The following is a 112866-nucleotide window of genomic DNA, read 5'->3' on the forward strand; positions in this document are numbered from 1 at the left end:
TTGCATGAGATTTCCACAATGCGTTGATAAAATAGTGAGCATTTACAGATCATATACGAAATGAACTAAAAGTGAAAAAAAAATCATTGGCTCCACATCATTACCATATTAAACTCGCTGTAGTTAATTCTTAAAATTTTTGAGTAGGAATGGAAAATCTTATTTTGCTATCATTGAACTTATATGTACCGCCATTGGGCTGGGGGAAAATTTCGTAATTTAATTTTAAAAATTAACTAAAACAAAATTACACTGGAAAAAATATTGGCCTAATGGTACAAATTATGCAACCTAAATTTTAGGACACGCAATTTACAAAATTTTTTAATATAAAGAAAAAAATAAAATTAGATCAAATTCTTTAAAATACAGAAATTTTAATTAACCCATTAACGCCCAAAATGAAACTGCCGGACAAAAACTGATTTTTTAGATTTTTATGAATTGAGTAATTCAGTAATAAAAATATTTAAATAAAACAAGTAAGGAAAGTCTAAAGTCGAGCGTGGCCGACTATATTATACCCTGCACCACTATGTAGACCAAAAATTTGTGTTACCATTTCAAATCCTTCAAATTTGTTGGGAGTTATTATGAAGGCTTTTATTAGAAATATTTATATAATTTATGTATATACAATATGGAGACAATTTTTTGTACTTCTACACTGTTAGACAAAAATGTTTTTCATATGTTCCGATATAACCAAAATGTGTTTCGGGCACAATTTTTAAACACAATATATTTAAGTGCAAACATGTAATGTTCCTAAACTAACACTAAATGTTTGGGACACATATGTTAATATGTTAGAATATATTATGTTTGAGGCATGAATGTTTCGTAAAAATAATATGTGTGAATGTAAACATATATAAATTTACAAATTTCGAGTAAACATATATATGTTTTTATATATTATTCAGAGAGCGACAGAGAGAGAGAGTATAGAGAAAGAAATAGAGATGGAAATCGGGAGGGTTGACGAAAGATATCAACATAACACAGCGAGAGAATCAAAAGAGAGCAATTTCTGTGCAACTGCTTGTATGTTGTTTCGGAAAACTGTTTTATAATAAGGCCAAAAATTTGATATGCTTAAGTCTAAATATTATTTAATTTGAATACTCATGTAAAGAGAATAGACATTCGGAAGCAGGCATTAAGTTCGAGTTTTGCTGCTAAAACAATCGAAAAAGTTTATTTTCTTGAAAATGAATTATTAATGAAAAGTAAAAGGCAAAACATTTCATTTTAGAACGATAATGCCAACTTAATACCGCCCTTAAGGGCAAAAATGAAATTAAGTACAAAAAACGATAAGTTTTAAATGCATTTCAAATGGTGTTAAATGCTAGTAAAAAGCTGTTCACGCCTAACTAAATTTATGTGTATATTATAAAATTATTTATGAATGTTTATACTCGATTCCACGTTCTTCTTTTGTTAGAGTTTTTAAATTCCTTCCAAAATTTCAAGCTTTTATACCAAAAACAGTTTTTGTTACAAAATTGTTATTTTTGCAATAAAAAAATAATATTTTATCCAAAAGCTCAGTCCATTTCGTTTATATCAAGCACTGTTCTTTTCTGACTGTAAATCTTTAATAACACACATTTCGAAGTTTCATTGTAAAAATTTAATTTAATAATATAAAAATATAAATACAAAAATTAAAAAAATTGGTGTTCGATCGGAGTAGGGATTGCACCCAGGACCCTTTGCATGCAAGGCGGACATGCTAACCACTGCTCCACGTGGCCAACAAATATATGTTTCTGTTGAATAATGTTTTGTTTGCATCGGCTCGTGGGCGCTGCAAACTATGCTAATAAATGTAACTTATAACGATAATTGTCTATTGGTAACTATAACAGCTACGTAGCCCAGTGGTAGTGTGTTGGCTTATAAATTGCATGGTTCCCGGTTCGATTCTCAGTCCAGGCCAAAGGTAAAATTTAAAAAAATTATAAAATTATAAATTAAAAATTGAATAATTTCTTCAACATTATTTGTATTACAGAAAAAGGTGCCAAGAACTAAAAAATTTCGTGGAAGTGAAAATTATGTGAGGGAATGAGCACAATCTTCTTTGTATATTCTTCCAAGCATATAATATTTTTGGGCTCAAAATGCTTCCAAACATATAATATGTTCACATAAAACAAACATATTAATGTTTCGGCAGTATCCAATAATATATGTGCTTCCTGCAAAATATGTTTGGAACATATGTTAGAGAAGCGATTTTTTCTGAGGGTGTATAAAATCTGTAGAATTAAAATTTCAATTGGCTAACACCTTGGGATGAAACACAATGTTAGTTACAAAATATGGGAAATATAAAGCTAGAGCAATTTTAATGCAATTGTACGAAATAATATTTACGATTTATCGAGCGACAAATACGTATTCGAGATAAAGGAAAATTTAAGTAATATTTAAAATTTTTGCTACAGTGGCGCTTTTACAAGGATATTGGTTAAATCTCGGCATTGTATGTGGTCAATTGTGGGTTGTGATATATTATCATATTAGATCAAAAAGAATATTAAATATATAAGCAAATCAGGGTAGAATTTGGCTTTAGAGGGCATATAAGTGCAAATCGGACCAAAGGTATATATGGCAGCTATATCTAAATCTGAACCGATTTCAACCAAATTTGGCACAGTTGACCATATTATAAAACGTACACTTTGTAAAAATTTTGAATCAAATCAGTGCAAAATTCTGGTTTTTGAAGCCATATAAGTGCAAATCGGACGAAAGATATATATGGGAGCTAGATCTAAATCTGAACCGATTTTAATACATATATATCTCTCGATATATATGTAGTAGAAGTCTAGGAAAATTAGAGTAATTTTTCAACTTTTCGACTAAGCAGTGGCGATTTTACAAGGAAAATGTTGGTATTTTGACCATTTTTGTCGAAATCAGAAAAACATATATATGGGAGCTATATCTAAATCTGAACCGATTTCAATCAAATTTGGCACGAATAGCTACAATGCTAATTCTACTCGCTGTGCAAAATTTCAACTAAATCGGAGTTAAAAATTGGCCTCTGTGGTCATATGAGTGTAAATCGGGCGAAAGCTATATATGGGAGATATATCTAAATCTGAACCGATTTCATCCAAATTTGGCACGCATAGCTACAATGCTAATTCTACTCGCTGTGCAAAATTTCAACTAAATCGGAGCAAAAACTTGGCCTCTGTGGTCAAATGAGTGTACATCGGGCGAAAGCTATATATGGGAGCTATATCTAAATCTGAACCGATTTCAATAAAATTTGGCGCACTTGACTACACTACTAATTGTACTCCTAGTGCAAAATTTCAACCAAACTGGGGTAAAACTCTGGCTTCTGGGACCGTCTTAGTCCATATCGGGCGAAAGATATATATGGGAGCTATATCTAAATCTGAACCGATTTGGATAATATTTTGCAAGTTTTTCGAGACTCATAAAATATTTGGATGTACGGAATTTGAAGAAGATTGGTTGATAAACACGCCAATTATAACCAGATCGGGGATAAATATATATGACAGCTATATCTAAATCTGAACCGATTTTTTCCAAAATCAATAGCGATCGTCTTTGTTCCCCAAAACGACCCTGTGCCAAATTTGAGGACGATCGGACTTAAACTGCGACCTGTACTTTGCGCACAAAAATACATGAACAGACAGACAGACGGACGGACAGACAGACAGACAGACGGACATTGCTAAATCGACTCAGAATTTAATTCTAAGACGATCGGTATACTAAACGATGGGTCTCAGACTTTTCCTTCTTGGCGTTACATACAAATGCACAAACTTATTATACCCTGTACCACAGTAATGGTGCACTGTTAGAAAAATATGTTTTTCATATGCTCCGATATAAACAAAATGTGTTTCGGGCACGATTTTAAACCACAATATATTTAAGTGCGAACATGTAATGTTCCTAAACTAACACTAAATGTTTGGGACATCTATGTTAATATGTTAGAATATATTATGTTTGGGGCATGAATGTTTCATAAAAATCATATGTGTGAATACAAACATATATAAATTTACAAATTTCGACTAAACATACATATGTTGTGATATTTTATTCAAAGCGACAGAGAGAGTATAGAGAGAAATAGAGATGGAAACCGGGAGAGTTGACGAAAGATATCAATATAACACAGCAAAAGAGTCAAAAGAGAACAATTTCTGTGAAACCGCTTGTATGTTGTTTCGGAAAACTGTTTTATGATAAGGCCAAAAAGTTGATATGTTTAAGTCTAAATATCATTTAATTTGAATAAAGAGAATATACATTCTGAACCAAGAGAATAGACATTTGAAAAACAAACAGCTTATGTTTTCGCCTTGAGAGCAGCATTTTATGTATGTGTGGACATGTGTTTTGTTTATCATTTTGGCATTATGGGCACAAATTTTTTCTTGCTTCGTTAAAAGAAATCAGGGGTCTTCATAAAAATAACGAAAGGGCACTATACTCTTTTTAGAGTTGGGACAGTAAAATGAAATAAGGAGGAAATGGTGAAAAATTACACAGTAAAATGTAAAAAAACAAACTTTAGTTCCTCTTTATTAAAAAGTAGTCCACGAGGAGTTGACGGACACCATCAAATATAAAAGCGGGCATTAAGTTCGAGTTTTACAGCTAAAACAATTTAAAAAGTTTTTTTCTTCAAAATGAATTATTAAAGAAAAATAAAAGGAATTTTAGAGCGATGGTGTTAAATGCTAGTAAAAAACTGTTCACTCCTAAATAAATTTATGTTTATATTATAAAATTATGTATGTATGTTTATACTCGACTCCACGTTCTTCTTTTGTTAGTTTTTGAATTGCTTCCAAATTTTAAAGTTTTGTACAAAAACAGTTTTTTATTACAAGATTGTTATTTTTGCAATAAAAAATAATATTTTATCCAAAAATCAGTCAATTTCGTTTATATCAAGCACTGTTACTGACTATAAATCTTTAATAACACACATTTCGAAGTTTCATTTAAAAAAAAATTAATATAGTATATATAAATGTGTAAATTAAAAAAAAAAAAAACAAAAAAAATGTTCGGTCGGAGCGGGGATTGAACCCACGACCCTTTGCATGCAAGGCAGACATGCTAACCACTGCTCCACGTGGCAAACAAATGTATGTTTCTGTTAAATAATGTTATGTTTGCATGGGCTCGTGGGCGCTGCAAACTATGCTATATAAATGTAACTTAAAACGATAATTATCTACTGGTGACTATAACAGCTACGTAGCCCAGTGGATAGTGTGTTGGCTTACAAACTGTATGGTCCTCGGTTCGATTCTCCGTGCAGGCGAAAGGTAAAATTTAAAAAATTTATAAAAGTGAATAATTTCTTCAACATTATTTGTATTACAGAGAAAGGTTCCAATAACTAAAAAATTTCGTGGAAGTGAAAATTACGAGTATGTTAGGAAATGAGCACAATCGTGTTTGGGAAAAATTCTTCCAAGCATATAATATTTTTGGCTCAAAATGCTTCCAAACATATAATATGTTCACATAAAACAAACATATTAATGTTTCGGCAGTATGCAATAATATATGTGCTTCCTGCAAAATATGTTTGGAACATATGTTAAAGAAGTGATTTTTTTTGAGGGTGTGAAGGGTATAAAAAGTCATCATAAAATCTTCACCGAATTGTTGTAGAAATTACATTGTTTTTATGAAAACGGTGTTCAATTTCATATTTTCTGTTTTTAGCTGAAAAACACTGTCATCAATTCAATGAAGAAACTTACATAAATTTTTGGTCATAAGTTTGATGAAAATTTTTCATTAATTCGTTTTGTTTGTTATTGTTGGCTTCTCTTCAATCGTTATTGTTGTTTTTTTTTTATCTCAGCTTAAAGCCATGCATTGACTAAACTACAAGTGTAGCTTAACCAACAGAGGAAAAGTATGCTTGTCAAATTTATTTGGGCAAAGCCCTATAGACTGCAAGATGGTTGGATGTACAGCTGTCTCGGAATTACCACATTCCTCATCAGCATCCTCTACTTGCAGCAAAACTATCAACCAATTATCAGAATAAATTCGGGTAATTCACTCAACCCAACGTGAACTACACTTGAACCTCCCGAAAAAGGGTTTGATAGTCGGCTACTGCCTAAACAAATTTGCCAGCATATCTCTTTTCCTTTGCCAAACTCAAATCATCGATTTGTATGTATTTGGCTGGGTTTGTTTTTGAGCGTGCTTCCTCTATCTTCATTCGTTTTGTTTGTTATTGTTGGCTTCTCTTCAATCGTTATTGTTGTTTGTTTTTTTTTTTATCTCAGCTTAAAGCCATGCATTGACTAAACTACAAGTGTAGCTTAACCAACAGAGGAAAAGTATGCTTGTCAAATTTATTTGGGCAAAGCCCTATAGACTGCAAGATGGTTGGATGTACAGCTGTCTCGGAATTACAACATTCCTCACCAGCATCCTCTACTTGCAGCAAAACTATCAACCAATTATCAGAATAAATTCGGGTAATTCACTCAACCCAACGTGAACTACACTTGAACCTCCCGAAAAATGAAATCAGTAATCAAATTGAAGAACATTTTCATTATCTGTTTTTAATTTTTGTTTGAAAAACTCTAACAACAACACTATTTCACATATTTTAATTATTATAAACTTTTTGAAGTGATGATTTAATTAACATTTGAAAAATTGGAAAAAACTACAAAAATCTTCAAATGATATATACTTGGTGCGCCGTAGTTTTTTTGTGTTCTTATTGTTAAAACACACACACAAGCAATGCCTTTGAGAAATTCCGTTATGTCTGCTGCGCGTAAAATTTGTGAAAGAATCAAAAAAAAATCATTTGTGAAGTGACTTTTATTGGGATCGCACGATGATAAAATTGATTTTAATACTTTTATCAATTGGAGATATTTTAAGTGTTTAGTAATATAGAAAAATATTTGTGGCGTTTATATATTTTCCAAAATAGTGATACATTGAGGTGTACGATATGTAATGACCTACTAATTCCATGTGAGCTTAACGATTTGGAAAAAATATAGTAAACAAGAAGAATATACCACAAGAGGTAAGCATCGAGAGGCATTTTGAAGAGACTTCTAATCCTGGAAAATTAAGGGAAGTATCCGTAATAGAAAAGCTTTTCCGAATGAGAAACTGAATTCCTATTCGACCGACAGAATTGGGAAGCTATATGTTAAATACAACAATATGAAACGGAATCAAATTTACCAAAAATATAGAAGATTGTGCAAGGGACCTAATTCTGCGGTAATATCGATAAGATATTTGAAAATCACTATTTTAATTTATACATAAGTAATAAATTTAAATAAAATAAATAAATACGATAACGTGCACCAAGAACAATTTTTGGAAATGTCGCAGTCATGCGAATTACTGAATATATCAAATATTTGAGGTATACGATAACCATAATGATATATTTAAGACTTGGCCACAGTATGAAGAATATAGTTTAATATTTTTGTTATTTCGTTTAGATTAACATGGACTTCGGAGTACTGCATAAATACTACACAGTAATATTCGAATGGGAAGCCAAATTGATTTAGTATATTGACATAATTTAAGTGAGAACTATATTAAAGATGCTGACATTAGATAGGTTTGCGATAAACTTAAGGTGTGAAACGCAGGTTAGTTCCGAAAAAAATGTACTTAGTACAATTATGCATATCATTAAAAAAATAAAATTTAAATCTACCTTTATAGCCTCAAACATGTCTTTATTTATTATGCGTTTGACTTTATGTATACACGGCTACTTATATCAACACCAAAATACGTTCGAAAAGATATAGATGGAAAATACGTATGGAGAAGAGACTCCCAAGAATCGTCAAGACTTCCAAGAACTACTACTGACTTATGTTCCAATAAGGCTAATAAAAAGATATCTCATTTATAAGTATATTTATATTATATTTAAACACTGGAAACGCCTTACGTACGTATACTTTTTCCATTCACTATTTTAAGCTAATATTGAAATATATGAAATGTATTATAAAATAATATTTCCTAAGTGCCTTAAAATATTTGTAATTATATTGGATATTGTAAAATTTAGAACCGCATTTCTAAAGGCGGAAACCAAAGTTCAGTTCGATGTTAGATATTCATTGGTTAAATGTAAAATATACAATAGTTTGATGCAATTTAGTAGTTGAAGCAATGTAATTTTAATGAATAAATTACGTACTTTTGATTAGTACCTTTCATTGGAATGATGCAGAATATTCATTATATGGAGACTACGGACATCAAATTGAATATCTTTTTTCATCGAAAGGAAGAAAAAAAAATACATCAATTAAATGACACTTTTTTATCAAGATGATGAAGTTATTAAATTAAATTGATGAATATATTTGATGAAAAATTGATGTAAAATTCTTCATTACGATGATGAAACGCATTGTAAGCTGAAAATCGAAGAAACATTTAATCAAATTGATACTCAAGATCATCATATTGATGAAGTTTTTCCCTTCAGTGTGGATAAGATGCAGTATAAAGGTGCCATACATTTATTTACAATTACAAAAACAAGTATATACGGCCGTAAGTTCGGCCAGGCCGAAGCTTATGTACCCTCCATCATGGATTGCGTAGAAACTTCTTCTAAACACTGACATCCAGAATCGAATTACTTAAGTTGCGGTAACGCTTGCCGATGGCAAGGTATCTTAAAACCTCCTAACACCATCTTCTAAATTGTATGTAAGTCCATACATGGTATATATTAAATCAAAAAAGATCGATCCAATAATAATTCCAATCCAATAATAATTCAGTTTGACAAAGTAGACATAAAATTTTGACAAAATTTTCTACAGAAATAAAATTTTAACAAAATTTTCTATACAAATAAAATTTTCTATACAAATAAAAATTTTGACAAAATTTTCTATAGAAATAAACTTTTGACAAAATTTTCTATAGAAATAATATCTTGGTAGATTATTTTTGGCTCGAGTGGCAACCATGATTATGAACCGAATAAAATTTGAACAAAATTTTCTATAGAAATAAAATTTTGACAAAATTTTTTATAGAAATAAAATTTTGACAATGATGAAAATTTTATTATGAAGCGAATAAAATTTTAACAAAATTTTCTCTAGAAATAAAATTTTGACAAAATTTTCTATAGAAATAAAATTTTGGTAGATTATTTCTGGCTCTAGTGGCAACCATGATTATGAACCGATATGGACCAATTTTTGTGTGATTGGACCAATTTTGGTATAGTTGTTAGCGACCATGCCTAATTTGAACCGGATCGGATGAATTTTGCTCCTCCAAGAGACTCCGGAGGTCAACTCTGGAGAATGTTTTATATGGGGGCTATATATAATTATGGACCGATATGGACCAATTCTGGCACGGTTGTTAAAGATCATATCCTAACACCATGTTCCAAATTACAACCGGATTGGATGAAATTTGCTTCTCTTGGAGACTTCGCAAGCCAAATCTGGGGATCGGTTTATATGGGGGCTATATATAATTATGAACCGATGTGGATCAATTTTTGCATGGTTGTTAGAGACTATATACCAATATCATGTAACAAATTTTAGGCGGATCGGATGAAATTTGCTTCTCTTTGAGGCTCCGCAACCCAAATCTGGGGATCGGTTTATATGGGCGCTATATATAATTATGGGCCGATGTGGACCAATTTTTGCACGGTTGTTAGAGACCATATACCAATACGATGTACCAAATTTCAGTCGGATCGGATCCAATTTGCTTCTCTTTGAGGCTTCGCAAGCCAAATCTGAAGATCGGTTTATATGGGGTCTATATATAATTATGGACCGATGTGGACCAATATTTGCATGGTTGTTAGAGACCATATACCAACATCATGTACCAAATTTCAGCCGGATCGGATGAAATTTGCTTTTCTTTTAGGCTCCGCAAGCCAAATTTGGGGATCGGTTTATATAGGGGCTATATATAATTATGGACCGATATGGACCAATTTTTGCATGGTTGTTAGAGACCATATACGAACACCACGTACCAAATTTCAGCCGGATCGGATGAAATATGCTTCTGTTAGAGGCTCCACAAGCCAAATCTGAGGGTCCCTTTATATGGGGGCTATACGTAAAAGTGGACCGATATGGCCCATTTGCAATACCATCCGACCTACATCGATAACAACTACTTGCGCCAAGTTTCAAGTCGATAGCTTATTTCATTCGGAAGTTAGCGTGATTTCAACAGACGGACGGACGGACATGCTTAGATCGACTCCGAATTTCACCACGACCCAGAATATATATACTTTATGGGGTCTTAGAGCAATATTTCGATGTGTTACAAACGGAATGACAAAGTTAATATACCCCCATCCTATGATGGAGGGTATAATAACGGGTAGATCATAGTTGTTTGATTTTAAACAGGTGCCTCATATGGTGAGGACATCTGTTTGTTATACCCTGCGCCACACTGTGAAACAGTGTTTGCAACACCCAGAAGGAGACGAGATAGACACATGGTGTCTTTGGCAAATATGCTCAGGGTGGGCTCCTGAGTCGATATAGCCATGTCCGTCTATCCGTGAACACATTTTTGTAATCAAAGTCTAGGTCGCAGTTTTAGTCCAATCGACTTCAAATTTGGCACAAGTATGTGTTTTGGCTCAGAATAGAACCCTATTGATTTTGGAAGAAATCGGTTCAGATTTAGATATAGCTCCCATATATATATTTCGCCCGATATGGACTTATATGGCCCAGAAGCCAGAGTTTTACCCCAATGTGCTTAAAATTTTGCACAAGAAGAACAATTAGTACTATAGTCAAGTGTGCCAAATTTTATTGAAATCGGTTCAGATTTAGATATAGCTCCCATATATATCTTTCGCTCGATATGGACTAATACGGTCCCAGAAGCCAGAGTTTTACACCAATTTGGTTGAAATGTTGCACTAGGAGTACAATTAGGAGTGTCGTCAAGTGTGCCAAATTTTATTGAAATCGGTTCAGATTTAGATATAGCTCCCATATATATCGTTCGCCCGATTTACACTCATATGACCACAGTGGCCAATCTTTTACTCCGATTTAATTGAAATTTTGCACAGGGAGTAGAATTAGCATTGTAGCATATGAGTGCCAAGTTTGGTTGAAATCGGTTCAGATTTAGATATAGCTCCCATATATATGTTTTCTGATTTCAACAAAAATGGTCAAAATACCAACATTTTCCTTCTAAAATCGCCACTGCTTAGTCGAAAAGTTGTAAACATGACTCTAATTTTCCTAAACTTCTAATACATATATATCGAGCGATAAATCATAAATAAACTTTTGCGAAGTTTCCGTAAAATTGCTTCAGATTTAAATGTCTCCCATATTTGTTTACTAACATTGTGTTCCACCCTAGTGCATTAGCCGACTTATAGATTTTGTAGAAGTCTATCAAATTCTGTCCATATCGAGTGATATTTAAATATGTATGTATTTGGGACAAACCTTTATATATAGCCCCCAACACATTTGACGGATGTGATATGGTATCGAAAATTTAGATCTACAAAGTGGTGCAGGGTTTAATATAGTCGGCCCCGCCCGACTTTAGACTTTCCTTACTTGTTTTCATTACATTTAGGACATGGATCTGTGAAATTTGCACTCCTCCCATAAGTGTTTGAAGAAAGGCAATATTTCCTTAAAGTAAAGAAAATAACATTTTGTCCTTGAAACATTTTTCCTTCTCTATATCCATACGGACGTTTTTCTCTCTCTCTCTCTATCTCAAACTAATGGATATATGGAGCTCAATTCCCGTAGATTTGGGGAAAACCCTAATCCACTTAATACCAGAGAGCATTCAGGCTGTAAAAAACACTAAAGGCTGCCATACAAAATATTAAAAAATGTTAATATTTAGTATTTAAACCAATAATTTGTATTTATTTTCACGTTTTTTTTTGGCTAAGCGAAATTAACTTTTTTGGTTTTTGTTCCCTATTTCCCTAAAAAGAAATACATCTGAATTAATCTTATTCTTATTTCGCAGCTCGGACCTTAAACTTTAATTTAAGGCATAATACGTATATATTTACTTCATATTTTTCATATCGTGTCAAAATGTATTTCAAATTGATTGGTTCACAACGTTTTTTTTTTGCTGACTGTGCAGTAATTCATTAATTTATATACAGTGAGAGTTTGTTGCGGCCAATAATTTCAGGTATGATAGAATCTGCTCCGCCCGAATTTCTACCTTACTCACTAGTTTGATATATGTTAAGTTTGTCATTCCGTTTGTAACACGTCGAAATATCAATGTCCGACTATATAAAGTATATATATTCTTGATCAGGGAGAAATACTAAGGCGATATAACGATGTCCGTCTGTCTGTTGTAATCACGCTACAGCCTTCAATAATAAAGCTATCTTGTTTAATTTTACACAATCTCGTTTTTTTTGTCTCCAAGCAGTTCGAAGATGGGCTATATCGGTATAGCCCTCATATAAACTGACCCCCGATTTGGGGTCTTGGGCTTCTAGAGACGGTATTTTCTATCCAATTTACCTGAAATTGGAAATCTAAAGGTATTTTAGGACCATAAATAAGTGTGCAGAAAATGGTGACTATCGGTCCATGTTTTGGTATAGCCCCCATATAGACCGATCTTCCAATTTTATTTCTTGGGCTTCTAGAAACCGTATTTTCAATCCGATTATCCTGAAATTTTAAATCTATAGTTATTTTAGGACCACAAATATGTGTGTTGAAAATGAGCTGTATCGGTCCATGATTTGCTATAGCCCCCATATAGCCCGATCTCCTGATTTTACTTTTTGAGCTTCTTCAATTTGCTTATTCAATTTGCTTGAAATTTGAAATCTAGAGATTTTTGAGGACCATAAATAGGTGTATATTTTTGGCATATAGACTGATTTCCTGATTTAACTCCTTGGGCTTATATGAACCGTAGTTTTTATCCGATTTGCCTGAAATTGTAACGAATTTAGTTTTTAACGCTCTATTTGGTATGGCCTCCATATAGACCGATAGAAGGCGCACTGATCATTAAAGTTGCTCGAAACTAAGAGTAAAATTTCCAAATCTATAGATTTTACATTTCAAATAAATAACCGCTATATACTCGTATTATGAAGTAACACGCTATGACGAAGAGTTTTCAAAGGTAACTGGTATATTTGATTCATGGTGGTGGGTATTTAAGATTCGGCCTGGCCGAACTTACTGCTGTGTATACTGTTCTGAATATATTTTAATAAATTTAACATTCTGCTATAAATTTTGTTTTTGGTTGGCAACACTGAACATAATCCCTCATCAGAAAAGTGGTAGCAATAAACAATAGGCAAAAGTTCAAGTTGCAAAAGAGTAAAGATTTATTGAAGGCGCTTCTTATACTACACTGAAAAAAAAGCATGCCCGGTTCCAAAGATTTTGTCTTTACTTTAACAATTTTAGTATCGATTCCGAGCCAAAGAAGCGGAGAATACAAGTAAGCATACTTTTAAGACACAATTCTCTTTTAAATTTGGGTTTTGTGTACTTGCTTCTAGGAAGCAAATTTTAATTTTTCGTTTTTTCAGCTTTTTTTCTTCATATGCCATGAAAGTCCTTTAAAAACGGGTTAAAGACAACTTTATTTTCCAAATTCAGACTCGACTTCCGGTAGAATTTATGCTATGTTTCAAGTAAAAAACGTCTTTAAAATAAAGTGTTAAAAACATGTCTTATTTTTTAACGATTTTTTGCTTTGTAGTCAAGATGCAAAAAGACAACAAATTTAAAGACAATTTCATTAATTTTAAAGAATTTTTCTGAATTATTAAAATCAAGTTGACCTTACAACAAAAACCCATTTTTAAGTCAAATCACTTACTCATAAGGACAATACGACTTTATTGAAAAGTTTATCGACTCTTGGACAAGCATTCGTATTTTAAAGACAGGAACTCTTTGACATCACGACAATATTTTTTCAGTGTACGTTCGCACTAGACACGAAATCCTCGTAAAGGAGGAGGAGATTTCGTGTCTGGTGGGAACGTAGTATTACCTGACGATGTGCAAGTGATTTTAGATTTACCTAACCAATATGATTTAATACATTGAGTTCGTTCGTGAAAACGATAATTATTTTAATTCATTTGACCAAAAGCTTATGTTGTGGAATGTAGAAAGATTTAGAGATGAGGCTTTGGCAACATTTATAGTTAATTTATAATTCATTCTAAGTAATTAAATGATTAATTTCTAAACAGGAGAGTTCAGTAAATAAATGAAATTTAAATATTTCAAAGATTTAACCGTTGCTGAAGTTGTTAAACTCGTTTCATCAATTCCCATATACTCATTAGCGTAGCTAGACAATTTTCCTATAGGGGGGGGGGGGGCTATAGCTCCCTCGCTATAAATTTATAGATTGAACTTATATTATATATATTAATATTTTATTTCATAAAAATTAATAAAAAATAGACTTGAAAATAACTCGACAATTAATTTATAATAAAACAACTAAAAGTAGTTCTACACTTTTCTCAGCAAGAAAATTGGGAGTTGTTCTAAAGGCGCAACTTTAAAAGCACTTCCAAAAATGTCAAAGAAGTTAATTATTTTAACTATACAGGATGTTTTTTTACTTCATTTTTCATATTTTAATGTGTAAATATTTTTTTTTCAAATAGTTTAAAAAAGAGTAAGAATAAATAAAATGATACGCATTATTCAAATTTTGCCACAAAAATGATAAATCCATTATAGAAAAATCAAGAATTTTTGAAAATATTGGTGGGAAAACGTTTCAAACAAGCGTTAGGATGTATTAAAAAATCATACAAAGAATATAAAAATCAAAATTTTTTAATTCACATCGAAAACACTGAATTCGGATCATACCTTAGAAGGTGATGCAAATTCATTGCAACGGCTGTTGAAACGGTAGACATTCGTCCTATGGCAAGTTCATATTACATTCATCGTTTCTCCGCCAATTTTGCACCACTTCTGGACCCAAAAAGAACATTTTCACTTCTTTTTTGACGATGCTTTTTTGCAGCATTATTAAGATATTAATTTATGAAAGAATAGTTTTAATATCAATTACTATTTTTTTATACCCACCACCATAGAATGGTGAAGAGGCACAATATGTTTATATTCTTGATCAGGGAGAAATTCTAAGACTATATAACGATGTCCGTCTGTCGGTCTGGATGTCTGTTGTAATCACGCTACAGCCTTCAATAAAAAAACTATCTTCCTTAATTTTTGCACAAACGCGTTTTTTGTCTCCAAGCAGGCCTAGTTCGAAGATGGGCTATATCGGTCCATGTTTTCGTATAGCCCCCCCCCATATAAACCGCCCCCATTTCCTGAAATTGGAAATCTAGAGGTATTTTAGGACCGTAAATAAGTGTGCCGAAAATGAGGTGTATCGATCCATGTTTTGGTATAGCCCCCATATAAACCGATCTGAAGATATGGGGTCTTGGGCTTCTAGAAACCTTATTTTCTATTCGATTTACTTGAAATTCGAAATCTAAAGGTGTGTTAGGACCACAAACAGGTGTGCCGAATATGGTGTGTATTGATCTATGGTTTTCTGTAGCCCCCATATAGCCCGATCTCCCGATTTTACTTCTTGAGATTTTTCTCGGGGGGGGGGGGGGGGGGGGTCCAAGCCCCCTCCCCAGAGGTCTTCCTACGCTTATGCATATACTCGATTCTCTGCTTCGTCATTTCCTAGCTATACCTAACAACATATTATTTATTACGATTTTTTTAATTTATGCCATTGTTAAGCTGACGAAATCTTATGGAATCGTATGGTATACTACAGCTTCAAAAAAACTCGCATTACTCGTACATATGTCCCTATATACATATTTTTGCAGGAAGCACATATATTTTTGCATACTGCCGAAACATTATGAATTTTATATGTGAATATATAAAATGTTTGTGTTTTGCAACGTATTCTCCGAAATAGGGATGTCATTCCGGATATGCCGAAATCAGAGGCATTTTCGGAACGAAATTAATCCTGAGTCACAGAATGTTTTATTTTAAATCCCGGCATTTTTGGAATCGCAAAAATAATCCCAAGCACAATTCAATGTTAAAAAGGAAAATAAATAATTACATCAAAATTTCAAAATAAAGGATCAGGACCGCTTTTGAATAATGAGTTCGTGTGAAATGGAATTCGTGCCATATAAAAAATGCAACGATGAATGTTCTATATGGTATTACTTCTGGCTGGAAGGGCTCAAGAGGGGCTCAGACAAAGTGCACGATATGTAAATAAATGTAGAAAATCAGAACCACCTGAGTCGATCTATCTCTTGGGGTTTGTCCGTCTGTCCCTGCACTGAAAAAAAAACATGCCCGGTTCCAAAGATTTTGTCTTTACTTTAACAATTTTAGTATTGATTCCGAGCCAAAGAAGTGGAGAATACAAGTAAGGTTACTTTTAAGACACAATTCTCTTTTAAATTTGGGTTTTGTGTACTTGCTTCTAGGAAGCAAATTTTAATTTTCCGTTTTTTCAGTTTTTTTTTCACATGCCATCAAAGTCCATTAAAACGGGTTAACGACAATTTATTTTCCAAATTCAAACTCGACTTCCGTTAGAATTTATGCTATGTAAGTAAAAAACATCTTTAAAATAAAGTGTTAAAAACATGTCCTACTTTTAGTCAAGATGTAACTCTCACATAAATATATTTCCCGATTTTCACAAATTTTGATTTATTGATTTATCATTACAAATTTGATTTATTATTATTTTTTGGTGCTGTAGATTGTAATTACTCAAAATATTTAAAAAGCTCCAGAAAATCCTTTGGGATCCCCAAAAAATCCTGGGGTGCAATGCTTCGAATTCGAATGACATATATACTCCCAAACAAGATTGTTCATACTAGAATTACAAATTGTTTGGTGCAGGTGGAATATAAACGATACTAAAAAATATTTTTTTTTTCCTGGAGGTGCAAATTTGAAACGTGGTGCTAGTTCATGGTCTCTAACAACCATGCCAAAATTGGTCCATATCGATCCATAATTATATATAGCCCGCATATAAACTGATACGCAAATTTGGCTAGCGGAGCCTCTTGGAGGAGGAAATTTCATATGATCCGGTTGAAATTTGGTATGTGCACAGGAAACAATATCACCAAAATATTTCCAATTAAAAAGTTGATTGAAGTAGAAATTTTTTTCAATTAATAAATTAATTGATACAAGTAACTTGTTAATCCACAAGGAAAAATTAAGTTAGTCAATGATTGAAAGTTTTAAATAAAAAATTAATTGATATAATTAACTTTTTTATCAAACTAAGTCAATTAAAAAAGTGATGGAAAATTTTTTAATATTTAACTAAAAATTTACTTCAAACAATAAATTGTTTAATCAAACTAGAAATACTAAGTCAGTAAAGAAAGTAATTAAAAATAGTTACTTTTTTAATGAAAAAAGTTATTGAGTTTTGCAATCAAAATCAATGAAATTTTTAATTGAACTAATTAAAATATTAATCGAAATTTGCAAATGAAATCAATTAATTTTTTAATCAAGTATTTTTTTAATGTCCAATTAAAACTGTGATTGATACTATCATTTTCGTGATTGAAGACATTTCAATTAAAAAACAAGTATATACGGCCGTAAGTTCGGCCAGGCCGAAGCATATGTACCCTCCATCATGGATTACGTAGAAATTTCTTCTAAACACTGCCATCCACAATCGAATTACTTAAGTTGCGGTAACGCTTGCCGATGGCAAGGTATCTTAAAACCTCCTAACACCATCTTCTAAGTTGTATGTAAGTCCATACGTGGTATATATTAAATCAAAAAAGATCGATCCAATACGTATATAATTCAGTTTGACAAAGTAGACATAAATTTCGACAAAATTTTCTACAGAAATAAAATTTTAACAAAATTTTCTATAGAAATAAAATTTTCACAAAATTTTCTATAGAAATAAAAATTTTGACAAAATTTTCTATAGAAAGAAAATTTTGACAAAAATTTCTACAGAAATAAAATTTTAACAAAATTTTCTATAGAAATAAACTTTTGACAAAATTTTCTATAGAAATAAAATCTTGGTAGATTATTTTTGGCTCGAGTGGCAACCATGATTATGAACCGAATAAAATTTGAACCAAATTTTCTATAGAAATAAAATTTTGACAAAATTTTCTATAGAAATAAAATTTTGGTAGATTATTTTTGGCTCTAGTGGCAACCATGATTATGAACCGATATGGACCAATTTTTGTGTGATTGGACCAATTTTGGTATGGTTCTTAGCGACCATATACTAACGCCACCTTCCTAATTTGTACCGGATCGGATGAATTTTGCTCCTCCAAGAGGCTCCGGAGGTCAAATCTGGAGAACGTTTTATATGGGGGCTATATATAATTATGGACCGATATGGACCAATTCTGGCACGGTTGTTATAGATAATATACTAACACCATGTTCCAAATTACAACCGGATTGGATGAAATTTGCTTCTCTTGGAGACTTCGCAAGCCAAATCTGGGGATCGGTTTATATGGGGGCTATATATAATTATGAACCGATGTGGACCAATTTTTCCATGGTTGTTAGAGACCATATACCAATATCATGTACCAAATTCTTCTCTTTGAGGCTCCGCAACCCAAATCTGGGGATCGGTTTATATGGGCGCTATATATAATTATGGACCGATGTGGTCCAATTTTTGCACGGTTGTTAGAGACCATATACCAATACCATGTACCAAATTTCAGCCGGATCGGATGCAATTTACTTCTCTTTGAGGCTCCGCAAGCCAAATCTGGGGATCGGTTTATATGGGGGGCTATATATAATTATGGACCGATGAGGACCTATTTTTGCATGATTGTTAGAGACCATATATGAAAATCATGTACCAAATTTCAGCCGGATCGGATGAAATTTTCTTCCCTTTGAGGCTCCGCAAGCCAAATCTGGGGATCGGTTTATATGGGGGCTATATATAATTAAGGACCGATATGGACCAATTTTTGCATGGTTGTTAGAGACCATATACGAACATCATGTACCAAATTTCAGCCGGATCGGATGAAATTTTCTTCCCTTTGAGGCTCCGCAAGCCAAATCTGGGGATCGGTTTATATGGGGGCTATATAAAGGGTGATTCTTTTGAGGTTAGGATTTTCATGCATTAGTATTTGACAGATCACGTGGGATTTCAGACATGGTGTCAAAGAGAAAGATGCTCAGTATGCTTTGACATTTCATCATGAATAGACTTACTAACGAGCAACGCTTGCAAATCATTGAATTTTATTACCAAAATCAGTGGCAGAAAATCCGCTTTTTTATCGACAAATTTTGTTCAGCGATGAGGCTCATTTCTGGTTGAATGGCTACGTAAATAAGCAAAATTGCCGCATTTGGAGTGAAGAGCAACCAGAAGCCGTTCAAGAACTGCCCATGCATCCCGAAAAATGCACTGTTTGGTGTGGTTTGTACGCTGGTGGAATCATTGGACCGTATTTTTTCAAAGATGCTGTTGGACGCAACGTTACGGTGAATGGCGATCGCTATCGTTCGATGCTAACAAACTTTTTGTTGCCAAAAATGGAAGAACTGAACTTGGTTGACATGTGGTTTCAACAAGATGGCGCTACATGCCACACAGCTCGCGATTCTATGGCCATTTTGAGGGAAAACTTCGGAGAACAATTCATCTCAAGAAATGGACCGGTAAGTTGGCCACCAAGATCATGCGATTTGACGCCTTTAGACTATTTTTTGTGGGGCTACGTCAAGTCTAAAGTCTACAGAAATAAGCCAGCAACTACTCCAGCTTTGGAAGACAACATTTCCGAAGAAATTCGGGCTATTCCGGCCGAAATGCTCGAAAAAGTTGCCCAAAATTGGACTTTCCGAATGGACCACCTAAGACGCAGCCGCGGTCAACATTTAAATGAAATTATCTTCAAAAAGTAAATGTCATGGACCAATCTAACGTTTCAAGTAAAGAACCGATGAGATTTTGCAAATTTTATGCGTTTTTTTTTAAAAAAAAGTTATCAAGCTCTTAACAAATCACCCTTTATAATTATGGACCGATGTGGACCAATTTTTGAATGGTCGTTAGAGACTACATACCAACACCATGTACCACATTTCAGCCGGATCGGATGAAATTTGCTTCTCTTTTAGGCTCCGCAAGCCAAATCTGGGGATCGGTTTATATGGGGGCTATATATAATTATGGACCGATGTGGACCAATTTTTGCATGGTTGTTAGAGACCATATACCAACACCATGTACCAAATTTCAGCCGGATCGGATGAAATATGCTTCTGTTAGAGGCTCCACAAGCCAAATCTGATGGTCCCTTTATATGGGGGCTTTACGTAAAAGTGGACCGATATGGCCCATTTTCAATACCGTCTGACCAACATCGATAGCAACTACTTGTGCCAAGTTTCAAGTCGATAGCTTGTTTCGTTCGGAAGTTAGCGTGATTTCAACAGACGGACGGACGGACGGACGGACGGACGGACATGCTTCGATCGACTCAGAATTTCACCACGACCCAGAATATATATACTATATGGGGTCTTAGAGCAATATTTCGATGTGTTACAAACGGAATGACAAAGTTAATATACCCCCATCCTATGATGGATGGTAAAGGGTGATTTGTTAAGAGCTTGATAACTTTTTAAAAAAAAAAAACGCATAAAATTTGCAAAATCTCATCGGTTCTTTATTTGAAACGTTAGATTGGTCCATGACATTTACTTTTTGAAGATAATTTCATTTAAATGTTGACCGCGGCTGCGTCTTAGGTGGTCCATTCGGAAAGTCCAATTTTGGGCAACTTTTTCGAGCATTTCGGCCGGAATAGCCCGAATTTCTTCGGAAATGTTGTCTTCCAAAGCTGGAATAGTTGCTGGCTTATTTCTGTAGACTTTAGACTTGACGTAGCCCCACAAAAAATAGTCTAAAGGCGTCAAATCGCATGATCTTGGTGGCCAACTTACCGGTCCATTTCTTGAGATGAATTGTTCTCCGAAGTTTTCCCTCAAAATGGCCATAGAATCGCGAGCTGTGTGGCATGTAGCGCCATCTTGTTGAAACCACATGTCAACCAAGTTCAGTTCTTCCATTTTTGGCAACAAAAAGTTTGTTAGCATCGAACGATAGCGATCGCCATTCACCGTAACGTTGCGTCCAACAGCATCTTTGAAAAAATACGGTCCAATGATTCCACCAGCGTACAAACCACACCAAACAGTGCATTTTTCGGGATGCATGGGCAGTTCTTGAACGGCTTCTGGTTGCTCTTCACTCCAAATGCGGCAATTTTGCTTATTTACGTAGCCATTCAACCAGAAATGAGCCTCATCGCTGAACAAAATTTGTCGATAAAAAAGCGGATTTTCTGCCAACTTTTCTAGGGCCCATTCACTGAAAATTCGACGTTGTGGCTCGTTAGTAAGTCTATTCATGATGAAATGTCAAAGCATACTGAGCATCTTTCTCTTTGACACCATGTCTGAAATCCCACGTGATCTGTCAAATACTAATGCATGAAAATCCTAACCTCAAAAGAATCACCCTTTATAACAAGTGAGTAAAGTAGAAAGTGGGCGGGGGGAAGATTACATTTAGCCAACTTTGAGTACGATCGGTTGATAAATAAGGGATTTACGGCCAAATTTGACCAAATCGGGCGATACATATATATGGGAGCTATATCTAAATCTGATCCGATTTCGATGAAATTGCACACATACAGTTAGAGATATAGAATATTATATTTAGCCAACTTTGAGTACTATCGGTTGGTAAATAAGGGTTTTAGGGCCAAATTTGCAAAATCGGGCGATACATATATATAGGAGCTATATCTAAATCTGAACCGATTTCGATTATTTTTGGCACATATTGTCAGTACCATAAATGATTAGAGTAGGCCAAGTTTGAGTAAGATTGCTTAATAAATAAGGTTTTTATGGCCAAATTTGGGAAAATCGGACGATACATATCTATGGGAGCTATATCTAAATATGAACCGATTTCGATGAAATTTTGCAGACTTAAGGGGTGATGAAAAAGTTTACTATGTGCAAAATTTGATGACGATCGGTTCGAAAAAAAGCGCAACGTGACTCCATTTGTCGAAATCGGGCGATACATACATATGTGAGCTATATCTAAATTTGATCCGACACCAAGCGCTAGATCGACTCAGGAGGTGATTCTGAGTCGATCGGTATATATTTTATGGGGTCTAAAATCTATATTTCTGGTAGGCACATTTTTTGGCTGATCAAACTTATTATAGCCTGACAACTATGTGGTTTAGGGTATAATTAATTGGATCAGTTAATTTCGTGATTGAATCAGAAAAAAAAATTTTGTGTGTGATGTTTGTCTATGTTCTATAATAACTAAGTAAAAATTAGTCCATATCGGTCCATAATTATATATAGCCCCCATATGAACCGATTACCAGATTTGATTTCCGGAGCTTCCAGCATGTAGATGGCAAAAATTTGTAAGATACCTTGCCAATCGATTCTGGATGTATGTCTTTAGTAGAAGTTTGTATGCAATCCATGGCGATGGGTACATAAGATTCGGCAGTATATACGAATTTTTTAAACGTACCGATCTGCCCACCAATAATACCCACCTTGTTTGATTTAGAGAGCAAAAAGAAAAACATATTGACAACACTGTATTGAGCAAAGCTTGTATATAAAGCTTGACTTGACAAAAGCCCACAGCGAAGAGAAATGGCAAGTGAGTGAAAATACGGAGAATAAACTTTGAAATTGCAGCAAGAAAAACTTGAACTGAAATGAGAAATATCAAAATAAACAAACTCTCACTAATACACTCAAATAAATTGATGAAAGACTAACGTAAAGAAAGCAAAAATCATTTTAAATAAAATCAAGAGTGTTTCATTCGGCACGAGTAGCTCACGGGTCAACAAGGGCTTTTTGTTGTTCGAACTGTCAGTTGCGCTATGAGTAACGGGCTATAGTGGTCAATTATAGTGATAAAAGAAACAAAAAAGAAAAATATATCAACGATATTGGTAGTTAAAATTGAATTGAAAAACAATTATTTAAAAATTGAAATGAAACAAAAATTAATGTGTTTTCTTCTTGCGTACAAGAAAAACAACGCCAGTGTTATTTTATTATCGCATAATATTTTTGTTTGTTTTTAATTTGATTTTTTTTTTCGATTGCGTTTGGCTTAAATCGCGGTTAACTGGCTCCACATAAAATGCAAACCTGATTATTGGTTGTTATTGTTGTTGCTGCCCCGGTATATTGATTATTTTTTTTGTATAGTCGGTCACTCAACGGCGGCATTTGCAGCAATTTAATGTCTCTGTTGTAATCGTTGATTAGTGATGTTGTTTTTGTTGTTATAATCCAACATTATAGTTGTTGTTATTGGTGCTTGTCATTGCAGCGGTGTTTTCGTCGATTTGTTGTTTTATTTTTATTGTTATTTTTGGCAGTTTACAGATGGAACGACGATTAACAAAAAGAAGAAGAATACGTAGAAACATCCATGGCTAAATAAACAACAAAACGTCATTATAGCGTAATTGTCAAACTGGAAAGCGGGTTTTCTGTCCCATCGACCACTGACAACAAAAGCCAGCTGCTGTGGCTGCACAAATCGAACGAGAGGGAAATTTTTTAAAAAGAAAAATTATTACAAAATTTGTTTGTTAACCTCATTAAAGTGTATGTACGTGCTAGTGTGTGTGTTTGAGCGAGTCTGTCTACCAAGACCAAAAGTGAAGAGCTTGTTTTGTTTTTTGGGTGAACGCAATAGTAACGGTAAAATTAAAATGTGATTTAAAAATAACAAAATAAACGAATTCAACTAGAATTACCCAAGGAATTCCGACAAGAGAAACGCATAATTCAGCATTTAACGACCTTGCATTTGCAAACACTCCAGACACCTCTGCCCATATATTAGGCCAGAGATCGAACATAATTTGCATAATTGCCAATACAAACATTGGGATTATAGTTGATAACGCCATAGTCTTCCGCCCCACCTGCATCATAAAGAGCTAATTCGGTATCAAAATATTACCGACTCGTAATTACAACATTTGAGAAAAAAAACAAACAAACAAAAAGCACGCCTTTTTGCTCTCCACCGTGTTCACCACTGAGACGTCTGTTTCGACCATGGCGCAAATTTCTACAGATATACCAGTTCTTCTTCTCTTGGTGGCTTTCTTCAATCCGGTAAGTATTCAGAAAATCAAATAATCAAGTTAGCGTTGTATGTCAGAGTTGTTGGGCTTAACTCTCGAAATTCGAAAAGTTTATGTACCCACTCTAAGACTCCTGTACTTATACTCTCAAACTGTGTTTTTTAAGCCAGAAGCCACACGGACGAAAAATACTGGTTTTCATATTTTTGGGTTTAAACATTGTATGTTTGGAACTCAAATTTTTTAACATAATATTTTTAAATGCAAACATATATTGCTCATTAACTAGCATAACATGTTAGGGACATATATGTTACTATGTTAGAACATATAATGTTTGGGACATAAAATTGTTGTAAATATAATATTTTTGGATGCAAACATATATTAATTCAGAAATAGCCTATAAACATATATGTGTTTAGAAAGAAAGACCTAGAGAGTATGCTGCAAGTAAAATAATGGAAGTTATGTTACCAATAGGCGCCTTAAAAATATATATACACACAAAAACTTTCATACATTTTTTTTCTACCAGTATATGCCTATGGTGAAACATAATATGTTTGAACAATACAAACAATATTTTGTTTGGACCAATCCTGAAAATATATATGCTTGAATCAGAATGTGTTTGGGGTATATGTTACAGAACCGATTTTTTTGAGGGTGCAGAGGGAGTTATATACAATTCGTGGCGTAAATTCTCATCTTATTTGGAGATAATTTTATCTATGATCTTTGGGGACATGAACCTTCTAAGATATATTTGTACACATTATATACCCATTGCCCGGAACCACGTCCTGGGTCGATACAGCCTTCTTGGTTATAACAAGAGGCTGCAATTCTTATCATATATTCATGACATTTGATACGAAACAAAAGTTATTCAATTTGAATAACAGCAGCAAATTTGAATTTATCTCCATCCATGCAAATATTATTTATTAACTTGAAAGCAAAAAATTACGTAAAATTTCCACGGTTTTTTGTTATTTCAAAATTAAAAATTTTTGACCTGTCTCATCTGTAATATCTTCACTAATATATTTTCTAATACACCTTTCATTTGTGATTTTTTAGGAAAAAATTTTAAACATTTTCTGGTTCTGAAGAATATCCAAATTTCTTACATATTCACGGACGAAATCGACGGTTTTTCATATGTTTGGGTGTAAAAATTATATGTTTGGAACTCAAATTTTTTAACATAATATGTTGGGGACATATATGTTAATATGTTAGAACATATTATGTTTGGGATATAAAATGTTTGTAAATATAATATGCTTAGATGAAAACATATATTAATTTGGAAATAGCCTATAAACATTATGTCTTTAGAAAGAGAGACCTAGAGAGTACGCTGCAAGTAAAATAATGGAAGTAACCAATTGGCGCCTTAAAAATATATCCACACAAAGAAAATTTCATTAAAATTTTTTACTACCAGTATATGCCCTAAGGTGAAACATAATATGTTTGAACAATACAAACAATATTTTGTTTGGACCAATCCTGAAAATATATATGCTTGAAGCAAAATGTGTTAGGGGTATATGTTACGGAAGCGATTTTTTTGAGGGTGTATATATGTGATTGATTATAGTTTACACTGAAAATGTACATTTGATGAGAGGTGGCTTTTCTTATGTATTTTGATCTGCTGAATTCAAAAAAAAATTAAAAAAAATTATTTATGGGACAGTTTTTGAGATATCCCGTTATTTTTAGTTTTTTCGCTCTTTTTTACTAAACAAATTATATCTCGAGTTAGAAATATCCACGGGAGCCATCGTGGTGCAATGGTTAGCATGCCCGCCTTGCATACACAAGGTCGTGGGTTCGATTCCTGCTTCGACCGAACACCAAAAAGTTTTTCTGCGGTGGATTATCCCACCTCAGTAATACTGGTGACATTTCTGAGGGTTTCAAAGCTTCTCTAAGTGGTTTCACTGCAATGTGGAACGCCGTTCGGACTCGGCTATAAAAAGGAGGTCCCTTGTCATTGATCTTAACATGGAATCGGGCAGCACTCAGTGATAAGAGAGAAGTTCACCAATGTGGTATCACAAAGGACTGAATAGTCTAAGCGAGTGAAAGGTATTGAGATGAATAGGACGAATAATCTTGTATAATTGGATCTGTGATAGGTTAAGTGATTAACAAAATATCGATGCAAAAAGCAAATTTTCAAAAAAATCATGTTTTACGGGTACCCTTTTCCGCCGGAAAAGTACAAACCATTGATATGTCCGCTTTCTCTTCATATATATATGATACTCTAACGTAAGTATTAAAACCAACTAGAAGAAAAATGAACGAAAAGTGACATAGTTATAAGCAATTTAGTGAACAAATCCGATGTCAAACCATGCAAATATGAGCAACTCAAAATGTATTTTTGTGTGGCCGAGTGGCATTTTTGGTAGGTGAGTGGCTCATATTTGTATGATTTGACATCGGATTTCTTCACTCAATTGCTTATAACTTTGTCATTTTTCAATCGATTTTCTTGTTCTTGTTGGTCTTATTACTTACGTATCATCTATACGACCATGAAGAGAAAAAAAAATTATTGTTTTGTACTTTTCCGGCGGAAAAGGGCCACAGTAAACATGCTTTTTTTTTAATTTGCCCTTTTTACATTCATATATTTTGAACCACTTAACTTATCACAGATCCAATTATACACGATTATTCGTCATCTCAATGCCTTTCAATTTTTAACTCGGACATTTTTAACTAGGGATATAATTTGTTTAGTGAAAAAAGATCGAAAAACCTAAAAATAACGGGATATCTCAAAAACTGTTCCATAAAATTTTTTAAAAAAAATCCAATTCAGCATATCAAAATACATAAGAAAAGTTACATCTCATCAAATGTATGTTACATGAAAAAAATGTATTTTGTAAACTAGTGTTATTTATCTTGCTGATGCTCAATTATTAAAGTTTTATTCAAAGTATGTTGTTTGTAGTTCTTTTCTCAGTGTAGGCCATTTCCGAATTTTCCCCAAATTTAGTCCTAAAAACTCAATAACAAAATTTTGAGTCGCTTTTGAAACTAATTGTAAAATTTTCAATTTTGAAAATGCAACTAGGTTGTATTGAAACTGCGGTTTTCGGTTTATCCTAAAAAAGCGGGTTGCGACAATACCTAACCTAAAATCCGAGTTCGATTTATTGTTATTCCCCCAAAACATCTCCTATTTTTGAACGCATTTTTGCAAAACGAAAACAAATTTGATTACAATTACATTAATTTTGCAGAATTTTTCAGAATTATTATAGCCAATTGACTTAATTATAAGGACAAACCGACTTCAATGAAAAGTTTATCGACTTCGAACAAGGAAAAATGTATATCAAAGTATGCGTCGTCTGTGCTAAGTAAACAAACGCATTCGTATTTTCTGGTCAAGAAATTTTAGGCTTTAAGACAATATTTTTTCAGTGCATGTGTGAGACCCCATTGAGAAACTTTAAAATATGCACCAGCATTACATTGTTTTTCTTAAATGTTCTTAATATCGGGCGTTGTCAGTAGTTTCCTGGCTAAAAAATTCCCAATTTAAATTAAAATTACCCACAAAAATCCCCCAATAAATTTTTTTTACAAGTTTTTTTGGAAAAAAGTAAAGGAATAGGCTCTCCTGTAGAAAATCCGTAATTATTTAAAAATTGAAAACAAATGTGAAATTTTTGTTTACGAGTTACATCAAGAAGCATATTTCAAACACAGAAAACAAAGAGATGGGTGTTCAAATATCATGGGTATGGAGAGTCATCGAATATTTATTTTATACATAGCTCTAAACCTTATTTTACATACAGAAGGGAGCCACCGTGGTGCAATGGTTAGCATGCCCGCCTTGCATACACAAGGTCGTGGGTTCGATTCCTGCTACGACCGAACACCAAAAAGTTTTTCAGCGGTGGATTATCCCTCCTCAGTAATGCTGGTGACATTTCTGAGGGTTTCAAAGCTTCTCTAAGTGGTTTCACCACAATGTGGAACGCCGTTCGGACTCGGCTATAAAAAGGAGGTCCCTTGTCATTGAGCTTAACATGGAATCGGGCAGCTCTCAGTGATAAGAGAGAAGTTCACCACTGTGGTATCACAATGGACTGAATAGTCTAAGTGAGCCTGATACATCGGGCTGCCACATAACCTAACCTAACCTACATACAGAACCTATTTCGAAAATTCCCCACCAAACCCCAAACTCATAAATGTCGTCCCCAACTAATGGAAAACATCCCCGGTTTGGGGAAAAAAATCCCCAATACTAGCAATACTGCTAATACTACTTATTCAATTCCGGTTTTAGACAGGAGTACACCCTCAAAAAAATCGCTTCTGTAACATATGCCACAAACACATTTTGCTTCAAGCATATATATTTTCAGGATTGGTCTAAACAAAATATTGTTTGTATTATTCAAACATATTATGTTTCAACTTAGGCATACGCTGGTAGAAAAAAATTTTAATGCAATTTTTTTTGTGTATAGGTATATATTTTTAAGGCGCCAATTGGTTACTTTCATTATTTTACTTGAAGCATACTCTGAAAGGCTCTCTCTCTAAACACATATATGTTTATAGGCTATTTCTAAATTAATATATGTTTGCATCCAAGCATGTTATAGCATAAAATTATGGACATTATATGCTTGCACTCAAAAATATTGTGTTAAACAATTTGAGTTCCAAACATATAATTTTTAGACCCAAACATATGAAAAACAGTATGTTTCGTCCGTGATCAATGAAAAGTACATAATTTCCAAATCAAAATTTTTTCTATTCACCCCAATTCTTCGATGACATCCCTAAAACCTCCGGCAAACATTGCTCACAGTAGTTTAGTTGCTACGCATTTTCATTGCTTACGATTACACAAATCAATTAACATATCAACATTTTGGGCAATGTTGTTTTTGGCCATTAGCCGATTTTGTGACTCCGCATGGATGAAAGTGGTTTGATATGGTAGTCACCAAAGCTTTAATATTTATAAGCCCAATACCCTATACGTCATTATGACCATTGGCCACCCAGTTCTTTAACCTTGTAGATTATTTTCCATTTGCGGAATTGCAAATAAACCACATCGCTTAGTATTTTTATTTGTATGTCATAAAAATACACAATCGATTCTGTTGTGAGAAGCATAGAGTTTTGCAATTTTACTGGGTGCTGTGTTCGGTTATCGTGCCGAAATGCAGCTCTTTTCCACGGTTTCTTTTTTGAATCAATTAATTTTAAGAGAAGCAATTGTACGCAATCAATGCTTTAAAATGCTTTAAATCGAAGGTTTGAAAATATTGGATAAAAATGTAATCGTTGTCATATATATTTTGGTAAAAACGCCGAACATAGTGCCCATCTTAAAGGTGGAATTATATATCGTGGGTTAATCCTTCCGTTGATTGGATTTTTCTCTTTGAAAGCAACAGTTCGGTTAGAGTACCTCAATACCAAAAAAATCAACCCTTCCATCAACACACGGGTTAACGTATGGAACATAATTCCATCTTAGTTAGTTGTTGTATTTTTGTTTTCTTAATGTGACAACTTTGGTCTAATATTTTGTAGTTAGATTTTGTTTTTATTCTTTCCCGCACGTTCATTATGCATATGCGCCAAGAATAAATTATTTCATTCATTTGTTTGTTTAATGAATGATGGAAATCAACTGACGGATAGACGGACGGATGACAGACAAACACTTATTATTATGCTCGTGAAAGGTGTTTATGAATGGACGGCCCATTATGCTAATTGGGATTTGTAGTGTGAACTATGGTGGTATGTGAAATGGAATGGTGTCGATTGCAAAACCTGATCTAAGTATTTTCAAAGAAACTTAATAAATTCGAAATTTGCATATTGATTTATGCACTCGTGCGACGTAATTGCATAGTACACAACATGTTCTTATATTATTCACGCAATATTTCTGTAGTTGTTATAAATTTCCATTTGATCGATTTCCGAACTTATAAATTATATATTCTTGATTGTGGTCAAGTTCTGAGTCGAAAATCAATCACGCTAACTTCCGAACAAAACAAGCTATCGGTTTGACATTTGGAGCAAATAGTAATTGTTGATTAAGTCGTATGGTTTTGCAAATGAACGAATGGGTATAGTCCCCATAAACACAGATTTCCATATTTGACTTCTTATGCCTCCTAAAGCCGCAATTTTCATCAGATTTTGTTCAAAGAATTGTATATAGCCCCCGTTCAAACTGATTCCCAGTTCTAATTTGTTGATCCTCATGGGAGAGCAATTTTATCCGATCAACTTGGTGGTGTCAATATATACTCTACTACCCAGCAAAAAAATTTAGAAGTTGCTCCAAAGGCACAACTTTAAAAGTATTTATTTTAACTACACGTTAAGTTCTTTTAATTCAATTTTTTAATAACTCGCTTTTTTAATGAGTAATTTTAACTTTTTTTGTCTCAAATAGGTTTAAAACAGATTACGAATTAATAAAATGGTACAAATTGCACAAGTTTACACTGAAAATGTACACTTGGTGAGAGTCGACTTTTCTTATGTATTTTGATCTGCTGAATTCAAAAAAAAAAAAATGTTTAATTTATGGAGCAATGTTTAATTTATGGACATTACTAACTCGAGATATAATTTGTTTAATGAAAAAAACAGCGAAAAACTAAAAATAACGGGATACCTCATACATTTTTTTTTAATTTTTTCGAATTCAGCAGATCAAAATAAATATGAAAAGTTGCCTCTCATCAAGTGTACATGAAAACATTTTTTTTGTAAACTAGTGTTATTAAAATTTTGTCCAAAAAAATGATAAATCCAGTCTCGAAAATTTGCGAATTTTTGAAAAAAATTGAGGTCAAACGTTTCAGATAAGCATTGGAAAGCATTAAAAATCATAAAAATTACAAAAAATTGTTGTTGGGCAAAATATTACAAAATTTTTTAATTCACATCTAAAACACTTAATTCGAATCACACCTTAAGAAGTGATGAAAATTCTGTGCAAGGGCTATTGAAATGGTGGACATCCGTCCTATGACAAACCCATGTTAAATTCATTGCTTCTGCGCCAATTTTGCATCACTTCCAGATCGAAAAAGAATATTTTCACTACTTTTTTGGCGATGCTTTGTTTGCTGGGTATTTAACTAGGTCCCCTCCAACTGACCTAAACATAAACAGTACTTTTTCATTTAACAGAAGTTCTATACATATCTCATATCTTAATGGACTAGAATTGTAAGTGAATTCATATATCCTTATCTATTCTAAGAGGCTCTGAAAGTCAAATATGGGTAACGGTTTATATGGGGGCTATACATAATTGTAAACCGATATGGGCCAATTTGTTCACGTTTGCTAGAGGTCATATAATGACATCACGTATCAAATTTTAACCGGATCGTATGAAATTTTCTTCTTAAAAATGAGCCGGGGTCAAATCTTGGGATCGTTTTATCGGACTGGTGTATACCAAATATTGGATTTCTCATTAAGGGCTTAAAATGTCCCTAGCTTTTCAATTTCAAGCCAATCGGATAAAAATTACGGATTCCATGACCTCAATAAGTAAAATCGGGAGTTCGGTCTATATGGGGGCTATGTCAAACACTTTTTGATTTCCAATTTAAAGCAAATCGAGAAGGTGTTTTATTTGGATGCTATATCGGAACATGGAACGATATAGCCCATATTCGAAGACAGACAGGAGACCAGTTTGTTCAAAATTCCAGGCGATAGCTTTACTAAAGTGATCCCAACAGACAGACCGGCGGACATCGTTAGAACGTCTTAGGGTTTCACACTGATTCAGTGTTGCCAACATTGGGAATTTTTGGGGGGAATTTTGGGATTCAGTATAGTATACCAGGTATGCATGAAATTCTTATGATTTCTGTATTTAAAACAAACAAGTATATACAGCAGTAAGTTCGGCCAGGCCAAATTTTAAATACCCACCACCATGAATCAAATATAATAGTTTACTTTGAAAACTCTTCGTCGTAGCGGGCTAGTTGATAATATATAGAATTTCAAGGGGCTTGATGACAAATATTCTCCCAAGCAAAACAGTTCAACCAGTACGCTTCCCGCAGAAAAAATTTAAAGATTCTACCTATGAAGACCAGACCAAACCAATTTTGTTGAAGTTTTAGAGAAATCATAAACATATCGTGTATATGATGAAATAACGCCTTGATTTGAAATCTTAAATCTGTAATTTTTTTCCTCCATTATTTAAATGACAAGCAAAGTTTTCTTTTGACATAAATTTTAGAGACAATCGTTAAATCGCTTATCAAAAATTCGGATTAGTTTGCTCTAAACGATAATACTTTATACGAAAGGGGAATTTCGTTTGTCTTAAATTTCATTCCGGAGGAAAATATTTTTTCTTTGGGTGTATCCTCATGAAGTTAAATCGGTCTATATCGATGCCTTGCCAAATGGACCGGTAAAAATAAATGCGATACAGATTTTTGAAGGTCTACAATTCCAGTATATTTACATTTTCAAGCAAATCGGATAAAAACTAAGGTTTCTAGAAGCCCAAGGAGTTAAATCTGGAGATCGGTCTTTGTGTAGGCTATACTAAAACATGGGTTGACACACACCATATTCGGCTGACCTATTTCCTCAAATACCTATAGAATTCCACTTTCAGACGAATTGGGTGAAAACTACGAATTCCACAAGCCCAAGAAGTAAAATCGGGAGATCAGTCTATATAGGAGCTATACCAACACATGCACCGATACGGACCATTTTCGACATCTTTATGGTCCTAAGATACGTCTACATTTCTAATTTCCGGCAAATTGGACAAAACCTACGGATTCTAGAAGCCCATGAAATAAAGTCGGGAGATCGGTCTATATGGGGGCTATACCAAACTATGAACCAATAGGCACCATTTGCGACACACCTATTTGTGATCTTAAAATACCTCTAGATCGGCTAGAAAATATAGTCTCTAGACGCTCAAGAAGTAAAATCGAGAGGTAGGTCTATATTGGGGTTATACCAAAAAATGGACCGATACACCTTAATTTCGGCACACATATTTAGGGTCCAATTCCAATTTCAGGCAAATCGGGTAATAAATACAATGTATAGAAGTCCAAGAATAAAAATCGGGAGATGGGTCTATATGGACCATTTTCGACACACCTCTTTATGGCATAGCAAATACAGTTTCTAGACGCCCAAGAAGCAAAATCGGGAGATCGGTCTATATGGGGGCTATACCAAAACATTGACCGATGGGCACCACATTCGGCACACCTTTTTATGGTCCTCAAGTACCTTTAGATTTTCAATTTCAGGCAAATTGGATAAAAACTACGGTTTTTATAAGCCCAAGACCCCAAATCGGGAAATCGGTTTATATGGGAACTATATCAAAACTTGGACCGATATAGCCCGTCTTCGAAATTGACCTGCCTGCAAACAAAAGACGAATCTGTGCCAAATTTCAAGATGATAGCGCCATTATTGAAGGCTGTAGCGTGATTACAACAGACAGACAGACGGACATGCTTATATCGTCTTAAAATTTCTCCCTGATCAAGAATATATATAGTCGGAAATCAATATTTCGATGTGTCACACACGGAATGACAAACTTATTATATCCCCATCACCATTCTATGGTGGTGGGTATAAAAAGTGCAACGAATCGTCCAAATTTAAAAACGAAAACTTTATTACACGGCATAGGGTGCAAATGGAGCATTTATAGACTATACACGCGTTTGACCCAATCGCTAATTAACTTGGCAAATTTATCGTTTTACAATTGTGAAATGATTTCGTGAGACCTACATGTTGTCACCCCATCAATGTTCATCACTGATTTGGACAATATATCCTATAAATATGGAAATGATGAAGATGAATCACCTTAATATTGATCTACGACCAGCGATACCGCTGTGCCACTTTTGGCTGTTGCCACTTTTGTGTCACTAATTGTGATACTTTTTACGATTTTGTGCCACTTTTCCAATAACTTGTGCCACGTTTCAATACTTAAATTTTATGGGAAAATATACATAAGCCACAAAGTCAAATCTACAAATCAGAAAGCATATCTGAAACAGATATTATTACAGTTGAAATGTATATTCTAAAATTTATCGTGAATTGACATAAATGAAAAAAATTAATATACAAAAAAAAAATAATAATACAAAATTCTTAGATCCGCATTAATACAAAATTCTTAGACCCGCATTAATACAAAATTCTTAGACCCGCATTAATAAAAAATTCTTAGATCCGCATTACATACACTCTTAGAAAAATATGTTTTTCATATGTTCCGATATAAACAAAATGTGTTTCGAGCACAATTTTAAAACACAATATATTTAAGTGCAAGCATGTAATGTTCCTAAACTAACACTAAATGTTTGGGACATCTATGTTAATATGTTAGAACATATTATGTTTGGGGGATGAATGTTTCATAAAAATCATATGTGTGAATGCAAACATATATAAATTTACAAATTTCGACTAAACATACATATGTTGTGATATTTTATTCAAAGCGACAGAGAGAGTATAGAGAAAAACCAGTAAGGAAAGTCTAAAGTCGGGCGGGGCCGACTATATTATACCCTGCACCACTTTGTAGATCTAAATGTTCGATACCATATCACATCCGTCAAATGTGTTGGGGGGCTATATATAAAGGTTTGTCCCAAATACATACATTTAAATATCACTCGATCTGGAAGAATTTGATAGACTTCTACAAAATCTATAGACTCAAAATTTAAGCCGGCTAATGCACTAGGGTGGAATACAATGTTAGTAAAAAATATGGGAAACATTTAAATCTGAAGCAATTTTAAGAAACTTCGCAAAAGCTTATTTATGATTTATCGCTCGATATATATGTATTAAAAGTTTAGGAAAATTAGAGTCATTTTGACAACTTTTCGACTAAGCAGTGGCGATTCTACAAGGAAAATGTTGGTATTTTGACCATTTTTGTCGAAATCAGAAAAACATATATATGGGAGCTATATCTAAATCTGAACCGATTTCAACCAAATTTGACACGCATAGCTACAATGCTAATTCTACTCCCTGTGCAAAATTTCAACCAAATCGGAGCAAAAAATTGGCCTCTGTGGTCATTTGAGTGTAAATCGGGCGAAAGCTATATATGGGAGCTATATCTAAATCTGAACCGATTTGGCTGATATTTAGCAAGTTTTTCGAGACTCATAGAATATTTGGATGTACGGAATTTGAGGAAGATCGGTTGATATACACGCCAATTATGACCAGATCGGTGAAAAATATATATGGCAGCTATATCTAAATCTGAACCGATTTTTTCCAAAATCAATAGGGATCGTCTTTGAGCCGAAACAGGACCCTATGCCAAATTTTAGGACAATCGGACTAAAACTGCGAGCTGTACTTTGCACACAAAAATACATCAACAGACAGACAGACAGACGGACGGACAGACAGACGGACATCGCTAAATCGACTCAGAATTTAATTCTAAGACGATCGGTATACTAAACGATGGGTCTCAGACTTTTCCTTCTTGGCGTTACATACAAATGCACAAACTTATTATACACCCAGAAAAAAGTGCCTTCGAAACTAAAGGAAAAAAATTTCATCAATATAGTTTATCCATTTTATTTCCATTAAGGTAAATTTTTGTGAAAAATAATAAAATTTACTCGTTTCAGTAGAAAAATCCTAAACTGTAAGCAGTTAGGAATAGTTCATTAACTAGAATAAGGCATGGAATTTTACTCATACTATTTTCTTCGCTGGGTATAAGAATTTACTACTGAAAAAGAAAATTTTATTCACCTATAACAAAGCATTCGTAAAAATAAACAAAAACCGAACTAAAACCAAGTTTCCTCAAAATTAGTAAAATTTCTTATAAAATGATAATTGCGACTTCCTTTATAATAGAAACTTTTTCATATATACGAACAACACTTGGCTTATAAAAATATTTTAGTTCATTCGTACTAAGAAGTATGCAATCCTTTCAAAACTTAAGGAAACACACTTGTTAGAATATAGGACATTTTCCTAAATTTATATTGTCTACCTGTAATCGATACCTGTCATCGTAATCGATGTGTTTGCGCGTGGGTGTAATCGATATATTTGCGCGTCGGTTGTTTTTTTAGTTGGAATCGCGTTGTTTTGGTATACGGAGAGATTGTTAAAAAATAATATGGTAAAATAATATAATAAATAACAAATAAAATATATAAAATATTTGTTATTTTAAATTAGTGAGAAAAAATTTTCGTTTTTTTAAATAAATCTATCAATGTTCGTGATAGTGTATAAAGAAAGAAAACACCAGCAGAATAACAACCCTTTCATTTGTCTTCATTTTGGAATCTTCAATTATCAGGTAATATTCAGTGACGCTAACGTTTTGCAACAAAAATGTTTTATGATTTTTTATATTTGTAGGTATTGAAATTGTAAAAGGAGGACAAAATCGTTAGGCAGCAACTTATTATAAGTGAAAAGTACAAGAAGAAGAAAAAGTGCGTTTTACAGTTGATAATATCACACGGAAATTGGAAATAGTGGAATAATAAACTAATATTTCAAAGAGATTCGATGCTGTTGATTCTTAATAAACATATTCAATATATTAATAAAACATGTTTTTTATTGAAGATAAAATTGCTTATAGAAATAAATAAAATTGTATTTAAAAACGAAGGTAAGCAGTTCTAATTATGAAGTAAAAGTTTTACCACAAATGTGTAAGATTTGTCGAAATGAATGAAAAAATTTCAATAAAATCATTCCATATATGAATTCAAATTAGTTAAATTTTTTCATTCTGTAGTATAGTGGTATATAAATATAGGAAAATGTTAACTAATATATGGAATGCATTATTCCTAATTTCTACGAAAATCACATCGTTCAAACAAATAAAAATGTCTTTGGCGCTATACGAAGTTCAACTTTCTTCACAATGAGTTCATTTTAACTTAAAGAAGGGGTCACTTTTTTCTGGGTGTACCCTGTACCACAGTAGTGGTGAAGGGTATAAATAGAGATGGAAACCGGGAGAGTTGACCAAAGATATCAACATAACACAGCGAAAGAATCAAAAGAGAACAATTTCTGTGAAACCGCTTGTATGTTGATTCGGATAAGGCCAAAAATTTGATATGATGAACTCTTCACCAGTTGGCTAGGAGTTCATTAAATATTGGGGTTGAAAGACGGCTCCGACAAAATAATAACCAAAGAATTCGAGTTTAATTCAAAGGTGGATTGAACCGACTTTATTGAGCTGTTAAAAGCAACTAACTTAAAGTAGAGAAAATGACAGATGACAATTGATCTTACGGCGAATTCAACATAAAGAAAGATCAATATACGTTTAAATGAAAATTAAAGTCGGCTTAACACTACGAAAAATAGGTAAATGTGAAATTCAAAAATATTGACAAATTCAAATTAATTAATATGAAAAATTGATATAAAAATGATATGAAATTAAATGAAATATAAAAAAATATAAGAAATTAAATTAAATGAAATATAAAAAAATTTAAAAATTTGAAAAAATCAAACCACTGTTGAATGTGAATTCAACAGATATGCTTAAGTCTAAATATTATTTAATTTGAATAAAGAGAATGGACATTCGGAACCAAGAGAATAGACATTTGAAAAACAAACAGCATATTTTTTCGCCTTGAGAGGAGCATTTTATGTATGTGTGGACATGTGTTTTGTTTATCATTTTGGCATTATGGGCACAATTTTTTTTTTTTTTTGGTTCGTTAAAATAAATCAGGGGTCTTCATAAAAATAACGAAAGGGCACTATACTCTTTTTAGAGTTGGGACAGTAAAATGAAATAAGGAGGAAATAGTGAAAAATTACACAGTAAAATGTATAAAACAAAGTTTAGTTCCTCTTTATTTATAAGTAGTTCACGAGGAGTTGACGGACACCTTCAAATATAAAAGCGGGCATTAAGTTCGAGTTTTGCAGCTAAAACAATTTAAAAAGTTTATTTTCTTTAAAATGAATTATTAAAGAAAAATAAAAGGCATTTTAAAGCGAAGGTATTACATGCTAGTAAAAAACTGTTCACGCCTAAATAAATTTATGTTTATATTATAAAATTATTTATGTATGTTTATACTCAACTCCACGTTCTTCTTTTGGTAGAGTTTTTGAATTCCTTCCAAATTTTAAAGTTTTGTACCAAAAACAGTTTGTTGTTACAAAATTGTTATTTTTGCAATAAAAAAATAATATTTTATCCAAAAATCAGTCAATTTCGTTTATATTAAGCACTGTTACTGACTATAAATCTTTAATAACCCACATTTCGAAGTTTCATTATAAAATTTTAATATAGTATAAATATAAATGTGTAAATTAAAAAAAAAGTGTTCGGTCGGAGCAGGGATTGAACCCACGACCCTTTGCTTGTAAGGCAGACATGCTAACCACTGCTCCACGTGGCAAACAAATATATGTTTCTGTTAAATAATGTTATGTTTGCACGGGCTCGTGGGCGCTGCAAACTATGCTATATAAATGTAACTTATAACGATAATTATCTGCTGGTGACCATAACAGCTACGTAGCCTAGTGGATAGTGTGTTGGCTTACAAACTGTATGGTCCTCGGTTCGATTCTCCGTGCAGGCGAAAGGTAAAATTTAAAAAAATTATAAAAGTGAATAATTTCTTCAACATTATTTGTATTACAGAAAAAAGTGCCAAGAACAAATATATTTCGTGGACGTGAAAATTATGAGTATGTTAGGGAATGAGCACAATCGTCTTTGGGAAAAATTCTTCCAAGCATATAATATTTTTGGGCTCAAAATGCTTCCAAACATATAATATGTTCACATAAAACAAACATATTAATGTTTCGGCAGTATCCAATAATATATGTGCTTCCTGCAAAATATGTTTGGAACATATGTTAAAGAAGCGATTTTTTTTGAGGGTGTAAAAAGCAATGATGATATAAATTATTTTGATATCGTAAACTATTTTAAAGACATAAATAAAGGGCCAGATGATTGTATAATCGCTTAAAAATTTTAAAGAACATTTTATTCCAATTTGTATGAATTCGCAAAATATATTTTAACTTTACCTCATAGCAATATTTATTTTTTAACTTTTTCTTTGCATAAGTTAATAAAAAGAATATTCCACTTGTTGTGCCACTTTTCAAAAATAATTGTGCCACTGTTTTTGCCACTTTTTGAAAATTTTCAACGGTAACGCTGTTTACCACCCAATTTTATACTTGGGTAATGACCGAGTTCCTATTTTAATTTAATTGGAAGACGATCACCGTACACCTGGTTTTGTGTTTCGAAATATTGATCTTTTTGCAGCCCGCAATTTGGTAAAATATTGTATATATATTTTTTAAGTTTTTAAATTATTACGGGGTTTCTACTATTGAATATTAACTTTGTCATTCCGTTTGTAACACATCGAAATTTTGGTCTCAGACCTCATTAGATATATATGTATATTCGGGGTCGTGGTGAAATTCTGAGTCGATCTAGCGATGCCCGTCTCCAACAACCGTGCAAATATTGCTCCAAGTCGCTTTATAATTATATATAGCCTTCATATAAGCCGACCACCAAATTTGACTCCTGGGGCCTCGTGGAAGAACAAATTACAATGCGAAAATTGATTGTGGATGAATGTCTTTAGTATAAATTTGTGAGGAAGTGTAAAATAAATTTGACAGGGGTTTTTGGGGACAAAAGCTTCCTCATTTGAGAACAAAACAAAAAATACTGGCAACACAGCGCTGATCAAGAATATATATAATTTACATAATTGAAAATCGATATTGCGATGTGTACCAACGAAATGAAAAACTTATTATATCCCAATCAGCCCTATATGTTGGAGTATAAGAATAATGAACAGTAGTGGTGGAAATGGTTCAATTTGGAAAGAATGTAATTTTCATAAGAAGTTAGCATGTAAGATCCCCTTGCGGGATCTATATTAAACGATATGGAAATTCGCTTTAGCCAGTCATTAAAACGTATAGCTAGGTTTGTGTAGATTAGTATCAGGGATTTTGGTTTCAATAAATTCCCTATCATCTTTAATTCCCTTCATCTTCTTTTCAGCTCGTCTAAATTGTATCAATATAAAGAAACATATAATTATGCCCAATAAAATTTCATGAATTAGTCGTATAATAATTTTTAATTTTTGTCATATTGGTGTTCGTACATCTTAGTTAAAAATTCCTAAATTAACCTACATTTTCTTCCTGGCGAGTTCACTTTCTTTTTTGAGTGTAGTATTAATTTTTCTGATTAATGGACGTATCGGAAATCGTATGTATTAATTGATGTTAAAAGCAAATTTATTAATTAAATGTTGTTGCCCAAGGTATGGAAATATTTATTTTTGTTGATATTGATGATATACGCAACTCGATCGCCTAAATACAATTGACACCTGTCATGTATATATTAAAAGAACTATTAAATAAATAACTTAGAGCACCAAATATGACAATAGAGCATCATAATGTGTGAACACAGCTGGTATCATTTCCTTCCCCCCAAAACAATGAGTTTGGTATGTTATAGCACCATTAGCAATAATAAATATTAAAAATAACATTTCTTAGTAATGACAGTCACATATTAAAGAAAACCAAAAACAAAAACATGTATAAATAATAGGCAACCGGCTTCTCGTAAATACAATTTTTATGAATAGTATTTTATTTTTAGATGTGTTTATTATAGCGTAAATAAAAAGGTAATGAAACATGTAATTAATTTAGTAATTATCCGTCAAGAACATATGCATATATACGTAAGTTAAAATGTCTTAAATTAGCTGGAGCAGCCAAAGTCATATTAGTTGGATCACAAATTCTCACTTAATTTTAATCCGAATATCGGTCTATCTGAAGCTATAACAAGGTATTGATCTTCTTAAATGAGACCAAACAAATGGGTCACTAAAGCCAATTTAACTTTATATTAGTTCAAGCAAATTATTATCTATGATGAGAATTGGAAACTGATGGTGTACGAAGTACATTTAACGTACCCTAATACATCTAATGAACCACATCCTCATCAGTGCCCTTTATTGAACGATCTACTTATTTCATTTATATTAGAATGTATTGGTAAAAAGTTATTTTCATTGCTGAGAACCAGTGATGCCAATTTAGATATTTTATAGCTAGAACTAGCTATTTTTCATGTTGAAGTATTAGAAAGTTTGTAAAATTGCTATTAGGTAGAAATTTAGTTATTTTTAATTTAAATTCTGCTATAAAATATATTTATACTTTTTGGGTCAAAGTAAGTTTCCGAATTGATCTAGCCAGAAGGAAAAGAGATATCGCCTTGAAACATTGCACAAGTAAAGGTTATTGATATTACCGACCGCGACCATATAAACCGATCCCCATTTCAAAGACGATCGCATTATTTATCCGCTAGGTTTAATGTTTGGCATGTTGTGTCTGTACCCTTCCTCTAACAACCTACCAATAATTGGACGGTATCGGTCCACACGTATATATGTCCCGATATAAATTGACTCCTTGATCTAACTGGGGCCCCATATTTTATCTGATCTAATTGATAAAGGACAAAGTGTCCTTCACTTTGCAAAAATTAAATACGAAAATAAAGCCAAATATTGCATCTCAGTTTTATTTTGTTTTCATAGATATGACCTCCGTAGTTATAAAAATGTCACACTGTATTTGTAAACAGATCCAAAAGTTAACTTGACTTGACGTTTTTAACTTTTGGAAATATCAGGTTTATAAAAGTTAAATTTTCGACGTTAGGTATATTCTTTTTGTGATAAACGTTTATTTTTTTCCAGGGTGTAAGAACAATTTCATAAAGACAAATTAAAAAAAAAAAAACAATTTTTTTGGCTAATGGTATTTTCCCTCACATCTTTCTCACTTCCACGAGGTTTTTTTAGCACCTTTTTTGTAATTTTTTATTTTTTGTAATCGCAATTTTTTAGAATGGATTTAGCATTTTTTTCGACAAAATTTAAATAATTTGTACGATTTTACTCATCCTTAATCCTATTATATTTTTTAAAGTGCTTTCAAAGTTGTGCCTTTAGAAGTACTTAAAATTTTTTTTGCTGGGTAGCTATACCTAGCCTACTTCTCTGCCCCTTATTAATTATTTTATTTAATTATTATTTTTGGTGCTATATAAGTCAGTCATTTTTTCGCAGAGTACAAGTCTTTCCAAAAAGTTCAATTGGTCTGTAACTGTGTCCAAAATAAAAATAAAGAGCGATATAATGTATTAAAAGAATTCATCATAGCGCATATTTTCATGATGCTTCAAATTTGGCGAACACATACATCCCGTGCTAATATTAAATCTGTGGAATTGACAAAATCCCATAACAGCGAAAATATACCTTTAAGGGGTCACAACAACTTCTGTAGAAAATATCTGAAAAATTTTTAATATTTCTGTGATAGACCTTTTCAATAACTTATTTGTCTATTTTACCAAATCCACCTAGCACCCCCCGATCCAGAAAAAATAGAAATTACTGACTTATGTAGTTTTTTCATATGATGTTTTATATTAAAAAATAACATATCTCTACACTCAGAAAAAGTATACTTGGATTCAAAGATTTTGGCCTTCCCTTAAGGATTATGGTATTGATTCCGAGCCGAAGATGCGGCTACTTTAAAATAAAGATATTTTTTTAGCGACGTATCTGGCTTTAAATCTAGGACCAATAAAACTAAAATTGGGATACAGATCTTACTTATCAAATTTTTATTCTCTTTTCGAGGTTTATTAGTAAAGGTACTCATGTACAAACAAATGCCAGTTTAAAAATCCAAATTATAACTGATACTTCAAAGTAAAAAATGTTTTCTTAATATCAAAAACAACTTTAAACCAAAGACACAAAATCCTCAAAATAAATCTTAGCCTACATTTGAAGCGTTTTTATCTTAACCCTCTAATGCCCCAATTTTTTTGCCAGCTTATTAAATTTTCAATGTTAACGACACAAAAGCAAGAGAACTAAGCAAGAGAAATGTATACCGTAAAATTCAGCATATGCTGCAAAGCCTTTTGAGTAGTTTCAAATAAGTTTTCTTTTTATTGTGCCCATTTTTGTTGAGGTGTGTTTTACTAAAAGCTTTCTTATTAAGTAAAGCCCGCCTAAAGGCGGGCCTGGGCATTAGAGGGTTAATTTTAAAGTTTCAATATTTCAGTTAATTTAAGGACAATTTCTTTAAATCAAAAATGTGTTTCTTTACTTTAAGGAAAATTAGCCTTAGTTTAAAGACATGCGACTTTAACTAAGGGACGCGAATTTACAAAATTTGTGTCCTAAATTTAATGAAAAGACTTTTTGAAGCAAAGATTATAAACTTTATTTTAATTAAAATTTCATTATTTTGTAAATGTCGCATCCTAAAATTTAGGTTGCGTAATCTTTAATATCACGTAAATATTTTTTTCATCATACTTATAGTGTTTTGTCGCATTGAATCCTGATCACATACTGGCTAAAAAAACAATACAACTGAAGTTAAATATGCATTTATTTTGATCTGTTTCCTATCGCAGCCTTCCTTACAACGTTCAAGAAATTCGGAAAACGTTCATGAGAAGTATTGTTTTTTCATTGTGTATTATAAAAAAGAAAATAAGGAAGGGACAGACCAATTATCGAAAAAATATAGTAGCGGATTTTGTTTAGAGTCAACCTCAACCATGAATATATTAAGACAATCGGATAACTGTTCTCCAATTTCCGCGTAAATATAACGAAATAATTTCATAACCTCCCACATAACCTCTGTAGGTTTCAAGTAAATCGAATAAATTTAGTTTTCGCTTTACTACGAAAAAAGTCGGGTAAAGAGGATGTCCCTCTCCTCGACCGAATATCGGAAAAAGTAGCGAAATGTGTCTAGCTTTTTATGAACCTAAAATTTCTCTTGGGTTTTTATATTTCTAGCAAATAATATTAAAATTGCGGCTTCCATGCCCTCAAGAAGTCAAATCGGGAGATTGCTCTTTATGGGGGCTATATCAAAACATGGACCCATATATAGGAAAATTTGCGCTCTTGTGAACCCAAAATACCTCTAAATTTCCATTTTCAAGCAAACAATTACAGTTTCCATGTCCGCAGGAAGTGAAATCGGAAGATAGATGTATATGAGAGCTATATCAATATTTCCAATTTAATGAAAATTGGATAAAAGTATCGGTGTCTATATCGGAGTCAAATAGGTGGATCCGTTTATATTGGTACTATATCGAACTGTGGACGGATATATACCAAATTTTGCGCAACTGTTTGTAAACCTAATTTTCCTCTGGATTGGAACCAAGGTATTGTTTTTGTTCTTACATCGGAAAATTGCTATTTATAATTTTCAAAGTATATTTCACATCAAATGTGTGACTTTGCACTTTAACGGTGTATTTTTTCCTATAAGTCAAATGTTACATGACTCTGTCAATTCACTTGCATCTATTATCTGTAAGAAAGATCTAAATGCAAATATAATTATATGCTTAATTGAAATTTTAATATGAATGTCTCCAGAGGGGGATTTACACAAATAGTTGCTTTCTTGAGGAGCACTGTGGGAAGAAGAATCGTGATGTGAAATAATAGAAATAAATAGCATGACATCAATGCCTTCTATTGTACATATGAATTAGAAGACATTTTCTTTTATCATTGATTTTTCTATATTTGGAGCCCAGTAGAGAAAATTGGAGATTATTTTCAAATATAGATTTTTCAATTTCCCATTGCAAACAAAACCTTATCGACAGATCTGAAAAGTTTTTCTTTTCTTTAAAAGTTTTGGTTTTGATTCCGCCAAAACAAAAACAAAACAAAAAAAAAAACAAGTAAAGGGTGATTTGTTAAGAGCTTGATAACTTAAAAAAAAAAAAAAAACGCATAAAATTTGCAAAATCTCATCGGTTCTTTATTTGAAACGTTAGATTGGTCCATGACATTTACTTTTTGAAGATAATTTCATTTAAATGTTGACCGCGGCTGCGTCTTAGGTGGTCCATTCGGAAAGTCCAATTTTGGGCAACTTTTTCGAGCATTTCGGCCGGAATAGCCCGAATTTCTTCGGAAATGTTGTCTTCCAAAGCTGGAATAGTTGCTGGCTTATTTCTGTAGACTTTAGACTTGACGTAGCCCCACAAAAAATAGTCTAAAGGCGTCAAATCGCATGATCTTGGTGGCCAACTTACCGGTCCATTTCTTGAGATGAATTGTTCTCCGAAGTTTTCCCTCAAAATGACCATAAAATCGCGAGCTGTGTGGCATGTAGCGCCATCTTGTTGAAACCACATGTCAACCAAGTTCAGTTCTTCCATTTTTGGCAACAAAAAGTTTGTTAGCATCGAACGATAGCGATCGCCATTCACCGTAACGTTGCGTCCAACAGCATCTTTGCAAAAATACGGTCCAATGATTCCACCAGCGTACAAACCACACCAAACAGTGCATTTTTCGGGATGCATGGGCAGTTCTTGAACGGCTTCTGGTTGCTCTTCACTCCAAATGCGGCAATTTTGCTTATTTACGTAGCCATTCAACCAGAAATGAGCCTCATCGCTGAACAAAATTTGTCGATAAAAAAGCGGATTTTCTGCCAACTTTTCTAGGGCCCATTCACTGAAAATTCGACGTTGTGGCAGATCGTAAGTCTATTCATGATGAAATGTCAAAGCATACTGAGCATCTTTCTCTTTGACACCATGTCTGAAATCCCACGTGATCTGTCAAATACTAATGCATGAAAATCCTAACCTCAAAAGAATCACCCTTTATATACGGCCGTAAGTTCGGCCAGGCCGAAGCTTATGTACCCTCCACCATGGATTGCGTAGAAACTTCTACTGAAGACTGTCATCCACAATCGAATTACTGGGGTTGCGGTAACACTTGCCGATGGCAAGGTATCTTAAAACATCCTAATACCGTAATATATACCACGTAGTCCATACGTGGTATGTAACATATTAAACTTAAAATGGCCGATACGTATATAATTAAGTTTGACTAAATTTTCTATAGGAATAAAATTTTGACAAAATTTTCTATAGAAATAAAATTTTGACAACATTTTCTATAGAAATAAAGATTTGCTAGATTATTTTTGGCTCGAGTGGCAACCATGATTTTGAACCGATATGGACCAATTTTTGTGTGATTTGGTATCAGGTATATGTAACTATAGGCCGATATGGACCAATTTTGGCATGGTTATTAGCATATACTAACACCACGTTGCAAATTTCAACCGGATCGGATGAATTTTGCTCGTCCAAGAGGCTCCGGAGTTCAAATCTGGGTATCGGTTTATATGGGGGCTACATATAATTATGGACCGATGTGGACCAATTTTTGCAAGTTTGTTATGGACCATATACCAACACCACGTGCCAAATTTCAGCCGGATCGTATGAAATTTGCTTCTCTTTGAGGCGCCGCAAACTAAATCGGGGGATCGGTTTATATGGGAGCTATATATAATTATTGACCGATATGGGTCAATTTTTGCATGGGTATTAGAGACCATATACCAACACTATGTACCAAATTTTAGCCAGGTCGGATTAACTATGCTTCTCTTATAGGCTCTGCAAGGCAAATTTGGGGGTCCGTTTATATGGGGTCTATACGTAAAAGTGGACCGATATGACCCATTTTCAATAGCATCCGACCTACATCAATAATAACTACTTGTGCCAAGTTTCAAGTCGATAGCTTGTTTCGTTCGGAAGTTAGCGTGATTTCAACAGACGGACGGACATGCTCAGATTCTACGGCAATAAAATTTTGATAGTTTATTTTTGGCTCTTAGAGGCTCCCCAAGCCAAATCTGGGGATCGGTTTATATGGGGGCTTATGTAATTATGAACCGATGTGGACTAATTTCTGCATGGTTGTTAAAGACTATATACCAACACCATGTACCAAATTTCAGCCGGATCGGATGAAATATGCTTCTCGTAGAGGCTACGCAAGCCAAATCTGGGGATCCGTTTGTATGGGGGCCATAAGCGTAGGAAGGCCTCTGGGGAGGGGGCTTAGACCCCCAAGAAAAATTTTAGCCCCCCCCAGAATTTGAAAACCTATTTACGATTTTCCATTTTTTTTTTAAATAAACAAGCCCTGCCAAAAAATCGTCGCCAAAAAAGTAATGAAAATGATCTTTTTGGATCCGGAAGTGGTGCAAAATTGGCGAAGAAGCGATGAATTTAACATGGGCTTGTCATAGGACGGAAGTCCTCCATTTCAACAGCCGTTGCACTGAATTTGCATCACTTCTTTAGGTGTGATCCGAATTCAATTTTTTGAATGTAAATTAAAAAATTCTGTTATATTTTGTCAAATAAATAATTTTTATAATTTTTTTTGGATTCTAATGCTTGTCTGAAACGTTTGACCTCAAATATTTTCAAAAATTCACAAGTTTTTCAGATTGGATTTAGAATTTTTTTCGACAAAATTCAATTTGTACCATTTTATGAATTCTTACTTCGTTTTTAAGGTATTTGAAACAAAAAAGTTAAAATTTCCCATTAAAAGTATGAAAAAACCAAGTTATAAAAATTGAATTTAAAGAACTTCCTGAGTAGTTAAAATAAAGAACATCATTGGGAGTACATCTTCTGGAAGTGCTTTTAAAGTTGTGTCTTTGGAAGAACTTCCAAATTTTTTTGCTGGGAAATGTGTGGAACTACTTTTACTTGCTTTATTATAAATTAATTTTCGAGTTATTTTGATGTCTATTTTTTTATTCATTTTTATGAAATAAAACATTAATTGAAATATAAATAAATGAAATATAAATTTTTAGCTAGGGGGGCTATAGCCCCCCCTAGGAAAATTGTCTAGCTACGCTAATGATGGGGGCTATACGTAAAAGTGATCCGATATGGCCCATTTGCAATACCATCCGACCTACATCAATAACAACTACTTGTGTCAAGTTTCAAGTCGATAGCTTTTTTCGTTCGGTAGTGAGCGTGGTTTCAACACACGGACGGACGGACATGCTTAGATCGACCACGACCCAGAATATATATGAGAGCAATATTTCGATGTGTTACAAACGGAATGACAAAGTTAATATACCCCCCATCCTATGGTGGAGGTTATAAAAAATTATTTCAAACAATAATCTTTTAATGTTACTAAAAAATCGAAGCCATTTAAGAAAGTAATTAAAAATACTTACGTTTTTAATTAAAAAATTATTAAGGTTTGCAATAAAAATTAATTAAAATTTTAATTGAATCAATTAAAAAATTCACTTAAATTTGCCTATGAAATCATTTATCAAATCAATCAATCAATCAATCAATCAAAAAACAATTATTTTTTATGCCCAATTAAAACTGCGATTGATTTTTGTGATTGAAGACATTTCAATTAAAAAATTAATTGGATCAATTAATTTCGTGATTGGATTAGAAAAATAATATTTTTGTGTAGTTTCCATTTATTTTCCGATGATATTTTAAAATAGATACTGCAATCTAAATAGGCTATATATACTTACCGTATTGGTGGGCACTAAAATGTATTTTTATAAACTTTATATATTTACTATGAACTCATGGTTGTAATTATTCTCTGTATTTTCATATTCAATTGAGGCTTTGAATGGCTTCCGAGCTTTTACCATTAAAAAATACCCACTGAGTGTCATCCCCAGATTTGGTAACTGATTTAATGATGATTTATAATAATCTATCCGCTTCAATTCAAAAAAACTAGTGGTAACTTAATCGATTATCAAGCAAGTGTTTGTTCTATGAAATCACATCAACTCAAAATAGCCCCCAAACAAAATTTATATTTAATTACAATTTTTTGTATATGGGGAAACTAAAATGGCATAGATATATGAAAATAAGTTTTAATTGACTGTTGCAATACTAAGTTCGAATTCATCATAATAAATAAATTGTTGACATGTTATCGATGTGCTTTATCATATTAATACATAAGTATGCATGTGTAAATAATATTTTCTGTTTTTGTTTTGGTTTCTTTCACGGAAAAGTGAAAAATGGCAACCGGTAAAACTTGATTCGCATAACTGCTTGTAATATTATTTGTGACAAAGAAACGTGTTTTAGACATCTGTAATTATATTCAAAATTAACTTAAAAGATATTCTGTACAATGAAACCTACAATCAATTCTGGTAATGTTTTCTATTGCAAATAATAATAACCAAGTAAGTATATGACTGTAAATTTCCCACAATTCCTCTTCACGCACGAAAAGCTTTGCGAAACTCATGCTCACGAGTGGAAAATTTTTTATTCATGCACGTTCTCGATCAGAAGATCCAAAAATTAAAATATCTTAACAAAAATTGTAACACATGCTCGTGTACTGAGAAAAAAGCTTACACGGTTCCAAAGATTTCGTCTTCATACTACTATTGGTTATGAGCCAAAGAAGCAGAGAATTGAAGTTAGGATATCTTTATATTTGAATTTTGCGTACATATTTGAGTTTATTCGTTTCACTGTTTTCTATATGTGATATTAAAGTCCTTTATAAACCTATTAACGACATAAACTAAACTCAATTTCAAGTAGAAATTATTTCATTAATTTTGAAGACTTCTTCAGCATTATTTAAGCCATGTCTACCTAAGTCAAATAAAATTTTCTTGAGTGAAAAGCTACTCAATTTTAATTATAAGGATAAAACGACTTCATTGATGTAATATAAATTGTGGAACACACATAGACATATTAAAAACATTTTTTTTAAATAAAAAAACATGTACAGTGGCGTGCAGAAATGAGTACATACTTATTTTTTTTTCAATTCTAAACGTATAAAAAAGCAGCAATAAACAAAATCAAAATAATTTATATTTTTATTCCTTCTTCAATTCTAAATAAAACAACAAAAAACTCAAAACAAAAAGTAAAGAATTCAGAGAGATAAATAAACATAACTAAAAACAAGTAAGGAAAGTGTAAAGTCGGGCGGGGCCGACTATATTATACCCTGCACCACTTTGTAGATCTAAATTTTCGATACCATATCACATCCGTCAAATGTGTTGGGGGCTATATATAAAGGTTTGTCCCAAATACATACATTTAAATATCACTCGATCCGGACAGAATTTGATAGACTTCTACAAATCTATAAACTCAAAATTTAAGTCGGCTAATGCACTAGGGTGGAACACAATGTTAGTATAAAAATATGGGAAACATTTAAATCTGAAGCAAATTTAAGGAAACTTCTCAAAGTTTATTTATGATTTATCGCTCGATATATATGTATTAGAAGTTTAGGAAAATTAGAGTAATTTTTACAACTTTTCGACTAAGCAGTGGCGATTTTACAAGGAAAATTTTGGTATTTTGACCATTTTTGTCGAAATCAGAAAAACATATATATGGGAGATATATATAAATCTGAACCGATTTCAACCAAATTTGGCACGCATAGCTACACTGCTAATTCTACTCTCTGTGCAAAATGTCAACTAAATCGTAGTTAAAAAATGGCCTCTGTGGTCATATGAGTGTAAATCGGGCAAAAGCTATATATGTGAGATATATCTAAATCTGAACCGATTTCAATAAAATTTGGCACACTTGACTACACTACTAATTGTACTCCTAGTGCAAAATTTCAAACAAATTGGGGTAAAACACTGGCTTCTGGGACCGTATTAGTCCATATCGGGCGAAAGATATATATGGGAGCTATATCTAAATCTGAACCGATTTCAGTAAAATTTGGCACACTTGACTATAGTACTAACTATTTTTCTTGTACAACATTTTAAGCAAATTAGGGTAAAACTCTGGCTTCTGGGGCCATATACGTCCATATCGGGCGAAATATATATATATATATATATATATATATATATATATATATATATATATATATATATATATATATATATATATATATATATATATATATATATATATATATATATATATATATATATATATATATATATATATATATATATATATATATATATATATATATATATATATATATATATATATATATATATATATATATATATATATATATATATATATATATATATATATATATATATATATATATATATATATATATATATATATATATATATATATATATATATATATATATATATATATATATATATATATATATATATATGTATATATATATTATATATATATATATATATATATATATATATATATATATATATATATATATATATATATATATATAATATATATATATATATATATATATATATATATATATATATATATATATATATATATATATATATATATATATATATGGAGCTATATCTAAATCTGAACTGAATTGTTCTTCTTGTGTACAATTTTAAGCAAATTAAGGTAAAACTCTGGCTTTTGGGCCATTTAAGTCCATATCGGGCGAAATATATATGGGAGCTATATCTATATCTGAACCGATTTCTTCCAAAATCAATGGAATTCTATTCTGAGCCAAAACACATACTTGTGCCAAATCCATTGGAATAAAACTGCGACCTAGACTTTGATTACAAAAATGTGTTCACGGACAGACGGACTCAGGAGCCCACCCTGAGCATTTTTGCCAAAGACACCATGTGTCTATCTCGTCTCCTTCTGGGTGTTGCAAACATATGCACTAACTTCCCAGCAAAAAAAAAATTGGAAGTTGTTCCACAAACATTTCTTTTAAAAGCCCATCCCAGAATCCCCCATCGAGTTTTTTCAACTTCGAATGCAGTCCTTTTAGACAAAGTTCACAAACATTTCTTCTAAAGCGTATCGTGGGATCCCCTAATGATTTTTTTCCCACTTCCGATGCAGTCCTTTTGGACAAGTATTAGAACAAACGCAATCAGGCCATTTTAAGTGCAAATGTAGGACGATTAAACTTTACAAAAAATAGAAAACTAATAAAAAAGTAAAAAAATAGAAAATTTATAAAAAAGTAAAATAATAATAATAATAATAATAATAATAATAAAAAAATAAATTTCATCGCCGCTGCGATTTGAACCTGTGCCGTTTGACTTTTTCGCTGCCATGGAAGTTCTTTTGAGAAGGTTTTGCAAATTACGAGAATTTTTAATTTTTTTGTTGATTTTTAATGGAAAAAAATATATTTATACGAAAATAACATATATACCGAAAATAAAAACGATGCATAACATAAAAAAATAATTTTTTAGAAAAATCTTTGATAAAAAAATTTCCGCTGGTGAGATTTGAACCTGCGTTTCTTATTTTTTCGTTCATACTAATAAAGAACATCTCGAGAAGCAACTAAAATGTTATTCCTTGGAGTCATATTACGATCATATCACAAACATTTGAATTGACCTGTCGACGCTTCATGTTCAATGGCGTTTGTGGCTGAGTGTGCTAAGGCGTTATGTTATTGTGCCAGCAAACCCAGGCTCAACCCATGGTCGGAGCGAAAAACTTTTTCAAATTGTAAAAATTAGATAATAGGAAAATAATTGTGTAATAAAAAATCTGGTTGAAAAAAAATTAAATTGGTTGAAATTTTTTTTTTCGCTTTTTAAATTTCTTCATTCAAATTAACTTCCAGAGAATAACTTCTACAGCAAAGCAAAGGATCCAAAAAGGGAGTACTTCGTTCCTATGACAAGTCCATGTAAAATTCATTGGAGATGATCCAAGTTTGCACTACTTCCGGATCACAGATTGGGGATCCAAATTACATTTTTGGATGCTCTTTTTTTGCTGGGTTATAATACCCTGTTCCACAGTGTGGCGCAGGGTATAAAAAATATCAAAATAATATAAGGTGAAATTATAATGAAAATAATTTCATTACAATATTGAACTTCACAAAACCCATTATTAGTTAGGGAAACTATATTGTCCTCCACATCGTGCAATAACTTTTCCATTTTAATTTTTACTTGATATTGTTGCAGTACATTTTGAATAAAACTTTAACTCTTACTAGCAAAAACGTCTAAACACAAAGTTGTATTACTGATATAAAGAAAGACAATAAATAAATAAAAACTAACGGTATATTTTGCTTTTATGCTGAGTACACCAAAAAGTGCAAAATTGAGTACATGCGAGGTTTTTTTTGTTATGTTTATTTATCTCTTTGAATTCTTGACTTTTTATTTCAAGTTTTTTTGTTGTTTTATTTAGAATTGAAGAAGGAATAAAGGAAAACTAAAATTATGTTGAGTTTCTTTATTGCTTCTTTTTTATAGAATTGAAAAAATTAATTATGTTCTCATTTCTGCACGCCACTGTATATATACTTAAAAAAATATTGACCTAATATGAAAGATTATACAACCCAAATTTTAGGACAACCAATTTACACAGTATAAAGGACATATTTCCTTAAAATAAAGAAATTTGAAATTTGCGTCTCTCCGGTAATGACGTATGTCTTTAAAGTAAACCGAATTTTCCTTAAAGTAAAGAAACACAGTTTTGATTTAGAGAAATAATCTTTAATCTATCTGAGATATAGAATCTTTCGATTAGAGATAAAAAAACTCAAAATATAGGTTAAGGCTTATTTTGAGAAGTTTAAATCTTTTACCATTTTTTACCTTGAAGCATCTGTTATATGTTAATTTGGATTTTTAAACTGGCATTTATTTGTACATGATCAGCTAATTTAATATTTCGCAAAAAGAGAATGAAAATTCGATAAATGATACCTCTAACCTAATATCAATTTTATATAGTTCTATATAGTTCTCTAAAAATGTCTTTATTTTAAAGAAACAGCATCATTGGCTCGGAATCAATACCAAAATACTTAAGTGGAGGTCAAAGATTCGTTCGGAAATTTATATTATTATTTTGTATTTGAGAATTTTTATTTATTGATTTATTGATATATAAATATTTAAATTAAAACAGAAATTTATTATTTATTTGGTTGGAAGTTATGTAGCATTTTATAACTTCCTACAAGTCAAAAACGTTTAATCGGTTAAAACCGAGAAAAATGTGGAAATGAGTTTTAAACTTTCATTTTATTCTAAAAAAATAAAGAATTAACAATTCATTGTAATAAAATAAACATTTTGAAACAAACTAAGGATTTATCCATGCTGTACTTTCAGTACGAAAGAAAAATTTAATGCAATTGAAATGCTCCCTTTAATGCTGAACATATTCGTTTACTGATGGAAGAACATTTTTCATTTCTGAGGTGTGGATTTTTAGACAAACGAAATTTTCTTTCGACTCTAAATTTTTTTTTTTTAATGCAAGTAACAAAGATTTGTCTAATCGTCAGAACGCTTCCAATACATTTGGTTTTATTTTCTCTCAACGATAGGGATTTGTGAAAAAACGAAATTTCGTTTGACGAAAATTTCGATTTGGAGGAACATATTTTTTCTTTGGGTGCAAAACCACCGTTTATCTCTTCAGTTTTATCGAAAAATGAGAAATCGTCGTATAGAGAGTGGTGTTGTTTTTCATCTTCCGTACCTCTCTACACTAAAAAAAAGTTTACTTGGATCCAAAAATTTTGACCTTCCCTTAAGGGTTTTGGTATTGATTCCGAGCCAAAGATGCGGCTATCTGGCTTTAAATCTAGGATCAATAAAATTTAATTTAGAATACTGATTTCATTTATCAAATTGTAATTCTCCTTTCGGGGTTTATTAATAAAGGTACTCACGTACAAACAAATACCAGTTTAAATGTCCAATTTATAACGGATACTTCAAAGTAAAAAATGTTTTCTTAATTCTTAAAAAAAAAAAAAAAATAAACCAAAGACGCTAAATCCTCAAAATAAGTCTTAGCCTATATTTGAAGCGTTTTTATCTTAAATTTTAAGTTTCAATATTTCAGTTATTTAAGGACAATTTCTTTAAATCAAAAATGTGTTTCTTTACTTTAAGGAAAATTAACCTTAGTTCAAAGACATGGGACTTTAACGGAGGGACGCAAATTTACAAATTTTGTCTAAATTTAATGAAAAAAAATTTGAAGCAACTTTATTTTACTTAAAATTTCATTATTTTAAAAAAATAGTCCTTAATATTTTGTAAATTTCGCATCCTAAAATTTAGGTTACGTAATCTTTAATATCACATAAATTTTTTTTCAGTAAATATACAGAAAGTTCTACTTTCGGAAGAAAAATGTGACAAATATATAGATAGAAATTTAAATGAAATATAGGAAACCGGTTAACCGGTGGTCAAAACCCGATTTTCGTGATCAACCGATAATGCCAATTTTGTCACCATTTGGTTTCGGGTTGAGTAATTGAATCCGGTAAATCGGTGGCGGTTTTCAATTATTTTAAAAATTAATAAAGCCATTTTCGATGATTAATATTTGTTTTTGTTCTCTAATCCCGAAATATAAAAGGCAACCCACGAATTATAAATATTTATTTATATGATTCATACCTGTAATGAATTTCGTCCAAACGCTCATGCGTTTACTCCTCTATCTTGGCAATGATAAGAACTCTCATATGAACTCTCATATGAATGTAGGATACAAATTTCATTAAAAGTAAATCAGTCTTATATATGTTTTTGTACATATACACTGAAAAAAATATTGTCGTGAGGCCAAAGATTTCATGTTCTTAAAATACGAATGCGAATTTTGCTTAGCATAGAAGACACATTTCTCTGATAAAACATTTCAATGAAGTCCGTTTAGTCCTTGTAGTTAAGTGATTCGACTTAAAACTGGATATCTTTACATGAAAGACACTTTTGTATGACTAAGGTCAACTTGGCTTTACGAATTGAAAAATTTCTTCAAAATTAATGAACTCGTATTTTGACTACAAAGCAAAAAAGCTTTCAAAAATAGGACATGGTTTTCAATACATTACATTAAAGCTGTTATTACATGAAACATGGCATAATTTCTATGTAAAGTCGAGGCTGAATTTGGAAATTTAAGTTTTCGTTAACACGTTTTTAAAGGACTTTAATAGCACATGAAGAAAAGAAAAACTGAACAAACGGATTAAGTAGAATTCCTTTCTTAGAATCAAGTATGCAAAACTGAAATTTATACGAGAAGTGTGTCCTAAATGTATCCTTACTGTAACTCCACTTCTTTGGCTCGGAAACTATACCAAACTCATTAGTCTAAAGGCAAGATCTTTAGAATCGGGCAAGATTTTCTCAGTGTACTCATATATATATAATGGTAAAATTTCAAAGGGGAATTTGGTATATCTTGGTACGTGAATTCGCACATTTTTTATGTACCTTTTGCTAGATTGAAGATTTAACCACATGGCTTGACATTATAATGATTTTTTTATTTGAGGTTTTTAATTTCGTGATTTCCTGCCTTCGTTTGTTTTTTTTTTTTTGAGTTGGCTATGAATGCCATGCGAATTTACAATTAACCACAGGAGTATGCACGAGGTGAAGAATCGTGGCGTTTTTTAAATAAAAATTTATGTGGTTTTATTAAGTTCTATTGAACTTGTTTTGTACATTTGTATACAACTTTTTTTGGAACTCAGTTGAATGTTTATATCAAAGACGATAGAATAGGAAGATGTGAAATGGGGTGTGCATGTGTTAGTATCAGAAACCAAAGATTAATATCATACTTGTACACCCTCAAAAAAAATCGCTTCTCTAACATATGTTCCAAACATATTTAGCAGGAAGCACATATATTATTGGATACTACCGAAACATTAATATGATTGTTTTATGTGAACATATTATATGTTTGGAAGCGTTTGAACCCAAAAATATTATATGCTTGGAAGAATTTTCCCCAAAGAAGATTGTTCTCATTCCCTCACATAATTTTCACTTCCACGAAATTTTTAGTACCTTTTTCTGTAATACAAATAATGTAGAAAAAATTATTCAATTTTATAATTTTTTTAAATTTTACCTTTCGCCTGGACGGAGAATCGAACCGAGGGCCATACAGTTTGTAAGCCAACACACTCTCCACTGGGCTACGTAGCAGTTATAGTCACCAGTAGACAATTATCGTTATAAGTTACATTTATGTAGCATAGTTTGCAGCGCCCACGAGCCCATGCAAACATAACATTATTTAAAAGAAACATACATTTGTTGGCCACGTGGAGCTGTGGTTAGCATGTCTGCCTTGCATGCAAAGGGTCGTTGGTTCAATTGCTGCTCCGACCGAACCAATTTTTTTGTAATTTAGACATTTATACTATATTAAATTTTTATATGAAACTTCGAAATGTGGGTTATTAAATATTTACAGTCAGAAACAGTGCTTGATATAAACGAAATGGCTTTTGAATAAAATATTATTTTTTTATTGCAAAAATAACAATTTTATAACAAAAAACTGTTTTTGGTATAAAAGTTTAAAATTTTGGAAGAAAATCAAAAACTCTAACAAAAGAAGAGTATAAACATACATAAATAATTTTATAATGTACACATAAATTTATTTAGGCGTGAACCGTTTTTTTACTAGCATTTTACACCATTTTAAATGCCTTTAAAACTTATCGTGTTTTGTACTTAATTTCATTTTTACCTTTAAGGCCGTTAAAAATGTGTGTCCATAATGCCAAAATGATAAACAAAACACTTGTCCACGCATACATAAAATTCTCCTCTCAAGGCGAAAACGCATGCTGTTTTTTCAAATCTCTATGCTCTTGGTTCCGAATGTCTATTCTCTTTACTCCAATGTTTACTCGAAATTTGTAAATTTATATATGTTTACATTCACACATATTATTTTTATGAAACATTCATGTCCCAAACATAATATATTTTAACATATTAACATATGTGTCTCAAACATTTAGTGTTAGTTTAGGAACATTACATGTTGGCACTTAAATATATTGTGTTTAAAAATTGTGCCCGAAACACATTTTGTTTATATCGGAACATATGAAAAACATATTTTTCTAACAGTGTAGGAAAAGCACACCGAACTTATTGGTTTGAAGCCGACAATTTTTTTTTGCTATTTTCTTTAAACTACACGATTAGACTAAATTATTAATAAAGTATTTCACGTGTTTTTGTTCTTTTAAAAGTTACAATAATTGCTAAAATAAATGAATTAAGTTTTGTTACGAATGCAAAATGAAAAGAGAAACCTAAAAAATTGCAACTTCTCATGGAACGTGTATGGTACTAATCTCTGGTTTTTTGACGAAAAAGAATAACAACAAGCCTATTTCACATCTTTTCACATCTTGTTCTATCGTCTTTGGTTTATATGTATTAACTTGAACTGCAGTTATTATTAGTGCTGCACAGTATTGTTAAGTTGAAGTTTTATAAAAAATATAATTATTCCAAAATATTTGATGTAAAGAATTTAATTTCAAGGGTGATTGTGTTATCAATTCAAAGAAGTGGAGTATTGAACTAAGGATTTCAGCTTTTTTCTTCATGTACTATCAAAGTCCTTTAAAAATGTGTTACCGACAACTTAGATTTCAACAACAACAACTTAGAGACTAACACTAAATGTTTGGGACACATATGTCATTATGTTAGAATATATTATGTTTGGGGCATAATTGTTTCATAAAAATAATATGTATGAATGTAAACATATATAAATTTACAAATTTCCAGTAAACATATATATGTTGTGATATTTTATTCAGAGAGCGGCAGAGAGAGTATAGAGAAAGAAATAGAGATCGAAACCGAGAGGGTTGACGAAAGATATCAACATAACACAGCGAAAAGAGAGCAATTTCTGTGAAACCCCTTGTATGTTGTTTCGGAAAACACATTTTATGATAAGGCCAAAAATTTGATATGCTTAAGTTTAAATATTATTTAATTTGAATATTAGAATGAGTATTCGGAGTAAAGAGAATAGACATTCGGAACCAAGAGAATAAACATTAAAAAAAATCATGTATTTTCGCCTTGGGAGCAGCATTTTATGTATGTGTGGACATGTGTTTTGTTTATCATTTTGGCATTATGGGCACAATTTTTTGGTTCATTAAAAATATTCTGGCAAAGGAAATTAAAAAAAAAAAACAAGTATATACGTCCGTAAGATCGGCCAGGCAGAAGCTTATGTACCCTCCACCATGGATTGCGTAGAAACTTCTTCTAAACATTGCCATCCGCAATCGAATTACTTAAGTTACGGTAACGCTTGCCGATGGCAAGGTATCTTGAAACCTCCTAACACCGTTTTCTAAATTGTATGTTAGCCCATACGTGGTATATATTAAATCAAAAAAGATCGATTAAATAAGTATATAATTCAGTTTGACAAAATTTTCAAAAGAAATAAAATTTTGACAAAATTTTCGTTAGAAATAAAATTTTGACAAAATTTTCTTTAGAAATAAAATTTTGACAAAATTTTCTATAGAAATAAAATTTTAACAAAATTTTCTATAGAAATAAAATTTTAACAAAATTTTCTATAGAAGTAAAATTTTGACAAAATTTTCTATAGAAATAAAATTTTGACAAAATTTTCTATAGAAATAAAATTTTGACAAAATTTTCTATAGAAATAAAATTCTGACAAAATTTTCTATAGAAATAAAATTTTACCAAAATTTTCTATAGAAATAAAATTTTGGTAGATTATTTTTGGCGCGAGTGTCAGCCATGATTATGAACCGAATAAAATTTTAACAAAATTTTCTATAGAAATAAAATTTTGACAAAATTTTCTATAGAAATAAAATTTTGAAAAAATTTTCTATAGAAATTAAATTTTGGTAGATTATTTTTGGCTCGAGTGGCAACCATGATTATGAACCGATATGGACCTATTTTTGTGTGATTGGAGATCGGCTATATAAAGGGTGATTCTTTTGAGGTTAGGATTTTCATGCATTAGTATTTGACAGATCACGTGGGATTTCAGACATGGTGTCAAAGAGAAAGATGCTCAGTATGCTTTGACATTTCATCATGAATAGCCGAACGATCTGCCACAACGTCGAATTTTCAGTGAATGGGCCCTAGAAAAGTTGGCAGAAAATCCGCTTTTTTATCGACAAATTTTGTTCAGCGATGAGGCTCATTTCTGGTTGAATGGCTACGTAAATAAGCAAAATTGCCGCATTTGGAGTGAAGAGCAACCAGAAGCCGTTCAAGAACTGCCCATGCATCCCGAAAAATGCACTGTTTGGTGTGGTTTGTACGCTGGTGGAATCATTGGACCGTATTTTTTCAAAGATTCTGTTGGACGCAACGTTACGGTGAATGGCGATCGCTATCGTTCGATGCTAACAAACTTTTTGTTGCCAAAAATGGAAGAACTGAACTTGGTTGACATGTGGTTTCAACAAGATGGCGCTACATGCCACACAGCTCGCGATTCTATGGCCATTTTGAGGGAAAACTTCGGAGAACAATTCATCTCAAGAAATGGACCGGTAAGTTGGCCACCAAGATCATGCGATTTGACGCCTTTAGACTATTTTTTGTGGGGCTACGTCAAGTCTAAAGTCTACAGAAATAAGCCAGCAACTATTCCAGCTTTGAAAGACAACATTTCCGAAGAAATTCGGGCTATTCCGGCCGAAATGCTCGAAAAAGTTGCCCAAAATTGGACTTTCCGAATGGACCACCTAAGACGCAGCCGCGGTCAACATTTAAATGAAATTATCTTCAAAAAGTAAATGTCATGGACCAATCTAACGTTTCAAATAAAGAACCGATGAGATTTTGCAAATTTTATGCGTTTTTTTTAAAAAAAAGTTATCAAGCTCTTAACAAATCACCCTTTATAACTATAGACCACTATGGACCTATTTTGGTATGGTTGTTAGCGGCCATATACTAACACGACGTTCCAAATTTGAACCGATCGGATGAATTTTGCTCCTCCAAGAGGCTCCGTAGGTCAAATCTAGAGAACGGTTTATATGGGGGCTTTTTATATAATTATGGACCGATGTGGACCAATTTTTGCAAGGTTATTAGAGACCAACATCATGCCATACCATCCGACCTACATCAATAACAACTACACACAAAAAATTATCAACAAAATTTTTTCAATTAAACACTTAATTGAATTTGGAAACGGATTCAATTAATATGTTAATTGATTCAATTAATTATTTAATCAAATCCGAATAAAAACCAATTAAAAAATGATTGATATTTGTTACGTTTCCAATTAAAATATTAATTGATTCAATCAATTTGTTAATCAATTCGGAAATAATTTTCAATTACAAACGTGATTGAAATTTTTTCCGTTTCCTATTACACATATGATTGATCCAATCACCTTTGTGATTGAAACTGAATAATCTTGAGCAATGGAAAGAGCGAAAAGAGAACAAGAGAATGGGTATTTATTCAACAATGTATGATGGAGAGATCAGTCTGTGGAAGTAACTCGTAACGAACGGTTGGGTTTTTGTTTTTCGCGTAAATTGAAAAACATGATTGGCGACATTTTGTCTGCTGCATTCAAAATGTGTGCATAAATATTTTGAACGCAACAACAAATCATAGCAAAGTGTTGAAATAAATAAAGTGTGCAACAACAAACGGCCACGTGGTAAAGGGTTGAAAAAAATATATGCGAGAACGCATTTGAAATTACCTGTGTTTGTGGTATTGTAAAAATGGAAACAATCTACGTTTATTGAAGGTAAGAAATTGTGAAATGTGAATACCGTTTTCCATTGAAGCCTGTTTACATTAAACGGAATAAAATAATATATTTTTATTCATTTCTTTTAGTGACCAATTTTATTTCGTGAAATTGACCAATCAATCCCATCAACTCCATCATTTTATCAAATATATAAGAATATGTTTGCAATAAAAAAGTGGGTACCGTATTGATCTTTTAAAATTATAATTTTTTTACTCCTTGTTTTCTTAAAACCATGAGCGGTATGGGTTTGTTGGAAAATTCACCTTGAAGTTGCGAAGTAGCGTTGGCATTAAATTGCATTTTTGTTTTACCTGCCTTTTTCAGTTTGAATCCAAGTAGAGAGCAGTATATATGTTATATAAACTAATGAGCTGAATTATGTAATGGTAAAAAAGTTCTTTCTTTTGGATTTAAAATATGAAAAATATCCGAAAATATTAAAAATATGTATTTTCCATTTATATTTTTTTCTGTTTCCAGAATTTGCAAAGTATCATCAATGAAATACCAAATATTACATTGCTTTCCCATTATTTTTGTCTTTGATTGGTTAAAATTTTAATAGACGATTTTAATGTGTGGAAATTTTGGAAAGGAATTGTTACTAAAATTAAATTACCGAGCTCCTTAATACACCTTTTTATGCTAAAAGACTACAACTGCAAAAGAATATTATAAATCTGCAACCTGGAACTAAGAATTGAACTTGATATTCTATGCAGGTAATGTTTAACAAAATTAACTTTTAATTTAACAAAATTAAATTCGAATTATTCTGTTTACTTTCAGAAAAACTAATTTAGCTTACAGGCTGCTGATTTATTGGAAATCTAGGCGCATCTACATATTAGAAGGAACATGCTAACATGGTTATTATTATAAGGAAGATAATGATTTATATAATTTATTTTTTCACCCTATAGTTGTTATTGATAGTAGTTGTATTTGTAAGTTATGTTAGAACAAAACACAAATGACAAGAACCAAATTTATTTGTCTATTGCATAATTCAAATAATAATAAAGTATTAAATATGTTTTATAAGAAACACATATTTTCTTTTATTTCAAAAGAAAAAAAACTAAATACGATTTTGGGGTCGCAATATATAAATTTTTTGATCGAAATTTATAGCCAATTTCAATTAATTATTTAATTGAATGAATCAAATAGTTGATTGATTTTTGTCGCGAAATTAATTAAAATTTTAATTGATTCAATTAAAACTGTGATTGAATTTTATGTTAAAAATCAATCACGTTTTTAATTGATTCAATCACACAATTAATTGATTCCGTGACAAAAGTCAATTAAATTTTTAATTAAAAATCGTGTTGGTTTTCAATCAAAATGGGTGATTGATACTATCATTGTCGTGATTGAAGACATTTCAATTAAAAAAATGATTGAATCCGCGATTTTCGTGATTGAAATCAAAAAAATTTTTTTTGTGTGTACTTGTGCAAAGTTTCAAGTCGATAGCTTGTTTCGTTCGGAAGTTAGCGTGATTTCAACAGACGGACGGACATGCTTAGATCGACTCAGAATTTCACCACGACCCAGAATATATATACTTTATGGGGTCTTAGAGCAATATTTCGATGACAAAGTTAATATACCCCCATCCTATGGTGGAGGGTATAAAAACGGTGGAATATATACAAAAATTACAAAGGGATCTTCATAAAAATAAGAAAAGGGCACTATACTCTTTTTAGAGTTGGGACAGTAAAATGAAAAACACGATAAGTTTTAAATTCATTTAAAGTGGTGTTAAATGCTAGTAAAAAACTGTTCACGTCTAAATAAATTTATGTGTATATTATTACATTATTTATGTCTGTTTATACTCGACTCCACGTTCTTCTTTTGTTAGAGTTGTTCAATTTCTTCCAAAATTTGAAACTTTTGTACCAAAAACATTTTTTTGTTACAAAATTTTTATTTTTCCAATAAAAAAAATATATCTATTATCCAAAACCTCAGTCCATTTAGTTTATATCAAGCAATGTTTCTTACTGTAAATCTTTAATAAACCACATTTCGAAGTTTCATTATAAAAAATTAATATAGTATAAATATAAAATAAAAGAAAATTGGTGTTCGGTCGGAGCAGGGATTGAACCCACGACCCTTTGCATACAAGGCAGACATGCTAACCACTGCTCCACTTGGCCAACAAATGTATGTTTCTGTTAAATAATGTTATGTTTGCATGGGCTCGTCGACGCTGCAAACTATGTTACATAAATGTAACTTATAACGATAATTGTCTACTGGTGACTATAACAGCTACGTAGCCAAGTGGATAGTGTTTTGGCTTACAAGCAGTATGGTCCACGGTTCGATTCTCCGTCCAGGCGAAAGGTAAAATTTATAAAATTGAATAATTTCTTCAACATTATTTGTATTACAGAAAAAGGTGTCAAGAACTAAAAAATTTCGTGAAAGTGAAAATTATGTGAGGGAATGAGCACAATCTTCTTTGGGGAAAATTCTTCCAAGCATATAATATTTTTGGGCTCAAAATGCTTCCAAACATATAATATGTTCACATAAAACAAACATATTAATGTTTCGGCAGTATTCAATAATATATGTGCTTCCTGCAAAATATGTTTGGAACATATGTTGGAGAAGCAATTTTTTTGAGGGTGTAGAAATTATGCTATGTAATACAACTTTTGGGAACGAAAACAATGTTAATTTTACATATATTCTAAAGAACGGCAAAATTTCGATAGGTGGTTCGATATTTCATAGTGCACAATGTTTAAGTGTGAAAATTCAAAATGTGTCTTATTTACTCGTATGGTATGAAGCCAGAAAAGAACAGTGCTTAATAAAACTGAAATAGACTGTCATATTGCACTGATTTTGCATCACTTTTAAAGTGTGATACGAGTACAGTGTTTTGGATGTGAATTAAATAATTCTGTGATATTTTGCCAAATAAATATTTTTTTAAATAATTTTTACTACATTCTAATGGTAGTCTAAAACATTCGACCTCAAATACTTTCAAAAATTAGTAATTTCGTGTAATCGAAATATCGGTGCAGATTTTTTTTGTCAAAATTCGTTGTTGGTGCGTTGTCTTGGTGGAACAACACTTTTTTCTTCTTCATATGGGGCCGTATTGCCGCGATTTCGACCTTCAATCGCTCCAATAACGCCATATAATAGTCACTGTTGATGGTTTTTCTCTTCTCAAGATAATCGATAAAACTTATTCCATGCGCATCCCAAAAAAAAAAAAAAACAGAGGCCATTACTTTGCCAGCGGACTTTTGAGTCTTTCCACGCTTCGGAGACGGTTCACCGGTCGCTGTCCACTCAGCCGACTGTCGATTGGACTCAGGAGTGTAGTGATGGAGCCATGTTTCATCCATTGTCTCTGCTATCTCGATCAACTTCATTTTACGGTCATTCAAAATCATTTTGTGGATTTTTTAGATGTTTTCGTCGGTAACCACCTCTTTCGGGCGTCGACTGCGTTCACCGTCCTCCGTGCTAATTTCACCACGCTTGAATTTTGCATATCAATCAATTATTGTTGATTTCCGTGGGACAGAGTCCGGAAACTCATTATCAAGCCAAGTTTTTGCTTCCACCGTATTTTTTTCCCTTCAGAAAACAGTATTTTATCAAAACACGAAATTCCTTTTTTTTCCATTTTTTTCACAATAACAAAAGTTGCTTCACAAAAGACGCTCTACCTCACAAACTAATTGACTTACAGACGTCAAATTTTGACACGAATCATTTGAAGGTTGGTACTATATAAAAATAATATGCATTTAATACTATCGACGCCATCTATGTGTCAGACCGAGTACTTATCAGACAACATGTTATTGTTATCACTGATATGCTCAAAATTCGCATGTTTATCAACCAATCTACTTCAAATTCCGTACATTCAAATATTTTGTGATCCTCGGAAGACTTTTAAAATATCAGCCAAATCGGTTTAGATTTAGATATAGCTCCCATTTATCTTTCGCCCGATAAGCACTTATATGGTTCCAGAGTTTTACCTTGATTTGCTTCAAATTGTGTGACGGAGTACAATTGATATTATCGTCAATTGTGACAAATTTAGTTGAAATCGGTTTAAATTTAGGTATAGCTCCCATATATATCTTTCGCCCGATTTCCACTCATACGACCACAGAGGCCAAAGTTTACAACCGATTGACGTGAAATTTTGCACAGGGAGTAGAATTGACATTCTAGTAATGCATTTTTTGGTTGAAATCGGTTCAGATGTATAGCTCACATATATATCATTCGCCAGATTTAGACTCATATGACCATACAGGCCAAAGTTTGACTACGATTTATGTGAGATTTTGTACAGCGAGTAGAATTAATACAATAGCTATCCATGTCAAATTTGATTAAAATCGGTTTAGATATAGCTCCAATATATCTTTCGTCCTATATGGATTTAATTGGTTATAGAAGCCAGATTTTTGCCTTTGCTTCCTTCAAATTTTACGCAAAGAGTACAAATGTATGGCAAGTATGCTAAATTTCGTTGAAATCGGTTAAGATTTAGATATAGCTGCACGATTTAGGTTCATACAACCAACGGGAGCAAATTTTCATTTCGATTTACTTGAAATTATGCACTGAGAGTATAATTAACCCATTTCCTGCCATTGTACTCGCTTGAGTACAGAAAATATTTAATATCGCAGAACTTTGTTTATAAATTAAATTAGGCAACGTTTCTTTGATGACAGACATACTCCTAAGCAGATCAGTTCAACCAGTACGCTTCCCGAAGAAAAAATTAAAGATTCTACTTACGAAGACTAGACCAGATTCTGGATTCAAAAGAACCAATTTTGTTTGAGTTTTACAGGAATCATAGACATCTCTTGTAAGTGTGCAAGAAAATGATGAAAAAACGCCTTGATTTGAAATCCAAAATCTGTAGAGTTTTACAATCATTATTCAAATGACTAGAAGAAGTAAAATCTGGAAATTTTACTTTCAATTTAAAGCAATTTATATAAGCCGAAGGAGTTAAAAATACATACCAAATTAAGCACACCTATGGTAATTATGGTTCTTAAAAACCTACAGAATCTTGACCCCAAATCGAAGGGCCGGCTTATAAGGGGATATGTCAAAATCTGTACCGATACAAAATATATTCGGCACGTCTATTTGTTGTCCTAAAATACCTCTAAATTTCGAATTTCAGGCAAATTGGATACGCGACACCTATTTTTGGTCCTAAAATACCTCTAGATTTCGAATTTCAGGCAAATTGGATAAAAACTACGGATTCTAGAAGCCCAAGAAGAGATCGGTCTATATGGGGGCTATACCAAAACATGGACCGATACATACCATTTTAGACAGACCTATTTGTGGTTCTCAAATACCCCTAGATTTCGAATTTCAGGCAAATTGTATAAAAACTACGGACTATAAGCCCAAGACCCCAAATTCGAGAGGTCGGTTTATATGGGGACTATATCAAAACCTGGACCGAAATAGCCCGTCTTTAAACTTAACCTGACTGCAAACAAAAAACGAATCTGTGCCAAATTTCAGGACGATAGAGCCATTATTGAAGGCTGTAGCGTGATTACAACAGACAGACGGACATATAAAGTATATAGTATATAGTCGGAAATCGATATGTGTTACAAACAGCATGACAAACTTATTATACCACCATCACCATTCTATGATGGTGGATATAAAAAAGATATAATATTCTATCTAGCTGTGTCTAATTTTTATCCAAATCGGATTTAGATATTCTTTCGATTTTGGAAAAAAAAATGGCACAACGTCAGCGAAGATTTCTCAGACTTTCCAAATAATCGGATAATATTTAGACAAGGCTCTGGCTTGTGTAAGTGTCGCTCGATGTGGACTAATATTCTCACAAACCCCAAAATTGACCACATATCTTGGCGAAATTTAGCCAATATCCTTGTGATATCACCACTTTCAACCAGCAAAATAACTGCACTTTTCTGTAATAAAATGGTTCTAGCTTTATATTTCGCATATTTTTTTACTTAATTGGTTTTCGTTTCACGGCGTTAACCGATTTAAATTTTAAGTCTAGAGTTTTTGTACAAGTATAAAAAAATTCTCCAAATCGTTTCTGATTTAAATATTTGTATATGGGAATATAAACTTCTTTATATAGCTCCCAACAAATTTAAAGGAGTTTAGATGGTATCACAAATTTTGGTTTACATAGTGGTGAAGGTTAAGGCCGACTATATGGCCCCGTCCTTTAGACTTTACTTTCATGTTTGTTTTTTTGAGTGTAGTTTAGCTACAGTGGCAGTCCGATAAATCAGGCTAACTTAGACTATTCAGTCCGTTGTGATACCACAGTGGCAACCTTCTCTCTTAGCACTGAGTGCTGCCCGATTCTACATTAAGCTCATTGACAAGGGACCTTCTGTTTATAGCCGAGTCCGAACGGCGTTCCACATAGCGGTGAAACCACTTAGAGAAGCTTTGAAACAAACAGAAATGTCACCAGCATTACTGAAAGGGGATAGTCCACCACTGAATATTTTTTCGGTGGTTCCACGAAACTAGGACCCATGACCTTGTGTGCACAAGGCGGGAATGCTAAACATTGCATCAGCCACCGTGATGCAATGGTTAGCATTGCATCACGGGATTTGGTTTTGTTTGATTTGGATAATTTATTCACACACGCCAAGAAAAAAAAAACGTGCACCGAAAACGTTTTTCTTTTGTTAGAGTTTTTTGAATTGCTTCGAAAACTTTAAACTTTTATAAAAAACAAGTATATACGGCCGTAAGTTCGGCCAGGCCGAATCTTATGTACCCTCCACCATGGATTGCGTAGGAACTTCTACTAAAGGCTGTCATCCACAATCGAATTACTTGGGTTGCGATAACACTTGCCGATGGCAAGGTATCGTAAAACTTTTTAACACTGTCATCTAAATTGTAAGTTAGCCCATACGGGGTATATATTAAACAAAAAAAGACCGATTAAATATAATCTAGTTTGACAAAATTTTCTATAGAAATAAAATTTTAACAAAATTTTCTATAGAAATGAAACCTTGACAAAATTTTCTATAGAAATAAAAACTTGACAAAATTTTCTATAGAAATAAAATGTTGACAAAATTTTCTATGGAAGTAAAATGTTGACAAAATTTTCTATAGCAATACAATTTTGACAAAAATTTCTATAGAAATAAAATGTTGACAAAATTTCGTATAGAAAAGAAATTTTGACAAAACTTAGTATAGAAATAAAATGTTGACAAAATTTTCTACAGAAATAAATTTTTTACAAAATTTGCTATAGAAATAAAATTTTGACAAACATTTTTATAGAATAAACTTTTGACAAAACTTTCTATAGAAATGAAATTTTAACAAAACTTTCTATAGTAATAAAATTTGACAAAATTTTCTATGGAAATAAAGTTTTGGTAGATTACAAAATTTTCTATAGAAATAAAATTTTGACAAAATTTTCTATGTAAATAAAATTTTGACAAACATTTGTATAGAAATAAACTTTTGACAAAACTTTCTATAGATATGAAATTTTGACAAAACTTTCTACAGTAATAAAATTTGACAAAATTTTCTATGGAAATAAAGTTTTGGTAGATTATTTTTGGCGATATGGACCAATTTTTGTGTAATAAGTCATCGGATATATATAACTAAAGACCGATATGGACCAATTTTTACATGGCTGTTAGAGGCCATATATTGACAAAATTTACCAAATTTCAACCGTATCGGATGACTTTTGCTCCTCCAAGAGGTTCCGGACGTCAAATCTGGGGACGGTTTATATGGGAACTATATATAATTATGGACCGATATGGACCAATTTTTGCATGGTTGTTAGAGACCATATACTAACACCATGTACCAAATTTCAACTGGATCGGATGAATTTTGCTCTTCCAAGAGGCTCCGGAGGTCAAATCTGGGGATCGGTTTATATGGGGGCTATATATAATTATGGACCGATATGGACCAATTTTTGCATGGCTATTAGAGGCCGTAAACTAACATCAGGTACCAAATTTCAACCGGATCGGATGAATTTTGCCCCTCCAAGAGGCTCCGGAGGTCAAATCTGGGGATCGGTTTATATGGGGGCTATATATAATTATGGACCGATATGGACCAATTTTTGCATGGTTGTTAAAAACCGTATACTAAGACCACGTACTAAATTTCAACCGGATCGGATGAATTTTGCTCCTCCAAGAGGCTCCGGTGGTCAAATCTGGGGATCGGTTTATATGGGAGCTATATATAATTATGGACCGATATGGACCAATTTTTGCATTGTTGTTAGAGGCCGTATACTAACATCAGGTACCAAATTTCAATCGGATCGGATGAATTTTGCCCCTTCAAGAGGCTCCGGAGGTCAAATCTGGGGATCGGTTTATATGGGGGCTATATATAATTATGGACCGATATGGACCAATTTTTGCATGGTTGTTAGAGACCGTATACTTAGACCACGTACCAAATTTCAACCGGATCGGATTAATTTTGCTGCCCCGGGAGGCTCCCCAAGCCAAATTTGGGGATCGGTTTATATGGGGGCTATACGTAAACGTGGTCCGATATGGCCCATTTTCAATACCATCCGACCTACATCAATAACAACTACTTGTGCCAAGTTTCAAGCCGATAGCTTGTTTCGTTCGGAAGCTAGCGTGATTTCCACAGACGGACGGACAGCCGGACAGACGGACAGACGGACGAACGGACAGACGGACAGACGGACGGACATGCTTAGATCGACTCAGAATTTCACCACGACCCAGAATATATATACTTTATGGGGTCTTAGAGCAATATTTCGATGTGTTACAAACGGAATGACAAAGTTAATATACCCCCATCCTATGGTGGAGGGTATAAAAATATTTTTGAACCAACAACACAGTCCATTTCGTTTATATCAAGCACTGTTCTTTTCTGACTTTAAGTCTTTAATAAGACACATTTTACTCTTCGTAGTAAACATTTAATATAGTAGTATGTAATGTTGAACATATTTTCGGAATCTTCCGAACATATCTGGAATATATGTAAAAAAAAAACAAGTATATACGGCCGTAAGTTCGGCCAGGCCGAAGCTTATGTACCCTCCATCATGGATTGCGTAGAAACTTCTTCTATACACTGCCATCCACAATCGAATTACTTAAGTTGCGGTAACGCTTGCCGATGGCAAGGTATCTTAAAACCTCCTAACACCATCTTCTAAATTGTATGCAAGTCCATACGTGGTATATATTAAATCAAAAAAGATCGATCCAATATGTATATAATTCAGTTTGACAAAGTAGACATAAAATTTTGACAAAATTTTCTACAGAAATAAAATTTTAAGAAAATTTTCTATAGAAATAAAAATTTTGACAAAATTTTCTATGGAAAGAAAATGTTGACAAACATTTCTACAGAACTAAAATTTTAACAAAATTTTCTATAGAAATAAACTTTTGACAAAATATTCTATAGAAATAAAATCTTGGTAGATTATTTTTGGCTCGAGTGGCAACCATGATTATGAACCGAATAAAATTTGAACAAAATTTTCTATAGAAATAAAATTTTGACAAAGTTTTCTGTAGAAATAAAATTTTGACAATGATGAAAATTTTGTGATGAACCGAATAAAATGTTAACAAAATTTTCGCTAGAAATAAAATTTTGACAAAATTTTCTATAGAAATAAAATTTTTGACAAAATTTTCTATACACATAAAATTTTGGTAGATTATTTTTGGCTCTAATGGCAACCATTTTGGTATGGTTGTTAGCGACCATATACTAACACCACGTTCCTAATTTGAATCGGATCGGATGAATTTTGCTCCTCCAAGAGGCTCCGGAGGTCAAATCTGGAGAACGTTTTATATGGGGGCTATATATAATTATGGACCGATATGGACCAATTCTGGCACGGTTGTTAAAGATCATATACCAACACCATGTTCCAAATTACAACAGGATTGAATGCAATTTGCTTCTCTTGGAGACTTCGCAAGCCAAATCTGGGGATCGGTTTATATGGGGGCTATATATAATTATGAACCGATGTGGACCAATTTTTGCATGGTTGTTAGAGACCATATACCAATATCATGTACCAAATTTCAGGCGAATCGGATGAAATTTGCTTCTCTTTGAGGCTCCGCAACCCAAATCTGAGGATCGGTTTATATGGGCGCTATATATAATTATGGACCGATATGGACCAATTTTTGCACGGTTGTTAGAGACCATATATCAATACCATGTACCAAATTTCAGCCGGATCGGATGCAATTTGCTTCTTTTTGAGGCTTCGCAAGCCAAATCTGGAGATCGGTTTATATGGGGTCTATATATAATTATAGACCGATGTGGACCAATTTTTGCACGGTTGTTAGAGACCATATACCGACACCATGTACCAAATTTCAGCCGGATCGGATGAAATATGCTTCTCTTAGAGGCTCCACAAGCCAAATCTGGTGATCGGTTTATATGGGGGCTATATATAATTAAGGACCGATATGGACCAATTTTTGCATGGTTGTTAGAGATCATATACCAACATCATGTACCAAATTTCAGCCGGATCGGATTAAATTTACCTCCCTTTTAGGCTCCGCAAGCCAAATCTGGGGATCGGTTTATATGGGGGCTATATATAATTATTTACCGATGTGGACCAATTTTTGCATGATTGTTAGAGACCATATACCAACACCATATACCAAATTTCAGCCGGATCGGATGAAATATGCTTCTGTTAGAGGCTCCACAAGCCAAATCTGAGGGTCCCTTTATATGGGGGCTATACGTAAAAGTGGACCGATATGTCCCATTTTCAATACCATCCGACCTACATCGATAACAACTACTTGTGCCAAGTTTCAAGTCGATAGCTTGTTTCGTTCGGAAGTTAGCGTGATTTCAACAGACGGACGGACGGACGGACGGACGGACGGACGGACATGCTTAGATCGACTTTATATGGGGGCTATATATAATTATGGGGGCTATATATAATTATGGGGGCTATATATAATTATGGACCGATATGGACCAATTCTGGCACGGTTGTTAAAGATCATATACCAACACCATGTTCCAAATTACAACAGGATTGGATGCAATTTGCTTCTCTTGGAGACTTCGCAAGCCAAATCTGGGGATCGGTTTATATGGGGGCTATATATAATTATGAACCGATGTGGACCAATTTTTGCATGGTTGTTAGAGACCATATACCAATATCATGTACCAAATTTCAGGCGAATCGGATGAAATTTGCTTCTCTTTGAGGCTCCGCAACCCAAATCTGAGGATCGGTTTATATGGGCGCTATATATAATTGTGGACCGATATGGACCAATTTTTGCACGGTTGTTAGAGACCATATACCAATACCATGTACCAAATTTCAGCCGGATCGGATGCAATTTGCTTCTTTTTGAGGCTTCGCAAGCCAAATCTGGAGATCGGTTTATATGGGGTCTATATATAATTATAGACCGATATGGACCAATTTTTGCACGGTTGTTAGAGACCATATACCAACATCATGTACCAAATTTCAGCCGGATCGGATGAAATTTACCTCCCTTTTAGGCTCCGCAAGCCAAATCTGGGGATCGGTTTATATGGGGGCTATATATAATTATGGACCGATGTGGACCAATTTTTGCACGACTGTTAGAGACCATATACCGACACCATGTACCAAATTTCAGCCGGATCGGATGAAATATGCTTCTCTTAGAGGCTCCACAAGCCAAATCTGGGGATCGGTTTATATGGGGGCTATATATAATTAAGGACCGTTATGGACCAATTTTTGCATGGTTGTTAGAGATCATATACCAACATCATGTACCAAATTTCAGCCGGATCGGATTAAATTTACCTCCCTTTTAGGCTCCGCAAGCCAAATCTGGGGATCGGTTTATATGGGGGCTATATATAATTATTTACCGATGTGGACCAATTTTTGCATGATTGTTAGAGACCATATACCAACACCATATATTAAATTTCAGCCGGATCGGATGAAATATGCTTCTGTTAGAGGCTCCACAAGCCAAATCTGAGGGTCCCTTTATATGGGGGCTATACGTAAAAGTGGACCGATATGTCCCATTTTCAATACCATCCGACCTACATCGATAACAACTACTTGTGCCAAGTTTCAAGTCGATAGCTTGTTTCGTTCGGAAGTTAGCGTGATTTCAACAGACGGACGGACGGACGGACGGACGGACGGACATGCTTAGATCGACTCAGAATTTCACCACGACCCAGAATATATATACTTTATGGGGTCTTAGAGCAATATTTCGATGTGTTACAAACGGAATGACAAAGTTAATATACCCCCATCCTATGATGGAGGGTACGGACGGACGGACGGACGGACATGCTTAGATCGACTCAGAGTTTCACCACGACCCAGAATATATATACTTTATGGGGTCTTAGAGCAATATTTCGATGTGTTACAAACGGAATGACAAAGTTAATATACCCCCATCCTATGATGGAGGGTATAAAAAAAAACAAAAAAACTGTTTGGTGTTCGGTCGAAGCAGGGATCGAACCCAGAACCCTTGGCATGCGAGGCGAACGAAGCAACCACTGCTCCACGGTGCCCAACTAAATGTATGTTTCTGTTAAATAAAGTTTGTTTAATGGGCTCGTGGGCGCCGCAAGCTATGCTATATAAATATAACTTATATGGATAATTGGGAGCCACCGTGGTGCAATGGTTAGCATGCCCGCCTTGCATACACAAGGTCGTGGGTTCGATTCCTGCTACGACCGAACACCAAAAAGTTTTTCAGCGGTGGATTATCCCACCTCAGTAATGCTGGTGACATTTCTGAGGGTTTCAAAGCTTCTCTAAGTGGTTTCACTGGAATGTGGAACGCCGTTCGGACTCGGCTATAAAAAGGAGGTCCCTTGTCATTGAGCTTAACATGGAATCGGGCAGCACTCAGTGATAAGAGAGAAGTTCACCAGTGTGGTATCACAATGGACTGAATAGTCTAAGTGAGCCTGAATAGTCTAAGGCTGCCACATAACCTAACCTAACCTAACCTATATGGATAATTGTCTATTGATGACAAAAACAGCTACATTGCTCAGTGGATAGTGTATTGGCTTACAAATTGCATGGTCCGCTGTTCGATTCTCCGTCCAGGCGAAGGGTAAAATTTAAAATATTTATAAAATCGAATAATTTCGTCTACATTATTTGCATTACAGAAAATGATGCTAGATTAACTAAATAAACCTCGTGCAAGTGAGAAAGATGTGGGTGAAGATGCAATTAACCAGAAAAATATTTTTTTCTGGGTTGGTCTTTATGAAATTGGTTTAACATCCTGTAAATGAATCAACGTTTATCACAAAATGTATATACTTTTCTTCCAAACAAACTTCCTTACAACAAAAAGCAAATGCGAAACTATATTTGTTTGTCCAAAATTTGGTAGGGAAGGAAAGAATTATTTTTTTTGTGTAGGTTTCCAGTTTTACATTCTAGTCCTTAGGTTACTTTTTCAATTTGTTCAAATCGTTGACATGTACACTATATCAAAAGATTTTTTTTTATCGGAAAATTGGAAAACAAATAGAAGACGTCCGAGAAAAATCTAATTAGACCTCTTTGGCTAAAATAAAAATAGAAATCTTTGGCTCATATTCCCATTAATGATTTATGTCGGTGTGACATAAAAATACCTGTTTATGTCTTTCTTCCCACTTCAAAGACCGAAAATAGAATATATGGAACATAACATATCTTTGCCATTCTATTTTGAATAGTAATTGCCTATTTTGCTTATTTGACCCAGCTTTGAAATTTATTTGCAGGTTAATAAATAAGCATTTATGCAATTACTTCATAGCCTGTGCCAATGCCATTGCCATTGCGGCCTTCATTGTTAGATATTTTCGTTATTCTTCATCGAGTCCTTTTGGGGAACAGATGCTTAAAGAAATATCAATAAAATCAACAAGGCAGCAATTGCGTTTAAACAGATGGTTCTAACGTTTGTGCAAATATTTTTTCCAAGTCGTCTACATTGTTCAGAGAAAATGACACAAGCGCGTGGGCTGCCATACGTGCCAGGGCATTAGGCAGGCAGCTAGCCAACCCGTTATAAATTCTGTTGTTCCAAAACAAGCCTCTTTTTCACATCATCTGTTTCCTATTTTTTGCATTTGTGTGTCTATTTATTTAATGTCTTCTTTTGCAAAAACTTTAGATAATACTTAGCACTTAGCAAAATATTTTAAAAGCGGTAATCCAGTTAAGGTTTAAATGTTCTTTTGACTGGCTTGGTATTTGTATCTTAATAATTCATTGTTTACGTCACAAATAGTTAAAATTAGCATCCATTAATGGAGGTACTTTCTCCATTTCCGCTGTGAAATTTTACACTGGAAAAAAAAATTGTGAGGCCAAAGATTTCATGTCCTTAAAATACGAATGCGAATTTTGTTAGCATAGAAGACGCATTTCTCTGTTATAATGTTTTTTTCTTGTGCAAAAATTGATAAACTTTTCAATAAATTCTTGCCTTGTCCTTATACATATTTAAATGGCTCGACTTCAATCTTGGCATCTTTACATGAAAGAATTTTTTTGTAACTAATGTCAACTTGACTTTAACCCTTTGACGACAAAGAATTAACCGCTGGATAAAAGTAAGGTTTTCTTGCGGATATTCAAAATATACCTATTTACTAAGTAACAGGTTGGCTGATAAGTCCCCGGTCTGACACATAGATGGCGTAGCGTAGCTAGTATTAAATTTTTATATTGTACCAACCTTCAGATGATTCGTGTCAAAATTTGACGTCTGTAAGTCAATTAGTTTGTGAGATAGAGCGTCTTTTGTGAAGCAACTTTTGTTATTGTGAAAAAAATGGAAACAAGTATATACGGCCGTAAGTTCGGCCAGGCCGAATCTTATGTACCTTCCACCATGGATTGCGTAGAAACTTCTACGAAAGACTGTCATCCACAATCGAATTACAGTCGAAGCTCGGTTTAACGAACGATATATTGTCAGGCCCATTCGTTATTTAGAAAAATTCGTTAAAACGAACGAGAATATTAAAAGTTAAATTTTTTTTGAAAATCGTAGTGTTTATACCAGATGAGTAAAAATTCATAAGCATTTGGTAAACTACAGAGGCACTTAAAAATACTACTTTAAATAGTCCTTAAAAACTGATGGACTTTAATATATCCAGGTTAGTTTAGATTGAAAAGGGGATCCAAGATTCGCTGTCTCATTGGGACATATGTACACCCATGTCAATATTCACCTTGATGTGTGCTCTAAGTTCTTAGACGAATTCCCTAATTTGTTTCCAGTCCCCGGTTTCAAGATGTGCCAGGCTAGATTTACACCCAAAGAAAAAATACTTTCCTCCGGAACGAAATTTTAGACAAACGAAATTCTCCTCTCTTGTAAAGTGATTTCTTCTAGAGCAAATAACCCCAATTTATGATAAGTGATTTAATGATTGTCCCTAAACGTTTTAATTTGCTTTTAAGGATTTTTTTGTCAAATGAAAACTTCGCTTGTCTAAAATTGCGTTCCTCACAAAAGAAAACTCTTCTTTGAGTGTACTCTCAACGCTAGATAACCGTTTCGACCGAGCACCAAAAAAGTTTATCAGCGGTAGTTTATCCCTCTCAGTAATGATGCTGCCATTCCTGTTTATTTCATAGTTTCTCTTCAGCTTCTTGTAGCGGAGTTTCCTTGTCATTGAGCTAAATATAGAATCGGGTAGCACTCATTAATAAGATAAAAATTCACCACCCGTCCAACAGGCGATAATAAAATTTATTCATTTCTATACTCTCTTGATTTTAAAATCTTATTGGATCTAGACATTTACCTATAGGTCAACTTATTCCAAAAGAGTTTCCTTTCTGGTGCAATTGGGCTGCACAAAATAATACCGGTCCGTAAGGGTTTGTCCCAGACTGGGTCACGAGGACCTGTCTAGTCCCACTAAGTTCTCCCAGGTCATGTCTTTTGGAATATGTCCAAGCCGTGTCATGCAGTGTAAATTTACACCGTCAATGACAAACCCGTGTTAAAGTGACCGGCCCTTGCATACGTTTAGACCGGAACTGGGACTGGTCCATTCACACCAGGGAGTAGTCATGTACCGGTTCTGGGGTAGATCCATTTCCCGTAACGGATCTACCAATCTATCTAACATAACTTTACCTAGTTATCCGGCCATTAAATATATTTTTCCAAACATTTGATCGATTTGATGGAATCTAAACATCTTGGAAATGCTATACTTTGAGGACATTTCCGAAGAAGTTAAGTCATTCTCACAATCGTCAAATATTACTGATTTTTTGTTGTTTATTTTGTTAAAATTAAAAGCGTTTTCGTTAAATCGAATGTAAATTTTGTTCAACCGTTCGTTATTTAGAATACTCAATGTTAAGAATTTAGACGTTCGTTAAATTGGATTTTCGCTAAATGGTATATTCGTTAAACCGAGCTTCTACTGTACTTGGGTTGTGGTATCTTAAAACTTCTTAACATCGTTTCTAAATTGTGATTTAGTCCATACATGGTATATATTAGACAAAAAAGTTATGTATAGGTAAGTCTACAAATAATTACGAATCGATATGGACTTTTTGCACGATACGTAGAGAGCCAGAATTGAAATATGGGGGTCGCTTATATGGGGGCTATATACAATTGTGAACTTGATATGGACCAATTTTTGTGTGATTGGGGATCGATTTATCTGAGTGCTATATATAACTATAGACCGATATGGGACTAGTTAGGCATGGTTGTTATCGGCCATATATTAGCAAAATGTAACAAAGTTCAAGTGACTCGGATGAAATTTGCTCCTCCAAGAGGCTCCAAAACCAAATCTCGGGATCGGTTTATATGGGGCTATATATGATTATGGACTGATATGGACCACTTTTGGCATGGTTGTTAAATATCATATACGATCACCACGTACCAAATTTCAAGCAGATCGGATGAATTTTGATTCTCCAAAAGGTACCGGAGGTCAAATCTGGGGATCGGTTTATATGGCAGCTATATATAATTATGGGCTGATAGGAACCAATGCCTGCATGGTTGTTGGATACCATATACTAACATCACGTACCAAATTTCAACCGAATGGGAAGAATTTTGCTCTTCCAAGGGGCTCTGGAGGTCAAATTTGGGGATCGGTTTATATGGGGCCTAAATATAATTATGGACCAATACCGACCAATTTTTGGCATGGGAGTTTGAGGCCATATATTAACACCACGTACCAAATTTCAGCCGGATCGGAGGAAATTTGCTTCTCTTAGAGGCCTCGCAAGCCAAATCGGGGATCGGTTTATATGGGGGCTATATATAATTATGGACCGATGTGGACCAATTTTTGCGTGATTGTTAGAGACCATATACTAACACCATGTACCAAATTTCAGCCGGATCGGATGAAATTTGCTTCTCTTAGAGGCCTCGCAAGCCAAATCGGGGATCGGTTTATATGGGGGCTATATATAATTATGGACCGCTGTGGACCAATTTTTGCATGGTTGTTAGAGACCATATACCAACACCATGTACCAAATTTCAGCTGGATCGGATGAAATTTGCTTCTCTTAGAGGCCTCGCAAGCCAAATCGGGGATCTGTTTATATGGGGGCTATATATAATTATGGACCGATGTGGACCAATTTTTGCATGGTTGTTAGAGACCATATACTAACACCATGTACCAAATTTCAGCCGGATCGGATGAAATTTGCTTCTCTTAGAGGCCCCGCAAGCCAAATTTTGGGGGTCCGTTTATATGGGGGCTATACGTAAAAGTGAACCGATATGGCCCATTTGCAATACCATCCGACCTACATCAATAACAACTACTTGTGCCAAGTTTCAAGTCGATAGCTTGTTTCGTTCGGAAGTTAGCGTGATTTCAACAGACGGACGGACGGACATGCTCAGATCGACTCAGAATTTCACCACGACCCAGAATATATATACTTTATGGGGTCTTAGAGCAATATTTCGATGTGTTACAAACGGAATGACAATGTTAATATACCCCCCATCTTATGGTGGAGGGTATAAAAAAGGAATTTCGTGTTTTGATAAAATACTGTTTTCTGAAGGGAAAAAATACAGTGGAAGCAAAAACTTGGCTTGATAATGAGTTTCCGGACTCTGCCTCAGGGAAATCAACAATAATTGATTGGTATGCAAAATTCAAGCGTGGTGAAATGAGAACGGAGGACGGTGAACGAAGTGGACGTCCGAAAGAGGTGGTTACCGACGAAAACATCAAAAAATCCACAAAATGATTTTGAAAGACCGTAAAATTAAGTTGATCCAGATAGCAGAGGCCTTAAAGATATCAAAGGAACGTGTTGGTCATATCATTCATCAATATTTGGATATGCGGAAGCTCTGTGCAAAATGGGTGTCGCGCGAGCACACATTTGACCAAAAACAACAACGTGTTGATGATTCTGAGTGGTGTTTGCAGCTGTTAACTCGTAATACAGCCGAGTTTTTCCGTCGATATGTGACAATGAATGAAACATGGCTCCATCACTACACTCCTGAGTCCAGTCGATAGTCGGCTGAGTGAACAGCGACCGGTGAACCGTCTCCGAAGCGTGGAAAGACTCAAAAGTCCGCTGGCAAGGTAATGGCCTCTGTTTTTTGGGATGCGCATGGAATAATTTTTATTGATAATCTTGAGAAGGGAAAAACCATCAACAGTGACTATTGTATGGCGTTATTGGAGCGTTTGAAGGTCGAAATCGCGGCAAAACGGCCCTATATGAAGAAGAAAAAAGTGTTGTTCCACCAAGACAACGCACCGTGCCACAAGTCATTGAGAACGATGGCAAAAATTCATGAATTGGGCTTCGAATTGCTTCCCCACTCACCGTATTCTCCAGATCTGGCCCCCAGCGACTTTTTCTTGTTCTCAGACCTCAAAAGGATGCTCGCAGGGGAAAAAATTTGGCTGCAATGAATAGGTGAGGCAAAACCGAAGGAGTACTACCAAAATGGTATAAAAAAATTGGAAGGTCGTTATAATCGTTGTATCGCTCTTGAAGGGAACTATGTTGAATAATAAAAACGAATTTTGACAAAAAAAATGTGTTTTTCTTTGTTAGACCGGGGACTTATCAGCCAACCTGTTAAAATGACGCCAAAATCTAAAAACAAAATATTTCTTTCTATGAGAAATTTCATGGGACATCTACATATGTCCCATTCGTCCTCAAAGGCAAATATTTGGTGAGAAAAATTTTTTTTTGAATACTATATACAACTCATTAAAAACCATCATGAACTTTGTTTACATTCCCAGCAAAAAAAAATCGGAAGTTCTTCTAAAGACACAACTTTAAAATCACTTCCAAAATGTCCACCCAAAGATGTTCTTGAGGTCGGTGGACTAACTTGGCCATTCACTAACGTTCGAAATATGATCCCGAAACCATTCCCTCACCAACTTTGATGAGTGCTTCGGGTCGTTATGCTGCTGAAATCTCAAAAAAAAAGTGGAATACTTTCCTCAGCGTAACATATGGTAGCGTAACTGTCTCCAACATATTCTAGTACACAAGACTACCGGGTAGAATAGCTCGGAAAGTTCCATTACACAGATAAGCAAACATAAAGAAGAGGTTGAGCTTTGCTTTGGTGCATAAAACACTGTGCTGACCAAAACGAGAAAAAAAGTGGCGAAATATTGTTTGGATCGACGAAACTAAAATCAATCTGTTTGGTAATGATGCAGTAAGGAGTGATCGTCGTCCGAAAGGAAAATAATTGGATATTAGATTTACAAAAGTAGCTGTTAAACATTGAGGAGGAAATGTCTTGGAATGGGGTGGTTTATCTTAGGGGGGAGTAGGTCCGATACATCCGATACATCTTTTAAATACAATGAACGGATTTGTGTTCCAGAATATGTTGGAGACAGTTATGCTGCCATACGCCGAGAAAATATGACACTTGTTTGGAGATTTCAGCACACCGAAAGAATGTTCTTCGTAAAAAGAACGAAAAATTTCGTTAAAAGTACGAAATTTGTCATTGTTTTACCAAAGAAACTTTTCACTAAAAGTACGAAATATTTCGTACTTTTTACGAAGAAACGTTCTTCTAAATTTTTCGTAGTTGCTAAGAAAAAATAATTCGTACTTTTTATGAAGAATCTTCGTACTTTTTATGAAAAAGCTTCGTAGTGTTTATGAAACAATTTCGTTCTTTTTATGAAAATGTTTTGTACTTTTTATGAAAAACTTTCGCACTTTTTTTCGAAAATATTCGAACTTTTAGAAAAAAAAATTATAGGCGAAAGTGCGTTTGGTAATAGTAACAAGTGTGAAATATGTCATCACTACTTTACATCTTAAGTTTTTGATTAATTTTTAGTTTCATTGCTTCACTTTTATTCAAAGCGCGCTATCACCCAAATGAGAAGTAGCATAAAAAATAGAATAAAACAAGTATATACAGCAGTAAATTCGGCCGGGCCGAATTTTAAATACCCACCACCATGAATCACCTCTATTTGTGGTCTAAAAATACCTCTAGATTTCGAATTTCATGCAAATCATGTAATAAATACAGTTTATTGTAGCTCAAGAATTTCAGGCAAAGCGGATGGTAAATATAGTTTCTAGAAGTCCAAGAAGCAAAATGGGAGATCGGTCTATATGGGGGCTATACCAAAAAATGGACCGATGGGCACCATTTTCTGCACACCTTTTTATGGTCCCAAAAGAACTCTAGATTTTCAATTTCAGGAAAATCGGATAGAAAATATAGTTTCTAGAAGCCCAAGAAGCAAAATCGGGAAATCAGTCTCTATGGGGGCTATATCAAAACATGGGCCGATGAGCACCATTTTCGGCACACCTTTTTATGGTCCTCAAATACCTCTATCTTTCCAATTTCAGGCAAATTGGATAAAAACTACGGTTTTTATAGGCCCAAGACTCCAAATCGGAAGGTTGGTTTATATGGGGGCTATATCAAAACATGGACCGATGCGGACCATTTTCGACACACCTCTTTATGATCCCAAAATACCTTTAGATTTTCAATTTCATACAAATCGGATAGAAAATACTGTTTCTAGAAGCCTAAGAAGCAAAATCGGGAGATCGGTCTATATGGGGGCTATACTAAAACATAGACCGATACGGACCATTTACGACACACCTCTTTATGGTCCCAAAATACCTCTAGATTTCCAATTTCAGGCAAATCTGATAAAAACTACGGTTTTTATAGGCCCAAGACCCCAAATCGGGAGGTCGGTTTATATGGGGACTATATCAAATCTTGGACCGATATAGCCCATCTTCGAACTTGACCTGCCTGCAAACAAAAAACTAATCTGTGCCAAATTTCGGGATGATAGCGCCATTATTGAAGGCTGTATCGGGATTACAACAGACAGACAGACGGACATGCTTATATCGTCTTAGAATTTGTCCCTGATCAAGAATATATATACTTTATATAGTCGGAAATTGATATTTTATAGTTTTTGGTATAAAAATGCATAAAAAAAGAATAAATGAATACACTCAAGCACATTATCAGAGGCAATTTTATGTCGCGAGCGGAAATTTAACAACTTCAATGAAACTTCTTCGTTATTGTAAAGAAAATGTTTCGTACTTTTTATGAAGAAATTTTAACGCAGAATGTTTCGCAATATATTCATAAATTCGTAAAAACTTGAAATTTGTAAAAATCATGAAATTTGAAGAAAGTTTCGTTAAAGGTACGAAACTTTTATGAAGAAAAATTAATGTAGAATATTTCGTAGACGTTTCGTATATTCGTAAAATGTTCTTCGTAAAATTTACGAAAATTAATGAAAATGTCGTTGGTTTAATGAAGAATTCATGAAAATAGTTCATGAAGAATTCTTCCTAAAACTAACGAAGAGAATTCTCTTGATGGAGCATAACGACCCGAAACACTCATGAAAGTTGGTGAGTGAATGGTTTCGGGATCATATTTCGAACGTTAGTGAGTGGCCAAGTCAATCCACCGACCTCAATCCCATTGAAAACCTTTCGGGCGAACTCAAAAACCAACTCTCCAAGCTTCCCTGCAGCTACAAAAACAATTGTGGGAAAATATTCAATAAGTTTGGTATAATATATAGGTAGAAATTTGCCGTAAGTTAATTCCATCCATGCCTAAGAGAATTGAAGCTGTCCCTAAAAATCCCGGTGAATATACAGGATATTAACGACCTGGTGATGCTTATTGCAAACACTAAGTTTTATGTACAAATTCTTATATTATTTTCATGTTTTTGCATATACACCTATTTTACTGTCCACATAAAATTCGACGAATTTCTTGAATTTACTTTATTTTAAGTTATTATTTTGTTCTATCTGAATTCTAAACTAATTTTCAAATACACGAAATATGTTTACTTTATAAATTAATCCGAAATATTCAATAACAAGTATAAACGGCCGTAAGTTCGGCCAGGTCGAATCTTATGTACCCTCCACCATGGATTGCGTCAATCGAATTACTTGGGTTGTGGTATCTTAAATCGTTTTCTAAATTGTGTGTTAGTCCATATGTGGTATACATTAGACAAAAAAAGTATGTGTAGGTAAGTCTACAAATAATTACGAATCGATATGGACTTTTGCACGGTACGTAGGGAGCCAGAACTGCAATATGGGGGTCGCTTATATGAGGGCTATATACAATTATTGATATGGACCAATTTTTGTGTGATTGGGGATCGATTTATCTGAGGGCTATATATAACTATAGACCGATATAGACCTAGTTAGGCATGGTTGTTAACGGCCATATACTAGCACAATGTACACAATTTCAACTAACTCGGATGAAATTTGCTCCTCCAAGAGGCTCCAAAACCAAATCTCGGGATCGGTTTATATGGGGGCTATATATGATTATGGACTGATATGGACCACTTTTGGCATGGTTATTAAATATCATATACTACCACCATGTACAAAATTTCAACCAGATCGGATGAATTTTGCTTCTCCAAAAGGCACCGGAGGTCAAATCTGGAGATCGGTTTATATGGGTTCTATATATAATTATGGACTGATATGAATCAATTCCTGCATGGATGTTGGATACCATATACTAATATCACGTACCAAATTTCAACCGAATCGGATGAAGTTTGCTCTTCCAAGGGGCTCCGGAGGTCAAATCTGGGGATCGGTTTATATGGGGGCTATATATAATTATGGACCGATTGCGACCACTTTTTGCATGGGAGTTTAAGGCCATATATTAACACCACGTACCAAATTTCAACTGAATCAGATGAATTTTGGTCTTCCAAGAGGCTCCGGAGATCAAATCTGGTGATCGGTTTATATGGGGGCTATATATAATTATGGACCGATGTGGACCAATTTTTGCATGGTTGTTAGAGACCATATACTAACACCATGTACCAAATTTCAGCCGGATCGGATGAAATTTGCTTCTCTTAGAGGCCTCGCAAGCCAAATCGGGGGATCGGTTTATATGGGGGATATATATAATTATGGACCGATGTGGACCAATTTTTGCATGGTTGTTAGAGATCATATACTAACACCATGTACCAAATTTCAGCCGGATAGGATGAAATTTGCTTCTCTTCGAGGCCTCGCAAGCCAAATCGTGGGATCGGTTTATATGGGGGCTATATATAACTATTGACCGATGTGGACCAATTTTTGCATGGTTGTTAGAGACCATATACTAACACCATGTACCAAATTTCAGCCGGATCGGATGAAATTTGCTTCTCTTAGAGGCCTCGCAAGCCAAATCGGGGGATCGGTTTATATGGGGGCTATATATAATTATGGACCGATGTGGACCAATTTTTGCATGGTTGTTAGAGACCATATACTAACACCATGTACCAAATTTCAGCCGGATCGGATGAAATTTGCTTCTCTTAGAGGCCTCGCAAGCCAAATCGGGGGATCGGTTTATATGGGGGCTATACGTAAAAGTGGGCCGATATGGCCCATTTGCAATACCATCCGACCTACATCAATAACAACTACTTGTTCCAAGTTTCAAGTCGATAGCTTGTTTCGTTCGGAAATTAGCGTGATTTCAACAGACGGACGGACGGACGGACGGACATGACAGATCGACTCAGAATTTCACCACGACCCAGAATATGTATACTTTATGGGGTCTTAGAGCAATATTTCGATGTGTTACAAACGGAACACATCGAAATACCCCATCCTATGGTGGAGGGTATAAAAATACTTACACCAATTTTTCTGTCCACATGTGTATAATATTGAAAATGGCGAACTGTCTAGAAAATATTGGTGTATAGGTTTTTTTTCGACAACTTTTTCCATAGTCCAATGTTATCACATAAACACAAGGAAAAAGAAATTAAAGCGTGTGGCATGGCGAAAAATCGATCCCAAATGCCAAAATTTCTATAGAGTTTCTATAGAAAATTTTCGAAAAATTTTGTCAAAATTTTATTTCTATAGCAAATTCTGTTAAAATTTTATTTCTATAGCAAATTTTGTTAAAATTTTATTTCTATAGAAAATTTTGTAACAATTTTATTCTTTAGAAAATTTTGTTAAAATTTATTTTCTATAGCAAATTTTGTCACAATTTTATTTCTATAGAAAATTTTGCCTAAATTTTATTTCTTGAGTTTGGCAAAGGAAAAGAGATATGCTGGCAAATTTGTTTAGGCAGTAGCCGACTATCAAACCCTTTTTCGGGAGGTTCAAGTGTAGTTCACGTTGGGTTGAGTGAATTACCCGAATTTATTCTGATAATTGGTTGATAGTTTTGCTGCAAGTAGAGGATGCTGATGAGGAATGTGGTAATTCCGAAACAGCTGTACATCCAACCATCTTGCAGTCTATAGGGCTTTGCCCAAATAAATTTGACAAGCATACTTTTCCTCTGTTGGTTAAGCTACACTTGTAGTTTAGTCAATGCATGGCTTTAAGCTGAGATCAAAAAACAAAAAACAACAATACATTTTATTTCTATAGAAATTTTCCTCAAAAATTTATTTCTATAGAATATTTTGTCAAAATTTTATTTCTATAGAATTTTTTCCAAATTTTATTTCTACACAGAAAAAAATTTCCGTAGTTAAACTAACACTAAATTTAACTTTATTTAGGTTTTTTGCTAGTAGTTAAATTTTATTATTATTTTTTCGAAATTTTCCACAGCTTCATGAAATTTCACTTTTTTTAAGTATGTCTCAAAAATTTTATGAACTAAACGTGGATATAAAGTTCAATGACCGTACACATAAGTTCAATATGAACTAAAGCAAAAGAAGATTTTCGTACGATTCCCAAAAATAGTAAGAATGAACTACTCTATTGGGTAAAATGGTCATGGTTTGGCGCAAATGATTTTTTTCTTTACTTTTAGTTAATGTTTTCTTCTACGAAAGGATGTAATTTCGTGAACTGCAGTTAAAAAGTGAATTCAATTTTCCCTTTGTGGAAATCTCAAAATGTGTAGTAAAATCTTCCTGTAAAACAGTTTATTTTTTTCGGTGTATAGACAATTTAAAGAAAATTTTATTAAAGTTTTAGTTCTAGTGAAAATAGTTTCAAAATTCTATTTCTATTGATAATTTTCTCAAAATTTTATTTCCATTGAAAATTGTCTGAAAATTTTATTTCTATTAAAAATTTTGTCAACATTTTATTTCTATTGAAACTTTTCTCAAAATTTGATTTCTTTAGAAATTGTCTCCAAATTTTATTTCTACAGAAATATTATAGAAAATTTTCTCAAAATTTTATTCCTACATAAAATTTTGTCAAAATTTTATTTCTATAAAAATTTTGTTCCTATGGAAATTTTCTCCATATTTAATTTCTATAGAAATTTTATAGAAAATATTCTTAAAATTTTATTTCTAAAGAAAAAATTTTGTCAGACTTTTATTTCTATAGAAAATTTAAGAGCTCTAACAATCTAAAATTTAAATATGGCATATGTTCTTTAAATTGCTATTGATATTATGATCAGCAGGCAAATTGTATGAAGTATACAAAAAACAAATGTCAATATTTGCTATTTTTATCAAATAGATCTTGATTTTTATTTTCCATATAACATCGTCTAATACTAGTACTAAAACGTGTGTTTACGTGTTAAATATATCTCGGCACTCATGCACTTGAGCTTATGTTTTAATATCAATTGTATTCATATTTTGTATAAAAAAAAAAAAAAAAACAAAGAAACATGTCTATGAGGTCCAGTAGAAGTGAAGAGACATTGGTTGTCATTACGTACAGAGTTAGACAAATAAAGTCATTTGTTTTTCTTTTTTAGGTTGTCAAGCCGGCGGAAAACAATATTTGTTCGTTTACACAAGTGCTTTTAAGCATTTCTTAGAAATTATTAACATAGCAAATTTTTTTCTTATGAGTCTGTCTGCAGGGGAACCAGAGACCCAAAGACAACATTTCATAAACAACCACTAACAGGTCATTACATAGATTATATAACCTCAACAATGATTAGGTTAGGTCAAGATAAAATGTCAGTGCTGCTATTTTGGTGTCACATAAGCAAGAATTCCTCTACTATATTATAGGTTAGGGGAAGATTAGATTAACAAGAATAAATTAACAAAAATTTTGCGAATTTGTATTTTCGTGCTTTTCTGGTCACCCAACTACGCCGAATTCAAATCGCTTGTATGAGAGCCACCGACTTCACAATATTGAATTCGGTGGCTTATTTTTATGCCACTACCGTAAAATATGTCAAAATAGTATACTCAGAAAAAAATATCACCAAAATATTTCCAATTAAAAAGTTAATTGAAGTTGAAAACGTAATCACTTAAACGTTAAATGATTACAATTACAGTCAATTAAGAAAATGATTAAATATGTTCACATTTTTAATTACAAAATTAATTATCCCAATTAAAATTTTAATAAAATATAACAAAAATCCAAAACGGCGATACAAGTTGAAAACGAAACCATTTAAAAGAGGTATAAGAAAAGTGTAAAATCGGGCGAGACAGACTATAATATACCCTGCTCCATTTGGAGATCTACATTTTCGATACCATCTCAGATCCTTCAATTTGAGCATCTCTCTCTGGGTGCGACTTTACCCAAATCTACAGTACAATCCCAAAATCCATTTGTACTTACAACCGGTGTTGCCAGTATTGGGGATTTTTCCCCAAATCGGGGATATTTTTTTGTGGATAGGGACAAAATTTTTGGTGGGGAATTTCCACAAATTTGGGAATTTTTGAAATCTGTTCAGTATAATAAAAAAGATTAAGTATTATGGTTTATATGAAATTCTTTACTTCTACATGGTTAAAAAATGCTTAAAGAAGTGCAGAGAATCTCCAAAATATAAAAACAAGCTTTCCTCCAAGAGCTACTTTACAATATACTATGTTTCCTAAAAAAATGTTTACTATTGTCAAATTATTTCGTAAGGACTCATCTGCGTATATCACTGATTTAAAAAATATATCCTATATAAATAGACTAGAGTTCATATCGGGACAACAATGCCTTTTATCGATCGCCCAATTTTATTTCTTGACTATTTAGAACAGAGCTTCCCAAATGGGGGGCGCGTCCCCTAGGGGGGCTTCACGATGTTCCAGGGGGGGGGGGGGGGGGGGGCGCAGCGTCATTTTTGGTTGAGCATGTTTTGTAACATTAAATTTGTTAAAACAACACTAATTGTCAAGTTCAACAAAACATCAATAATTTGTATTCACACATTTTAAAAATTTTGAAACCATTTTCGTTACTTTTAGACATAAAGTCAAAATATCTGTCTTGCCTTCATGTTGAAACTGATTTTAGGCGTACTTTATCAGTAATAGTGCCAAATATTAAAAATCTAGCTAATGAAAGGAACAATTGCCAAATTTTCCACTAATTGATAAACTCTTTTATATTAATATTCATTAACATTTTTATTTTTAATTATTTAATTAATTATTATATTTCATGTTAGCCTGATACCGAAATAGGCAATTGACGTCCAAATGCATTATATCTAATTATACAATTATTTTTCGAGCTTTATGGACAGATATAGATTAAGGAACATGGTTAATAGAGCCCATGAAAAGAAATTAATTATTGTTAATCATATTTTTAGCTTTTATTAATATTTATTTCTGTTTGTTTGGGTAAACAAAATTTGTTTTAGGTTGGGGGGGCGCAACGAAATTGATAAATTTTTTGGGGAGGCGCGAAGCAAATTGGTTTGGAAAGCTCTGATTTAGAACTAAGTTTTGATTCACATGTTGACCGAACTCCAATTTTTATTTCTCGATCATTTAGAAGATGATTTGTACGAGAAAAAAAATTCGATGACTCTCTATACCAGTAATTAACTCAGATGAGAGCTTGTATCGGATGATATTTTGAGCACCCGCCTCCTGGTTTTGTAATTTGAAATCTTCATCTTTTTGTAACTTGCAAACTGGTATAACAAAAATTGCATATTTTTCCAATTTTTATTTTTTACGGATTTTCTACTGCAGAGCCTATTCCTTTATTTTTTATACCCTTCACCACTACTGTGGTACAGGGTATAATAAGTTTGTGCATTTGTATGTAACGCCAAGAAGGAAAAGTCTGAGACCGATCGTTTAGTATACCGATCGTCTTAGAATTAAATTCTGTTCGTCTGTCTGTCCGTCTGTCTGTCCGTCTGTCTGTCTGTCTGTATATGTAATTTTGTGTGCAAAGTACAACTCGCAGTTTAAATCCCATCGTCCTCAAATTTGGCACAGAGTTTTACATTGACTAAAAGACAATCGCTATTGATTTTGCAAAAAATCGGTTCAGATTTAGATATAGCTGCCATATATATTTATCACCGATCTGGTCATAATTGACGTATTTATCAACGTATTTTCTCAAAATTTCGGGCAGCCAAATATTTTGGGGCTTTCGTAAGATATGCAAATTATCAGCCAAATCGGTTCAGATTTAGATATAGCTCCCATATATATCTTTCGTCCGATTTGAACTTATATGACCAAAAAAAGCCAGAGTTTTGTCCTGATTTGCTTCAAATTTTGCACAAGGAGCACGTTTAATAGTATTGTTGATTGTGCTAAATTTGGTTGAAATCGGTTCAGATTTAGATATAACTCCAATATATATCTTTCGTCCGATTTCGACTAATATGACCGCAAAAGCCAGAGTTTTGTCCTGATTTGCTTAAAATTTTGCACAAGGAGTATGTTTAAGAGTATCATTCAGTGTGCTAAATGTGGTTAAAATCAGTTCAGATTTAGATAAAGCTCCCATATATATCTTTCGCCCGAGTTAGACTCATATGGTCTCAAAAGCCAGAGGTTTGCCCTGATTTGCTTCAAATTTTGCACAAGGAGTACACCGAAAAAAAAGTTTACTATTGTTTACGAAAAATGAACTAACCCATAGTAAGAATGACCATGATTTGGCGCCAAAGATTTTTTTCATCTAGATAAGTTCATGATTTTCTTATAAATAAGTTTATGTATTGCATCGTTTTTAGTTCATTCTTACTACGTTGAGGGAAGAATGTACTTACACTCATTCAAAATATTCCTGCTATGCGGAAAAATGAACAAGTTTTTGGGAATCCTATATTTAGAAATTGGTTTCAAATAAACTATTTATCAGTATAATTTTCAAAGAAGTAAATAAATTGAGGAATTAAAGGTACAACAAGCCTGTATACAACTAAGAAATTTTTCGTACAATATAAGGCAATTTTTCATAACTACCAGTATTTTATTTCAAAAAATTATTATTATATTACATAAAACTATGGCTTATGATATACAATAAAAGAAATGTTTTTATTTGTACGCTGTATGTTGTTACTTTTCGGTAGTTAGTAATTGCTTCTTCAAAAGAGTAATATTCTATGTTAGTAGAATGAAACTAATTAATATCAATTTCCATTTTCTATCCATATGAAAGATATATGCCATAAGTTGCTATTTTCATTTCATTTTTGTCCAATTTCACCGATTTCGCTAGTTTTTGTTGTGTGGATTTGCGTCATAAGCCTTTGAAGTTAAAAAGGTATATGAAATATAAAAATGTTATCAAATTCTATGGTATTTTGATCTTTAATTTACAAGAGAATTTTCTTAGAGCCAATAGGGATATCAGCTTAGTTAGCATTAAACAGTAAGAAGATTCCAAAAAATACCATTAGATTTGCTGTCATCCTGCAAATGAAAATTATTTTTAATAAATAGAAATTTGGGCTTTATTACAAATGGACGAAAAACTTACCACATTGAAAAAATCATCCAATTACTACATTAGTGGAATCATATCGATGCACAAATGGGACATTTTTGAAATCCTTCTCAGAATATAAATGAAATAAAAATATTATAAAATTAGATATAATTTCCACTTGTCAATATAGCATTTAGTATTTATGGTGGATATTAAGTTCGAGTTTAGTGGCTAAAATCCCAATTTTTCATGATTAGTTTTCTTTAGAAATACATGGGAACAAAATTGAACCGTTTTTGTGTTCATTTAAAATTTATATCAAATTTTTAGTAACTTGAGGTTGCTGAATCCAAATTTACACTTGTTTTTTTAAGAGCTCGACTTTTTGAGATATACGGTTATGTTCAAAATTAAGGCACTTCCGCTATATATATTGGAATAACTTGAAAACAATTCATCATATTAAATTAAAAACAGCGTTCTACATAAGCTTAAAAACGATTTTCTGTTCTTAATCGTGTAATCCATTTAAAGAATATAAACTTTATAAAAAACTTGTTTCGAGCTATTCTCCATCAAGTTATATTTAAATTTGCATCGAAGGCGTATAATTTTATACTTTTCTTACTGATTTATTTCTGATTTTAGCACCTAAACTCGAACTTAGTACACACCTTAAGGACTCGCTATAACATAAAAATATAGACTCAAAAAATTGTACTGTGATCCAGATGTAGAGTAAATATAGATCATTTTATTACCACTCATTATGCATATTTTTATGTAAACCAATTTAAAACCGCACTAATTTTAAATTATTAATAGAAATATACAGTTTCTTAATATGTGATTTATTTTAGAGTTATTTATTTTTTATCAATATAAAGTGTTTTTGTTTTCTCTAACATCACACCATTCACTTATCAGTTTCTAAAATGTTACGAAATAAATGTATTTTTATTAATAAACACAAATACCGCACGCAAGCGCACCACGTGTGCGCTTCATAAATGAATCAACAGAACTGAATGCACCAATAAAACTCAAAGACACTAATAGTCATAAAGGACACATCTGTAAAGAAAAACAACTCCACACCAGCGTTGCCGTTTTGGTCCGATCGGACCAAAAGTGGTCCAAAAGATTTCTAATTTTTAAATTTGGTCCGATGGTCGGACCAAACGGAATTTGGCCCATTTTGGCCCATTTTCATAAATTTGGTCAAATTTATAATTTTTTCGTAGAATTTAAAATTTCTATCACAAAAGTTTATGTGCAGTGACTAAAGATAAAAAGCTTAAAATATAGGCTAATACCGATTTCACACTGAAAAAAATATTGACGTGAGGCCAAAGATTTCATGTGCTTAAAATACGAATGCGAATTTTGCTTGGCATAGAAGACGTATTTCTCTAAAATAAAAATTTTCCCTCGTCCAAATGACTATAAACTTTTCAATGAAGTCGCTTTGTCCTTATAGTTAAGTGACTCGACTTAAATTGGGTATCCTAACATGAAAGCAAATTTCGTTTTACTAAAGTCAAAGAAAAATTTCAAAATTAATGAAATCGTCTTTAATAACATATAGTTGAATTTTAAATCTCAACTATAAAACTAAAAAACGTTAAAAAAAAGAGATATTTTTTAATACTTTATTTTAAAGTTGTTTTTTACTTGAAACATATAATAATTTTCAGTTGTAGTCGAGTCTGAATTTGGAAATTTAAGTAGTCGTTCAAACGTTTCGAAGGGACTTTGATAGCACATGAAGAAAAACAAATTGATATATTAGAATTTGTATCCTAGAATCAAGTACGCAAAACTCAAATTTAATAGAGAATTGTGTCGTAAATTTCTCGTCACTTCTATTCTCGGATTCTTTGGCTTGGAATCAATGCCCCAATCAAAATCGTTGTTTTTTTTTCAGTGTGGGATTAGATACCATTTCAATCACAGAAAATCGAATATTTCGCGGTTTTTCAAATTAAAACAAGTACAAAAGGCCGTAAGTTCGGCCAGGCCGAATCTTATGTACCCTCCACAATGGATTGCGTAGAAACTTCTACGAAAGACTGTCATCCACAATCGAATATCATGACAATAAAGTCAAACGCTGTCGGTACTGATGAAATCTGTCCTAAATTTGTCAAGCTTATTATTCCGAGTATACTTAAATACATTACTCATATTATAAATACTATTATAACAACTAGTTCATTTCCAACACTATGGAAACTGGCCAAAATTATACCTGTCCCAAAGGGTGCCAACGAATTCCGTCCTATTGCGATCTTACCATTTATCTCGAAAGTGTTTGAAAGACTTGTTAATCTACAAATTCTCCAATACTTAACTGAACATAAGATTATAACTGACCGTCAATCTGGATTCAGACCGAGGCATAGCTGTCTCACTGCCTTAGTTGACGTTGTAGAATCGATACGTAACAATCTTGACAAAAATGAAGTCTCTATTTTGGTACTATTAGATCATTCGAAAGCTTTTGACACTGTCCACTATCCGACTTTGTATTATAAACTCATCCACTTGTTTTCATTCTCTGAATCTACTGTACGATTAATGTCTAGCTACTTGGAAGACAGAAAGCAATTGACCGTTTCTGGTAACAATGCATCGTCACAGATGACAACAAAAAGGGGCGTTCCTCAGGGGTCCATACTTGGACCCTTGCTATATACGATGTACTCGAATGATTTACCGAACCAGCTAGAACATACGAACATAAGAATGTATGCTGATGATGTCCAGTTATATACATCTACCACTACTGATGCAATCGATAGGTGCGTAATGAATGTTAACAATGATCTCAACAAGATCCTGGATTGGGCGAATGGAAATGGCCTAGCTCTGAACCCCAATAAATCGAAGGCAATTTTGATTCATAAGAAATCCACAAGTCTGGACAATGTTAACATATTTCTGGGTAACTGCCAAATAGAACTTGTGAAGAAAGTGAAGAATCTTGGAGTAACTTTTAATGAGAATTTGACTTGGTCTGATCATATTAATGCTAACTGTGGTAAAATATACGGTATGTTGCGTAATCTTTGGTGCACTCAAGCGTTTACACCTTTTCGTATAAGACTGCTGTTGGCCAAATCCTATGTCCTCCCTACTTTGTTGTATTGTTGTGAAATTTTCTCTGGATGTAACACCACCGACTTAAAAAGACTAACAACCACGTTCAACAATATTGCCCGCTATGTCTTCGGATTGAAACGTTATGATAGTGTGACACTTTTTGCGAACAAAATTTTTGGTATCCCGTTTGACAAATACGTTCAACTCAGAACTCTGTTATTCCTCCAAAAAATTATACACACAAAGGAACCATCATACCTCTACGAACGATTAACATTCGCTAGATCCAACCGTGGTAACAATTTGATACAGACTCGACATAGAAGTCAGTTATCTGAGCGGCAGTTTTATATATATGCGACTCGTCTCTGGAATCAGTTACCCAATCAACTTCAACGTATATACAACACAGTGCAGTTCAAGACGAAACTAACAAGATATCTAATTCAGGGCGATTAAATAACAAAAAAAAAAAAAAAAAAAAAAAAAAAATTATTAATATCTAATTCATAACCATATTATATGTTATTCCTATTCATAATTATTATTATTATACTTCTTAAAATATCGTAAAATATCTACTTATTATATTTATTATAACATTATTGATTCTAATACTCATTATAAGATATATATCTTGTGTATTAGGAACCCAAAAATAAATAAATGAAAATGAAATGAATTACTTGGGTTGTGGTATCTTAAATCGTTTTCTAAATTGTGAGTTAGTCCATACGTGGTATACATTAGACAAAAAAAATGTGTAGGTAAGTCTTCAAATAATTACGAATCGATATGGACTTTTGCACGGTACGTAGGGAGCCCGAATTGAAATACGGGGGTCGATTATATGGGGGCTATATACAATTATTGATATGGATCTGAGGGCTATATATAACTATAGACCGATATGGACCTAGTTAGGCATGGTTGTTAACGGCCATATACTAGCACAATGTACCAAATTTCAACTGACTCGGATGAAATTTGCTCCTCCAAGAGGCTCCAAAACCAAATCTCGGGATCGGTTTATATGGGGGATATATGTGATTATGGACTGATATGAACCACTTTTGGCATGGTTGTTAAATATCATATACTATACACGTACAAAATTTCAACCAGATCGGATAAATTTTGCTTCTCCAAAAGGCACCGGAGGTCAAATCTGGGGATCGGTTTATATGGGTGCTATATATAATTATGGACTGATATGAACCAATTCCTGCATGGTTGTTGGATACCATATACTAACATCACGTACCTAATTTCAACCCAATCGGATGAATTTTGCTCTTCCAAGGGGCTCCGGAGGTCAAATCTGGGGATCGGTTTATATAGGGGCTATATATAATTATGGACCGATTTCGACCAATTTTTGCATGGGAGTTTGAGGCCATATATTAACACCACGTACCAAATTTCAACTGAATCAGATGAATTTTGGTCTTCCAAGAGGCTCCGGAGGCCAGGTCTTGTGATCGGTTTATAAGGGGCTATATATAATTATGGACCGATGTGGACCAAATTTTGCATGGTTGTTAGAGACCATATACTAACACCATGTACCAAATTCCAGCCGATGAAATTTGCTTCCCACTTTTTCCATGGTTGTTAGAGACCATATACTAACACCATGTACAAAATTTCAGCCGGATCGGATGAAATTTGCTTCATTCGAGGCCTCGCAAGCCAAATCGGGGGATCGGTTTATATGGGGGCTATATATAATTATGGACCGATGTGGACCAATTTTTGCATGGTTGTTAGAGACCATAGACTAACACCATGTACCAAATTTCAGCCGGATCGGATGAAATTTGCTTCTCTTAGAGGCCTCGCAAGCCAAATCGGGGGATCGGTTTTATATCGGGGGATCGGTTATATGGGGTGCTATACGTCCGTCCGGATGGGGGCTATACGTCCATTTATATGGGGGCTATACGTAAAAGTGAACCGATATGGCCCATTTGCAATACCATCCGACCTACATCAATAACAACTACTTGTGCCAAGTTTCAAGTCGATAGCTTGTTTCGTTCGGAAGTTAGCGAGATTTCAACAGACGGACGGACATGCTCAGATCGACTCAGAATTTCAACACGGCCCATAATATATATACTTTATGGGGTCTTAGAGCAATATTTCGATGTGTTACAAACGGAATGACAAAGTTAATATACCCCCCATCCTATGGTGGAGGGTATAAAAAAAGTTGAAAAGTCGATGTTTTGATGTGAAGCGCTAAATTATATCAGTCCTTTCTGATTTACTTTACTTTTTTAATAAAATCACTATGTGCAACAATAAAATATTTTTTAAAGCATTTTTCTTCGAAGTTGGAAATTTGGTCCGCTGGAAGGAATTTTGGTCCGATTTTTGAAAAATTTTGGTCCAAAATAAAATTGGGTAGTGGCAACGCTGCTCCACACACACATGATCCCTTTCTGATCTCGCTATTGCAACAAAACAACTTTCACCACAAAAGATACCAACAACACACATTCCATAACATCATCGCAATAACAAACACAAACAAAAAAAAAGATGATGCAATAATTTCATAATTTCTTCTCACTTCAATTTCCAGTATCACGTTTATTGATTAGTTGGTATTCTATCTATAGGATAAGGTAAAATATATTCAAAATTTACGAGGAATCCATAAAAAATTATATACACCCGTAAAGGATTAAATTAACTACTTTTTATTCTACTTTATCTAAAATTTTCAATGTGAGGAAATATACTCCAACTTATAGTAAAAACCGAAATAAGCTGTAGGAAGCCGCCATACGAATCGGTACTGTGGTTAAGTTAATTTTTACTACAAAAATTTTTTTCCATACAAAAATTTTTCTTAGTAAATTGTCCACATTTCGTAGTAAGATTTTTATATTGCCTATGTCTTTTTATAATACAATCAACGATGCATTAACTATTGTATTGGAAATTTATTTAAGGAAAAATCCGTCCCATTTCGTAGTTAGTGAACTAAAAAACATTTACTGAATTTTTATAAGTTTTCCTTTAGCTAAGTTAATTTTCGCAGTGGTTACGAAAAATGAACTATATTACAGTAAATTTTTTGAACTATGTGGAAGTTAAACTGGTCCTAAAATTAACAAGACACCTTTTTTTCTGTGTACGTTTAATAGTATCGTTAAGATTTGGTTCAAATCGGTTAAGATTTTGATATAGCTCCCATATATGTCTTTCGTCCGATTTGCACTTATATGGCTTCAAAAGCCAGAGTATTACCCTGAGTTGCTTCAAATTTTGCATAAGGAGTACGTTTAATAGTATCGTTAAGTGTGCCAAATTGGGTTGAAATCGGTTCATATTTAGATTTAGATCCCATATATATCTTTCGTCCGATTTACACCCATATGACCACAGAGGCCAAAATTATTCTCCCATTTACGTTTTTTGTTGAGATAGCAGGATTATTGTTCTAACTATGCATGTCAAATTTGGTCAAAATCGGTTCATATTTAGATATAGCTCCCATATATATGTACGCCAGAGTAGGGGAAATATGGAAGAATGTTTCATATTTTAGACCCATTTTCAATGGGAGTTCCCTCCAATTGACTCGATAGATTCCACAGAGAATTCATTTAAAGGTTGATACGGTCAAAATTTGGTCAAGGGAAAACGCGTGTAAATCGGTGAAATCGTTTATTTAAAAAATCAAATTAAATTTCTTGTTCAAGTTCAATTAGTATAAAAATTCAGGAAAAATATTCAGTTAGGCTTTCGCCTTTCCAAATCCGAATTGCCGGGCCTCACGCTTGACACCTGCCATTAGATTTTGTACAGCCACCTTGTCCACCTTCTTCGCCGCAGAAAGCCAGTTTGCCTTGAACTGCTGCTCGTCCTTAGCAGTTTTTTGGTCTTCTTTAGGTTCCGCTTGACAATAGCCCAGTATTTCTCAATTGGGCGGGGCTCTGGCGTGTTGGGAGGGTTCTTGTCCTTGGGAACCACCTGCACGTTGTTGGCGGCGTACCACTCCATGGCCTTTTTACCGTAATGGCAAGATGCCAAATCCGGCCAAAACAGTTCGGAACAACCGTGTTTCTTCAGGAAAGGCAGCAGACGTTTCTTCAAATACTCTTTCAAGTAAATTTCTTGGTTGACAGTCCCGGAAGCTATGAAAATGCTGCTTTTCAAGCCACAGGTACAGATGGCTTTCCAAACCAGACATTTCTTTGCGAACTTTGACAGTTTTATGTGCTTGAAAATATCTGCTACCTTTCCCCTTCCTTTTGCCGTATAAAACTCCTGTCCCGGAAGCTGCTTGTAGTCGGCTTTGACGTAGGTTTCGTCGTCCATTACCACGCAGTCAAACTTCGTCAGCATCGTCGTGTACAGCCTCCGGGATCGCGCTTTGGCCGTCGTATTTTGTTTATCATCGCGATTTGGAGTCACTACCTTCTTGTAAGTCGATAGTGTGGCTCGTTTTTTGGCTCGATGCTCGGTTGTAGACGATACACCCAGCTTATTTGCGGCATCTCGGAGAGAGAGGTTAGGGTTTCGCTTGAAACTACCGGCAACTCTCTTTGTCGTCTCAGCGGCTTCCGGTTTTCGATTTCCCCCCCGATCCAGGCTTCCTGGCTGTCGACAAACGTTCCCCAAACACTTTAATTACATTTGTAACGGTTGATTTGGCAACTTTTAGCGATTTTTCCAACTTTGCGTGCGAGTAGCTCGGATTTTCGCGATGCGCGAGCAAAATTTTGATACGCTGCTCTTCTTGCTTGGACCGCATTTTGACAACTGAAGAGTGAATTCCAAAATCAAAATAGGAGCAACATTCTACACACACACACCTTCAAAATGAGGGGAGTTCAGGTTTTTTAAATGCAAAATTGAAAGAAATACGTCAAGTTTATATTGACCAAATTTTGAACGTATCACCCTTTAATATGCTATTTAAGTGTGCCATCTTGGTCTAATATGGCCAAAATACCCACATTTGACACAAAATTCTGTGATGCTTTCCCCATATCGTAGTCATATTCTACACACTGTAATGCCAAACTTTCCACAGAATGGTAGAATTTTAAATAAAGCTCAGACTTGTGGAAATATCGCCCAAATTGGCCAAATAATATATCACAACCCACAATTGACCACATATCTTGGCGAGATTTAACCAATATCCTTGTAAAATCGCCACTGCTGAGTAGCAAAAATTGTAAATATTACTCAAATTGTGTTATATCTCGAATACATATGTATCGCCCGATAAATCATAAATGCTATGTTGTACAATTGCATCAAAATTTGTCTAGCTTTATAGTTCCCATATTTTTTTTACTAACATTGTGTTTCATCCCAGGGTGTTAGCCCATTTAACTTTTAATTGTAGCGATTTTATAGAAGTACAAAAATTTTTTTCCAAATCGTTTCAGATATAAATATTTGTATATGGGAATATAAACCTTGATAATAACTCCCAACAAATTTGAAGGAGTTGAGATGGTAACACAAATTTTGGTCTACATAATGGTGAAGGGTATAATATAGTCGGCTCCGCCCGACTTTAGACTTTACTTACTTGTTTTAATTTACATCCAAAACATTGAATTCGGATCACACCTAAAGATGTGATGCAAATTTAGTGCAACGGCTGTTGAAATGGAGGACTTCCGTCCTATGACAAGCCCATTTTAAATTTATCGCTTCTGCGTCAATTTTGCACCACTTCCGGATTCAAAAAGAACATTTTTCATTACTTTTTGGCGACGCTTTTTTTGCTGGGAGATTAACTCCTTCGAATTCCTGTACATTACCAAGAGGTTATATAATGGGATAGATCATTAAGTACATTTCGTTTTTTCCACTCATTCTCATTTCTAATCATGTTCTTCATTGTCTCATTTTCATTGTGTTTCTTTCTTAGATAGTATGTCCAAGTAGTAAAATTAATTCAGACCGACGTGATCGAGCACCCTATATTGAAACAAGTGATCTTGGGCCACAATACTTAAGCGATACAATTGGAAGAGGGTCCAGCCGATCGAGAATAACACAATTTCCCCTGCCACCACCCAGACATTCCCAACAATTCCATCAATCGGAGGAGAACGAGGGGAAAAGAGGTCTTTCTATACAAACTTCAATATCACCGCCACCACTAAGTCATTCGCAAAGTATCGAAGATATTGAAGATAAAATTGGTCGTGTTTTTGAAACAAAATTTGGACCAGGATTACATTTATTCAATGTAAGTTTTCAATTGTTTATGAAATGTTTTAGTATGGTCACAGAAAATGTTTCTCTTCTATAGAATACTGAGCCCACGGACCGTTTAAAAGGTAATTTTAATTCATACGATGGTGAATATATGTTTGCTGATCAACAACAAACTTCATCATCTACAACTGAAGCTAATTTTTTCACAGTTCAAAGAAGTCCCACCGGAAAATTGGATGTCGTTTACAGAAAGGATTTTCTACCACCAAAAAATGATGAAAGTAAGTAGTTTGGTATTATTGGCAATATTAAATGTTGCTTATATACAAGGATAATAACTCGTGTCATTTCAGCTAGTCAGGGTAATGTCAATGATGGTCAGAGACAAAATAGAGAACCCTCAGGAGGTCAAATGAGAGAGGTGAGTACATTTTGCATCAACTTGAATTGGGATAAAGTTTTCTTAAGCTTTTATTAAATTTATAACGTTGCTCTCAAATGTGATCTAAATTTCCGTGTGTTCACGATGGGCATACACTTGTATTAGAATTCTCAAAATATCATCTGCCATAGGAAGTACGAAACCACTTCATTTACACTCACACCCAGAGAAGGAATATGATCATCTCAAATGTGTTTCAAGAGCATAATATTATTTTTGGGTGCTGACCATGTAACATTTTTATCGCAACCATGTTATTTTCTCGGAAATTATGTATCTGTTTTCGGAAAACATGTTATGTTTGGCGATAAAACAAAATTTTTGCTATAAACATGTTGCATGGTCACCATCCAAAAATAACATTTTGCTCTTGACACATGTTTGAGGTGATCATATTCCCAAACATGTTTCTGAAGAAATATGTTATTTTTAGACGTGAACATGGGACATGGTTGCCGCACCCATGTTATTTGCTCGAAAATGATGCCGTGATAATAACATTTTTGCCACAAAATTGTTCAATGTTCACCATTAAAAAATAGCATTTTGCTATTTAATCCCGTTTTGGGTGATCATATTCCTTCTCTGGGTATATAACACAGCAATTTGTCCATCTGTCTGTCACATTATGGTACTAACTTCAACAGTAGAGTTATTGAGATAAGTTTAAAGTTGAAATCTATCGTTGCATTGATCTCTCAATATGAATTCATTATGTTCTACGCCCAGAGAAGTAATATGACCGAACTCCTACACCGAAAAAAGGTAAACCGTTTTATAGGAAGAATGAACTAACTCGTATGGAAATTGAACTAAATTGTACTCCTCTCATAGAAGAAAAAATTAACTAAAAGAAAAGAAGAAAATCAATGGCGCCAAATCATGACCATTTTAACCATACTGTAGTTCAGTCTTTTTTTGTTGCGAATCGTATGAAAATTTTCTTTTGCTTTATTTCATGTTGAACTTATGTGCGCGGTCATTGATCTTTACACCCACGTTTAATTCATAAAATATTTGATACATACGTAGTTAAAAGCTAAGATTTCATGAAGCTGTGGAAAATTTCAAAAAATAAATAAATAAATAAATAAAGTAAAATAAAAAAACACATAAAATTTAACTACAAACTAATATTTAATAAAAAAAAGCTTAAATTTAGCATTAATTTAACTAGGGATTATTTTATGTGTAGAGCAAAATTTTATGTTTGGTAAAAAAACGACATTTTTAAGGCAAAAATATTCAAAAACAGTTTGCTCTACAAGTTTATCATAATCCTTATCTGCGTGTAGACAACACATAGTGGGCGAAATAAACTTACGTACGACACCAAATTCTGCTTCTAGCAAGAGTATTACGAAATACGAGTAAGTATATACGGCCCGGCCGAATCTTGAATACACACCTCCTATACGAGATAAAAATATTCGCCTAATATCGGGTGTATAGTAAATTGTAGATACTTAGGAAGAAGTTTGTTATGGATATTTGAAACCATAAATTTAATATAATTTCAGGTGAATTTGATCAAACATACCCCTCGCTTAAGAAGATTTTGAAACACTAAATTTTAAATTTCTTGTCTAAAAGATCAAGAAAATCGTATGAAAATAGTGCACTGTTAGAAAAATATGTTTTTCATATGTTCCGATATAACAAAATGTGTTTCGGGCACAATAAACACGATATATTTAAGTGCAAACATGTAATGTTACTAAACTAACACTAAATGTTTGGGACAAATATGTTAATATGTTAGAATATATTATGTTTGGGGCATGGTTGTTTCACAAAAATAATATGTGTGAATGTAAACATATATAAATTTGCAAATTTCTAGTAAACATATATATGTTGTGATATTTAAGTCTAAATATTAGAATGAGTATTCGGAGTAAAGAAAATAGACATTTCGAACCAAGAGAAAAGACATTTGAAAAAAACAGTATGTTTTTTCTCCTTGATAGCGGCATCTTTTGTATATGTGGACAAGTGTTTTGTTTATCATTTTGGTTCGTTAAAAGAAATCGGAACTTACGAGAAGTAAGTCCAAATATTCAAAGGAAATTTAAAAAACGGTGGAAAATATACAAAAATTACAAAGGGATCTTCATAAAAGTGCACTATACTCTTTTTAGAGTTGAGACAGTAAAATGAAAAAAGAAGGAAATAGTGAAAAATTAAACAGTAAAATGTATAAAAACAAAGTTTAGTTCCTCTTCACTAATAATTTGTCCAAGAGGAGTTGACGGACACCTTAAAATATAGGTTAGGTTAGGTTAGGTTATGTGGCAGCTCGATGTATCAAGCTCACTTAGACTATTCAGTCCATTGTGATACCTTAAAATATAAAAACGGGCATTAAATTCGAGTTTTTCAGCTAAAACAATTGAAAAAGATTATTTTCTTTAAATGAATTATTGAAGAAAAGTAAAAGGCAAAACAGGATCATTTTAAAGCGATAATGCCAATTTAATACCGGCCTTAAAGGTAAAAATGAAAGTAAGTACAAAGCACGATAAGTTTTAAGTGCATTTAAACTGGTGTTAGATGCTAGTAAAAAAACTGTTCACGCCCAAATGTTTCTGTTAAATAGTGTTATGTTTGGATGAGCTCGTGGGCGCTGCAAACTATGCTATATAAATGTAACTTATAACGATAATTGTCGACTGGTGACTATAACAGCTACGTAGCCCAGTGGATAGTATGTTGGCTTACAAACTGTATGGTCCTCGGTTCGATTCTCCGTCCAGGCGAAAGGTAAAATTTAAAACTGAATAACAAAATTTATAATAAAATTTAGTATTCATTATGAACCCAAAACAAATTTTGGGCAATTCAGGTGAAAAATGTGGTTTTATATTTCCTCTGTAAAAAAAAATCCGTAGTTAAACTAACGTTCAATTGAACTTAATTTTTTGCAACCAAATTATTTGTTTGTAGTTAATTTTTCACTATTTTCCACAGCCCAATGAAATTTTCTTCTTGGGTATAAAGTTCAATGACTATACGAACTAAATCAGAAGAAAATGTTCGTACGATTCCCGAAAATGTTAAGAATGTACAGTATGGTTAAAATGGCCATGAATGGCATCAAGCCAATGATTTTTTACTTTGATTTAATTTTTTCTTCTATGAGAGGGTGTAATTTCATAAGTTCTAGTTAAAAAATACACGAGAGCATTAAATTTACCTGGTTTTAACAACGCTTTGCGGAAATCTTAAACTGTGAAGTATAATTTAGTTCAATTTTCGCACGACGTAGTTCATTCTTGCTATAAAACAGTTTACTTTTTTATACCCTTCACCATAGGATGGGGGTATAATTTTGTCATTCCATTTATAACACATCGAAATATTGATCTAAGACCCCCATAAAGTATATATATTCTGGGTCGTGGTGAAATTCTGTGTCGATCTAGCGATGTCCGTCCGTCTGTAGAAGTCACGCTAACATCCGAACGCTATCGGCTTAAAACTTGGCACAAGTAGTTGCTATTGATGTGGATCGGACGGTTTTGCAAATGGGCCATATCGGACCACTTTTACGTATAGCCCCTATATAAACAATTTTAGTAACATCTAGGATGTTAAGAGTTTAATAACGCTCTCGATTTTAATCATGCTCATGTTTCCAGACACGTCGCTAAGGTAAATTACTCATAAAATTATTCGTGTGTTACGGTATTTTTCGACATTTTCGTCCGTGATTACAAATTTTCTTTTCATGAGCGTGCGTGGGCATGAGTCCTACCAAACAATATCGTGCGTGAGTGTGTGTAGGTAAGAGTGTATGTGAGTAAAATATTACTCACGTGCACACCTCTACCTATAACTTCCATGTAAATTGTAGAACTTACAACTTTTGATTTTGCTATATTCTTTTAAATATCGAAAAATAAAGTAGGGGATTTTTATCTACAGACCACCGCCAATCTTTCCCAAAAATGCACAAAAATCTGGGAATTTTATTCACGTTTTAAATTCGGTCAACGACGAGGTCCCCCTTCCCGGTCAAATATCACAAAAAGATAGAAGATATTTTGCTTAGAAACCACCTTCAACCTTCCCTGAAAAATTCAAAAACTGCGGGGAACTTATCTTCAGCAATGTGGGCCCTTTGCCGTCCAACATATATATAACAACCTACCCTATATCAATTTCATAATCTCCCCCACGTCCTCTGTAAATATCAAATAGTCGAGCAAGGGCGAGGACCTCTCCCCGATCAAATATCGAAAATATTATTTGCGGATCTTCCCCAATCTTCTCGAAAAATTTGCAGAACATTATTCCATTTTTTTAAAGTAAAACAAGTATGTACGGCCGTAAGTTCGGCCAGGCCGAAGCTTATGTACCCTCCACCATGGGTTGCGTAGAAACTTCTTCTAAACACTGTCATCCACAATCGAATTACTTAAGTTGCGGTAGCGGTTGCCGATGGCAAGGTATCTTAAAACCTCCTAACACCGTCTTCTAAATTGTATGTAAGTCCATACGTGGTTATATTAAATCAAAAAAGATCGATCAAATACATATATAATTCAGTTTGACAAAATTTTCTATAGACATAAAAAATTTTAACAAAATGTTCTATAGAAATAAAATTTTTACAAAATTTTCTATAGAAAAAAATGTTGATAAAATTTTCTACAGAAATAAAATTTTAACAAACTTTTCTATAGAAATAAAATTTTAACAAAATTTTCTATAGGAATAAAATTTTGACTAAATTTTCTATAGAAATAAAACTTTGACAAGATTTTCTATAGAAATAAAATTTTTACAAAAATTTTCTATAGAAATAAAATTTTGACAACATTTTCTATAGAAGTAAAATTTGGAAAAAAATCTATAGAAATAAAATTTGGCAAAAATTTTCTATAGAAATAAAATTTTGACAAAATTTTCTATAGAAATAAAATTTTGACAAGATATTCTATAGAAATACAATTTTAACAAAAATTTTCTATAGAAATAAAATGTTAACAAAATTTTCTATAGAAATAAAATTTTGGTAGATTATTTTTGGCTCGAGTGGCAACCATGATTATGAACCCATATCATTGCTGACACCACGTACCAAATTTCAACCGGATCGGAGAGGCTCCGCAAGCCAAATCTGGGGATCGATTTATATGGGGGCTATATATAATTATGGACCGATATGGACCAATTCCTGCATGGCTGTTGGATACCATATACTAACACCACGTACCAAATTTCAACCGGATCGGATGAATTTTGCTCCTCTGAGAGGCTCCGGAATCAAATCTGGGGATCGGCTTATATGGAGGCTATATATAATTATGGACCGATGTGGACCAATTTTTGCATGGTTGTTAGAGACCATATACTAACACCATGTACCAAATTTCAGCCGGATCGGATGATATTTGGTTTTCTTAGAGCAATCGAAACCAAATTTGGGGGTCCGTTTATATGGGGGCTATACGTAAAAGTGGACCGATATGGACCAATTTTTGCATGGTTGTTAGAGACCATATACTAACACCATGTACCAAATTTCAGCCGGATCGGATGAAATTTGCTTCTTTTAGAGCAATCGCAAACCAAATTTGGGGGTCCGTTTATATGGGGGCTATACGTAAAAGTGGACCGATATGGACCAATTTTCGCATGGTTGTTAGAGACCCTATACTAACACCATGTACCAAATTTCAGCCAGATCGGATGAAATTTGCTTCTCTTAGAGCAATCGCAAGCCAATTTTGGGGGTCCGTTTATATGGGGGCTACACGTAAAAGTGAACCGATATGGCCCATTTGCAATACCATCTGACCTACATCAATAACAACTACTTGTGCCAAGTTTCAAGTCAATAGCTTGTTTCGTTCGGAAGTTAGCGTGATTTCAACAGACGGACCAAATATACGGACCAATTCCATAACCTCCGCCCACGTCCTTTGTAAATTTCAAGTAATTTAGTTTTTGCACCGTAGTTTAAACAAAGTTGAGCAATGAGTAGGTCCTGTCACCAAAACGCCAGTCATTAGTAGAATTTTGTACGCAATCCAAACATTCGATCTGGCCTAATTTTCGGCAGAATATACTTTTTTTGAACTTTTTTCTTATTTTCTCAATCCGAATCAAATCCGAATACTGACATCGGTAGAATTAATGCTATAAAAGATGACATTTGATTTGCACCACTTCCGTTTCTTTTGTGGCTACACTTTGTTTTGTTGGGTTCTTAAGGCGCTCCGTCGAATTTTAAAATTATATATTTCATTTACATTTCTTATTTTCCTTTACTTTTAGAATGGATCAATGACATCAGCCACCAACAAACAGTCTCGTAAGTATAGATGTGAGATATATAAATCTATGTCTAAACCAAGTTTTTGAATTTATAGCAATCATTTTCCCCACTGAGGATCCGGAAAAGGACGAAATTAACTACACCGTTAATTCGGATGACTGCGTCGAAAAGGATGGTGAGCATCGTGATAAACCATTTTGCACCAATTTACGCAATTACCCAGAGCGAACCTACTTGGAAAAGGTGATCAAAAAGAAATTTTCAAATTTAGAAATTTTTTTCGGTGAAGATCTTGTGATACCACAAAATATCAGTCAACGCATGAACAGTGAACCAAATGAGGAGTACCTGTGTAAGACCCGCACTAGGGTGATATATCCACAGGCGGGTCAGAATAAAGATTACAATTGGCTTATCATTATTAATATTCCCAATTACAAACAAGGCATTCGTATAGAGGAATGCATGTAAGTCTGCGCTATATATCTCTCTACTGTGTTACTCTAATATTTCCTAATTTCAGAAATGAGGGATCCGTTTGCGGGGAAAGTAATGGACTAATGTTACCGAATCGCTATACAGCCACCTGTAAACAGAGTTACATCTATCGATCTCTGGTGGCCTTCACAAATGAGACGGTTATTCGAGATCAATTCAAAATGCCATCCTGTTGCAAGTGTGTGCTAAGACCTGTCTGAGGTCGTTGGCTGTAGTGTGTAAGCCTCATGAATAATCGCCACGACCACTCAGTACTCTGGAGGAACTGGATCGATTTAATTTTTATTCAACTCAAATGTGATTTTAGGTGAGTACCAGACATCCTTTGGTGATGAAAATAAAATTTCCATTCAAATGGAGTAATCACACTGGGGGTTTAATTAAAATTGAATAGCAAGTAGAAATGACATAGAACTTAGATAGATTTTGAATTTATGATAAAGCCTCTGCCTAAGAAAAAAATTTTTAAATTATAAATGGGATTAAAAAATAATTCAAGAGAGTAACTATAATTTATCATACCAGATAAATGTTTTAGTAGGTGCCAAAATATTCTCTTCCGTTGAACTATCCTAACTGTTTCAAAAACTTAAACAGCCGGCTTTGGTTCATATTTTCCAGATCCAACAGTTAGCCACAAAGTTAGCCTATAATGAATACATTATGCGTGACAGATAATTTTTCCTTCTCATGGGGATAAATTGCAATTTTCGATGTTGGATCCAGTACTCGGATCCATTGTCATAGGTTGGTTGACAAGTCCCCGGTCTAACAAAGAAAAACTCATTTTATTTGTCAAAATTCGTTTTTATTATTCAACATAGTTCCCTTCAAGAGCGACGCAACGATTATAACGACCTTTCAATTTTTTGATACCATTTTGGTAGTACTCCTTCGGTTTTGCCTCAAAATAGGCCTCAGTTTCGGCGATAACCTCTTTATTGCAGTCAAATTTTTTTCCCCGCGAGTATCCTTTTGAGGTCTGCGAACAAGAAAAAGTCGCTGGGGGCCAGATCTGGAGAATACGGTGGGTGGGGAAGCAATTCGAAGCCCAATTCATGAATTTTTGCCATCGTTCTCAATGACTTGTGGCACGGTGCGTTGTCTTGGTGGAACAACACTTTTTCCTTCTTCATATGGGGCCGTTTTGCCGCGATTTCGACCTTCAAACGCTCCATATAATAGTCACTGTTGATGGTTTTTCCCTTCTCAAGATAATCGATAAAAATTATTCCATGCGCATCCCAAAAAACAGAGGCCATTACTTTGCCAGCGGACTTTTGAGTTTTTCCACGCTTCGGAGACGGTTCACCGATCGCTGTCCACTCAGCCGACTGTCGATTGGACTCAGGAGTGTAGTGATGGAGCCATGTTTCATCCATTGTCACATATCGACGGAAAAACTCGGGTGTATTACGACTTAACAGCTGCAAACACCGCTCAGAATCATTAACACGTTGTTGTTTTTGGTCAAATGTGAGCTCGCACGGCACCCATTTTGCACAGAGCTTCCGCATATCCAAATATTGATGTATGATATGACCAACACGTTCCTTTGATATCTTTAAGGCCTCTGCTATCTGGATCAACTTCATTTTACCGTAATTCAAAATCATTTTGTGGATTTTTTTGATGTTTTCGTCGGTAACCACCTCTTTCGGGCGTCCACCGCGTTCACCGTCCTCCGTGCTAATTTCACCTCGCTTGAATTTTGCATACCAATCAATTATTAATGATTTCCCTGGGGCAGAGCCCGGAAACTCATTATCAAGCCAAGTTTTTGCTTCCAACGTATTTTTCCCCTTCAGAAAACAGTATTTTATCAAAACACGAAATTACTTTTTTTCCATTTTTTTCACAATAACAAAAGTTGCTTCCCAAAAGACGCTCTTTCTCACAAACTAATTGACTTACAGACGTCAAATTTTGACACGAAACATTTGAAGGTTGGTACTGTATAAAAATAATATGCATTTAATACTTGTGACGCCATCTATGTGTCAGACCGGGGACTTATCAGCCAACCGTTATATGGCGAAGGAGGTTTAATAATTTTGCCTTTACGTCGATAGAACGATGTACGTCTGTCTCCCTGTTATAATGAAGCTACATCCTCCCGATGGAACGATGTACATCTGTCTGTCTGTTGTGATTACGCTACAACCTCTACTAATAAGGCTCTTGTGAAATTTTCCACAGACTTTTTTTACATCAAGCAGGTCATGCTCTATTCATGTGAAAAAATAAAATTATTTTATAACAAAAGCAAAAAAATTTTTGTAATGTGCGTTGTATGTAAAAAAAGATTTCCTGCTTTTCCGTTGAAACTTTTCTTGAATTTGCCATAAACCTCAGAAAACCCGAGACCTTTCCAACGTATGCAAAACCGTGGAAATCGGTTCGTGGGTCCTGGAATTGCATCAGAAATGGCACTGTATATAAAAAAAAAAAAGATTTTCCTGCTTTTCCGTTGAAACTTTTCTTGAATTTTCTTTGTTATAAACCTTACGGAACCCGGGACCTTTCCACCGTGGAAATAGGTTTGTTATTGCGTTAGGAAAGAAAACGCGACTTATTTTTATATATTAGAAGATTATAAGCTTTCTTTTAATGAAACTTTCATTATTTTAAAGTAATTTGTCCTTAATATTGTGTAAATTGTATGTCCTAAAATTTACGTAGCATAATATTTTTTTTTCACTGTACTTTCGAACGCTTTTAAGCGTTGTAGTAAAGACGCACACAATTATTATTGTAGAGTTTATTAAATTGTCTTCAGATCAACTTGAATTTTCTTTTATGTTTAGATAAACAGTTTATAACCGAAAGTTTATCAACTTTTTGTCTTGTAAACAATGCTAGGCGAAAATGGCATTCCTTTTCTAAAAAATTTAATATTTGCATTACGAAAATATTTTCTTCAGTGTGGTTACTGACTTTCGTCCGACCGAATATGCGACCGCATATCCATGTTGACCCATATCACTAATACATTTGTTGTTCTTATTTTCCAGAAACCCAAACACTCACAGGATGGATGGCAGGCCAAACTGTCCATTTCTTTAGAATTAAGAAAAAAATAAAAAAAACACACACACATATATATACGTACAATTTCACATTATTACAACCGACCCACACTTATTTGCTTAATTTCTTAAGTCATTATTTTGTCTAAATTAGCATATAAGTCAAAATTTAACAAAACGAGATATGATAATCATAGATAAGCCAAATTCCTTAATAAGCAAAAATATTTTTGTAAGAATATTAAAAATGAAAACCAAGTCACAATTAATACTAAGTAGATATACCATATGTAAAAACAGAGAAATTAGTTTACGAAGGAACGGAGTGTTCTTTAGTGTTGACGGATTCCGTTTCTATATAAATATACATTTTAAACGATAATATAATGGACCGTTTTATTAATACTCCTTTAATATTGGAAAGGGATCTATATCATAGACCATTAGAAATTTCTTTATGGTATCTGAATATTATCGATAGCATAACTTCGAATTTAGCATTTTAAGAATGGTCCTTAAAATCAATAAAAAATAGTAAACAATTTTAAGGATATCATTTTTTGTTTGGTTTGTAAGCACAATCATGGCGAATTTCGGTAAGTGAACTCATGTTTGTGTGAGTTTCTAAAGTATTGCCATCCAGCAAAAAAGGGAACTTGTTCTAAAGGCACAACTTTAAAAGTACTTCCGAAAATTCCCTCCCAAAGATGTTCTTTATTTTAACTACACAGTTAATTTATATTTTTATACCCTTTACCACTACTGTGGTACAGGGTATAATA

The 112866-nt window shown here is 33.5% G+C and overlaps 1 protein-coding gene and 1 long non-coding RNA gene across 7 annotated transcripts; one reads left to right on the plus strand and one right to left on the minus strand.

Annotated features, from left to right (window-relative positions):
- The first annotated feature begins 22980 nt into the window (after positions 1–22980).
- spz (Spaetzle domain-containing protein) lies at positions 22981–112471 on the plus strand. Of its 6 annotated transcripts, XM_075291549.1 has the most exons (10): positions 22981–23212; positions 23648–24398; positions 101537–101860; positions 101924–101951; positions 102039–102110; positions 102183–102250; positions 108557–108593; positions 108652–109024; positions 109081–109362; positions 112070–112471. In XM_075291549.1, the coding sequence occupies exons 2-9, from the start codon at positions 24339–24341 to the stop codon at positions 109253–109255; spliced, it is 1137 nt and encodes a 378-aa protein (XP_075147664.1). In that variant the 5' UTR covers positions 22981–23212; positions 23648–24338; the 3' UTR covers positions 109256–109362; positions 112070–112471. The 6 variants fall into 6 exon arrangements, with proteins under 6 accessions (XP_075147664.1, XP_075147660.1, XP_075147659.1 ...); XM_075291545.1 differs by having other exon boundaries at positions 22992–23212; positions 23599–24398; positions 101924–102110; XM_075291544.1 differs by having other exon boundaries at positions 22992–23212; positions 101924–102110.
- LOC142221756 (uncharacterized) lies at positions 92041–92630 on the minus strand. The gene is made up of 2 exons (XR_012718202.1): positions 92575–92630; positions 92041–92507 (listed from the first exon to the last, which is right to left on the minus strand). It is a non-coding gene; the product is annotated as an uncharacterized LOC142221756 (long non-coding RNA).
- Positions 112472–112866: the final 395 nt, after the last annotated feature.

The sequence above is a fragment of the Haematobia irritans genome, chromosome 1, assembly GCF_050003625.1.
Source record: "Haematobia irritans isolate KBUSLIRL chromosome 1, ASM5000362v1, whole genome shotgun sequence".
NCBI lineage: Eukaryota > Metazoa > Arthropoda > Insecta > Diptera > Muscidae > Haematobia > Haematobia irritans.

Bases quoted from the DNA above. Each gene is read 5' to 3' on its own strand.
- spz (XM_075291545.1), top strand. From the start codon at position 24,339: ATGGCGCAAATTTCTACAGATATACCAGTTCTTCTTCTCTTGGTGGCT. The intron at 108,594-108,651 runs GTAAGTATAGAT...TTGAATTTATAG, and splicing joins AGCCACCAACAAACAGTCTC to CAATCATTTTCCCCACTGAG. The intron at 109,025-109,080 runs GTAAGTCTGCGC...TCCTAATTTCAG, and splicing joins ATTCGTATAGAGGAATGCAT to AAATGAGGGATCCGTTTGCG.